The sequence below is a fragment of the Phaenicophaeus curvirostris genome, chromosome 6 (genome assembly GCF_032191515.1).
Source record: "Phaenicophaeus curvirostris isolate KB17595 chromosome 6, BPBGC_Pcur_1.0, whole genome shotgun sequence".
Classification (NCBI taxonomy): domain Eukaryota; kingdom Metazoa; phylum Chordata; class Aves; order Cuculiformes; family Cuculidae; genus Phaenicophaeus; species Phaenicophaeus curvirostris.
In genome coordinates, this window is record NC_091397.1 from 15,388,901 (window position 1) to 15,533,079 (window position 144,179).

At 40.1% G+C, this 144,179-nt stretch overlaps 1 protein-coding gene across 4 annotated transcripts; it reads left to right on the top strand.

Annotated features, from left to right (window-relative positions):
• The first annotated feature begins 1,713 nt into the window (after positions 1-1,713).
• Positions 1,714-118,860, top strand: NRP1 (neuropilin 1). 4 transcript variants are annotated; one of them, XM_069859368.1, is made up of 17 exons: positions 1,714-2,111; positions 5,276-5,450; positions 47,632-47,813; positions 53,543-53,770; positions 61,231-61,386; positions 64,157-64,323; positions 82,710-82,865; positions 85,713-85,857; positions 87,471-87,802; positions 92,328-92,472; positions 95,425-95,529; positions 100,511-100,570; positions 107,657-107,794; positions 111,766-112,040; positions 112,501-112,594; positions 113,831-113,890; positions 115,135-118,860. In XM_069859368.1, exons 1-17 carry the CDS (start codon positions 2,045-2,047, stop codon positions 115,422-115,424), a joined length of 2,775 nt encoding a protein of 924 aa, XP_069715469.1. In that variant the 5' UTR covers positions 1,714-2,044; the 3' UTR covers positions 115,425-118,860. The 4 variants fall into 4 exon arrangements, with proteins under 4 accessions (XP_069715469.1, XP_069715471.1, XP_069715470.1 ...); XM_069859370.1 differs by having other exon boundaries at positions 95,425-95,508; XM_069859369.1 differs by having other exon boundaries at positions 1,715-2,111; positions 111,769-112,040.
• Positions 118,861-144,179: the final 25,319 nt, after the last annotated feature.

A 144,179-nucleotide genomic window follows, 5' to 3' on the forward strand; every position in this document is an offset into this window, starting at 1 on the left:
TTTCCTACAGACTTAATCTCCAGACCTCAGCTGACCTTAAAGTCGGGGCTTCAAAAGGGCAGTGAGGGAGAGTGGAGGGCTCAGGCTAGGGGCTGGAGACAAAGGGGTGGTGGAGGCTGAATCTGCGTATCGTTTCTGAACACAGATGTAACGCATTTGTAGTTAATCTGTGTGGCTGCAGACTTACAACTATGTTTGAAAACTATTTCAAACATAGTTACATCTTCAGAGAGGACAGGGATTGACTGTTGTGGCTGCACTTGGAGGATGACCCTGCCTCCGGCAAAGCCCAACTCTTTTCCCTCTGCATCTTTCAGAAAGGCTCCTCGTGGAGTAGGTCCTCTAACAGGCCTTTTTCCTGATGAAGCGTTAACAGAGTTTGCCTCCGCTGTGCACCAGTAACAAATTGTTTTCAAACTCTGCTCTGGAAGATGAGAGCAGCTGACATCCGCCGCTGGCCGCAGGTCATTTTCCTAGCGCAGACCCATCTTTGGGGACCATTTAACACCGCGTTTCAGCTGTCAGCCGTGGAGCTCTTCCTCTAACCCCTACCCAGCAACCGCATTGCCTCCACGCAGAGGGAGCTCAAAGCGCTCCACAGAAAAGACGCCGTCGGGTTCATCTGGGTTATCGCTCTTGGGCGCGGGGACAGCCCGTAAAACAGGGCAATGGGGCAAGGAAGGGACGGGACAGTCCCCGCAGCCGGTGAGCACCAGATCCCCGCTTTGTGCCCGTCCCCAGGTGTCAGCGGGGCAGGAGGGACGCTCGGAAAGAGACACGCGGTCCTCAGTGAGGATTTCATGCTCACAGCCCCCACGGGGAGCTGAGCCAGCCCCGGGGGACGCCAAGAGTCCCTCAGCCCCTCAAGAGGCTTAACGAGCGACTTGTGGCGGGGGGGCAAAGCGGCGAGAGAAGGTGGGAACGGCAGCCAGAGTCAGCGAGAGGGGGCGAGGGAGGGAGAGGGCGCGGGAAGCACCCCCCAGAGACGGAGAAATGCAAAGGGGACGAGGCAGGCGGGTCTGGGCGAGCGTCACCCCCCGGGGCAGCCCCGACGGTCACCGGGGACGGCGGCGGCGCCTCCGGGAGCCCCGCGCGGGGCCCGGCGCTCGGGGGGGAGCGAAGCGAGGGCGGTGTCGGAGGGGCGAGTGCCGCAGGGGCCCGTGGGGCAGGGCAGGGCGGGCGCAGGTGGGCGCCTCCGCCCGGACGGGCTCTACCTGCGGCGGCGGGGCCGCCTCCAGCCCCGGCTCCCCCCGGGCAGCGCCCGCCCCGGCGGGTCTCGCCGCGTTTGTTTGTTGGCTCTTCCGCGCTGCCGATGTCTTGGGGGGCTGAGGAGGAGGAGAAGAAGGAGGAGGAGGAGGAAGAGGAGGGCGGGGAGGGGGAGGGGACTGGGGCTCGGGAGACGGCGGCTCCTCGGCCTCTCTTATTGCCGCTGAGTTGCGCTCCAATTCCTCAGCGGAGCGGGAGCCGCTTCCCCGTCCCCCGGCCGGGAGTCTCGCCCGGCGGGGCAGGTGAGTGCGGGGCCCGGGGGCCGCGGGGGGCCGCGCCGCCCCAACTCCGCGCCGGCCGGTCCCCGCTGACGCCCTCCCTCCTCTCTCCTCTCCGCAGAGCACCCCGCCCGCCTCCCGAGCCGCCCGGCAGCGCTCCCGACGTGCCGGCAGCCGGCAGCTTTTTTGTCTGTCTTGTCTGTCTGTTTGTTGAGGGGTTTTGTTTTGTTTTGTTGCTTTTGGTTGGTTTTTTTTTCCCCTCGTTTTCATTTGGCTTTCTAGTCTCGCCGGGAATGGCAGGGGCAGCGGCGGCTGGAGAAGGAACAAGTGTGGGGAAAGAGAGAGGGAGCCGGAGCTGAATGACAGGAGGATGCGAGCGACTTGAGGCACAGAAGAAGCCAACCTCCTGCTGCCCTCGGGACTGCGACCCGTGCCTTCTGCTCCTTGACTCCGGCTGGAGGACTTAAGACCTAGGAAGACTTGTGCGTGAAGGGCGTTGTATTTTTTTTTTATTTTATTTTATTTTTTTACCTCTTTTTCCCTACTCTCGGAAGGGAAAAATGGATTGGGGACTTCTCCTGCACTGCGCAGCCCTCACGTTCACCCTGGCCGGGGCTCTGCGAAGCGGTGAGTGCCGGGGCCGCCGGTCCCAGCCCGGGGAGGGGAACTTTCCGCTGGAGGAGGGGGCAGCAGGTCCTTGCTCGAGGGTCGCCTGCCCTGGCACGGCCTTCCGACTTTATTTTCCGCTCTTTTGGGTTGTTGGATAGAGCAGGCTCCTCCTTCTCACTAGATCAGGACAGCAGATTATCTTAATAATGTTTTTTCCCATAGGCAATTAAGTAAGTCTTGCCTTCAGTATTTGAAAGATAATTAACACTTTAAGGAGAAAGCTTTCTCTCCTCCCTTCTTTTTCTCAAGCGTAAGACTTCAGCTTATCGTGCCTTTTACTAGCTGTGTGTCTACCTGCGGGTAGTGTTCAAAGAGAGCTCTCTCCACTACCCCCTTCCCAAATATGCAGTTTACGTGCAACTTGCACAGTGCCAAGGGAGAAGCTGAGCTTCTCTGCAAAGGCTCAAGACTCCCTTCCAAGAGAGAAATCCCATAACAAATGACTGATGTAGTTAGTGTACTCGCAGGCAGCCCTTGAAAACACATCTAATTAAAAGCAGCGTGTTCCTCCTTCCCCGAACAATGCCAGGGCAGTGTGAATATTTCACTGCGTGATGCATTTTTAAAGACGGTCTAATTGTGGGACCGCTTGACGTTTAGCTCTCACACATGAAACAGCTCGTGTGAGTTTTCCTTTCCCGACAAATCCTGAGCAATTATTAACTAATTATCAAATATTTACTTTTGCCTGACAGGGTTTTCAATCAAAGTAATTAAAAGAAGAGAGCACCCTCCACTTACGCTGGTATATTGTTTTAATAAGGGCCCGCAAGTGGAGTGTCATGGAACAGAGAGTATTAAAATTGCCTGTTTTATGATGGAAGTTAATCTCTTTCCCAATATGTTTTGAGGAGGCTGCTTAATTTAATCAGGACGAGCTGCTTCCTCCAGTGCTGTGGTGCAGGAGCAAAGGTGCTAAAGGTGTGTGCTGAGCCCAGCTTGGGGATGCTCTGAGAGGTGCACTTTGCTCACCCCACCCCAGCCCAGGTGAGGTGTGTGAGCAGCCACCTCCCTGGCATCCAGGTAAATCAGAACTGCCTCTAGTCCTGCACCCTTTGAGAGGTGGGAGGGAGGCACCCACTCTTGTTGATAACTTCTCCCCATCAAAAGAAAAGGAGTAGGGTGGGTTGCTGGGCATAAGCCTCCGCCATGAGTGGTCAATGTGGTAGCCCTGCTGGTGTCACCAAGGTTGTTAACCTGTGTAACCTATCAGACCGGCTAATGCCACCTTCACCTATATGGAGTACTAGTGTCCACTAAATTAATTCATTAACCTTATTTAGAACTAATGGTCCAAAGTCATTAGAAACTGCTCTTAATCAAGTGTGAGAGAGATTGCACAGAGCCAGGGAGTCTAGCAGACTGCATTATCTTATTACACTGTCACTTTCCCAGAAGTCACAGATTAAGGCACGCTGGTGGTAGCGAGTCCACCTCGGTGTGCTCTGAAGTGACTCTGTCAAGTGACTAGAAGCAGCACTGCTTTATTTCAGGCATTTAACAGATGCCAGACTCTGCCATGTTGTTTGCAGGGTTGGAGTGTGCTTAATGAGACAGGATCACTTTCTGAGTGTGCTTACACAGGGAGGAAAAGGCAAGATTCCCTGAGAGCCTCAGACAGCGGATTAGCAAGATCACCAGTGACAGCTTTTGAGCTTTGAGCTGCAGCGCCTTTTGTTCTGGTCAGAGGAAAACAGGCTGTTTTGCAAAGGCAAGGAAGAAATAAATAATAAGACAGCCTTTCACAGCAACATGCTGAGCAATATCTGGGTTCTGACCACACAGCTGAGCACGTATCATCCCATTCTCTCCTAATTTATGGCAAATAATTTCTATAAAGAGTGTAGCTTTATGCATTTTTGATGTGCACTTCCTCATTCGCTTCCATTTGACCTGTTTTTCCTGCAATAAAATCCTGTACATTTATAAATTCATGCTCAGAGCAAGGAATGCCATTTTACTTTCACAGGGAATGTTTAGATACAGCACTGTAGCCTGTGTAAACCGTTATTGGGATGTAGTGATATATAGTCTTGCTATTTAGTGTGGTCATTCTTCCTGTCTGTGGTTTTCTGTCAAATTTTATTGCTTAAAATCAACCAATCAATGCATGGAGAAAGTTTTTAGTCCCTGAAGGTCTATAGAAAGAAATCCATAGTAGTAAAAAATCCTGCACTGGACAGTGAAGTCACTGACCATGTAGCTTGGCTTTCTTGTCCCCTTCTTATTTTTTCTATAAACCTTAAAATGCAACCCTGGCAATGCTAGCCAAAGGAGCAAGATGCAGCATACCACATTTCACAGATACACTGTGTGATTTCTTGAAACTTTTGCAGCTCTTTTGTTATTAGAAATAGATTTTGTTGTTTTGAGAGGAGGAATAGACACAGAGAAGAGGAAAGGATGTTGTTCTGCACCATTACTTTGATGCATCCTCCAAGCATGAACAAACTTCCTTGAAGGAATGAATAGTGGATTTCTGCTTCACTAAAAACACTTTGTTCTCCGCTAGCCTGGGTTTGAAGAGCACAGATAGTTTCAACCTGCCTGGATTTATGGACTGATAAAACAAAAGGGAGGGTCTGCTGTGAATGAGCTTGGATCCACCAAGACAATCCTGGTGGTCAGTGACACAGACCAGGCTTGTCCCGTAGCTGGGCAGGGGGTCAAATGGCATCCTTTTAACTCTCTTGACAGCTTTCCTTAAAACTTCGTACTTCAGATAATACTTCTTGGAGATAATTGAGACTCAAATACCCTTCTGAAGTAACATTAATGCTGTTGTGAGGATGCACGGTTGTAACACTGTAAAAGGCTCTGTTTGCCCAGGGCAAGGGGCTATTTAAGTGGGTCTTGTTTAGAAACAGGGTATCTCCTGCTACCTGCTGCCTGTCCAGCTGCTGAACTTAAAGGTGGGCATGGAGAGGGAGACCTCTTTCCATTGGTAAAATACAGCAGAGATGCCTTTGTGTTAAAGGCACAAGGACGCAGCAAAAGTTGGCTTGAAGAAGCCTTCCAGCCTTCGCAGGGTGGTCAGACGTTTCACTTCTGTGGGATGAAACCGGGTGCCGGGAGAGGGGAGGACGCCTGAACACAATCCAATTTGTTTCCCTCCCCTGCAGATAAGTGCGGCGACACGATCAAAATTTTAAGCCCGGGGTACCTCACCTCTCCCGGATACCCCCAGTCCTACCACCCCAGCCAGAAATGCGAGTGGCTGATCCAGGCTCCGGAGCCCTATCAGCGGATCATGATCAACTTCAACCCCCACTTCGACCTGGAGGACCGCGACTGCAAGTAAGTGAGGGCGCCGCGCTCCGGAGCGCTGCGGCGCCACCTGCCGGCCGGCTCCGCGCATCCCCCTCTCCCGGCCGCCAGGGTCTCTCCGCGTCCCCCCCTGCGGTCCCTGTCGCTGCCGAAGCGCTGTGGCAAGAAGGCGCGCAGCAGAGCATCCTTCGGGGCGGGGAAGGGGAGAGGTTTAAAAAGGTCTTTGCAACCTCTTTATGAAGTGTATTTGAATTCTGCTTGCCTGGTGGGAGAGGCAAGTGGATGATGGCGATGATGTGCGTTGTGGGATTAGGGTGAGGCATGTTTGCTGGCCTGCGTGATTTTTGAGTAAGTCTCTAGAGTTTCAAGAATGTGGTTTCCTCTTATTTTGTATCCCCACAGCTACAAACGGTCTGGCAGAAGCAAGCAATTTATAAATTGCCAAATCCTCTTAACGCAGAGTTAGTCTGGCATCACTCACCCGTTAAGGGGCAGTGGACTGCAGAACTGGCAGTCATATCTCCCCCTTTCTCCCTTTGCTGCTGATTTATAGGCAGTACTTCTTCTTTCTCATGCTCCTGCTCTACCATAGTGCCCTGAAAGGAGAAATAGCATAGCTGAGGCTCCCTTTGCTCCCCTTTGCTTGCATTCCCTTTAATCATCTATTTCCAAGAATGAGAAAGGAGCATCAGGAGCATTCCCAGAAACTGTTCTCCACTTTTCCCCACATCTGTAAGATGTATAGATTGCACAAGGCAAGACATTGTCAGATCATCCCCCTCTTCAATATGCCCTCTAAATTCAGCCTGCTTATTTCATGAAGAAAATATTTTTGTGATTCATTATTTAAAAATTTCTTGTGTATCATCCCCTTCTGACAACAGCAAGAGAGAGTTATTGTTCATTGATGCTACCGGTCAAGGTTTTCTCTGCATGTCAGAAGGAGATTAAACTCAGTAGCTGTTGATGTTTGACATTTCATGGGATCATTTGAGATTTTACAGGCTTTGGTCCTATAAAATCATGCTCAGCGTCATCAGGAGTGGTTGTTACAGACCACGAGGTGTAGACTGTTAGATTTGGAGAGAAAACAACTGTACACAAGCACTTAATTTTTACCATGCAGATCTTTGTTCCTATTATTTAATAAATTGATTACTTAGATCACCATTACTGATTTCCCTTGAAATTAAGTTCTTTAATGATGCAGTGTGGTGCTTAGTTGCTTTTTTTGTTGTTTTTCATGATCTATTTACATCAGCGTTTCAGTATCATACTTAGGTGATAATGCAGGAGAACCCTATGCTCATAAAACTGAACTGTCTCTCCATTAAAATGAGATTTTACTGTGATGTTGGAGCGGCAGCTCATATTCACACCATATGTTCACATGCTGACTTCCCATTCTTTAATTTTTAATTTGTTGTAGTCAGGCAATGATTCACTTCCTTGTGTCTTCTTGATACAGGTTTTGCTTTTGTTCTGTGGGCCAGTGCTATTGCTTTAAAATGTTTGTCTCTCTCTCTTTGTCTCTTAGATAGAGATTAGGAAATTAAATCAAGCATATTTCAATGTCAAATCCTTTTTGTTCCTTGCTAGAATACATGTTTTTCCAATGCTGTAAAAGCAACATGGTCTTTGACAGCAGTAAAGTGGTGTACAGCATACAATTATTTGAAGAACAAGTAATCTTTGTGGCAGAGTGTCGTGCTAAAAAGTGCTAGACTGAGCTGAACTGGGTCCAGGAGAGGGACTGACTCCCTTCCTCTATCGCTCCCTTCTCAATATGCATTGTCCACTCTTCCCCCTATATTACTTCTTCCTCTGAAAAGGGCCCCAGTGCAGTAATGAGATGGTAGTGAGTGGAAGGAAGTCTCTAAGCGGGCTTGTTTGCATTGTTTTTGCAATGTGCAATGGTGATGAGTTTACTGTTATTTGGTCTATGCTGAAATGCTAATCTTGTATTCTTTCCTAAATTACTCAGCTGCTACTGCCCTTATATTTAATATTGCTCTTTTTAACTTGAGAAGAATCATATTTGTGCCAAACAACTTAGGACCAGAGTAACAGAAAACTATTTCAGCAACAGGAATTTGTCAACAATCTCTGTGGTTTGAAACTTCAGTGTCTACTTTCAAAATTCACATTCCTTGTACCAACTATTGGGTACAACAGGAGATTAATGCAATAAGACATATCACGAGATTTTTTTGTTTTGCAGCTAAGTAATTTTTGATTTTGTAATATACTTAGTTTATTAGCAACTCAGTCTCAAATCTAGAAATGTGCAATTTAGGTTACATTCTAGTTTATTGAAAGGTTTAGCACTGGAAATTAATAAGCACTTAAATATGAAGTGCAGATAGAAAATGTGAGATAGGGGAATTCATGTCTGGGAACAAAAAATGCTCCATAAATTAGAGTAGACTAGAGGAGAAGATTAGTTTGCTGGCCTAGCTCCCAAAATCCTCATTATAATGCTTTTCATTGCATCTTAGACCTTAGTTAGAGTTGAAAACAACTTTTAATAACAAGGACTCCCTCAACCCAGGGAGGGAAATAGTGTGCCATTGGAAAGGTTACCTTCTTGTTCTGTAGTGCTAACAAGAAAATCAAGAGACCTTATCTAATTTTTGAAATATTACTCTATATACGAGGCTAGATGTATTGAAATATAAAACCAGTTAAAGGTGGATTCTCTGAGGAGAATCAAAAGCAGCAAATTTAAGCATTAGCCATACTGAAGCTGTTCCCAGTTAGTCTTTTTGTATGTTAGGGTTTGGAATTAATTTTAAAAGTATGTCCTGGGTTTACCTACTTATTATGCTATGCTTTAATGAATAAGTATTTCTCAAATGACTCCTAACAAAATTCATATATGTATGATTTTCTAACGACCAGAACCATTTGAGTTTTAAATTTCAAGCAAACATAGTGAAAGTTCCTGTTTCTCTGGAGGCATTCCAAAGGACTCGGCTTTCACAGTTTTGAAGAATAAAGATACGCAAATAATTAAAAATATGTTCACACAAGCTAGGTTCCTCTAATAAAAAAATCTTCTAGCCAGAACTCCTGAACCAGCATAATGGAAATACTGGGTCTCAACAGGAAGTCTACAAACCTGTCAACCACAGATTGTTATCAGGGCATGCATAAGGAAAAAATACACAGTCTCTTTTTAACTTTTAACTTTAATGAGTGTTATGCCTCGTCTTCAGGAGGCCAAGTTACAGAAATTATGGTTGTTTTTTAAGAGAAAAGTAGTTTCTGTTTGCCGTTTCGCCTCTTCTCAAGCAAGCCCGATAATAGCCACGCATTTTTGGAGTCAGGAACATGGTTAAAATAAATAGAAGAGGCAAAACATATGGCTGCATATTAGTTAAAATGCTCCAGTGTTTGTTGCATGTGGTAAATGCTTTTCAGCACTTAGTGCAAGCTGTACAAGTCTGGTGTTGCTGAAGTATCCTACTGTGTAAATGTAGCCATCTTGAATCTAGTAAAACTTTATACTTAGATAATAAACAAGAATGTCACTGATACAGTACTTTAAATTTATGGAACTTTTCCGGTTTCCCAGCAATGCACACTATCAGCATGATAATTTATAATGGTTTGTGACAAATGTTGCTGAGCAGAGAGGTGTGTGGTTACATTCAGATCAAATGTCATTATCTAGGGAGCAATAAAAATTTCACAGACACTAGGTTAAAAACATTAACTAAATGAATGGGAAGCTTCAGAAGAAAAGGGCTTAAGAAAGGTGGAGGATTGGGTAGAAAAGGCCCAATAGTGGTTTCCTTACTGACAAATTATTGACTTTGTTGCCAGACTTGACTGCATTGTTTTACAAGTTTTTCATAGGTATACCGCACAGCGCAGTTGTTTTATTGGCCATCGTTTGTAGATGTAGAGAGTAAATATCATCCTTCCTTGACAATCATAGTGTGTATAGACAATGCTGTCAAATCATTTGGGTTGAAAAAAATGCCCATTTTGAAAACAGTTGAGTTGTAGAAGGAGAGGTGTCAAAGATAATGATTCTTTATAGTGCATTAACCAGGAATTAGTTACATTGATTAGATTAGAGCTGTATAGAAATAGCAGTCAGTTATAGAATACAGAGCCAAAAAAACCCTGTTTGTTTATATAGTCGAAACCAGCTCCTCCAGATCCTTGAGCATGGAAGAAGGCATAGCTGTCCAGACATACAGAGTGAAACTGTAGCTCCATGGAACTCCTATAGACCTTAATGATGTTAGAAATTCATCCATCCATTTTATTTCTAAATATTGTCAGTGGATTTACGCTATAAATCTTTAGGTATAACAAACTGAAGCTAGTAAAATAAACAGGAGGAAAGCAAGACCTGGCTCAACTTCTCTTTAGTTCCTGCAAAGCTTAAGCTCTTATTTTTGTTTTGGTCTAAATCCTGGTTCCTGTTCTTCCATGCAGTGAGGTCTGCTTTGTGCAGACTTTGTGCCTCCCGTTTCTCTTGTGCAGAGGTGATTTGAGCCCTTTGGGTTGAGCCAGTGGGAGTAAAAGTGCGCATATCGTCGCTGTCTATCTGGACAACTGCTTGTGCGTGACATCTCTGGGCTGCCTATCAAGCCCTGCCTGTCAGAAGAGTCCTACCAATGGCTGCATATGCAGTAGCTGCAGTCTGACTGCCCAGAGGCACAGCCAGAGCCTAGCTTGCCAGCAATGAACTGCTCCCACAAACTGCACCTAGGACACATGGGGTGTGATGCTGGGTCTGAGCCTAGTGCAGCCCTGTCATCATTGGAAACGATGGGAATTTTGCCCTCCGTTTCCACAGAGCTGTCTCCTGTTTGTTCATTAAGGCTGTGAGGAAGGGTGCAACACAGCCTCTGTACAACTTATTTGTGATGGCAAATGTCAGTCAGAGCTTCTTAATTCCTTCCCCTTCTGCCGCTGTTGAGCGTGGCAGGCAGTGAAGTAACTGTGGCTAACAACACTGCAGAGCTAGCAAAGGAGCAGATTCATTCAGGCCCGTGAGAGACAAGGACTGTATTTGCCCAGGGTTGAGCAGAGAAGTCTGAAGGAGCCAAAGCCTATGAGCTTTCAAACAGAAGGGTGGTTTTAGTGGCCTGGCCCCATTCCTCTGGGCATTAGCATCAGGCTTTTAGCTGTTTGCCTCGGGGTGAAGTACCCAAGCCAGATGGGAATGCCCCCTCCTCACTGCTGAGGGCAGCTGGAGGAACACCCATACTCCCATGCCTCTTCTGATTTGAATTAACTAAGTCCCACAGCTCACAAATCTTATGCCGCCCTACTATGCACTTCACTATGGGAGGGTGGCAAAGGCCCGAATCTCTCTTTGTCAATCCAAGCTTGACACAGCCGTGAGCAGGACGTGGGGCTCTGCACCGACCCACTGGGAAAGCTATATCCAGGCCGAAGGGGCAGCTTCTCCACCCCCTTTTCTATCTTGGAAATCTGTCCCCCAGGAGCTGTTTGGGGTTACTGAGAGATTATTTGGGAGTACTAAAGGGGACAGACCATCCTTCATTCTGTCTCCAAAACAAGAAGCAAGTATTTTTGGCATAGTTTAGAATGAGTCATTGCTGTGGATTTGGGGGACATGTGATATCTCATGTTTCTGGGTGCACTTCAAGGGCATTCCTCTACTTTACATAAGGCATACGAAAGGCTTTCTCAGGGAGCACCCTGCCAGACAGCCCTACGGGTGACCGCTGCTATTCGATACCCTCTGGAAGGCTGTTGTAAACTGTGCCAAGGAAAGGCACCCAGAGCCTGCTTAGGGTCAGGGAAGCAGAAAACACTTCTTGCATTAGATATGGAATGGAGCATATACACACACAAATAATATGCTTCCTTAGCTTAAAGATTCTGGATTGTGAAAGGATTCACAAGTATGTGCTCTTTGCTACAGGATTCAGTATGTATTTGCACACAAGTATCTAAAGAAAATGCTGTTACTTTATTGTGCTTTAGAGACTGAGTAGGAGTTGAAAGAGGTTGGAAATGATAGTTTTTCTGATCGCAGTGTAATAAACCAATTCTTTTGTTGTTTATCCAAGCAGTTAACTCTTGTGCAAATCTCTTGTCAAACTGTTTAACAATTCTTTCTTTTAGAATAGCAGTTTGGGCTTCAGTTCTCTCAGGAAAAGGTATTAGGGAAACCAACGAAGCTGCCGGGTCATAGCTAGAGAGCCTGTGCTGGCTTGTGCTTGGAGTTGAGGTGTTGGATGCAGAGCCTGGTTTTGCACTCTATGGGTGCATTCGCTGGCACAATAGAGTCTTGACTTGGGTCTCTGTACAGTAGCACATTAGATTTATAACAAACATATGCAAGTGTTTCTATTAATCCACACAGTTAAGTGAACTGTGGGGAATTCTGTTGTGATATGCTACAACCAGATACCCTTTAGACAGAAAAGAAGTTGAGGGTCAATTGATTCCCGTGAGCCTAATTCTTTATCCTTTCTGTGGGCAGAGACAGAAAAATTCAGAACAGAGGCCTATTCCTTTCTAAACTGAAACCCAGAGTCATTTGCATTAGCCCTATGAAACACTCAATATGTTTTCAATAAACTCCATTCTGTTCTCCTCTCCACCCCCATCTCCTGTGCTAATGTAATTAAAACAAAAAACCTATGTGTTGCTGAAAATTAGTTTCTTAATTATATCTTATTGCAAGCTATAATATCAGATCATAATTTGATAATTATGATATAGAGGTTTTTAAACAGCTGATGTAAAACTAAATTAAATTATTTTCTTTTGCAGTATTTCCAAAAGATGAAATTATGTCTGAAAACAGGATATACTTGCACTCCCATGTATATGTCTAGACTTATATATCACACAGAACTGCTTGGATATAGGCATGTGTGTTACATATACTTCTTTAAGATTGTGCAGATATGGACACATTTACACATATAGTATAGATTTCTTAGTTTATGTAGAAGTTCCTAAAGTAAATCTACTAATTAAAGCGCTAATACCCATCTTAAAGCTGATAATTAGGTATAAAGAGAAAAAGAGACAGGATTAGTGTTCAGATCATGTTCCAAATGCGTCTTAATTGGGTGTTTGTAATCAATCCTGATTGCAAGAGGCAGTGGTTTGGCAGAATAAAGAATGAAAAAGCCTTAGCCCAGCTATTTTCCTGTTAGTTGACTTGGCCATAGTATTTAGGTCAGGATCCAGTGTCAAACAAGGTAATTTTGTCAGCTTTAGTGATACTCATAAAACATATAAAAATCTTTTCCAATGATATATTTTCAGGATAAAAACTCTCTCAAGCTAGAGAGTTATTTTTATCCAGAATCTTAAAATCTGTTTTCAAGCGAACCACAGAAAAGACTTTGTTCTCCTGGCCTCCATCCACCACTGACTTCTGAAATCAGGTCTGAGTTCACTGTGGGTCTTTCATTGCATTGACCTTGGTACTTTTCTCACCAAGCCACATTTTTCTGTCACAAAACCACACAGCTTGGTATAATGATTATTTCTTTATCCCAAGTAACCAAACAAGTTTTTAAACAGGGTGACGGATTTCCCTCTTGCACTGTGGGAAGCAAGCACCTGGCAATTTCCAAATAGAGTTTTAATGAACTTCCTGAAGGAGATTTGAGAGAAGTTTAATAAGTCACCTGCCAACTTTTTGGGAGCGTAGGTCATTTGCTTTTCTGTAGGAACTCACAAAAATGTGAGAATAACCCGCTTCCCAAGTCCTAAACTTCCACGGAGGAAATTGATTTTCATGGGCAATATCAAAGGTTTTCAAAAACGTAACCTAAAAAATCAAATTTCTGATTGTTTCTCACACATAAGGTACTGTGACACTCTGTGATCCACAAAGCTGCTTGTGAACTGTGTGAGTTTTATAATAATTCATTTGAACAGGAAAGGATTGTGCATATGTAGACTCATCTTGCATGTTAATAGCATTACAAGTATTTTATGTAATGCTCTAAAATGAAGGTTTTTGATAGCTGAAAAGGAGTATTGAAAAAAATATCTCCATATGTGGAAGAGACCCATTTGATGTGGTGATTTATTCCAGAAGAAACTATGCACATCCCAGAAGAACAGTAACCAGCTGTTGTACAGGAGAAACTGTGTGATTGTCTGCTGCCTAGCACACTGATATGGAACTGCAGTAGCCACATGCCTCAAACCTCCCCTAAATACAGATGGGCTGAGCCTCATACTGAATGGCAGCCTGAGTTAATCCCTTTCTTACACTCCCAGCAGCTTGGGCTCCATTGCACGTCCTCACTGTGGGCTGTTCTGTGCTTCATGAGAGGATACAGCCCATTAGAGCTGTGGGGTGGGAGGGAGGCTGGAGCATTCCACTGTGGCTGTGGGTGGGGGCACACTCTGCTGGTTTTCATGTTGGAAAAGGAGATAACAGGTAGTCCTTTTACCATTTTTCCCAACACTTCTTCTTATATTGGAAGTGGGAACCTAGAGAAAAATAGAGAAGTTTGTTCACACTCATGATTATTCCGCCTCAGGCTTTGAGCAATGCTCTCTTACAGCCGAAGTTTTGCTTACCTTATGCAGATAAACAGTCTCACTGAAGTCAGTTAAAACAACAGACTCATTTGGGCAGGGCCAATAGGTAGGGCATAGATATGTGGCACTATACAAATTAATAGTTACATTTTATAAGAATAGATTTCAGATGCTTGCAGAGTAATTTGCAATACAGTCGAAAGTTCAGCTTAATTCCATTTTGTCCCATCAGTTTCTAAATCACCATAAATAGGTTATCATTTCTTTCCTAGGATCTTAATACATACTAGTGAAGGCTAGGGACAAGTTGCTAAGCTCATGGGTTCGAATCAAAGTTCAACTTGTAGAATCTTTTGCCAATCTGTCATTAAGCCAGACAACTTCTACTGACTTTTCTCTGATGTATTCATCTGTAACAAGGGAAGCAGATCAGCAATTTAGAAAAGCTTTAGCTTGATCACCATGCAGAAATGTAGGCTACACTGCCTATTTCCATAATGATGATTCCAGTTTGCCAGATGCAAAATGGGAGGCTTACATCCCTCATGCTAAAAACCCTTCTTAGAGGAAATCCTAGGCTGTCGCTCCGTTTGAGTAGCTTTAGTTAAGTCTGGAAAAATATGCAAAGGTAGCTTTTAAATAAAAGCTCATTTTTTTTTTCTGTTTCACAGCCATCTTCATAATCTGTTTTGGAGACAGAGGCATAAAATGTATTAACACGGCAGGCATATGTTCTGATTGCTGAGTATTTTTTGACATTCCCACAAAACCCCTGAGACTTTGTGTCACATTTCTATAAACTTTTATCTATTTGTATATTCATATCTGGGCTTAAATCCAAAACTTCTTTAATGCATTTACAGCAGACAATTTAGGTTCATCTGCTTGTATTTCAGATGGCAAGCAGTTATAGCAGGTACACGTTTTAACCGCTCTATATAGTCTAACATTCTAATACATTTCATAAGTTTTCTGTAGTGTTTCAATAGCACATACACTATGTAATGTAGGTATATAAAATAGATACAAGACCACATTGAGCTGTGAAGCAAGTGAAGACAGCTCCACTGATGCCAATAGTGTCACACCTCCTGATAATTCAAACACAAAATACCACAAGTATATGGTATTATGTTCCTTACTGTTTTCCATTTTCATTTATCCTCCACAGCTATACTAGATGATGGGCTTCAAACAGTATAATGGTCTTCTTATCTCATTTCTCTGACATCATTTTCAAGTTCCTTATTACTCTTGAACAGTGCAGCTAATAGTGCCCAAATTGCTTCTCATTCTTTCCATCATAGCATGTCATTATTCAAGAAACTAGTGCTCTTTCGCCTTTCCCACACAAAGAGCTCTCCCCTGAACTAAACGTAGAGCTTACTACCAAGAGCAAGTCTCACATTTCCTAGGCAATTAGGCTCCTTCTACTGGCTGTTACATTTTTACTTTTCATGTTTGTACATTTTTTAATTAACCCTACCTGTGTACTCCTTCAGAATTGAATCTTTGTCTTCTAAAGCATAGTCTTCTTGCACTGATCTTTGTATTGATTTAATTATTTCAATTAGGTTTTGTTTGTGTAGTTAAAATTCAGCACAGACTGGGGGATACATGTGCTCTAGTATAAAGGTGTCTTTTATCAGTATTTTTTTCAGAAATAAACCTTGCTAGTGTCAGCAGTTTGTAGCAGGGACTGTACTGCTTTATATATTATAAGTTTTAACCTGGTACAGCTGAAGTGGCTGTAAAAACAATCTGTAGACCTACTTCTGTGTAACATAACTAGTCACAAATGCTAGTAGAGGGTTTTGGACACTGTATTAGCTAAATTTTTTAACAAAAAATAATTAGATTACTGATATAAGTTGCAAATTGTAATGTAGGCATATATATATGTGCTTACTGTGGGACTTACTGACATATGCATTTTCTCCCAGCTTATGCTCTTCAAACAAAAGCCAAGCCATTCCTCTGCCTACTGTAACTTATGCTTTCCTGGAAGGTTTTTTTTAACTTGTCTCACTAGGCAGCTAGATGAATTACTGTGATGTGACCTTCAAACACCTCGCTTACTCCATGGAAATTTTCTATATGCACACTCTCACCCCGTGATATTCCATATGACGTGCAAGGTATTTTATCCCTTTTCTTAGTTATTCTTCCCCCTACCACCAATATTTCAAAGTAAAAACATGCTCATAGGTGTAACCACAGCTCAGCTGATGCTCTGAAATAACTTTTGCATGTCCCCATATGCTCAGCATCAAAAGGAAAATATGTCCTTCCTTGCCATATACCAGCTCTTTCTCATCTGAAAGATACATGATAATTTGATTTAAATATATGAAGAAATAAAGCTAGTTTTCGTGCGCCATATTCTTAATTTGTCCAAAGATTTTCCTATTGAAGTTAGTGGAGCACCAATGATTTATACCAGCTAGATGAGGAGCTGACTCTATCTTTCTGCAGTTCCCTAGAAATTCTCAGACAAAAAGTCAGTATTGTAGCTGAAACAGTCTTAACTCAGGGTAAAGTCTGTTAAAGTTTTGTCCTTCATCAAGATCAGACTTTAATATTCATGCAGAATGGGTAGCAGCTTCTTAAAAGTAGGTGGAATAAAGACCAAAGTTGTCCTGTCTTGCATACAAACCTTTCTTTCCACTAAGAGCCTTAAAGAAGTACACAGAATTAGGTGCTAGTGCACTGTCACCATTTGCAGTGCTAACACTCTCATCCTGCTTGGTCTTGGGCCAGGCAATCATCATTGTGACTTAGTTCCCTTAGAGCAAATAACATTTCTCTGGTCTGCAAATATCTGAGGATGCACTTATTAGTGTTTGTGAGTTCCTTAGAGACTGCTGGGTGGAAATGTAGTGCAATATAATAATTATTTGCCGTTGTTTTTTATTTGTTCATGCTCTAGCTGTTATTTTTTTTTAACAATATACTGCTGTGTAAAAATGCATGTGGCAGTCTTTTGACTTTCACAGAAAAGTGTTATCCAAACAAAACTAAAGAATAGGACTCATGTTCACAAGAGACACATTATCCATGATGAGAGGAATCTATAACAGACACAGCACTAACTCAAAACTGAGCACCAAACAGCATCCAAATGCAAGCAATTTCAAATGTGTGCACATTGCCAGTACAAACCTAGGCCATTTTGCAAAGGCAGCATCCCCCGAGGAGCAGTGAACCCAGCAGCAGCAACGCTAATGGCTGTCTCCTCATGTGCAGCGAGGGAAAGCAGCACTTTAGAGGCATCTTGGGCAGCTGTTAAGTTATTCATTCCTAACTTATTTTCGTAAAGCTGTTACTGGGTGTAAGCAGATGACATAAAGATGTTGAGCCTGCTCTGCCTGCTATGTGGGGAGCATTCCCCATCCTTGCACACAGTGAAATTCTGACATCCTTCAAAACAGTGGCAAAATTTCCCACAATCTCTTTTGGACTAAACCCAAAACTATTTTAGGGTCCTGAAAACCCTTTTTTGAACAGCATTTTACTGGTGCCAGTGTTTCTTATAGAATTTTTATTAGGTTGGACATTACTTTCCTTCCAATGCATTCAGTGTGTGTAGGGAAGCAAAGAGGCCCAATGAACTTTCAAATGCATTTGTATTGCTAGAGCAATGACCAAATAAAAAAAGAAATACCCAATTCTCTGTTGTTAGAGTACACATAATGTACAAAGTACTGTGCGAGGTTATCTACCTTGTTTCTTAACCTCCTTTCAGAACATTTCAGACTTTTTTGCAGTTTGTTTGTTCCACTTGATGCCTTATCCTTCCTTATCTCCACACTGTAGGTGATGTGAAAGCTTTCATTCTCCTGAGTAAAACACAGTAGTTATCTTTCTTGGAATTGACCACTCCATGTTTTGGACGTTATAAGTTAGGCCTCTAAAAGCTGTGACAATTTATAAAAATCCTTGTCTCTTGAAAATTAGTTTTGATTTCTTTTTTGTTTCCCATCTAGTATATTTGGGGGATTTTCTCTCTAATAATAGTAGACAGAGAATTCAGCCACCTTAAATGAGAAGTTTGGCAATACTACAATATCAGCAGCTGATGCTTTAAAACCTGCAACCAAATTTCATGATGTTTGTGGTAAAAATCACAAGAGCTGACAATGTTTGTTTCTTGCTAAAGTCCCAACTTCCTGAAGCTGTTTCTGTTCTTAGTCACAGCCCTGAAACTCCCACTTAAGTGACAGATTTATAGATAAAAATAAAATCAAAAGGGAATGGAAGTATTCATTTATGTTGATTTCACTGCTTGGCTATACTTCCTCACCCCTTGCTGCATGATCAAAACTTCCAGAAAGCAAAATTAATCACAGCAAAAATAAACCCTTTGGAGTTTACCACCCTTTTTTCTCATAAAATAACACTAGGAGTACTATTGTTATGGAGGCTAAATGTTTGCTTGGCTTCAAAGCCAACTTACACCAGTGAGAAGAGAATTAATTGGAAGCCATAAACACAAGGACATGACTTTTGGCTCAGGAAGACCTTGATCTGCAAATTACTGGCATATTTGGGACAAAGATCACGCTGGATGCTTCAGGATCCTTACGCTGTCCCACTGCTATCCCCTGGCAGGCATATTGGGGGTAAATAAGGTGGGTTGACAGAAAAAATTTGCTAGTGCCATGTTCTTATATGTTTTGCAGGCTTTTGTTTTCAGAGGATTACTCTCTTTCGAATATTGCACAAAAATACTGTGCAAGATAGCCAACATTGACATTAAGGGTCCTATCCTTCACCTAATTATACCATGTTTGTGTCTTCGTGTTTCTAGTGAAGTCAATGAAGTTGTGACTGAGTGCTTTGTGTTTCCTTTATGGTTTGGATGCCTTCCCTACTGCAGTTACAATAACTGCAGAGGGTCTATGCTGATGTGCACAAGCTGAGAAGTAGCTGTATAGCTCTAAACTCAGGGGCTATTCTGAAGACAAAACTCATTTTCAAAGCATTTTTATAAACTCAAGGAAATCTTAATGCCTTTATTCTGTTATTACTTCAAAATAATAATCCCAAACTGACCTGGGAGCTATTATTCAGTGAGCACTGGCCCCTTGGAACGTTTCAACTTGTCAAGTTTAACAATTTTTTGAATGCACAGAGGAAGTCATTAAGGCACATCAGGCTGCTGATTGCTATTAAACTCTGCAGAGAGTTCTGTGTAAAAATCGATGCCATAACAGGTCTACAAGAATCTAAGAGGCAGGAAAAGCATTTTTTTTTCACCCTCTGGTAACTCAAAAATGAATGAATAGATTTTGTGGGACCTCAAAAAAATTTCACCTATGAGTTAGGGGCCAAATGTAAACCTCTTTGACAGAATAATACAGCTTAGAAAGCTCTGAGCACGTGAAAGTGGGATTATAATGGAGTTGTTACTGCTGCAATCTCAACTGTGTGTTTCTGTGCTGGAGAAATCTCACACATCTGCATGTATACACATGCACATGCTTATTTATTGTATCCTAAGGAACACCTTTTTTTCTGTATCGCCACTAAGATACCTGGAGAGAAAATGTGGTTTTAGTAAAATATGATCTTATATAGCTTTTTCCAGAAAAGTACTACAAGAATTTTCCAGACGAGTTCGATCTCAACATCAACAAAAGCATGACTTAGATAGCTGGTGGGTTTTGCTTCTGTGGGAACTGCACCAAAAAATGCAACATGTTTGCTACTAGTTGAATACTTTTCATGGGAAAAAAAAAAACCAGTTTAAATCGTATTTGGAAGTTTTATTGTAAACATGTAGTATATAAACCACGCCAAGTCCATTGTCTGGCTCTGTGGCTGATTGTCATGAGATGGCTTAAATTCAAACCATCCGGTTCTCTTCCACCAGAAAGCATAGTGGTGACATTCAATTCAATATTTGGCATGAATTTCATTATATTTTTTATTATAAAATGCTGAAGCATCTTTTTAATCTGGTTATTTTTCTTTCATTCTTATATGAAAATAAAATTTTACTGTGTTGTATTAAATTTGCTTCATTCTATCACAGGACCATTTGGGTTGGAAGGGACCTCGGGAAATCATCTGATCCAACTTACTGCTCAAAGGAATTGCATTTTGTATAACACAAAAGCTAAAATGAAACAATCTGCGTAAAACCAAATGTTCCCATAAAGCAAGAGAAGACCTAGTTAGGATGTTTCAGAACCGTTATTTCGTGTCCTGTCACAGCCTTACTGCTCAAGCAAATACTAATTTCTCTCCATCTCTACTGATTCATTTGAAAATTTCTGTTTTCATACTTTTATTGAAAAGAAGGTTCCTTTTTGTTTTTCCATTTTAAAATATGTGGCAATATCATGTAGGGTTGACCCACCCTGGAAGGAGGGCAGAGGGGTAGGGCCACAGGCATGTCTCTGCATGGTTGCTGCAGGGCCCCACTGAGTCATGGTCTGCCACCTTGGCTAAGCCCAGAAACGACCTTTTTAATGAACCATCATGAGGGTGAGCTGACTCAGTATCAGGGTCTAGGGCAGCAAGACTTAGGACCAAAACATCCAGCCTTGGTTCAGATGGAGGTGCCTCGCCCAAAGCTCACCAAGGCTGCAGGTGTCTGACAGCTTCTACCATGTCCTGGGGAGCCAGCACTGTGCATCCCCATGAATCCATGATGAGAGTATGTGGTCATGGCCACAGCCAGCATGGCAAACCCTCCCAGACTGTCTGGGCCCAAGACAGATCTGGAGAAAAGGACGCAATGAAAAAGGTCTTAATGAGTGAGTTTTTAAAGCCTGTTTTAGTGCATATGTTCTGGATCAGCAGTGAAGAGCCAGATTGTGAACCGTTTCCCCAGCATGGCGCTGAGGTTGGAGGCTCCTATGTTCTCATTATATCAGGGGAAAATCCACTTTTCTTGCATGGGTAATTTGGAAGTTATGAATCAGCCTGTTGTTTTTATTTCAGCAGAGTACAGACAAGAGTTTTGTAAAATGAGACTGCTGCCTGTCTGTCAGGCAGCTGTAGTTTTTTACCCTGCAGCCTCTTTTAATGTGCATTCTTGGCAAATTCTGAAGAGAAGCAGTCACAACTGTGCACTCAGATATTACAGCAGATCTTATATCCTAGTCATTGAGCCAGGGACTTCACTCGTGCATCGCCCTGTGTTTGAGGCAGCCATTAAGCATCCTGACCTAGTAACCAGAAAACTGAAGTTGTGTGTAAGTTAAAAGGCACTGTAAAAATAGCCTCTTGAATCATCTGTATTTGAACAGAGATTAATATTTTCTTGCAGTGTATCTACTTTTTCCAGGTGTCAGATAGAACATTTGTTGTCTGCTGGTTTTTAGGCTTTTTAAAGTAGGTGTTAAAGGCTATTCCAGCCTAACTCTAGCAGATTTTAGGGCATGAGAGACAGTTATCTGCAGAAAAGTTCCCATCTCTCTCAAATAATTAGCAATTTTCTGTCAAAAAAGCTTCTGAACCAACTACATTTTTTTCATTTTCAGCTTTTTTTTGTCTCACTCTTTTCCTCTCCTCTTCGTCTCCCTCCTCCCTTTCCCCTAGCATTTTCTGAGCAGCCTTTGCCAAATGAAACGCTGATGAAAGTAACTTTCGGTGGCTGAGCAGTTCCCTCTGTCATCTCCTCCCTGTCCACCCCCTTGATTGCAACAGACATCTGCCTCTGTACACACCATGTCAGAGTCCAGCAGAGACATTTTATGTTCATTGCTGCTTCAAAATAAATAAAAGCAGCACAGAGGATGCAAACTGGTTATGGACATCCCATTGCTAATAATGGAGCTATGTTGGTAATTGCTAATAATGATGTAGTGTTTCAGCATGGGAACACCATTCTAGCTGTAATGTGGATCTGGCCTGAATAAAGTGACACAGATGGTAACATTATTGCATATTTCTTTGCAGTTGAAGTTGAAATTTTACTGCAGGAAAAAAAAAAAAAAAGCATTCGTACATTTTTTTCCAGTTATTCATGTACTATTAGCAGCATTGGCATGCTTGATCTTTGAGCTGTGTCAGTATTACCTAAGGAACTTGAAGACGAGTCTGGAAAGTGGGGGGAAGCAATTGTTCCTACTTAGCAAAGGAAGTATTTAGATACTGTTTAAAAGAATTGCATTTGCCTCCCTTGGCAGGGATGACCCATTTTGATCACACGCAACAGCCAAACAACAACAAGCCAATTTGCAGTAAATCAGACTTTAAACATCTCTGTAGCTGCTATCTGAAAGACTGGTTCTGGAGTCCTCTGTCCAGAGCTTCCACATCTGTACCTCAGTTGTCCAGGAGTGCTTTGTTGCTATTTTGCAAGCTGCAAACAGTGGGAACACATGTTCTGTGGGCCAAGTTCTGTGTTTCAGCTTCCTTTGATGCACACCAAGTACGTGCTCCTCTGGGAGTGCCCAGCATCCTCCATGCTTACGTGAGCAACCACTTCAGCACCCTGGTGAGCCAAAAACAGTGGAAGCACAGACTGCTACTTTGGCCTGACTGCAACATATTCTTTGAAAGGTGTTTGTAAAGCCGTGGCAGCATGTCAAAGATAAGAGAGTCAGGAATTGCTTGTATTTGCCAGGCACCTGCCTTTGTTGGTTCCGTTCACAAGAGCAGCTACCCTCACTTTTGAACTTTCCAAACTTGCTGCCTGTTCACTTACAGAATTCTCTAGCTCACCCAGACCTAGAGTGTCAGGAACAGTTGTCCTTCCTGCAAGATCAGGTTACAGCATTAGATCAAAGTCGTACTATGCCATTTCACACCATGTGGATGCAATAACCTGCCAGGTTTCAACTCCTAAGTACAGATGTCTAGTAACTGTACAATGCACACACAAAAGTTAAAGCCAGAAGCCAAACTTCTGTGCTAAATTTCATCTTTTTCCACAACATTGCACCTTTCCCATGCATTCTTATAACTGCATTCCCAATTTAAATATAACAAGGCCACTGCTAATATCTAAAACTTTACTGCCTGTCTTTACTTTGCAATTTTCTGTCTTGATCGGGCAATTCAAAACTGAGCTTGATAATGCCTTTTTAAACAGTTGAGAAAGAGTGATCCACCAAAGAGGTTTCTTCCTGGCAAAAGAAGTGCTGCACAGTATTGATTACCATGTGGAGGGAACATGTAGCAGAAAGCAGTGTTGGCAGTCTGTAGGAAATAAACACTGTGTATTTGCTGAAGAGTTGCTGCGTAGCTGGAAGTGCAAGGCATGAGCAAGTGTCATTTATAAATGATTGTGAGAAACTGCAGAAAAAGCACCTAATTTCACCTAATTCATGCTTCCCCAAGTGACAGGGGACAGGACAAGAGGGAATGGCCTCAAGCTCCACCAGGGGAAGTTTAGGCTGAACATTAGGAAAAAAAATTTCACAGAAAGGGTCATTGGGCACTGGCAGAGGCTGCCCAACGAGGTGGTTGATTCACCTTCCCTGGAGGTGTTTAAGGCACGGGTGGATGAGGTGCTGAGGGGCATGGTTTAGTGATTGATAGGAATGGTCGGACTCGGTGATCCAGTGGGTCTTTTCCAACCTGGTGATTCTATGATTCTATGAAAGCTGGATATTTCTTCTAAACTGGATACCTGGGCTTCTCCTGTGGCTTAGAGAGATACTTCCAGGAAAAATACATCTCACCTTAAGACTGATAGCCAGGATAAATCATTCTTTCAAGGTGCCTCTATCTCTCTCTCCCAAGGGGATAAGTAGCTCAGAGTATCTCCATGGGTTTTGGACAACTACTGTAAGGTAAAATAAAGTTCACCCAGACTCCTCAGAAATGGCTGCCTGAAGTGGGCAGGAAAGCTGGCAGACTTAGATAGCTGTAAAAGCTCATTTCTGTCATGGTTAACGCAGAGCTGATTGCTAGGGTTGGTACAGTATTGCCCATGTCAACAAGGTAAAAAAAATCTTGCAATAGTTTGGAAATCATTTGATATGTCACATGATTAATGTACAACAAGCCATGTAATCAGGCTACAAGTGAAAATGAAAATGGAAAATGAGTACAGGAACTTTATGTTCTGTTCACACAGAAGTAAACAATTTCTTCAAGAAATGAAACTGTTGTCTTAAAATATATCACATGTTGATATACTTATAGTGGCAAATTGTGGTTGATTGGGGAATGTTACCTGCTCGTTCTGTGGCTTGGCTCAAAGCCTTTTTGAATCTTGCTGGGGAAAGCTGACAGACCTGTGCTCACAGGCACAGGCTGCGGCATTTTAAGTCTCTCCTTCAGAGCATGTGCCACAGGAGCACACTGGTCAGTAGTTAGACATCTTCTGTAGCAAAGAAGATACTTGATAGGACATAAGGATACGAGCAACATCCCTGAAGTGGAAGACAATAAAAAGGAAAAGTATTGCCAGAGTATAAGTGCACACAACATAGCCTGCCTAATTCAGTAAATGCAATTCATTCACTTGAGCTTCCTCCTTCTTCTCTCTGCACACACTCAGCCCTGTTTAACATATGCTTGAACCCTGCTTAATTTAATGAGCAAACAGGTGCTCATAATTAGGCGCATATTTAGTGACGTGACTGACTTAAGACTCAAATGTTCCTGCTTCAACACATGAACTGTTTCTATTAGGATGGAGCATCGCACGCTAGGGTTTGTAATTACTACAGACCACACTGTATAGATGATGAGGCACGATGAACTGCTTCTAGGTAGAAGACTGTTCGCATGCATCCCTTTAGGTTTGAGCTCAAAACTTTTTCTTAATTGGGGTCAGAGTAATGGCTGTCTTAGATGAAGTTACGAAGCCCAAATCCCGAAATTCCTATTGCTGCGAAACTCCCACAGACTTGAAACGTGCAAATCAGATGCAGTTCATAGACTCCCATTAGAATGTCAGGGCATTCTTTCTGATGTTTTACTAAATTGTAGTAGGTAGTTCTGTAGTTTAAAATTCACGGAAAAAATAGAGGACACTGCATTTTCACTTGCAACCTGATTTGTTGTCTCTATCTCATGTAACTAAAATATAGTGGACATAAGGAGCAGTGGGTTAAGCAGTAATGACGCCAGTATTTTCTTTTGCTGAGGCTTTGGTCAAGCTAAGGATGCAGTACTAATCTAGAAGTCATTTCTCTTTTTTCCTTAAATAATATTTTTATTGAGCAAGAAGCGGATGTCAGAATGGCCTTTTGATCGGCTAAAAACAACAATGTCTCTAAGGGAATCTTTCCTGTTTATTGTATGCTGCTGCACTTGGAAGACAGTACTCTACAGTAGAGCTAGATTCCTTAACATACAAGAAGCAGGGCAAAACAGGATGAGGCCAAAATGGGAACTGTATATCACAGGAACTTGGAAAGGCAGGAAGTAACAAAGTAAGTAGAAATTCTTGATTAAAAGTATAATTGTACCAGCTTGTGCAAGAGGATAATGACTTTCAAATGTCAGCCTTTGTGCCTGTTCATAATGATAAAGCTATTAAACCATATGTACTGTTCTTAATTCCATTTCTCATGGCAAGTCATTTAGGAGTCACAACTATTCTGTCCACTAGAATCTAAGAATTTTTTCAGCAGTATTGATTAAAAGGAGTGCTAACCAGAGCAGTGCCAGCCAGGACTGTTGCACGGTAGTTTAAAACACGTCAGAGATTCTGCTATAAGCCCCTACTTTCAAGGATTTAAATATTAGTTATAAAAATTCACTCCTGGGATAAAAGTCAGCCAAAGAGGGAATATATCAACTTAATTTGTTAAAATATCAAGAGATCATTTTTGTATTTTAGAAGTTTAATGTGTAAAAAGGAATAACATCTTAAAACTTTTTTTATGAAGATCTGTTACTGAAAAGTAAATCTGTTTCAAAAATTGCATCAATAACAAACTAGCTCCTAAAGCAGTTAATGTCTTTGTTATCTCAGAAAATTAGTTAAAGCAGAGACAGTCCCAAGGACATTACCAAGTTTTAAAACTGCCGTACAGTTTAGCTTAGTCCAGCTTTACATTGCTGGTGGGAAAAAAAAAAAAATGCTTCAGTGGTTATTATATCAAATGCTAACTTCCTCATCAGGACGTTAGATTCTGAAAGAAGAAATAAGAGTTTAGTTGTGCAATCACAATGCTTGAAAAATGTGCACCTACAATGTCAGTACAGTTGCTTCCAAACAGGAAGAGAAACGTTGTGTTGGTGTCACCATGGGTGCTTTAACCTTCCCTGGCACTTCAGTCTGGGTGTTAGTGCTGCTGATCCCTGGCCATGGGATTGTGTTGCTACCAGACTGAAACTGGTAATAACATATTTTATAATTATAGGCATATGCCATCAGAAAAGCTATAGAATAAATTGTCATTACCAGATGGTGCAATGTTTTGGAGGGGGAAGATGTTAGCAGAGAATTCTGCAGCAGCTTCCGCAAGTCCTACCCAGCAGGTGTTATTTATGGACTGTTTACAAGAGTTTCACATATGGCATTCTAAAAAGGTTTGTAACTTTTATACTCTGCCATCCAGTTTATTTATTTTACAAAAATCCCACTCCAAAGGTCAGCTATGTTCTGTCTGTCTCAGCAACTCCAGGCCTAGGGAAAAATGCTGAACATACCTCAGCATGGAGTAGTTAAACAAATATGCTTTTAAACATGGTAGAGGTGTTTTTGTGTCTTGTTCTCATATATCTTAGACCCTGCGTCTCTTGGCTTTAGGCATCACTTCAATGAGAGCACTGTTTAGCACCTCTTTCACATTCAAATGATCTATTTGTGTTCTTTTGTGTGGAAACGTCTGTATGTTTTCAACACTGTTCAGTTCATGTGAAAGCAGACAGGAACAAACCAAGGAGACAAAGATTATGTTAGAGTGGTTGAATGATACTGAAGTGATCATGATGCATATATTCTTACAAAAATCTTCATAAGAAACCTCCTTTTCTTTTCCAGCTTCCAAGTAGCACAAGCAAGCTCATTTCACACCCCTTCAACCTGACACTGTCTCCTTAATTTTGGACTTCTCTCTCTGACCCTCTTCCTCTGCTTCATCTGATTCAAGCATGAAGGCCAAACCCAGTACTGACTTTCCTCCTTACCAGAAAGCAAAACAGAATGCCTTCTCTGTTTCTGACCACATCTTATCTATCTGCTTGAATTGAAGCCATTCTAAGTAATGAATTGTAGCTGAAACTCAAGTAATGAAAATACCACTACTCTGGTCTGGTCAATTCATTTTGTGGGTGCAAAACATGACACACTCCTAAGTATCGTTATAGTTGGGAGGTATTAGGACCTCAAAGTTATATTTACTGTGGAAGGCAGGTGATAAAATTTCAACAATTGATTGAAAAGTTGAACCTCTGATTCAGAAAAGCATTATGATTATAGAGCAGCTATTGTGTATACAATGCCTGATTCATTATATATGCATATAATCAGTTAAAATGACGTGCTTTTCAAACATCTATTGTAGCTTATTGTAAGTCTGTTAGAGGATATCTAATATCCAGTAAGAAATTATGTGTAAGAAATCCATCACCTCTTTTCTGACAGGAGAGCCTTGTAATTCAAACAGAGCCTGTCTGTCTTCTTTGTTATATTGACGGTCTGGATTTGAGGATCTGAGGCTTTCTGCTGAAACATCATGAAAATAATTTCATGATATTTTCATGTCTGCAATGATAAGCCTCTTTTCTGAACAAGAGGACAAAGTAGCTATACAGTATGAAAAAATGGGCACAGCTTTAAAACAGGCGTTAGTCCAACATCATAAAATAGTGCTATTAGAAAAACAACAAAATCCATGTTTTCAAGTCAAAATCACAAAACCATTACATTCTTCAGCTGGTCATGTCACAAGTGCTATTATTTTTAGGACTTCTTCCTGGGAGTATAGATTCCCTTTGCTCTTAGGAGTCTGTTGCACAAACTTTGAAGCAAGATGTGTGGTTACTCGTAGGTTGCATAAGGAGGATTGACGGTTCTGTTCTTGTGCAAGTTTTGTCTAAACACGATTTGTGAATTCCATATACTTCACTGGAGGAAGACTACTTGAAATCGTGTCTAAGCCACTAGGTATAAAAGCAGCTATTAAAAATACCTCCTGCTACATGTTTATAGGTGTACTAAGGAGGACTTGCCTTGGGCTAGGCCTCAGTGGGTTTAATTGCATCCACTTAAATTAGTAGAGCCATGTCAGTTTTCAACTTAACTAGAGCTGGAGCAGCCAGATAGGACACCATGCAGGTCCTGCAAATTGGACCAGAAAAGCTCTGTGAAAAGGACTTGAACATATTTTCAAACTGCAGATTTCCAATTGCTCTTGAAGAGGCTGAGCTTTTATCCTCCTGAGAACATTTGGCTCCACAGCAGAACTTGTGTACTACCATGCCCTCTGATACCAAAGTCCACAGACTTTCACGAAACACCAAAGGAGAGTGTGAGTGCAGGGTTTTGGGGTTGCTCATTGGGTAAGGTATCTGCCAGAATCACAAAGGATGGCTGCTGCGTGGCTCCCTTGGATCTCATGGTCTCAGCCATGTGGCAGACTGTCATAGGCACGTTTTTCCCTTTTCTTTTCTTCTCAGTCTGGAAAAAGTTCTGTTATCTCTCTGAGAATTTAACTTATGCAGAGACCGTGGGATCAGGACTGTAGCTTCCTCTGTTACACCTAATTAACCCTGGGAATTCATTTCCACAATACAGGACTAGGCCAAGAATATAGGTCACTTTATGAAAGAAAATTAAGGATTTGCAATGAAGACATGGAATATCCACAATTACATTTCATATGATACAAAATAATTAAGGGATATAAGCCATAATGGTTCATTTTACAATCCAAGTTCTAACAGATGGGGATTCAATGAAATTTCCCCATGGGAAAGTGATTTTATAATTGTAGAGATGGATATATTCCATTTACTTCTGCATTTATTTTAACTGTGGATTTATATTTGTATAAACATTAAGGAAAAGCATCAATCTATAACCTCTGGGTATTTTTGCCATTTCTTTAAAATACAGAAGTAATTGCTACATGTTTCTTAAAGAATAAAAAGAAAAAAAAATTAAAACCCTCCTTTTTTCCCGCCCACACATTTCTCTTCACTCTGTATATCCCAGCCTTCAGATTGCCTCTCCCTCTGAAAAAGCCTGGGAAAAGATTCACAAGCACATGTGAAAAATGATAGTTTCACATGACTGTAGTAGGTTCACATCCTTATTATGTAAATGAGTGGTTTTGGTTTGGGCGTCTCTTTTGTGGTTTTTGTGCAGATGGTTAAATACTTAAAGACAGTGGGCCAAATTGTTCCTACTGGAATTCCACTGGCTTTGCCTAAACTACACCAGGAACTGAAATAGGCCGTGGAACCAAAATCTTCTTTTGCATATAATGAAATAGCCTAGTGGGTAATGGGATTGCTGCACAGTAGCAGAATGCAAAAAAAAAGCAACGGTGAACAGATTTCCCTTTGTCTGTTCAGTAATTAATGAAGTACCTGGTGAATGATAGATCTGAGAAACCTCGCTTTGCTCCTGTGATCTGCACTTCCTCCAGACAGGTAAGCACAGAGCCGTGTGTGCTGGAGCCTGATTAATTAGCGCAAGCCAGTTGTAAAATCTTTAGGAAACAAGCAGTGTCTGTTTTCTTTTGCACAGGATGCCAAGAGATGTATTTAAAGCATGAAAGTCAAAGGTCAATTTGACATCACATACTCTAAGAAAGAACCCTCACTTGGATCCCTGTTTCATGTTAGAAATACTGTCTGCGAGCTGTGAAGCTATTGTACTTGATAAGAGAAGAAGTGGGATTAATCTACAGCAAGGAAAATTTAGGTTAAATATTGTGAAAAATGTTGTAACTGTGAGATCACTTAAGCAAAGTAGCAGGCTGTCAAGGGAGACAGTCAAGGCTGGAAGTGACACTTTTCCATCAGAGCTGGTTTGGAGAATAATTAATAAGCAATTCTCTTTGAACAGGGGGAGGGGCACCAGGCTCCTCTAGTGGTCTCTGCCAAACAAAATGAGCCTACGAATCTCACAGACATGCTGTGAGTTAATGCCTATATACAGATAAAGTGGAACTCTCCAAAAGGACTTTTTCAGTCTCTTCTCAGCTTGTGTTAGATATTCTAAATGTAAATTGAATGCAAATACTTTGAGCTGTTCTTCCCAAAGCAGTTTACAATCTCCTGCACTAAATCTGATCCACTGGAAATTTAAGGGGGCATAGTAATGGTTCATATAATTCTTTCAAAACTAACTGGGTTGGAACAGTGAAAAAGTCTACTCCAATCTCTGTGATTTCTTATTCCTGTTTTGTATTTATTTTCACAAATTCCTTGTTATAGTTTAATATTTCTGAGTTTTTAACCAATCTATTCCACTATCAAAGTTAACGAATGAGTTAACATTGCATTCAATGTGAAATGCATAAGCTAGATATGTGGCTGAAATTCTAAATATTCTGCTAAGGGTCTTATCTTCAGATTGTTCAGGCTTATCCATTTGCACTGAACCAGCGATAATAACATATCTTCCTTTCTGTCTTTGCTTTAGAGAGATAAAATTTGTCATTTCCTAGCGTTTTATCCAAGTGCAGCAATTTTCAAAACAAATGCATTACCTCTACATTATTTTGGGGATGCGCTGTATGTTAAATTCATTTTCAAAATCTGATCACAGGAGGTTAAATCTCAGTCCCTAATCTGTGCCAACAAAAGTGGCAAATCATCTTAACAAAGGACCAAAGAATTATTGCCTTTATAATAAGAGAAAATTTGAACTTGGCAGTTTTATATGTTGGCCTGTGTCTAAAAGGCTTTAGTAAAGGTTGTTCTCCACTATCTCCGATGGGGTGGTGCTTCATAAAAGCAAACATTTGTTTTGAGCACTAACAGGGGGTTTGGCAAAGCAAAGGCAGGCATAAGCAACATGAAATTTAATCCATAGCTTTCCATCTCCTGCACCCTACAGAGCTACAACCCAGAGAACCAGAAGAAAGAGATCAAAAGACTTTAAAAATGTCAGGCAACAGGATCTTATTTAAATTATTAGGTGAGATGCCCTCTTGTTTTTAACAATAGCAAAACATATCACGTAGCCTGTTTTCTTCTCTCTGTTTTATGCTGGTCTTGACAAGCTGGTGAAAATTGCATGTAGAAATTGTATTTCTGCTCTCCAGCATCACTTTGGACAACGTTTGAAATAATGTTTTTGTAAAACAATGTAATATTCAAAGGTATTTGCATCATGTGGAAGCCAGAGGATTTGTAACAGGTTCTTAAACAGTATTGACTGAAATAAAACTAATTTGATGAAAAGCCAGAAACCTGCCTTAGGTAAGGCTGATAAGCACTTAGGGAATATAAGAAGGCTTATCTATAATTCTGTTAAGTGATTCAGCTTTGGGAATTGTGCATTTCTAGTTCACATACATATGCTAAAAGTTGTTTTTGCCTTTCCAACAATTGAAATCATTAAGACCGTATAAAAACAGGTTTTTTTCTTGTTATTTATATTGGCTTTATTGCAGAAAGATAGATATTGTCCCAACCTGATGTCATACTGCAGAACAGTAAAACCTTTCTCCCAAGCTCAGTGTGCAACATCTGTGCTAATCCTTGTACATATGAGTAGTCTCACTGACATCAGCAAAAGCAGGCCTGTACAGTTTAATTCATGAAGTATGTCAGGTACGTATCAATTCTTGATACTGTTGTTTTTATCTCAGATTTTGTAAGGTGAGGCATATGGTCTGAATACAAGATCGGCTGAATATTAGATTTCTCTAGCATACTGAGTAATTCATGTTTCTGAATCATATGAGTAGTGGGTAATACCGATTCAATAAAGAACCAATCAGCCAAGAGTGACATGCTTAAAGTGCAAGAAATGCAAATAAAAGGTCATCAATATACACATGATTAACAATCATACTTAAAAGTAGTTTTCACCATGCCTCTTAATCATGAATTTGCCTGTCTGTATGTCTAAAGGGTGGGCTGAAATGAGGGAAAAGATTTTTGTACCATTCTGTTTTCCTTACTTGTGTTAATGCATTTGGGATTCTTTTACAGAATAACATAGAGATTGCAGATTAAGGAAAACAGGGTGGGCTATTTTTAGGATCCGATTCACGTGAAACTTTTTTCACTTACCTTACAGCAACTCCCTTTCTTCTCACAAGGTCCGCTGTCTTAAGGTAGATGGGCAGGAGAGCGCAAAATTGAAGTAAGCAGGACTTGCATCCATAAGGATGACAAGCCTCAGGAGGCAGAAAATGTGTTGGAGTGGAACAGGCTTAAGTTCTGTGTGTAAAGGGCACTGTTCATTCTGAGTGAAAGGCATTTCAGATTCAGAATGACTTGCCATAGTGAAGTGTTTACTAATATGCTCGCTTCCTTTTGTGTTGCCCCAGGTGTCTAAGGCAGTTCCCACCTGACAAACTAAGGGAGAGTCATTTATAATGTGACAGACTCATGCTAAGGCTGGCAGGGAATATCGTTAACCTCACAAATCTTGATGTGACTGAAGAGGCTCAAGATCTGTATGGGAGACAAGTCTGAAAATTAGCAGCCTCATTAATCAAATCACAATGTTTTGACAGCTTCATGGTGTGTGTGTAATCTATCCTGTGTACAGTTTGGATAAGGCTTTTATGCAATGAGATTTTTTTTTTTTTCAGTAACTTTATGTGAAAAAACTCTACCCCACAGCACAATTAATGAATTGTGTGCTGATTACCAAAAAGTGAAAAAGTGCAATAGCTGAGATTCAGACAGAAGACACTGCCAGGATGTTTTACTGACTGAAGTATAATCACCATCATCACTGATCTGAAAGTCTGAGGGAAGGCTAGCCATCCTCTCACACCTGAGCTCAGGTACAGGAAATACCTCTCTTCAAAGAAGAAATCCTTTAAATCCATTTGCCTAATGTGTTTAGTCAAGAGTGAAAGAAGTGTAGATAACCTGCGGGGCACCCTGCCGTAACACACCAGAGTGTCTCCCTCAGATAACCAGTTTCCCAGAGCAGCAGGATGCTCAGCACAGGGTAATTCAGAGTAATTTTGTGTCCCTCAGATGTCAGACAATCATTTTCTGTTTAAAAACAAACTGCCCCAGTCCTTTGTTCTAAAGACTCCTTGTAAGTACCCATCTTAAGGAGCTTAGGGAGTCTCTTCCCACACCTAGTGATTTACGCCGAAGGCATATTAATATTTTTAAATATTAATTGTGTTAATCCTTGAATGTATAGACAAGACTACATCCATGAGTATTTCTGAGTCATAAAGAAATGTTACTGCTTGTAATAATGTGCTTGATAGAGCAAGGTTTAATATAGTGGCAAAAATGCCATATTTCACTATGAACATTTTGAAATGGTGGCTCACAAAAAATACATAGTATTTCAAGTCTCTTTGTGCTTCTTATTGATTGCCCATCTGCAAAGGTAAAAATTTTAAATCAAAGCTAATTCATCAATTCAGTTAATCAACTAAATTCATCCAGTGCCTTCACACTCTTTCAGGGCAATATCGCTATCTGATTTTCCTGACTGGGAAACTGGGGCAAAGGGAAGTTATCTGGCACTTGGTTTCAGTTGAATAGCAGTGGCATAGGAAAAGAGCCTGTGGTTTCAGCCTTCCAATCCAGTCTCTGCTCACTTTCTTCATCATCTCCTATGACCCTAACTGAGCTAAAGCCTCATTGTACTGAGGGCCATCTAGGCTCACATTTGCTTGCATGAAAGCATGAAATCTGAACTCCTTTTTTGATGTCCTACCTTTATGGCACTGTTTTAGCTATTGTATGAGCATTACGGGGCTTTAATGTCACAAAGTTAACAGATTACCAAACAGGGGACTCCTGGACAGCCTAATTCCCTTCCCACACTCCTGCCTTGCCAGTCAGTGGCTGTCACAAAAGCAACTTCCAACCTGCCACATGTTGGACATCTGCATCCACACTGCAGTCAAAGACATGACTGCATCCTCCATAACCATGTCAAATCTTTACACAGTTAGTGGCAAAGCTGTGGTGGCAAAGGTTTCATTGTCCCCAGTGGGAACATTTAGCACTAAACAGTCTATGACATTGTTAGTACCTCACCCAGTTAAATAAAAATAGTTCAGACATGTTCCCATGTTGTGGTCACATCTCCAAATGCAAGAACAGCAATTTTTGGTAGAATTTATCACTGCTCTGAGCAACACTGCTAATGAGCAATACTGTTATTTAATGCTGCATAGAAACCTTACTCTGGTTCTTTCCAGCTCATATATCCATTTTTTGCTGGCATTAGAGGCTCTTCCATGATCCTTATCCCTGTGGGGAAAATAGGAGACAATGCTTCATCAGTTGCTCTCCTATGCCACTGCTAGTTCTGATTTTTGAGAATTCCCGTCTGGAATTTTCTCAGGGGAAGGGATGAAGGTTTGAAATATTTCTCAAAGTTATCTGGCTGGCGTGGTTCCTACATTAGACATGTGGCAATCATGCAAGGGCAGAGGCCACTTTGTGTTATCTCTTTGAGGAGGATGTGCAGTAGTTGACAAAAAGCTGGAATATGGGCTGCTATATGCATATATTTTCATAAAGTATATGAAAATTCAGTTCGCTAGAGCTTTTTCAGGAATCTGTTCATCTCAGCACGCGTTGATGCTGTGAGTCAGGCAGGATTTTGCCTCAGTAAGAGTCTGTTAGTCTCCTAACATCCCTTTGTTCAGAGAGAAGAGACTGGCTTTACAGTGCCCATGAGACCAAATTCAGGTTAAAGCTAATAAAGAATGTGTGCCTTAGTTTGTTAAGGGCTTTTTCCCGCATGTTTCAGGAAAGAGGGGAGATAATTGCCATTTCACCCCTGTAATAAAAAACAGGATCCTGTATCTTGGAAATGTTTACAACGTAACAAAATGAGTTTATGTTACCTTGTAAAATTTTAAAGGAGACTAGGTGCTGACACCTAGGCTCAAGGCATGAAGTACATGAGATGTTCAGGCAGGAAGGGGTTGTATTTAAAAATTATAAAAACAATATTTCAGTTTGCAAAAAACAAGTGATTTTGACAAACAGTTTCAGATTTCCCCAGCTACAGATCCTCCCCCTGCCAAGTACCAGCTGTGTTATTCAAAGTAGGGGATGAACACAGTATCTGTATCATCTGGCTCCAAGCTGGGTGTGATGTTGTTTATTTGTGTATCTTAGCACTGAGAGAGCAAAACTGCAGGTTTCCCTTTTGTTCACATGCTACAAGCTGTACCACTGGTAGAAGGCGGACGGCTCCAGAAGTGCACCTTGCAATCTGCAGTGCACCCCAGGAGCTGCACCACCTCAGACATAGCGTGGGGAGGGTTTGCGACTAGAGGATGGAGACTGCACTGCCAAAAGGAGTCCCTGAATCCTTCTGTGCAAGCCAGACATCTATGTGAGCCAGCTCAGGGGGCTCAAAGTGAGGAAAGGGATGGGGCATTATCTCATTTCCTTCCCAGACTTCCTACTACTGTTTTTGGCAATTTATACCTTTAAGAATGCATAAGGCAAACAAACCTTGTTCTCCCTAGTGTGCTAAAGCCTGTCTTTTGCATTATTAAACTGCAAAGGGAAGCATGGCGTTATCTTGCTCAGATTCCCTGCACGTACAAAAGAATACGGCCCAAATATATTTCATGCTTGTCTGTCTGGGTTAGTGTGCTGCTTGCTGTGAGTGAAAGAGAGGAAAGAATCAATGATTAATACAACAGAGTCTTATACAAATTGTTCTTGTATACATATAGCTACTAAGTAGGCAGACAAAAGTGAAATCACTAATAGATACCTGGCTGAAAGTGTAAACAAAACAAAAGCCATCAAATCAGGATTTCACCCATTTAATTACAGAGTAGGTGTTTCCATCAGCCATGTAACAGTTTATTGCCTTTCAAGGCTTATTTATTGTAATTGATTAATGAAGACTTAGAGCACCACTGTCTTATGGGTAGCAAAAGGAAAGAAGTTGCTTCACTGTTTACATTTGTAATTCACTGAGTTACTAAAGGTCCCCTTAATGTTTCAGGTAAAACATTATTATAATTCCATGTCACGCTCTCCATGTCCCTGAGTAGAAAGCAAGGACAGAAGCCTGACCCATGAAATGCAGAAGACAAATCTACATCATTATCCCATGCTTTTTTCAATCTAGTAATAGCCGTTTCCTGAAGACTCTGTGTTTTTCTGGATCACAGCTGTTGAAGCTGCCAGGACAAGGGTGGGAGAGAGCGATTATAAGAGAGCATTACTGCTGACCTCAAAAGCAGCAATTTCTGTGTGAGCATGTTAGTCTTGACTTAGGTTTTGCAATGCCCTGATTCCAAAGGCAGGGGTCATCTCACAGCCATGCGGCTCCAAGAAAGATTTAGCCTTCACTGACTTTAGCTCCAAATGTTCAGCAGATTTAAGAAAGTATAGTTCAAGAAGTTGCACCGATGAGGGAGGAAATGGAAGTGGGAAGAAGGCAAACTCAGTCCCATCTAATGAATACTTCCTTGACATTTGTGCAGTTCCCGCTGGGGATTTGAGCTCGCATGCATGTAGGGAGCATGGTCCCAATTACTGAAACCCACAAGCTGTGTATGTGTTTGTGTCATGGGTATGTTCATTACCCTGCTTGGTGTCACAAGTAAGCATTTAGTACCAGAAGAAAACTATGCAAAATTCTTTAGCAGACACTTGTGAATTCTGGCAGGTTTTCAACTTAGTTTTTCATTTTTAAATAGAGTTGGCACCTCTGATGCAAGTCCACTAAGCTCTGTAAATTTGTACCAGGGATGATGCTGATCTGCTGTGCACATTTTCCTTCCTGTAAGTCATTATCGCATGCCTCTCTTTTTAAGAAAGACATTTTTATGAGAGGTGGATCACTGGGGTGGGATTTTTTGTGTGGCTGGTTTGCCCTATGCTCCAGCTATAACAATGCAGTTTCACTAGGAGCTGGGTCATATGGCTGACCTCAGCTAACAAGCTGTTCCTGTTTTTAGGCTACTGGGAATGTTTATTGGCCACTGTTTTCCTCCATTCTAAACACATAGTTATTTCTCAAGACCCATATAAATCATAAGGTCACAAAACTAATAAAAGCTGTGACATTCTCTGTGATACAGGATGCAAAAGAACTAACTTCAGGCTTAGCAGCTTTAAACATCTATGATACATTTTATCATAATATAAATACATTCATTGATGTTATATATACTTTCTACTTCAATGTTACACACAATAAAATGGTAATAAAATTGCTTAATGGGACAAACTTTTATATACTGATATTTCAAATTGGTACAGTTTAACCATGAGCTCTATTACAAAAACAATGTACTGCAACTTCATACTAAACTGAGTTTAAAAGAAATAGTGATCTGTTTGCAATAAATTTTAAATATTCACTTACTTTATAGGAAGATGATTCTGAGGATGCTATTGAATTTCCTAAAGTAGATTTCAACAGCAGAAACTCATGGGAAGGTTTATGCTAACTGGTTTGACAGAGTGGTGTGTGCACAACCCAGCTACACAGTACGTTACCAATAGGGACTTTATTTATAATGTCTGTACTGAAATTGGACAACAAATTAATAGAAAAGGATTGGTAGCAATTACTATTATTAAATTTGCATAGCAATTTCCACTTTACTTCCCTATTCTCATTTGCTTTAGTTGCTTTGAAATGCACATCTTCCAGGCTGAAAGTTTCCAGGCTACTACTTTGCTTGAGAATGAACTTCGGAAGGAGAGACCTAAAATGATTCAGGAGTTTTTTGTACAAAAAATAGAAAAATATACACTTGGAAATATCACATATGTGCATGCACGTGTCCCCATTGCAAAACAAAAGAAGAACCATGGGACTTTTTCAGGCAGTTCTTCATCATGCTTTCTAAGGTCAGGAGACTGAAATTTGAAAGCACCATCCATGAGTAAACGTTCCTTGCACTGCCCTTGTGAAATATCGCTTAGATTTCACAAAGCCAGGGCTTCTTTAAAGTTACCAGCTATGTGTATTACTCATGTTGCTTAAGGGTTGGTTGTTAAAGTGGCAATGTACACAACCAAATGGTTTTGTGCTGAGATAATGGCCCACCAGGAAACATGCAGACATTATAAGTGGGTTATCTCTGATCTACAAATACTTCTTATTCAGCTATGTGTGCCTTCTGTACCAGAGAGGGCTTCTAGATGCTGTGGCCGGACACTTTGTCTTTTCAAGTTTATATTATACGAAAGCAGTCGGGAGACATGTGTTTCATGGGTCCGTACTGGAACCAGTGCTGTTTAATAACGTCATCAGTGATGTAGACAGCAAGATCAAGTGCACCCTCAGCAAATTTGCAGATGACAGCAAGCTGAGTGGTGCAGTTGCCACACCAGAAGGATGGGATGTCATCCAGAGGGACATGGACAAGCTGGAGAAGCAGGCCTGTGTGAACCTCACGAGGTTTAACAAGGCCAGGTGCAAGGTCCTGCACCTGGGTCAGAGCAATCCCCAGTTTCAGTACAGGATGGGGATTGATGTGATTGAGAGCAGCCCCACATAGAAGGACATAGAAGGTGCTGATTGATGAGAAGCCCTATATGAGCTAGCAGTGTGTGCTCACAGCCCCAAAGGCCAACCCCTATCCTGGGTTGTGTCAAAAGAAGCATGGCCAGCAGGTGGAGGGAGGTGATTCTGCCTCTCAATTCGTCACTTGTGAGACCTCATCTGGAGTACTGATTCCAGTTCTGGAATCCTCAACATAAGAAGGATATGGAGCTATTAGAGTGGGTCTAGAGGAGGGCTACAAGGATAACCAGAGGACTGGAGCACCTCCTATACAAGGACAGGCTGAGAGAGTTGAGGTTGTTCAGCCTGGAGAGGAGAAGTCTCTGAGACGTTATAGTGATTTCCAGTACCTGAAAGGGCTACAAGAAAGCTGGGGAGGGACTTTTTACAAAGGCATGTAGTGATAGGACTAGGGGCAATGGGTATAAACTGGAGAGGGGCAGATTTAGGCTAGGCATGAGGAGGAACTTCTTCACGGTGAGAGTGGTGAGACACTGGCACAGGTTGCCCAGGGAAATTGTGGCTGCCCCATCCCTGGAGGTGTTCAAGTCTAGGTTGGATGGGGCCTTGGGCAGCCTGAGCTAGTGGGATGTATCCCTGCCTATCACAGGGCAGGGGTGGAACCCAAACTATTCTATGAATCTATGATTCTATGATCTTGAAGTGTTACAACAGGCTGCCAAAGATCTCAGCATTATGACAACATTTAGCTAATAATGCCACGTGTTTCACACACTTTAGGACTCCATTTTCAATCCATAAAAGTCTCAAAAGTTTTTATCTACTGTATGTAATTCAAAATCTTTTTTTCTTTGGGGATAGCTTTAGAGAGTCTGTCTCTCCCCCAGAGAACACAAACAAACAAAAAAAAGCCACAGAAAAAGTTCTAACACATGATTAAACACTGATTATCCAAAAATATCAAAAACAAAGCTGCATTTTTACTGGTAACTCCACTTGTTGTGCTTAGTCCTGTGCCTATATATACAGGCTTTAAATACGGTCACAGCAAATATCAATCCACTCAGTCACATTTGTCACAATTTCAGGCAAAGAAGACCCACAGAAATGATTTGTATCAATGCAGACTAGGTATTAGAAGATGCTAATCCCACAGTGGATTTTTCACTTGGCCGACAGTCTGCCCAAAGGAAATGTGGTGCAGAAATCAGAACAAAAAGAACAACAGTGAGAAATATTGAGTTCCAAGTGCCTAACTCCTCATCCTTAATACTCTCTTAATATAGTTCCTAACTGGAAGTAAACGAAAGTGTCCATCATTTTCCTGATTGCCATGGGAGAAAATTGCTGTAACTTGTATTCTAAAGCTGATGTGTATATATCTGCAATTGCCTTTCTCTTTAGCCTCTTCTCATTTCATTAATTATGGGTGTTACTCAGAGAGGTTGTAGACAGCCCACAAGGGACAAATATTTGAGTTTCAAAAATGTGGAACTTATTTTATGTTCTGAACTTTCACAGTTTCTGTGAAAAGCTAGTATCTACCTAATACACTTAAAAGTCAAGTTCCTAAGGTTATGATTAATATACCATATAGTTCCCAACAGGATAATTATGAATTAATCAGCAGTTCAAAACTCCCAAGTGGAGTACTATAAGGTTGCCATCACTTTAAAGCATTCCTTTTCTGCTTTCATGGGAAGAAAAAGAAAAAGAAACAACAAATTATTCTCATCTTCATTTGATGCAACTCTTTCTCTGCTCAGGGCTTTTGAGGACGTAAACCTGAAGTTTCTATAACATACCAATTAAGCAGGCTTTTTAATTAATTCAGCAGAACATGCTAACAGTGTTAATCCAACCACAAATCAGAAAACAAGTTAGGCACATGAAAACAATGTTTAATGGATATAGAGACATACAGATAGTGTTTGACTCCTTGCAGCAGTGTGGGTGTGTATATATGTATGAGTCTCTGTATGCATACATCTGTTCTTCTACAGAAATCACACAAACGTATTTGTGAGACTCTGTGAGACTTTGCAGTCCCTTCTTCCAGTCATTCTATGGCTTAAGAAGACTTCCAAGTTTCAAGCCTCTGTTCAGAAGCTTTATTTGAAAGCCACAGAAACTGTTAGGAATCTTTCCATGTAAGCTAGACTGGGCTCATTTAAAATATGGTATCTGGCTATCTAGGGTTTGTTCCTTGCTGTTTGCAAAATTTAAGGGAGGCTGTTGGCACTCAGTCTATCTGTTCTGTCTCCACAAATGTAAAACGAGAATGGCAACGTTACCTCGGAGGAATGTTGCAGAGCTTCGCTTATAGACAGATTGGCATACTTGGATGAAGTTGCTCATCTAACGAGAAGTTTTCTGATTGATGGGTGTCTCTTGGGAGGTCATAAAAACAAAAACAAAACTGTGTAATTGAGTTTTTGGAAATCATTTTTTTTACCTGTAAGTGCTCACTCTTATGCAAGATGACTGACTGCCTGTGACATCTTTTTTCTCTCTCTTATCGCCTAGAATATCTTCCCAAAATCTAATGATGTCAAATTAGTGGCTAGAATTCAAATTAAGCAAAGGCATAACTCTCACACCTGAAATGTCTGTATGAATGGATGTAAATCTTGAAGTAGAATGAGTAATAAGAAAATTACTTGAAAGAAATATTTCTTTCCAGTGTCTTAAGCCCTTAGCTGGCTCGATGTAGATAAACTGACTATGAAACAACTAGTAAAAATTAGACTGCATTTTATTTTGTGAAGAACATTGGAAAGTTGGCAAGAGGTAAGATTTTGCAGTGAAATAGGGAGGTGAACAAGTTGAAAATGACTCTAATGTATTCCAGATGGTGTATTTTACTTGGGAACTGAATTTAGAGTAATTAGAGGCATGTGAATTTCCTATAAATACTAAACTTCACCAGTTTGACACTAGAAAGCTCCTTGTCTCTAAAGTCTTTAAACTGCCAAGTGTTTCTTTGTTCCCCCACTTAAAGTGGAAGTCATGGATTTGTAAATTTGTCTTATTTGACAGACAGAACTCTTTTTCCATGAAAAGATAGCTTTTTTTCTATGCCAGAAAGTTATGAACTGAAGTTCCTCACTGCAGAGGTTTAAAATTGAATGTTTCTTCCCAGAAGAGGTTTTCATTTTTATATAGTGGGATCATTATATTATAATTTATTACTGTATCTGGCAAGCAGTGAAATCAGTGGAGTTTGTCCTACTTCAAGATCAAATCTTTTCATTGGTAAAATACTTCTTACAGACAGATATGTTGGAGACCTTAGCAGATGAATTTTATTTTTACATCCCCCAGGACACTAAGATGGCAAAATCTGGTCCACAAACTTTGATTTTTCATTTTCTGCTTTACATAATTACACTCAATTCTGGAGTGAATCCTCGTGTTCACATTTCTGTTGAAGAATTTTCCAGGTTTTATTTGATGTCAATAGAATAGGACTAAGTAAATACAAGGGAAAATATTCTGTCACCACTTGCACCCTCGTTAGCCATATATTAATGTGAACTGGCTTAGATCCATTGACATAAAGAGGCTAATCTCATTTGCAGCAGCTAAAAATCTGTCTAATGTTCTCAGTGGAGCTGGATAGATAAAAGCGCAGATATAATCTTGCTTACTTAATTCAGATCTCAGTTCTGCCAGTCCCAGGTACTCAAAAAGCAGGAGCCAAACAGCCAAAAGCATGTGATAAGATGAAGGATAATCAGATATTAAAATAGTATAGATTATTTTTATTACTTCTGGATTTTGAACTTTTATTGGTTAAGGTATGTTATATTTCAGAATCCTCTATTCTTAAGAGAATTAAAAGCTTAATTTTAAAATGAAAGGGCAAATCCCAAAGCATTAGGTTATTCCAGAAACCAGTGTAATAATAAAACTGTTGCTAACATGAGTCGCAATCAAACTGTTACAGTGGGTAGCTGCAGAGCTTCATCAATGTCTTTGTTACATCTTTTCTCTTTTTACTACAGCATTGTCTTGAACTAAAATAGACCCACACTAGTTCATTCTTAATGGAGACCCACTGTCAGTTAATGGCATTAGTAAGTTACTGAACAGTGGCCAAATCCCAGTGGCCTTATTCCCAGAAACCTGTTAGACTGACAGGACCTTTGTATGAGTAACTTCAGTGAATTTTGGCCCTGGGTGAAGACCATAAAAACACCAGCTGACAAAAGACCAGTGGAAACAAAGGCCCCCCAAACAATTAGGGATTTCAGTAAATTACAGATCTTTAATCAATCCAAATTGTATATTTGAATATCCAGCACTTTAGAGAATGTGGGATTCAGAAGATATGTTGTCTCCCTTGTGAGGCTTCATCTGCGCCATGAATCCAGTATAAGCAAAACCAGTTTAAAAGCCTCCTGCCATGAGCACTCACTTCCACTTCCCCCTTTCTCATGGAGTTTACACTGCTTGGATGGAGCTAATTTGACCGTATGGGTGTTCACAGTCAGATAATGATCTGTTGGAATTTAAATAGTTTTAAGAGAGAAAGAGAGAGAAAAAGAAAGGGAGAAAGAAAAAAAGAAAAGAAATAAATGAAAGAAAGAAAAGGAAGAAAGAGAAAGAGAGAAAGGAAGAGAAAAAAGAAAGATGAGAGAGACTAAAAAGAAAAAAGAAAGAAAAAAGAAAAGAGGGAAAGAAGGATAGAAAGGAAGATGAAGAAAGGGGGAAAGAGAGAAAGAAGGAAAGAACGAAAGTGGAAAAAAAGGTCACTCTCTATCTTGTCAAGGACACATCCACACCAACAGCTGACTTGATGGGATGGAGAAAAAAATCTCCATTGGGAAAACTGCAGTGTGTGATGGAAGCAAGCAGCCAGGCAGGAATGCACAACACACTGTGAAGAGGCTAAAAAAGCAAAAGAAGCCTGCAGTTCCCATGCCTCCTCGTGCTCAGGGAGTGCATGTGCTCTGCTTAGACTGGTGGCTGGCTGCAGACACAGCAGCCACCCAGGATCCTCCAAGGGCCAAATGCTGCTTTTGATGCCATCAAGGTGTGCTTTGAGGCCTATGCATAAGAAATTATATCCCCTTTGTATGAATACCTGCATGGAGCTCCCAGGGAAGGCTGGCACGCCTCCATGGGGAATAGTGCCCATCCAGTGCCTATGAGATGGGTCCCCTTGCCAGGGTGGAGCACAGGAGACCCTGGAGAGCAGGCAAGCTGCACGGAGTCTGAAATGGAGAACAATCTGATGTTATAGGCAGAAAAACAACTCGTTTGGGGCTGTCCTTAATTTTTTTTTATTTTCAACAGCATGCACTTCTTCTTTTTGCTAATAAACTGAGATTAACGCTGGTGTCCCTCCAGTGCCTGCAGCTCTTAAGCTTTAAACTCTGGGGTACAGCTTGCCTTGTGCCACAGGTACTGCAGTAAATCCTACACCACTAACCCTCAGTCACCAATGGGGCAAAAATCCACAGTGCAGAACAACTCAAAACTCTTTATTTAGATTTCTTCTTGCCTTCTGTTCAGTTAAAGTGGAGCTTGCAAGGAATAATAATAATAAAAAAAAAATCTTTATCAAATAAAGGCAAAAGAACGATACATACTAAGAAGCAACTTCTCAGAACCAAAGATTGATTGGTGTGGATAATTTGTGTCAGGGAGAGATTTAGCAGCTTGATGGAAGTGGAATCAGAGTGATAAAAGAAACAGAGAGAGAGAGATGGAAGAGCTTTTAATTCTGACAGGTCTAATAACCAAATTTTGGTCTAATAACCAAAATACTCATAACCACCCTACAGATTCATATCATAGTCTCCCAGACATCGTTTTACTGAACCATAAAGTTAAGACTATCTAGTAATGGCATGTTCAGGCACTGGCTAGGAGAAGCAAGGGGACCATGCGAGCTCTGCAGTGCATTTCAGTGGGCTCCTACCCGAGAGCCACGCATGGTCCTTGCATACCACAGAGGGTGCAAACAGAAAGTAAACAAAAGTGGCATATCCAGAAAGACCCAGGCAAGCCGAAAGGGAATGCTTTTGCATTATGACTCCATGAATGTATCCACGACTACCCCCTGTTATGGGCAGGCATCTCCTGTTCTCACACATGAACTCATGCTCTAGTTTTTCACCTTAAACTGCACTCAGCGGTTAGCACCATGTTTATATTTACATCTATGTGCCATAAACCATAAAGGACTATAACATTACAAGAAATATTTGCCACACCATTGGCAGCAGTAACTAGGCGAAGAATTGCCAAGTGGGAAATCCAAATTTGCAAACTCAGTGTTCTGGGCTGCGTGCCAAGACTGTCTGGGCACTGCGGAGGTGACACATTCAGTCTCCTCAGAGGAATGCCAGTGTGCCAACTGCATCCCTGGCACAGCATCTTCTCCTGACAAACTTATGGAGAAGAACCCCTATCCAAGTCCAGAGGGAGATGCAGGCTGCTTTCTGAGCTTCCTTGGCAGCAACTCCATTTTGAAGTTGTGACTGTACTTTCTCCTATTTACAAGAACAGTTGTTTGTGATACACTAAGCTCTCTAGTAGGATTTTGAAAAGTGTAAAAATGACAGCAGGACATTGGTTTCCAAGTATAAATTAGTAAAAACCAGAGTAAATTCATTTGCCTAAGGAATAGATAATATAGATACTGAATTACAGCAGCCCAGGTATCAGATATTGCGACCAAAGTAGGAGAATCAAAACCCACTTGTTAGCTGCCAAGTGAAAGACATGGTCTGTAGAATATGAACGTTGTAGGGGTGATCCCTAAAGTTTCTCCTTTTCCATTTGTACTTATAGATTGTTTACTTTTTAAGGTGTAGCAGAATAAAAATACTGGATTCAAACCTTTTGGGTTTTTTTTTCCTTCTTTACACACGAAATAAAAAAGCATTCAATAATTTGCTTAGCATTTTATTTAAAATTTTTCATATGATTCAGAAATAGGGTTCTTCATATTCATTTGAAAAAGTATCGGGCGTTGAGGTTTGAGCAATCAATAGTGCCTAGGAAGCTAGTGAAATACTGTTATTATGGAGAGAAAAGCAAAGACTCAGATGCTGTGGGTTTAAGTGGTTACTCTTATCACTTTAACAAACAGTTAATTATTCAGAGAAAGGTTGTCTTGTTAAAAATTCTCAACATTTTTTTTTCTTTAAAGTGTAAAAGCTAGCAGCCTGCATTCCTGAGCACTTCCCATAGGTTTTTCAGGGAACCTAGATCTGGTATCCTTAAGGATATTTTTAAAGGGGGGAAAAAAAGAAGAAAATTTCTGGGGTCTTCTACAACTCTCCTCCCAACTTGCAAGTCCTGTTTTACATATATCATAAAGAAATTATAGAAAGAGTAGAAGTCTAATTTGAAAAATAATTAAGGCTACTTAAATTATCTGTAAAATTATCTCAGAAATGAACATTCCCGCTTTGCATTTCAACGAATCTGAAATGGACATTGAAGCTAACTAGCTGAGCAATTGCTACTAGAAAAATCAAATACATAAGAGGAAATGCAGTTAACACAATATTTCACATATGTTAATGCTTACAGTTCCATCAGTGTCAGCTTTATTTTCTGTTTGATATACACCAAAGCTGGCACACAATTTTAACTGATGAGGTAACGTCATCTTCAATTTAAGGAGCCTTAAGCCATCCATTTTAACTAGTGATATCATCTTTGCAGTTGTCTCACAGGACTTCATGCAAACATAAGTAATGTGCCCTGGACAGTTTGGAGTAGCGTTGTAAAAAATGACATTGGTCATCATGAAGACATTTTTTTCCCTTGATCTTTTTAAAAATGTCAGGCACACTTTATTGTCCTGTCATTTTTAGCTCTTCCTTGTGCATTAATATGATGGGAACATTTCAGTGAACATAAGAATAGAATAAAGGTCTAAACAATTAATGGCAGCATTGTAATGTCAGTTGTAGTAGAAAAATGAAAAGTAAATGAAATTGTCTGGCTAACAGCAACTTGTTAAATAAAGCAGCAGCATTGATGAGACACAAAGATGTGAGGGCAGAGAAAGGCTTTTCACTGCAATCCAAAAGAGGCCCAGAGCACACCCCAGGCTCCAAATGCCACCACCTTTTAGGAAAAGATTAAACTGATTCTACAAATTGTGCCTGCTCCTCCTTCCTGTCTGGGGTCAAGTGAAATCATCTGCTAATATAACTCAAAAACAGACCTGCTTCTGCACCTGCAGCTTCTGCCTCTCCGTGACTTTTGTTCTCATTTGTATTCTCTCAGCTGGCTCAGTGCATCAAGCTGCTGGGCTCTCCTCAGCCCTCTGAAACCAAATCTGTCAGACTAAGCCCTATACATTGGCATCGCTGGTGACAGGGTTGAGGAACCCTAACAGGACTGTTGCTTCCAGGCGAACTTTTACTGCCAGTTATTATTGCATTGTTATATACATTACCTAATAAAGTCTTTAGGAATTAAAGAAGTAACCAGAGGAGGATTTAGCCCAGCCTGTTCAGTAATCATCTGCTGTACGAGTATGAATATTATAACATAATTCTTGATTCAAATACCTAAGCAAAGATGATCTGTAATAAAACAAGTTTGTCTGAGAAAAACCAAGTGCTGTGACTGGTGTGTGGGTTCTTTGATATGCTGCAAAATATTTGTCCACCTAACAAGGAAAATACCAGTTTTTTTCTACCACTAATCTGAAACATGGTGCAGTTTTGAACAAAATGTGATGTTTAAGGGATTTATTTATTATTCTGTGGACATATGTTTGGAGGACAGCATATGGAAATCAAAGTATTGTTCATTAAGAGCTCCAGCCAAAAAGACATTTTTGAATTCATAACGGATCTTCACAGTTTGAAAAGAATGCTATGCATTATGTATTGATAACAACACTGCACAGACAAAGGAACACAATTTAATAATACAGAATTGTGCTCATGAGATTTCCTTTTTTTTTGTTAATTGGTTACTTTAGCTGACATTGTCTGCCAGCATAATGGACACCATTCTTCCTAATAGTTCCATGTTGCCAGATGATGTCTACGGACATAATGTAGTCCATTTTAATTATTTCATTTTGCTTACATCTTTCAGCATAATGCATTTTCCAAGCAAGCTAGCATTTTTCTTGATTATCTATGTTGTGTTATGGTTTCTAAATTAATTAGGTCTCCTTCTTTCCTGGAAGTTAAAAGTTTCTTCCTTCCATTTATCTACTAGGTACGATTATGTTGAAGTGATTGATGGAGACAATGCTGAAGGACGCTTATGGGGAAAGTACTGTGGAAAAATTGCTCCACCTCCTTTAGTGTCTTCAGGACCACATCTTTTTATTAAATTTGTTTCCGACTATGAGACACATGGAGCAGGATTTTCTATCCGTTATGAAGTTTTCAAAAGAGGTGAGAAACAATTCATTGTTCTATAGCTCATAACCTGTAACTTTTGCTCTCATCAAAAAGTTCACCCTAATTCTTCAGGATGGGAGGAATACATGAAAATGCTTGAAAGAGGAAATTGTGTCACTCTTGTCATTCCAAGATGGGGCTTGTATTTGATGAGTGTAAGTCATTAAGAACCCAATGGGTCAGCTGCATCTGTGGATTGACTCCTCTGGGTGTAATGTGATAGTCTTCATCAGCTGTTTGTTTCAGCCTTCTTAAAACATTAGCTTTCTTCCTCTGTGTGTGTGAGGGATAATTACTGTATGATTTACAATGTTACTGTCTTAACAGCACTGTAATCTTCTGAGTCTCTGACTTATTTTGGTTAGTGTTTTGCTCTGCATTCCCAAGAGGTGGCTGTGGGCTCAGAAAGGAACAGAGTATGTGTGGGCAGCAGATGATGTTGCCGTTGTTTTCACAAACCGTGTTTGGTAGGTGAAGGAGAGGAAAACCTCACACCATTCACAGGCATGTCCTGGTGGATTCCTGTGCTGGGAGTTCAGTGCTGATGAGCACAGAAAGCTGTATGGAGCACAGAGAAAGCCCAGAGAAACAAACAGTCTAGGATCATAGAATCATAGAATTGGTTGGAAAAGACCTACCAGATCATCGAGTCCAACCATTCCTATCAAACACTAAACCATGCCCCTTAGCACCTCGTCCACCCGTGCCTTAAACACCTCCAGGGAAGGTGAATCAACCACCTCCCTGGGCAGCCTGTTCCAGTGCCCAATGACCCTTTCTGTGAAAATTTTTTTTCTGAAGTCCAGCCTGAACCTCCCCTGGTGGAGCATTCCCCCTTGTCCTGTCCCCTGTCACTTGGGAGAAGAGGCCAGCACCCTCCTGTCTACAACCTCCTTTCAGGTAGTTGTAGAGAGCAATGAGGTCTCCCCTCAGCCTCCTCTTCTCCAGGCTAAACAATCCCAGCTCTCTCAGCCGCTCCTTGTAAGACCTGTTCTCCAGCCCCCTCACCAGCTTTGTTGCTCTTCTCTGGACTCGCTCCAGAGCCTCAACATCCTTCTTATGGTGAGGAGCACAGAACTGAACACAGTATTCAAGGAGCGGTCTCACCAGTGCCGAGTACAGAGGGAGAATAACCTCCCTGGACCTGCTGGTCACACCGTTTCTGATACAAGCCAAGATGCTATTGGCCTTCTTGGCCACCTGGGCACACTGCTGGCTCATATTCAGTCGGTTGTCAACCAACACCCTGAGGTCCCTCTCCTCCAGGCAGCTTTCCAGCCAGTCCTCTCCTAGTCTGTAGCACTGCATAGGGTTGTTGTGCCCCAAGTGCAGGACCCGGCATTTGGCCTTGTTAAACCTCATGCCATTGGACTCAGCCCAGCAGTCCAGCCTGTTCAGATCCCTTTGCAGAGCCTCCCTACCCTCCAGCAGATCGACACTTCCACCCAGCTTAGTGCCGTCTGCAAACTTGCTAAGGGTGCACTCAATGCCTTCATCCAGGTCATTGATAAAGACATTGAACAGGGCTGGACCCAGCACTGAGCCCTGGGGAACCCCACTTGTCACTGGCCTCCAGCTGGATTTCACACCATTTCCCACCACTCTCTGGGCCCGGCCAGCCAACCAGTTTTCCACCCAGGAGAGTGTGTGCCTGTCCAGGCCAGAGGCTGACAGTTTCCGAAGCAGAATGCTGTGAGAAACTGTGTCAAAGGCTTTACTGAAGTCCAGGAAGACCACATCCACAGCCTTTCCCTCATCCAGCAGCCGAGTTCATAGAAGCGATCAACCAGACCTATAGAAAATTCCTCTTTGATAAGACTTCCAGATTCAGTAGCTAGAAGGGAAGTAAGATCTTTTTTTTTGGTGTACACATTCCCTATAGCTGGATAGAGATAAATAATACATATAGTCCATGCCTGCAGAATAGAGGACCGAATCTTATAATATACAGAAAGACAATAAGCTATAGAAAGACAATAAGCTATAGAAAAACACGTTTACTTCAACATCAGTGTTTAGGGTCATGTTCTCAAAACCAGCTTAAAACTCCAAATTTGCAGTGCACACCACTCCCAAGCAGTGCCCCATACTCAGAACCAGTTCAAGTCCCTTTTATGCACCTAAAACAGAGCCAGATTTTCAGCTGCGTTCAGCACACGCGTGTTCAGAACATACACGTTCAGAACATGCGCTTGGTGGCAGCTGTACTGTTAATGAGGAGCTATTGCATGCTATTGCTCTTCTGCACAGTTCTAATTGGGGCCACAGACCTCTTGTTCACCATCTTCCCTGTGTGTAAATCCACTCTTGGCTCCCAGAAATACTTTTGGCGACCTTCAGGGTCACATTTTTTAAAAGAACTCAGCATTCAAATGACACCAAGCTTCCCTGAAAAAAATCTCTCTGTTTATTTCAGTGTCTTTAGAAGGCTAAACTCCTGAAATTGTGCCTTGAAGTTGCTCAGTGCTTACAGATACAATTCCATCTTTCATAAAGAACAAGGCTGAAACAAAAGAAGAAGTTAAAGAATGGCCAGTGAAGCAATTTGTTTTAGCGACTGAGCATTTTAAAGAAAAAAGCTTTTATTTATTTTCTAATGGTGTAGTAGCAACTCAGAGCTCTGACAGGAATGTCATGTTTATTTCCTTGTGTGGTCATTTACACCTCTCAGTGATGCACATTAACCATGTTAAGATGGCATTATGAACGTGATTTTACACACACAAAAGTCAGGAAACTCAAAATTATGGCTCCCAGAGCAACTTTAACTCTAGTTCATTCTGCATAAACTGTATATTAAGACGGGAAAGTTATCACCAGGTACAGTGTTAGAAATGCTGTGTGTACACACAGGATGCAACTTACTGTTGCTGTGGGAACACAGGCCTTTTTATATTTTGAGTTAATGCATATATGCTGTTCTAAATTTACATTTTATTTTCTGTACCAAATAAAGCTGACCAGTTTACCCTGTTATGCAGGTGGAGCTCAGTTGCTCACACCAGACTAACACGCTTCATTTTAGCATATTCACAACTTAGTCATCATTTCCCAGGTATGAGAAATATTGTAAAGATCCCAAGCCCACAGTCCTGTGGTGCTGAGCTGCATTCCAGCACACAGTATATTTTTGCCCATTATCTCTGTGAAAGCATCCTTAGTTTTTTAGAAGAAAACATCATACTTAAATTGCCACACACCATGGAAATGGTAAGGAGAGACAAGCACCCATAATAACTTGTGATGAATTTTTTATAGGTTTTGAGAGTATGTGCTGTTTTTACTTCTAATCCCGCTCCTTAGCCAGAAAGACAGTGAAGAAGTTGAATTCCAGACTAAAACTTGAAACCCAGGTTGCCTAATGGTTTGCCCATCTGAAAGGTTCATCATTTTGGCTCTGTCAGCCAGCCTATCTCAGGGTGGATGAGTAGCCTCTTCACTAGTAGAGGACCTACATGGTTCACATTCAACATTCCTAACTTTAGTCAACTAAATTTCTGACTCAATGACACCTAGAGAAAGCAATTGAAATAATCTCCAGTGCCATATTTTTTTCTTTGCCCTCTCTTTTGCCTTCTCTCTCTTTCCTTCAGCTTATCTCTCTTCCTTTGTTTCATACACACCCACATGTGTAAATTCTCTGATCTGTGCCAGAACCTTTTCTGCCACTTTTCCATGAACATCACCCCATGGACTCCATTGTAGCGTCAGTGTTGATTTAATTCCTGGAGTTCCTTCGCAGTGTCAATAAAGAGTCAAAAAGCTGTGGAGGGCATCTTAGTGAGGCAGCTCTTCTGAAAACAGTTTTTGTTTCTTGCACCAGATTGACTTGAACGTGTTTAAAATAAAGCAAGCTGTTATTCAGATACCATGTGTGAGTGTAAGGAGCCTGACGACCATGCAGTCGCAGAGCCAGGATCTGGCTGTATTTAGTAAAGCAATAATGATTCTGGCTTACATTTTATATTGCATCTTTCATTGGATTTCAAGAGGTGTACAGAGCACTTTATGCTATGAATGGCATAGCAAAGCTATTTTATCCTGGAACAGCAGCTACTGGTGGGAGTGAGGAGGAACAACTAGAATATGACCCTCCCATACATGACAAGGAGACAAGGGAATGACAGGGAGAGAAGAGAAATATCTGACTAATGTTTAAGGGGGCGATTTAATTATAGGCAAAATATAATTTCCCAAATTGGAATGGGTCAGGTTATGCGAGCATTAATATCTACATCTTCTAAAATATGCCATGAAGTGCTCTGAATATTGATGTGGTTACTCAAGCATTTCCTATCAGTCTCTGTTGAAGGATAAAAATACCTGAACCAACAGCATTCATTCGGACCCCTCTCTTGCATGCTGAATTTAGCTGGGAGTTGGCCAAATCCGTGGGGGGTAATATGCTTGGCACATTAACAAGAAAAATATTTTCTATGGTGAAATAAGAGTATTCATATACGTAACAAGCCAGATTGTTTTCCTTCAATGATCTGTGTTAAGCAATGGAAATCCTCTAAGGCTCCTTACTGCAGTCTCTACGCATACTGGGAATCCTCATACACAGTCATCTTTCAGCACAACCTGTCGTAACCAACCTCTGTTGCCTATCTCCTGCCTATACTCCATGTCCAAAGACCTTCCTCTGAGTCATCCTACCCAAAGTCCCAGGTCAGCTGCTGTCCACTGATGCCCCAAATCCTGTAAATCACTTCCCATTAAACTTCAGAGAGTCAGAAGTCAGAGAGGGAGGGGTACCTATGCTGACCCTGTGGGAGGATGTGTGGGCAGTGCCTGTGGCTGGTTCTGAACACACCTGCAGATGTGGGATACACAGAAAGGATTCCTGAGAGACCTAAGAAAAGGTGAAATGTGATCTGTCAACAAGAGAGGGACTCCAGTTTTAGTCCCGCATATTCACAAAGGCAAATCCAGTGATCTTGCCTTTTATAACCTTGCATCTTTACTGCCACTTTCCTGCTCCACCAAGAACAGTGTTTGGAGCATCCCATTGTGCCATAGTGGGGACATCAGGGAAAGCTGATGTGTCAACATTGACATTAGGTGACTTCTAGCAACACAGCCTGTAATCACATAGTTTATCATGCCTGCCCTAACAGCAACATTTTACTGGTGCACCTGTGTCAACACCACTCAGAATGAGTCACTCACCCTTGGTACATGTACGAATTACCTTTCACATTTAGTTTGTCAAGGAGGCATAGGTCACATCTGGCAGAGTTACTGAGTCAGCGCTCCAAGAATCTGAAACCACTACTCCCTCTACTGAATTCACTCACCCGCTTTTGTAAAAATTACTATTTCACCAATAAAAGCCTGTCAGCTGTAAGATTTAAAGATTTGAGCTTGAAGGGGCTATAATTATTTCTCTAGGGCTCTGTTGAGATTTCTGCAGCTTACGCTTTCATTGTTCCCACATGACTTTGTATTTGTCATAATTTTTTCTAGAGCTGGTACAAGTTTTCGTATTGTTCCATACAAATAGAAAATTGGAGATCAGAGAGTATATGCGAATTGTGCTTTAGAATTTGACTATCAATAATAGGAACAAGCTGGCTGAACGATTAATACAATGATTGAAATGAGGTGTTTCATTGAAAAGCCAGCTTTGCTGCTGGAGAGACAAAATGACCTTATTTGTTTTCCAGCTAATGACTTTGCGTAGTAGTATAGTGTAAACCAAAGTGATTTTTCTCTTATAGGACCTGAATGTTCCAGAAACTTTACTTCATCAAGTGGAGTGATAAAGTCCCCTGGATTCCCTGAAAAATATCCCAATAGCCTTGAATGCACTTACATTATCTTTGCACCAAAGATGTCAGAGATTATACTGGAATTTGAAAGCTTTGAGCTAGAACCTGATGCAAATACTCCAGCGGGAGCGTTCTGTCGCTATGACCGATTGGAAATCTGGGATGGATTCCCTGATGGTAAGAGAAAGAAAAATGGACTGTGATATGCATAACCATTACTCTAAAGTGGTCTGCAGAAGGCATATTCTCATTTTTTTAAATGTCATAGTGGAGAGGTCCTTGCTTGATTTATGTGAATCGAGTTGAATTAAAGAGAAATGGGGGAAATGCTCTGTAAAGTCTTTCAGTAAAGCATATCACAGTGTGAATGAGGTTTTTTTTATGAAATGTGTTTAATTTTGAACAGTTGGCTCAAGGAAATCTCTGTTTTTAGAGGAAATATGTAATGAACCTTCTGTGCTAAAATAAATTAAATATGAAGCCTTATAATGGGCCCCCAAATTTTCACAGCTAACACATGGATATTGTCCAGAAATTTCCAATAACTTGTGCAAACTGGACTTCAGGCACTAACCTTCCAGCTTGAGGAAGAACCAGGTTATAAACCAGCCATCAAAGCAGAGATTTCTTTGCCAGAGAAAGTGTGGTGTCCATACAATTGAAATCATAATGACTAAATTATTACCTAGGTCAGTAAACAGTCATTGAGTTATTCATTCAGGAGGCTTCAGTGATCGACCACTGCAGGGTTCTTCCCATATGGTGCTCTCTCTTCCAGCAGTGTAAGCAAATGCAAAGGTTATATTTTAATTTGTTAATTTATAATCTCTGGTTAGCTGGGCACATGCATCAGGGTGGGTGTGTAGGGTACCGTTCTGGAATTTACTTCTCTGACATCTCATTAATTTTCCACTTAGTTGTTGACCACATTTGACCTTCTGCGAATCTGCTAAGTGCATGGCTAGATATTAGCTAATGCTATAAAGCCACTGAGCCCTCATTTCACCCTCCAAGCAGTCTCACATCCCTGTTTGACGCTGAAACTGATGAGCAAAACAGCTGCATGATTTCTTTATCCTTTTCTTATATGGCAATGGGTCCTCCAAGGACCCCAGCTTGATAGGCTGTGGCTCCAGCCTAAAAGGGACTGTTCAAGTTGACTGTCTAACCTTTAGTGTATCCAAATGCCTATATGAATTGTGCTTACTATGGAAACTGATTGTGATGCCTTTTTCACTGTTTTTACGTATGGCATAAGCTGATAAAGGGAAGTGTCTTGAAGCTGTCTTTTTTCTTCTCAATTTTGTTACTTATAGCAAAATTCAAGGGATGGAGATTTATGTTGTTTGTGTTAGGCAGTAATTACAGCTACTTCAGTTTTACACTGGTGTTATAACTCATATTAATAGATATCTTCTTTGCTTTTATGAAAAGCAGTGGCAGTTTCTACAAACTGCTAATCCTACACCAATATTTCATTTAAATGAAAACATAACAAGCAACATATTTTAATAACACATTTAAACTTTTTTAATAGATAAATCCCCAATATAATTTTAATTTAAACTTCTATTGATGCTACAGTAAATAGGTGTATGCTTTTTAATATATATTTGGATTTCTCTTTTGGTTTTGCTTAATGGGTTTATCATGGATCTTTTCAATCCACTCCAATAAATAGTGTAGAAACAGCCATAACACTAGATGAAAGACTATTTAGTATTTAATGCCTCAGTTAGGAAAACAGTATTATAACACTACAATAATGATGTCTGGAACATGTAATAATGGGTTTATTTGTATAGAGGCCAAATCTTTCCAAGCTGAATTCCTGTAGAACTTACATTTAAACTGACATGTAGAAAGATGATCCAATCAATCAATTTATGTGTAATATTGCCAAAAAGAAATGCATTATTGTTAGCGTCAGATGGTTTCAAAGCAGTAATTTCCTGGTTCAAGAAAGTAACTGAGCCATACTGAAGAACAATTAACAACAGGCATTATCAGCCTTCCAATTCCCTCACAAACTGTCTAAACCCAAAATGATCCTGACATACAATAAGACTGTTTACATGGTTTTGTACATATTCAGCTGAATTTGTAGGCTAGAAAGAAATGTTTCCTTAGATAAAAACCGTTGGAGGTTTTGCCGGTTGTAGGGAGATATGTGCTGCATCGTTTCACTATCGGACGAACCATAGCCAGCAGTCAGCCTCTCTTGTTTAACTTAACCATATAAAGACAGAGAGGACATGATTGCTTATCCATCAATGCATCACAGAAAGAACCACTGGGAGGGGGAAGAGCAAAGCTGACACAAGAAGCCACTGGGGTGATCTGGCCATAAAATGAAGATAGGAATTGAAGTTTCTAGATATCAAAAAAAAGGGTATCCAAATAATTGAGGGGAGAGGGGAGGAGAAAAGCAAGAAAAATAAATCTCATTTGCATTCACATAGAAGCAGAAAATTTCTGAAAAGTATTAGACACAATGACTCCGTTTGATGAAGGGAGGCTCACCCAGTGTGAGTCTTTTATGCATTTGTCTGTTTCCCTTGTGTCCTTGAAAAAGTATTCTGGAGCTACATCTACACTATTAACTAAAACATGGCCAGCATGTGTGTACTTCTTAATTGCTGGCATACACTCTTGCATAAAGTCCATGTAAGTTCTCACTTTTCCAATAAATTATTAGGCATGGAGGACAGAGAAAACCAGGGGCCATTCCCAACAGATGATTTTACTCTGGTCCCAGGAACAATCCCTGGCCACTGGCTGCAAATCCTGAAGGTGGTCCCTGGTCTGCTCTGTTTAGTGATATGGACGTAGCCATTAAAAAGGGAGCTATTTTGCTTTGTTGTACTGCATTGCTGCTCACATGCCCAGTGGTATTAGAAGTTAAAGCCCCCATTGCACTACACGGATGTAAACATGAAATACAAGGATTTTTTTAAATGTCTGGAAAAAAAAATATGTCCTTCAGTTCAAATCCACTGCTTCACAGCAGCACAGCTGTGGTTTGCCAGGATGATGGCAATTTTTGATAGGACACTTGATGGAAAACAGTTGTGGCTGCAGCCGGGACAGAGTCAGTTGGACAACCCCCTGATCATTCTGCTCTTGCCCAACTCTGGCAATCAGGCATCAATGTTTGAGCCTGGTACTGTCAATCTCCTCATTTTAAGCGTGGAGCAGCACCTCACTCTGATTTGTCTTCAAGATCTACTTTAGGGCAGTTAATAGAGCTCTGGATGTGCTCATCTAATTGACTGTACTGGGAGCTATGGATCACAAACTCGGACATAAACTTTAAGCATCTAAATAAGAGCGGATGAAACCCATCATAAGTGGAAAATGTTTTCACTGTAGAGTTTGGTCAACTACAGTTGCTGTAGATCAGTACGAAATGAATTTGCTGTTCTCTAGAGTTGGGATTTTTTTCTTTCTTCCCTCAAAAAAGAAAAAAAGAAGAGAGAGAGAAATATTATCCTAAACACAATTTCTCAATAATGTTTGAAAAGATACATCAAAATCTGTATAATTCTGTTTGCATTTTACTTCTACATAATTGATGTTTTTCTGATGGAAAATGATTTTCAGTTAGACAATTTACCAGTAACTCTAACAGTCATTCACAAAGACGTTAATACTGAAACGCTCTATCACAACCATAGAGTCTTCAGCCTACCTGGCTGTCCGCTGTTCTTTAATGGGATTGAATCTGGCAAGTGCTGAGTACTCAGATCTTGATTCTGCAAAAACGTGTGCTTATCTTTGAAGCAAGTGAGCAGTTAGATTGACTTTGAAAGGAATTCACTGAGGACACTTACTGAGCCTGAAGTTAAACACTGGTGTAAGTGTTTTGCTGGTTCAGGAGGGGAGTGGTATGCATTGAGGAATGTCTCAAACCTGGCATTTTGTTTCTGCATACCTGCATGCCAAAGGCACCCTTTGGTCTCTGTTTTAAAAGTAAAGCAATAAGAGAAACAAACCCTGTTGGGGAATGTTTGAGAGCTACAAGGACATGTTGCAAATATTGTGCAGAACAGGGACCATAATTTGAAGAAGAAAATGGGTGGAGTTGGAGCAGGAGAGTGTGTAGATGACAGTATAGAAATATGTGATTCTGCGTGAATAAACTGTACAGCAAAAGTATAGTCACAAATATACCACAGCCAGCTTCATCCAAGAACAGTCCATTGATGACTTTGAAGAAAAATAGCCCACTCAAAACCAGAACTAGCTTAAGTGATGAATTACACATATTCATCATGCCGCCCTCTTTGAAGCTCTATACTCTCTACTAAGGGCTCAAAAATAATTTAAAGAAGTTTACATATGGTTTGAGAACCACAGGCTAAGCATTGCCGCTTCGGTCAATACCGCAAGTGCTTCCACTGAGTTACTGAGCAGTACAGAAAGCTGTATTTAAGTCATTAACATCAATGCACATGAAAGTTGCTATTAATCTAGGTGTGTTTCCTCTCTATTGTGGTTGCTTTCTATACTCCTGTGAGAAGCTATTAAGATATAAGAGTATACACAAGCTCAGTTTAAGTGACTACTGGACTGTGAGGATGAGATTCATTTTTCAGCTCTTTTCTCTTCAGCATCCTAAATTGTGCACAAATTTTTTGTCAGTAACTATCACACTGCTGCAAAAATACTGTTCAGAGCACCCCAGCACAGCTTTAAGGACCAGCTTTAAAATTGAGTAAAATTGCTAGTTAACATAGTATTTTAATATTTTAGAAGCCTGATAGGTCATTTTTCCTTGCTTGTGTGTTCATTGGGGTTTTTTTTAACTGAATTCCAAAAGCTAAGATTTTAAGTGGGTGGGCAAATGTGTATTTCAATAAATCTCAAAATTTCCTGATTCAGATGCTCTTTGGCCTGAAGGGCAAACAGTAGAAAAGAATTAGTAATGATAAGGTTTCTGTTTAGTCTTAAACCACCATCTGTATTCTATGTGTTCCACACTCAGATACTGTAAATCTTGAAACATACATATTAACAACAGTCAAGGACTTAATCAAGTTCTAGAATTAGACTCTGCGTTTTGGGAAGAGCTTGCAAAACAGTTTTTTTAGTTGCTCCTCCATCTTTTAACCTGTAAGTTATTCATTTTGCACTGTATCATACTATGCCAATAAAAAGAGGAGCCAAGGTCCCAGAAATATAACAGGTACGGTATGGGCAGTAATGTAGAAGTGTCCTTAAGTGAGCACATTTCCAAGTGACTCATATTCAGAGTAAACCTTCCTGGGGGATGCTGAACAAGGTGACATGATCTGCAACTAGAGGCTGCAAAAAGCATTCTGGACACAATGACTTTTCAGTACCTGCCACCCTAACATTCCCATTTGGGGCTGTATATGGTCTATTATGAAGACTCATCTCGGTCGTAAGGAAAGATTAGGAAAGTGATAAAAAAGCAGTGTCATAGTCTATCTAAGCAGACAGCATTGTCGTCTCCTGAATGATTGCTCAGATGGTGTTCCAAACATGGCATTTATTTGGTGTGGTGACACCTGAAAAATTTGATAATTTATTGTCATTCAAAAGTTTTCACTACTTGAAAAAAAAAAAAAAGGAGGACTTTCTCTTAGCTATTTATGTAAGAATAAGAATGTCTATATCATCCCATTCTTCTCAGATCAATATTGTATTAGCTCAGAAGGCTAAGGTTGACATGTTGTGCAAAAAAATTCAATACCTTTTTAAGTCACATTCTGCAAGATTTTTTTTGGTCTTGCATCTACATAGCTAGCAAAGGGAATAGGGCTGTGATAGCAGAGCCCATTTGTAGAAGATTGAAATGAAGAATCACTAAATATGTCATAAAAATTATAAACTAGTGAGTCATGGGGAATCCTTAATCCTGTCTGCTTTAAACAAAGTTCTCTTCTGTTTGCCATTTCAAAGAGACTTCCCAACAGGAAATGAGAGGAGGGAGGCTCGGAGTGACATAACACGGTAGCCTTATCCTCCTTATTTTCTTGCAGTTCAGAGCAATGTCAGCAGCTATAGTGTTGGAAGGCCATCATGAGAGAGAGCAAGATCAGAGCCGTTTGCACACAGAAAATGCAAAAAACAAAAAAAACCTCCAAACCTGCAGCAGTTATAGTGGGAGCACTATTTTGTGTTTTTGAAAAGCCACTAATAGTAACAGTCTAAAAAAACCTTCTCACTCCAAATAATAAAACTGTAGAGCTTTAGTGATTTCTAGGATAAGGAAGACTTCAACTCATATCCTCTGTAATGTTTTTCAATCTGTCAGTGCTGCATTGAACAACACTGGTGTAAAAGGGCTGAACTGGCAGGTATTTTAAATGCCATGGGATTGCCAAGGCAACTGAGGACTCACTATGGGCAGAATATTGATAGAAAAGCACATGCTGGCAGCAAGAGCTCTAACATCTGAGCTCCCTCTTTCTGGCAGCTCTAGGGCCTTACAGAAATGTGTAGCTTACATAATAAAGTTATTCCAAGCTGGAACTGTTTTACTTGTTGGAAAATGCCAATAAATGACTACAAAATTATGTTAGCTGAGGTTTTTCTTTGAGCTGTGAATAATTAGGATATATAAACATTTTATATTTTAAACTAAAAATGAAATGAACTTCCTATAGAACTGACAAGGTGTTAATTTAAGCCTGGAAAGCCAGTGGTGTAAGCATTAGAATGACAACTTATGATTATTTTCATGATTGACTCCATAGATAGGGTTTAGCATTATCTTTTCTAATTGTTTATAGGCACAGATGTACCACTATTCAACAGCCTGGGGACCTATCTGTGGGGAATGCTCAAGTGCTAGTAGGCCACATATGTTCATTGCGAATTGAGTAGCTTAATTAAGGAAAAGGATTATCTCACTGCACAGGAAATCCAGAAAAACATCAGAAATTGGTTTATACATTGTTAATACTGAGAGAGATCATGTATGTGTGTATGTGTGTGTTCTGCAACATAGAGATATACTTAAGAAATCCTTGCTCTTTTGAAAGGATTAAGATTTTCCTCTTGAATTCTCTTAGAGTATTCTTTAATATGGAGCATATGGGCAAAAGATCTATAAGGGTATGCTGAAAACCTAAACAGGAGGGCATAAGGAGGTATTGGTCATAGCCTCAATATGCGTGCAAAAGTGTTTTTCTAAGTTTGCTATAAAACTAGAAGATTATCTGCAGTATTGAGCATAAGTCCTGGAAGGTGCTATTTGAACTCCTATTCCTAGAGCATCTTCTAGACTGTGTGGAAAATCAGCTCATTCAGATGTCCTTGTCATAAATAGGTGTTTCAATCACACTTTGGAAAATAACTTTGATGGTTTGTACATGTAATTTTGTGCATCGTTGTCCTCTCTGCACACTTTAAAGGATGCTTTTTGAAATCCTGGTTCTTTACATTTTCAGAGATTTATGAAGCGCTATCTGGAACATTTTAGAAGTAAGACTGCTAGGGTAGGATAAGCAATTTATTGCTTACTGCTAAGTTATTGATATTTTGATTTTGAGCTGTTGTAGAGGTTCACTATTTCCTGCTGAGGGACTCGCTTTAGGAGGCATTGTAGTGGCACTTATTGTTGTAGTAGAACTGGTAGTTTACTATTATATCCTGTCTCTTTGCAGTTGGCCCACACATAGGGCGTTATTGTGGGCAGAACAACCCAGGACGTGTCCGGTCTTCAACAGGAATTCTCTCAATGGTATTTTACACCGACAGTGCAATAGCAAAAGAGGGATTTTCAGCAAACTACAGCGTGTCGCAGAGCAGTGTATCAGAAGGTCAGTATTTATCTATCCCACAGAGCTTCTTGGAAAATATTCTCTGTTATGTTTTCTTGCACACCAGGTGTTGCATGAAACTTTAAAGAAACATTAAATAAATAAGATGGTGGGGAAGGCTTGGTTCTGCTTTTCTTGTTTCTTTTTCTTTTTTTTTAAGAATAGCTGCCGTTTGAAAAGCAGTGCAAGAAGCAGAATTTTCCTTACAGTTTTATTTCACAGTATTATTTATTTCACAGGAAGTTGGGATGATTATTGTGCAAAACTCTGCTGAACAAGGAAATGCAGGAATGCAGAGCAATTGAACACTTGCATTAAAACAATGAAACATGAACAATTGAATGCACTATTCAAAGCCGCCTTTTATTACATGGAATAAGCTTTGATGATCGATTTCTTCAATAAAAATAACCCATTTAATATATGTGCTCTTGTTAAACCATTTCATAAGCTATGTAATCTTTGTTCTCTGTCTCATATTTTTTTCCCAGTTGCCTCTTTTACATGCTTACCCTTTGAAGAATGGAAAGAAGTGAGGGATATGCAGGAAAATAATGGGCTGTGTTACACCATGTCCTTGCACGTTTCCTTGCTGTGCTTGATGATAAAACACACACTTTAAATCAAACTTTCTCCTTTCTGCAACTTACTGAGTTTTGAGGATATTCGCCTTGATTTGATGTACTAGTTTAGTCAATGAAGGAACAAAAGAAAAATGAGTGAACTGAAATTGTCCATTACTCCTCACCACTCCTCTGCCCATTGCCTCCTTAATAGCTTTCTTGCACATACATAACCAGGAACAGGGAAAGGGAAGCACCCAAGCCTCTATGGATAGGAAGCCTCCTCCTCTGTCCCTCTCAGGCTGTACCTCCAGCTAATTTGGCTTCTCCTTAAGTAGAGGCTGCTGCTACCCCTTCATTTGCTAACACAGGCACCTTGGGTCCCCATGTCCGTCTCCTCCACAGTCATCCTCCCTGGGCTATAGAGGCATCATCACACTGGAGTCAGAATGAATAATGTCTGCTAAGCTGGGATGCCTTCAGCTCTTAAACACAGGGCAACAGAACAGGAGAAGTTAGTGTGTGTGACAACCTTTTTGGGGTCATAAGAAGAAATATTTTCTATGACGCAGGCTTAGACAGAATGGTTCCTCTCCTTTAATTTCAACCACCTTTGCTGTTTGCATCATCGGTACAGACAGGGTCACCTCTAGAAGGCAACTCAGCCTACTTATCTCAGAAATGTGAGATATCCCAAGGAGATGCTTGTCCCCCTCAGTAGAATACAGGGAAAGTCCATATGTCTAGACTTAACAAGATAACTACTTCTTAGATATTTTAACATGACTCCTACCTATCATATCTTGCATTCTTTGCGGTGGCTTATGGCTGTCCTAATTACAAACAGAAGTTAATTTACTTTGAGTCTTACCCTAATGTAATTCATCTTCAGTACTTCACTCAAAGCCCCTAAGACACTGAAACAGCACAGAAATGGGGAAAAGTGTGGTGTGCCATGGGAAATGCAGTTTGGCAACGTGTTTGGTAATTCAGTTATGGGGCACCCAAACTACAACTCCTATAAAGTAGCCTGATGGCATTTCTGAATAGAAGTTTTTGGATCCTAGATAAAAGATCTAAACATTTTTTACAGAATGTTTTAATCATCATTGAGAATCAGAGCTTTGCTTATTAAAAGCTCATTTTTCTAATTAATGAATTTTGAACCATCAGCTGATTTTTTGAACCCCTCTGTTAGAGATATGGCACCACCAGAAAAGGTGTCATAAAAAACTGTGTGTACCCAAATGCCAGGGCCTCTGCTTCATGCAGAGGTATTTTACTTTAGACTGCTAATGAAGGAATTATTTATATTTATATACTATGAAGTTCCTAAATGGAAGTGTAGTCACATGTTGTCTTCTCTTGCCCTTGTGGTGGGGTTGGCAAACTTCTGATGGGTACATGAGCAGCTTGGTGTGAGAATGCCTAAAGCCAATGTCCTCCCTTGGTTCAGCAGGGGCTGAAGCCTTTATTTTGAGAGTGAGAGAAGAGTTTAGTCTTCATGCCCTATCAGCCTTTGAATTCACTGTAGTGACTAGGTGTCAATTATTTCTAAATTATCCATGTACTTTTTATGTCAACAGAAAGAGATTGGATGGAGATGATCAACTCATTTAAAATACAGCATGTTAGAGGTCGTAATTCCCTTAGGTCAATACTCTTCTGGCCTGGATTCAAATTTTGTTGATCTGTTTCCTTCCAGTGTCCAGGATCAAAACACAATGGCTGGAATTTTAATAATATTTTTAATTTTTTAAAAATTATTTTTAAAAAATATTTTTGAAACATTTTATACTTTTTGTACAGGAGTAAATAGTTTTAAAATGAAATTATTTTATACAGTCATATAGTTTGTGTTTCCTGGTTTTGTGCGTAATTATGAGTTGAATATACATATCCATGGGAGCGCCTGCACTACCCTAGAAAAGAAAATTCTGTTGTCCTATATTGAAATGGCCACAATGCTGGGCTAAAAATATTTGTATAGCATTATTATTGCAGGAATTGCCATGGCAACTCAAATGACAGTATTAAGAATGACACCATAAGCCCAGTATGCCTCACTTAAAATTGCTAAGGAATTCAAAGTCACATAAAAATAAATTCTTTAGATATTTATATTCAAAGGAGGATAATGTTCTCATTATTCAAAGTCTATATCAAAAATCTGACCATAATAATGGTGGTAATTTGTTTTTCTTCAGATTTCCAGTGCATGGATCCACTAGGTATGGAGTCAGGTGAAATTCACTCTGATCAAATCACTGTCTCCTCCCAGTACAGCGCTATCTGGTCTTCAGAAAGGTCCCGGCTAAATTACCCTGAGAATGGATGGACCCCAGGGGAAGATTCTGTCAGAGAATGGATACAGGTAAAAAGATAGCGTTTTAAAGATATTATTAATAATACTCTCTGGAGTTTATTGAATGTGGAGAATGCAAAATAATGAGAGAAAAATAAAAGAGTGTAGTACTTCTACATAATCTAAGAATCATTGCAAGTGAATAGCTCACGTTCCCTGCTAGACATACAAAAAAAGACTGAATCCCAAAGGCATAAAAAAAGAAAAGTTCAGGAAGATTAGTTCTTCTCCTTCCCATGTCTATTGTTTTTTCGGTCTTCTGGGCACAAATAACAGAGATTTTGGTTTAGTGGAAAAGTCAATATTAGTTCAACATGTACTTAAAGAGGAATGTCCCAGTAAACTGAGCATGTGCTATGTCTCTAGCTGATTACAGTTAAGCATTAATAGGACGTGATGTTTTCATGGACTCAAATTTCACCTCAGAAGACCCATGTCCCTTCTAGAATATGTTAGATACAGAATGAGCTTAGTGGCCTCTGTCTAGTGGTTATTCTTCCACGTTCTTAAACACAACATTCATTAGCAAGATTGGCCACCTTGGCTTTGCTCTGTTAGTACAGGAAAAATTCTGCGAACATTTGACCCAACAAAGAGACTCCTCAAGTTCAGCTAATCGTCTTAGTTGTTGTTTGCTACTTGTCATCAGGTCCATAGCTTAATGGGGCATGATTCCTGAACCAGTTAGAATCTCTCATACGAATTACCATATACAAGTAGTCTATACTAGCAGGCAAGTATTAATATCATTACGTGAAAAAAATACTGGTTTATGTCAATTTTAGGTTGACTTACACTTCTTAGTTATGATCTAGATTCTGTTTTTATTGGTAAAAGCTAGGAGAAAGATGAATATTACTAATATTAAAAATTTATTCCTGTATTTGAAACATTCCTCCTGTTTCTGTTGTTTTCTATAGGAAGTTGCTAACTGACATACAAAACAATGCCTTATTAGCCATCCACACAAATGTTAACACTTGTGTTTTCTGTGTGGTTAACTGTCTGCAAGAAAGCTTAAAAACACATTGAGTAGTAGTTAATAAAGGGAAGAAAGGGGAAAATCATTCAATTCTGATCCTTTGCCCACAATGGGACTCTCAGGTGTTCTGCTTAGGGGCCTTACACATCCTGAGCCCTTGGCAACTTGGCATTCATGTATGATGGACCTAATCAGACTTCAGAGTAGCAAAAAATAAAGTCTGGTGATCGTTTTTCCTTACTTAGTAATAAATGTTGAAATCCCCCCAGCCTTATCTAGGTGCAAGGCTTTTTGATTGCCACTTGTAATCTGTGGAATGCACATGGAAAAAAGGTGGAATGAAGTAGAATCAAATTCCATGTATTTCATCTGGTCTGAGGGTTGCCACTTTTTCTTTATTTCCTTCTTTCATTTACACATTTATGACTGGATAATCAGAACAAGAGAGCTAGTCAAATCCCATTCATGTGTTCTGCACGCTTACTAACTTTATAAAGTTATGATGACTACATATATCCATACATAGCTTAATGCTCTCACTTGGAACAAGATCTTTCTGAGAAAAAATTTCAAAGGACTTTTCTTAACCATTAACTTTTTTAATTACAAATGCATAACAGAATCCAAGGTACACTAGAGTTTATGCTTAAAATAGCTCAGGGTACCCTAGGCCTCCAGCCCATGAATTTCTCAACTTCCTTTGCATTCTGCCATAAACCAGGGTGCTCAGGGGTTGAAACAACCACTGAGCATAATTTTTAGCAGCTTTACGCTGCCTACAGCTACTGCATCAGCCAAGAAGTTGGTAGTTATTTATATGCTGTACTGCTGTCACCTACTTCACCTAGCCCCTGGTTTGGAAAAGGCAGCATGAACCATTTTCCAGAACAGCCTCACCTTAGGACATCTCTTCCACTGCCCAGGACCTATGCAGAGGGGCCAGCACTCCCAAGGCAGACTTCATCACAGAGCAACTAGGGTGTAGCAGCCTTGACTGCAGAGCTTGGTCTTGTTTGCAAGACTGAGCCTGCATAGACTTGTTTGCATTGAATAGGAAAGTTTTACATGTGTTGCAGAAGCACCATTAATTGTTTCTACCAGTCAACCTATGTATCGGAAGGCAGTGAGCTAGTTTGTAGATCGAGTATGCCATCCCTTGTTTTTTTACAAGGTACAGCAGTTTTACTCATCTTTTGTTCCTCTTGTGTCTGAAGGATATTAATTCTTATATTTACTTATTATGGTTCAATTCAATACTAACATTTAAAATTCAAACTTCCAAATGTGTTCTAAATGCTTTCCTGTTAAACTTAATTGACAATCAAGAGATGGCTGCCAAGCGCATCAGACCATCAGACACCTCCATAACAGGGTCCTTACACATGTGTGCCACCATCTTCTACAAAGGCTTGATGCCATTGGCAGTAATCACATGTTGCGAGTTTGTATCTGGATAAAATATTTCCTCTGTACAAATATATCCAGGAACAGATGTTCATCTCCATAAGAGCTTACAGACAACCAACGAAGGACACGCAAGTAATAAAATACTCTGAAATTGCCCATTGGAAAAAAATCATAATATTTGATAAAAGGAGGAACACACTTGTGTATGAAGAACTGAGGTCACTTTGTTCAGTTTTGTTCTCTATGCTATTGTAAACTAGTCATCTACGTGAAGTATTTGCTTTTGTGCAGCATAAATGGATTTTTGTTGTACAGTGCAAGAACTCTAGTATTCAACAGTAAAAAATGATCTGAAGGATACAGCAATGCCGAACTCAGAACTTTTAAAGTGAAAATTTCTGTCTATATACCCTTCTCTGAAGGACAAAGATTTTGTGTAAATGAGTATTCATCAATGTTTTAACCATTGCAGTTTTCCCTACCTGCACACACACTGCAGCTGGTTAAGTAGTGATGTCTGCCATCAAAATGCTAATATGCATATGCAACTAGGGCATGTGTATAAAATATCTACAATCATACGTAGGTAAAGCAGCTTGAAAATTCAGCTCCAAATACTAATTTCCTTAGTGTATCATTTTTTCTATAGGGGAAATACTATAGTTCTCCTTTCCCTTCCTTTTACCCCTCCCTTCAAGGTTAATGTTTTTGCTAAGACAAAAGAAACAAAACCTCAGTTAAGTATCAGCAAGGGGAGATTGGTATCTATAGAGGACGTCTAGAGGGCATGCGATATGATTGTCTCCTTTGAGGTGTTGACGTGTTTTCGCCTTTTCACTGGAAAGAATTAGGAAAATAGTGTGTGCTTGTTCTTAGTAATGGATCTGCATGAATTCCATCTGTTGACGTGGAACTCATTCTTTGGTGGAAAAAGTAGATTGCTCCTTTGTGGCTGACAAGGTACTAACTCTTGAGTCAATCGGAATGCCGCCTGCTTACCAAGCTCTGCTAAGTGAAAGCTGCCTGTTCATTCCTTTCCTTATTTGTTTTGAAATAAATGTCAAAGCTTAAATTCAGAATATCCATAGCACAGTCACACCATAAGTCTGCACGGCACTTTCTCTATTTTATTTTTACCCTCAAACACAGTTTTGAAAATTCCTTGACTAACTTGAGATTTGGAATAACTTCATAATCAGAAACAGAGTCACTCCAGATTGAATTTCTTCTTTAAAAACACATTAATAGAGTCTGTGGATTTTCTTATATGAATGGAATAAAGATACGCATGAAGCAGGGGCTGCTGAGGAAAAGCACAAAGCTTTTGTCCTATGGGATGTTATTAGCTCCTCAACCTTAAGCTCAGACTACTTGTTTACTGCGCTTACATTTCACACACTCAGCTGCCCTTAAGGGTGAAATAGTATAATTTAAAATAAAAAATAAAAACAGGCCTTTAATTTAATCAAGAGCAGGGAACTGCCATTGCAACGTAAGTCATTGTCCCTCATTAATGTATCCTTTCACAGGAAAAATAGTATAGCGTTTCCATTTCTGTAATCTGAACAACAAACATGTTAATAGGTATCAATTACCAGCCAGTTTCAGTACTTAGAACCAGTAAGAAGGCCAGTGCGAGGGCTTCACATCTGGTTTTAGTGAAACTGTTTCTTTCTGTGGTATTTAAAATTTAAAGAACTCCTGTTATTGTGCAATTGGGAATCCTAGGGGAGTACGATGTTAATGAAATCCATAATGTGCAGGGATTTTATGATTCCATTTTCAAGACATTCCTTCAAAAGGGACGACTGATTTCTGCCATGGCAGCAGTAATTGTGTTTTTACAGAGTAGATTTAATGTTTGCATTTAAGAACAGCAGTTACTTTTACACTCATCTTAGAAAGTAACATGCAAAATCTTTATATTTAGTGAATATTTTGCATTTGATTTTTGAAACTTTTGAGCAAGAGCCCCAGGCTCATGCGTGGCAAGCCCTTGCGCCCTAGGGCTGGTGTGATGGATGCTGGTCAGCAGCCCCCAGAGCAGCGCAGGAGCAGAGGAGGCAGGAGGAGTGCCCAGCCGGAGAGCTGCCTCAGCTAAAGACTCTTGAGACCCACATGTGTGTGGTTTTGACGAGAGACTGATTGGGTATTGCCAGGGTCACTGGGAACCTGTGCTGTCATCAATCCTCATAATGGTGTGGGTTTTCAAACCCACAAGGAGCAACACCTTCTGGGTACTTTTACGGTGGAATCTGTATGTTTTCCATCAAAATGTTTCATCTAATGCATATAACATGGATCTTTACTCTCCCACCAAGGTGGGTGATAGTTTCTGGGTGGCACAATTTTTCTGTTACATGATGTAACACTGAGTGAGATCTCCAGCTTGCCCAGAAAGCAAAGTATGTTTGTTTATAACACCAGAACTTCAGTTCATATTATGGCCAGGGTTGGACAGAACCATAAATCCAGCTTTAAGAATCCTAGTATTGGATCAAAACTTTGCACATGTAAAACAAAAAGCACTACTCTAGTATAAACATACTCTGTCAGTTCAAATTTGTTCAAAAAAGGTTAACAGGAGGTTAACATAAATAGACATTATACTCCAGATCGGGTATTATCTGTCATTCTGCAGCTGACATAAGGCTGTATGCTAAGATGAACTCCCTACTGTGTGTCCTGGCTGATATGACATAAACAGCTAATCCAGCCCAAATTTATAGTGCTGGGGTTTTCAGCCGGGCATAGATCTGGTATCTCATGGAAACACAGTGTGAGAGGGTGGCACTGAGAGCAGGTCTGGTCACACCCTCTGGCCTCTGCCTCCTCACCTCCACCTCATCCCACACACATCTCTTTGGCACCTACCTCCCTTTCAGAGTAATTCTCTAGACCTCTAGACTGGTCAGCTCTAGGTACATCAGCTGATGTGCTGTGGAATTCTCCCTCTGCATCTTGCAATATTTAGGCATTTGGAGAAAGGCCAGGGAGAGGTAAGAATAAGCCTCCTCAGAAAGCAACCTGGGAGATCCTCCTTGCCTTCCCTGATTGAATTATCAGTTGTTTATTTAACACTAACTCTCCCGTTCAAGGAAAATATACTTTCATTGATTTAAAACACTCCTATGTATACACAACTTCACCAGAATGCAAGGGACCTCTGAGGTGGAATTTTCCTTCCACATTTGTCTTCATTCCTTTATATTTGCAGTAACTGATCTTCTTCATTATTTGCTACTTTATAAGCGAAACCCAGAAGTATGCATCATGTGAACTGGTATATAGATTATTACAGATTTATTTCTGTAGCACTTCTGAAAATAATTGCAGTTCATCATTTGGTGTTTTGACCTTTCATCTGTGTCATAGCTTATTTCCTTATCAGGTATTCACTTAAAAATATAGTCAGTATTTATATATGCTGCTGCACAGCACATTTGTTTCATTAACAGGTTTAGTCTTACATCAGGCAGCTGTTTAGGTTGACTTTACCAAGCGAACTTATCTAAATATTTCACATGAAAGCTCAGGGAAGTGCAAGTCGACAATGCCTGTTATTTTTATTCTTATTATTTCTGTTTCTTTCGGAGTTTGATATTGCAGTGAAGTGCATCATATTACTGCATCGAATAACATGAAACCTGGGAAACCTCAGCCTCCCAGTTCTCCTAGCCTTTTAAGGACTGCCTGAGAGCTGAAGTTCAGAGGCTTTGTGGCAGAGCTTGCCCATCATTAGGGGGAACACTGACATAAAAGCACAAAACCTGTCAGTCCTTTGTCTTCCCTGCCACTTTAGAATACAAGTAATGTATTTGGTTCATGTCATTTTACAGTTCATAACCACACTCCAGAAATTACAAAAAGCAGAGTTAGCTTTGTGTGGAAAAGTGTTACAATTTTCTTATGGTCTTAACATACTTTGCACATGGGCAAAGAATGACAAAAGAATATTCCTTTCTGGAAATCACAGTCAGTGCAGACTGTGACAGAGCACAGAACTGGGGTTAATTGACCCAGCAGGATACATTCATACCTTTATTTACTGTGACATGGGAATAAATGGTAGAGTTTCACAAAGGCAAGTACTGAAATTAGACAAGAGGGAGAGAGAGAAATAAAAGGGCCCTACAAAGTATGAAGGTTTTTTTGATTATTCAAAGTGCTTTAAGAGCTATTTTAGTACCAGAAAGTTCCCAGCCATAGATTTATCACTCTGGGGAGGCTGAAGGGATGCACAGAGAACTGAACCTTATTGCTCCAGAAGTGCAGGTGCAAAATGCCGTTTATAAGAAAATCTTCTCTACCTCCCTCTGACATGTTTCAACATCAGCCCTGTTGCAGAGGGGAGTCCTGCGTGGCTTTGAGCAATCCTGTGTGCAGCATATGGAGGAGCAGCAGAAGCAGAGCCCCTCTGAGCCTCCACTACCAGCCTAATCATTATAATAGTTTCAGTTCTTTCAGGGGATCCATTATGCAGAGAGCTGAGTAGTTTGTATATAACTCTTTAATTACCTTTGCATCCACTTCCCAGTCCAGCCCTACATCCCCTCAGCGGCTGCAAGACAGATGGCCCTTTAGAGCTGAGATAGCGAATTAAAAATGTGTCCAGCAAAAGCACAGATTCAGCATCTACTGAAATAATTTAGTAAATTTATCTCACTTTCATTAGTTTGTTCCAGGAGGAAAATAAACTAAAACCTTTAAAAGTGTTTTGAAACTAAATACCGCAGGTTTTTTTTAATCACAATATCTTTTTCTTCTACTTACTTTCACAGAAATTAAAGTTACTTAAAAAACTGTACAAAATTATTCTTCTCTCCTTTTTTTTATTTCATTTACCAAGTTCACGTGTTTATCTTGACTCAAAACATTTATTATTGTTTGCTGGTTTTCAAATTATCATTAAGCAAAAAAATCAGTTGTTTGTGCCATTCTGCTTGGTAGAGCAACTCTCTCCCAGGTGGCTTGTAGACCCCATGGAGGCTGAGGCAGCCTTGTCCACCCAGCTACCAGGCACTGCAGCACATCTGCTCCACTGCAGCCAGGACTTTCTACAGATGTGAAGGAAGATATCTCAAAACAAGATTTTTCTGAGTCCAGCAGAAGTAAATTTACCTGCAAGACTGGGCAGGTGTCAAACTGTGGGTGATGCAGAGCTTAAAGCTAGAAATTAAGTGACTGAAGGTAGTGGCTAAAAACACAGCCTTGGGTAGGAATGCACAGCTGAGGCACGTTATAATAAGGAGAGTTGTTACTGAGCTAAAGGTCTCTGTTCTCACAGGGCCGACCCTTTGTTGGAGATGATAGGTGTACTGCTGAGTGCTTTGCAGAGGCAACTGTGCATTTTTATTCACTCTTTCCACACCTGCACAGTAGTATGAAGCTGAAGAGTTCATGAGTCCTATGGGCCCTTCCCATCCCAGCATCCACACTCCAGATTTTCTGTTGCTGAATTGTTATTTTCCTCCCTTGTCCTTGCTTCATCCTGCTTTTCTGTCCCAGTTTAATTCTGTTCTGCCCATTAGGTGACATTTTCACAGCACTAGCAAAATGGGTAAAGTGGAAGGATAAATGAGACTTCTTTCATGTGGTAAATACCTGCCCTTCAGAAAACAATTTTCCCACAAAAAAAAAAAAAGTAAAAAAAAGAAACAAAAAGGTGTATTTCAACAGGGAAGTACTTCCATTTTCCTTTTCCTCTAATCTTTTCATTCAAGGTTTTAAAAAACTTTAAAAAAGCATCAGAGTAAACTTCATAGCTGTCTGATAAACAAAACCTACTAGCAGAGAAAAGCTGAAGTCCGGTTCCTCTGTTTTCAGGAGGCACTGGTTTCTCATCAGAGAAGCACTGTTTATACACAAGTTCCACCACTCAGCTGTACCTGTGCAGTCTGGTCTCTCTCTTCATTGCAGCCTCCTGTGTTGAACACTGGCCAAATTAATTTCTGGTGTCGATCATCTGAAGCTGCTGAAAAGATCGATTTGCCCTGTCACATGTAAAACCCGGGTATATTTTAACTGGCCATAATCTCAGTTATAGATTGTTGTACTATGGACTAAGACGGCTTTCAGCCTTAACACCAAAGCAGGCAAATATATTGCAAATTCTGTTAAATTCAAGCCATGGGTTGAAGGGCTAACAAAACACAGAATAATTTTCAAACATTCTTATCAGGCCGTAAGAGTTAACGCATAGGAGTGTTCCCCCCTTTCATGATAAGCTTAACTAAGAAAACACATCCTGTGTTTATTTTAAAAAGCCACAGTCCTTAAAAATCGATAGCTTTGCTCTTTACATAGCTGTATCAGATAGTGTAGCTTTTAGAGAGGCTGAGTGGGGATACACAAACCAGGCACCATTCTTTGGTTAAAAAAAACCTAGAAATGAAATCCCTGTGGCTGGAGTTTGAGCAGGCTTTGTTGAGAGAAGGGCAGAGCTGGGGGGGACAGGCAGTCATCCTGGTTTGCTTCAGCACCAGAGGGGAAGTTGTCTCAGTAGTGACTGGCTTGCACCATCCCTTCTGCTGCCCCCCTTCCTCCTCTGGTGCAGACTGAGAGCTCTGCTCTCAGCAGCAGGTCTTCCAGATGACAGCCTCGGAAGTATTTCATCTATATGGGTGCATTTCCTCAGAGTGTTGAGGGTTGTATCAAGGAAAAAGCAAAATGGTCTTTGCGTGTAGAGTCTTTGTCTCTTGTTTTTGCCCACACATTTAAAGTACCATCACCACACCATCTAACTGCAGCTACCTGACATTTTTCTAGAAGGCAGCAGAAACTCATATTTTAAAAAAGCAGTGACTTGCTTGGTGACCCAGTAGTAAATTAAAATCATCATACACAATGTGTATGAAATAGAAAATCGAATTTTGGTGCAACAAAACTGACAGTTCCATTTAACAGAGAATAAATGAATGCAGACTGCTGTGGATGACTGACTGATTTAAAGAGGCTGTGACGATTTTCCAAGATGAGAAAGCTGATAGCAAGAAAATACGTATATTTCTATGTGACATGGGTTATATACCTATTCCAATTGACAGTGAAATTAGGCTTAAAAAGTATTAAATCTTAGACACTGGCACTTTTTCCCCGTTTTGTTGCTATGTTTTTACAGAAAACCCAAAGCCTGAACTTCCAAAAATAAATATCTAAGTGTACCAAATTCCAGTGATTTTAGCAGAACTATCTCTGAACAGAGTGATTGCATGGTCAAAACTATCTGCACCATCGAGGTGTGCTCTCTGAGACAGTAGTGGTTTAATCCTGCATAGAACATCATCCCCTCACCAGCTTCTTACTCAATTATCATAGGTATGCTGTGAAACAAGAAGAATCAGACATTATTTCTGTGTGTTTACACGTGTAATACTGTAGTTCCAGTCAAACAGCAAAATATATCATAAATCAAGCTCTACTGCCTGCACCTTCTGATTCCAGCAGACAGCAGGCAAAAAAATTGCTGCAGAATATAGGCAAAATTCAGTGTTTTACACACAAAGCCCAGTTATTCACATGAGAGGCTTTGGATTACTTGTTTCCCATTTGTGCCTTAGTTGCTCTGTACACTTAGGAGGAAAAAAAGTCCTACAATTATGTCCTTCTCTCAGAAAAGAGTGGTTCTGCAAGTATTGCTGTAGAGTTTCCCTTTTCTATAGTTTATAACACAAACTGGGGAAGGTTACATTCAAACTGCACTAAAGAGTTGTCTTCATTCCAGATCAGAGGATTAAGCTCAGGTTTAAAATTAAATGTAAATTACAAATAAGTATTCAGAAAACGTTAATTAAAAGTATTACGTTCCTGACTCATTTATTGCTCAGCAAGGGTTCCTAAATATCTTAGCTGGAGAAAGGGGCCATTCACATTCCTCCTTTTTTGACCAAGTCATTGTACATGTCTTAGGTTATCCATTTGCAAGTTAATGTAGTGCCAAAGCAAAGGTTTTCATTTTAAAGAAGTAATATTTCACAGCAAGATATGCTCCTACAAGATGTAAAACAATCTTTTTCTAAAGCAGTGGGACTTAATCAGTTTTTCTCTTCATTGCTACAGAGAAGGTTCGAATGGCATAAGATGCTGATTACTAAGATCCTGGAGTCTATACAAATCCCAGTACGATTATATTTCCCTCCCTTTGTTATCAGAGTTTATTGTATCTTGGGGTTCAGGTTTTAAGTAGTTTTCAAGTAAAAAAATAAATTAGGAAGAAGATATTTTTCTGAGTCTTTGATAATGGTCATGTTACATCAGAGCACCGCATGAATGCGCAAGGTGGAGCTTGCAAATGAATAGCAGAAGGATTGTTCCCTATCACTGCATGTGCACTGGATGCATTTCTTACAATATCGTGAGCCCATTTCAGGGGAGCATTGCATTGCCCTTACTTTTAAACTAAACTCCTTCAAAGACTCACACTAAAAATATCACACAGAGCTAATGTGTACCCGACCCACTCGCAGCATTTCTCTTTCACATTTGATCTTTATAGTTTCCATACTGGAGCGATTTGGTTTGCTGAATTCTGGAAATGTCTCAAGTTGAAATGCTAGTGTATTAACCTGCTGTACTGAGTCTCTTTTGTTTCTCTTTACCAGAGTGCTGCTTGCCAATTTTTACAACTACAGCAGATTTTACTATTCAAACAGAACCAGATGGAACACCAGTTCAAAGAACATGTCAGAATTAAATATTTCTTTTTTAATTAGTTGCTTCTGATTTATGCAAAAAAAAATTAACATAAGAGTGGGAGAATGTGCCATGAATCCAGATGCAACACAGCCCACACAAGCATTATCTTTTCTCTGTCAGAGACAGAGAGGCCTTTTCTTTATTTTTTTCTTGTCTTTTCTTTTTTCTTTTTGCTTCTGGATTTCATTTTTCTTACACTTTCTGCATCTTTTCCTCTTGAACCAGCCCCATAATGATGACTGAGGTTCTCTTATGTTCATCACTCATAGTTTTTCATCATTATCTTAAATTTTCTCCTGTAGAAACTGATTGACTTTAGTAAAGCCTTTGACACTATTTCTCACAGTATTCTGCTTGAGAAACTGGCTGGCATTGGCCTGGGCAAACCCTCTTCTGGGTAAAAAACTGTCTAGATGGCCATGTCCAAAGAGTCATGGTAAATGGAGTTAAATCGAGTTGGAAGACAGTCACAAGTGGTGTTCCCCAGGACTCAGTGTTGGGCCAGTTCTGTTCAATGTCTTTATCAATGACGTGGATGAGGGAATTGAATGTACCTGTAAGAGGTTCACAGATGATACTAAACTGGGAGGAATTGTTGATCTGCGTGAGGGTAGGAAGGCTTTACAGTGGCATCTGAACAGGCTGAATCAATGGGCTGAGACCAACAGTATGAGGTTTAACAAAGTCAAGTGCAAAGTCCAGCACTTGGGACACAACATCCCCAGGCAGCGCTACAGGCTTGGGGAAGAGTGGCTGGAAAGCTGCCTGGCAGAGAAGGATCTGGGGGTGTTGGTTGACAGCCGGCTGAATATGAGTCAGCAGTGTGCCCAGGTGGCCAAGAAGCCCAGTAGCATTTTGGCTTGTATCAGAAACAGCGTGGCCAGCAGGACCAGGGAAGTGATTGTGCCCATGGACTCAGTGTTGGTGAGGCTGCACCTCAAATACTGTGTTCAGGGCTACAAGAAAGACATTGAGGTCCTGAAGTGTGTCCAGAGAGGGGCAACAAGGCTGGTGAAAGGAGAACAAGACTTATGCGGAATGCCTGAGGGAAGCGGGGTTGTTTAGCCTAGAGAAAAGGAAGCTGAGGGGAGACCTTATGCCTGCCTACAACTACCTGGAAGGAGGTTGTAGCGAGGTGGGTGTTGGTCTCTTTGCCCAGGTGATAGCATGAGAGAAATTTTGTTCAAACTGTGCCATGGGAGATTCAGATTGGAAATTAGGAAAAATTTCTTCACTGAAAGGTTTATCAAGCACTGGCACAGGCTACCCAGGGAGGTGGTTGAGTCACCATCCCTGGAGGTATTTAAAAGACAGGTAAATGAAGTGCTTAGGGACATGATTTAGTAGTGGACAGGTACTGTTGGACTCAGTGATCTCCAAGGTCTTTTCCAACCAAGTGATTCTGATTCTATGATTCTGTGATCTGCCTTTAAAAAATTACTGTACTTAGTACTGCAGATCCAGCATCGGGATCTCAATGTGATAGCATCCTTTGAGTCTATTCTTTGGTTTCTGTTGGGGGAGTCTTTACACTTACATTTTTCTCCTGCAGAAAAGGATATGGACAGAAGGTGAAGATTGTGAGGAATGAAAGGAAGTTCATTTCCATTTTGCTGTCAAGCATTCCCATTTCTTTGGCATGACTGTTTGCTCATCTTCTCTTTCATGCTTCCACATTTTTTTGCCAAGTCACATAAGCATCAGTTCAATAAAGCATACTGACTGAGTACAATTGTTAGACGCAGACTAGAAGTTGAGCATGTGATTAGTTGCCTTCTCTTCTGGGGCTTTCAGGATGTTGCTGTCAAGGTCAATGAGAAGACTTCAGTGACTCAAGAGAGATCTTACTAACAGCAATATTTTCTCCTTGCTTTCTTTATTGAGCTGCCACAACCACTGAGAATTTTGCACAAAGGTCTGAGATAGTTTACAGCCTTAACTATTCTCACTTAAACACAGGATGAATATTTACACCATGTCATTAATCAAGGAGTCCTTGTAATGACTACTTATTTCAAAGATGAAGACTATTGGAAGTAATTTTCCAACCAAATTAATGAAACTGCTTACAGAATTACTACTAGAGCCTGTGCAATTTTTACTTAGCAGTATGTTCTTCTTTTCTTAAAACTCAATAAATAGAAGAATTAAGTGATGGTTGTATGTAGTACATCATAGGAGAGCATGATTGGTCAAATCAACAGTAACACCTAATAAAAAACCTCAACTCTTGCTTAATTAAGTATTTAACAGAAGAACAGTGAAGTATCACAACAGTTAATCTGACTCAGAGCACTGTATGCTATCTAGGGAAATGACACAGTTCTCTAAAAATATTTACTTTGGTATGTTGTGTCAAGTGATGGATTATACAGCTTTTCAAGCCACAAGAGCTGCCCACAACAAAAAGCTTCCTGTTGTTAATCAAACTCCAGCACTTTGTCCTTTATTTTCTCAGGCTGCTAAACAGACCTACAGTAGGAGTGTTAAAAGCTAGTAAAACTGCTCCCTTGCTACAGCTCCCTCAGTGACTGTATTTTATTTAGCAAGGCAGATTGTCATTCTGAAAACAAGGTCTTCCATACTATGACATGGTTGTATATGACAGGAAGTAGCAATATTCATTTCAAGTCATGCCTGTTGTATGTTGTTCCTTATGCAGCAATTTGCTAAGATTTGCTGAATGGTATACATATTGTGCAGAGCTAAGTTTTATTCTTTTTCCTCCTCTTAACTGGTCTCTAATGAAATGTGTATGCCATGCCTTGCATATCTGCATCTTAAAAATATGTCACTCTCCCATATATTTCAGAGGCAGTAAGACAAGAATAAAAATATTTTTACTGAATGCTAAAAGATGCTGTAGAATTAATAGAGAGGAAGTAAATCATATGAAGAAAGAGCTAGTGTCCCGCAATATGCTTTCACAGGAAAGAAAACTGTTTTAGAAGTGGTAAAAATTGAGGTGTTTTTACATGAACATTTATCTCCTGGAAAAAAATACGCACTCATTTCTTGTGAGTTAGGGGCCAATTGCTGTAGAAGAGTCTGCTCTCACTCCTGTACTTGCCAATAAAGATGGCCACATTGCAACACCAGCAATTATCAAAGGCATTTTCCAGAGGAGATATGCTTTTTAATCTAAATGGAAGTGAACAAAATTTGAAAAAAAAAGAACTAGCAACATACTACAGTTAGTCAAAGCTAAAACTCTGGTCATGGAAATGAAATGTCACAATTTCAGGCTTGGAGATAGCTGCCTATCTCGGATCACAGCCATACAGCATGCAATAACTTATAAAATCGCTTGCATCCTCTAAAATAAATACCAGATGTTTGTTTATCATATATCCAGAAAGTTAAATGTCAAATAATTGCAGGGAAATGCATTTGATGTTCATCATCAAAAGTGCTGTGTTTCATCACCCCCTCTCTCCACAATTCATTTTAACGTGAAACACAAGTTCTTGGAAAAAAAAAAAAAAGGACCAGAAAGCCAAACCCAAAAGCTAGAAAGCTAGTTGTTAAAGATTGGTATTACTGTCTCAGCTGGAGGAGACTAGATCTGAGAAAAATGGGTTATCCCCGGTCAAGTTAACAATTACAGACCTCTGTGGAGAACATACCAGGCTGACTGGAAATTACAAAGAGATTTGGACTCTACAAGCATAAGCCTCCAAAAAGCATGAGAACTCCTGTCTGTTTGGTGACACAGCTGTACTACAGCTGCTGTTCCGTGCAATGATTCCACTGGATAGTATAGTACAGAAGAGCTGGGTCTTACCACAGCTGCATTTTGGTACCATCAGGTTCCAGTTGTCAGTAGCAGTTGATATGGTTGAATGTCAGCTCTGAACAGTCCCTGTGACGTCTAGATTGTGTGTTTTAGGCACGATTTCGCATTTTACAGAAGGTAAACTTTCAAATGACATTGGAAAGAAAGCAAAATACATCACAAAGTGATTAATGAAGGTGAGCTTAGTAGCTTCTTAATATGTGTCATGCAGTTTCCAAGGTAGTCTCCAACATAATTTATTTCTGTCACTTCACTTAGAGAAGAAGATTGGTAAATTTAGAGTTTGATTAGCAAACATATTTAGGCACCACAGTGGGGTGTTCAGTGTTGCAGTACTGTTTGTGTGCACCTGGAGAGGAACAGTTCCTCCAGGGGACACTGCAAAGAACTGTCAAAGGGAGGCAAATGCCTTAAGCTCTACCTCTCTCCTGGATCACTGCACTGAGACAGTTAGTACTTAAAAATTCCAACCCTTCTGCTTCTCTGCTGCTTAGCCCCACCTTTCTTGTTTGCTTTGCTCCTTTCTCAAAAAACATTGATGGAGAAAGTTCATTCTTTTTTCCTCTATCAGCTTGTGATCAAACACCTCTTGGTATCTGATAGGTCAGGGGTTACTGCTTGCTTTTGCAAGAGATTTAAAGCTGTGGCGCACAGCTGAACACTGGAGCCATCGACCTCCAGGTGCTCCAGGAGAAGACTGTTGTTGAAATAGTTCCAGTTTTCAAGAATGCACATAAGATTTGCTCATCTGGCAAAAGAACGTCCATGTGAGGAGATGTTCTCTGTAACGATGAGAGAAGCCCCCGCCTCCTGTGCTTTATTACACAGTTGCTGGAGCCAGGAGTGCTAATGAGGTTGCCTCTTCTCTTACCAATAGTCAATAAATTAAAGCCTTCTAAAAGTCTCTCCCAGTGAACAGTTAACATCCAGCAGGAGAATTTCTGCCTACCTTTTGAATTTTGCCAGGTTTGGGGCATGAAGATGACTTCTAAAACCTTTGTGTGTTTAGGACTTACTTCTAGGCAGTGGGATAGATGCTGTTGGATGTTCACTGCCCCAAGAGTTAAGGGGGTATGTTGAATACTAGCATTTGGGACTGAGCAAAATTTGGGTACGTGAAGTTCTTTAATGGGACTAGCCTGAGTCACCTGAATGGTCAGTGAATGATAGCTGTACTTATTAACTCAGTCATCAACTAATCAAACCTTCCCATAAGCCCCCGATGTTATTTTAACTTGGTTTCAAATACCCAGAACTCTTGTAGTAGGCCATTCCTTGACTTTATTCACAATGAAGTACTTACTGTATATTAAAAAGCCCCTACCAGAATCATTTCAAATCAGTTGGAACAGTACAGGCTTGGGACCTTAATCATTTCAAAACTGAAGAGCTGTTTCAAATTGTAAGAGAAGCAGATCATTTAAATAACTTAGCTCTGCACTCCCTCAGACTTCCAGATTTTCAAGTGCACTTCAGCCTGGAAGTGAATGTGGTATTGGACATAACTCAGTGCAGCACACTTTACAATCAGCAGAGTACAGTTTGGAGAGCATTTGAAGTTAAGCTGAGATTGCTCAGCGCAATGATGCCCAGATTCCCCCATTAACTTTCAAATTGCAACAATCTAACATCTGAGACTCTCTACATAGTTTAAATCACTTGATTGTTTTTGTAAGGCAGTGCTGGGATTTTTTTTTTATATTTTTAAGACTGAAGTTTTTTATCGTGACAAAACAAAATGTTGCAATATTTCACCCCAAAAGACAAGGGCTAAAACATTGCATAGAGGCTTTTCCAGACTTAAAAACTGGGCAGGGGCAAGGGCTTTGCCCTGAAAGCTAGTTCTATCTGTCATATACAAGGCTCCTATTCTTGCCTTGGAAGACTTCAAAATGCCTTGTATGTGACATGGGCATTGAGAGAGCAGCTAGTCTGTCCTCAATAGCACTTCCTTCAGCCTTTTGAGAGAGAATGCAGAGCATGTTGATTTAACTGCTCCAGCGCCTTTGGATATATGACATACATCCAGGAAAAAGGATGCCACTGGGACACAGGGGACATATATTCTGCTTCCTGCGTACTTTGGGAATAATGAAAAAGCCTGAGACATTCATGGAACATTCACTCAAGAAGGGTTGGTTCAACCTATTATTATCCTACTGAAGCCTAGACAATTGAAGTTTAGGAGAATAAATTACTCTGATTAATATTTTGTGAATAGTGCCATTTTATATTGAAATTAAGTTGTTTGCATTACAAACAAAAAGAAGGTTTTAGCTGCAGAGAAGGAGATCAGTCGATTTGATTTTAATTGGCTTATTCTTACAGCTGAAGAAAGGCTGTAAGGAAATGAGAGGTGTTTCAAAGTTGTGGTCACCAGCCTGGCTGTAAGAAAGTTTTGTGCCTGGTTTCAGCCATTGGCACCTGGACTTGTGCACCAGGACAAAGGTTTCTTTTGCCATCAGAACCAACTTGAGTAGCCAGACTCCTGCACCCTACAACATCCTCCCAACTATGCAGATACATCATCTGTGATGCCACATGATAAACTGGCTGAGGAAAGAGATCAGAATGCCAAATAAATAACTGGAGCAGGGGAAGGTTAACCTAAATCACTTGTCCATTTGATTACAACGTAACTTCATGGGAGAAGGAGAAAGGCAGAGAATGAGTGAGGAAGAGAGGCCTTTAACAAACATTCATGCGCACACTGTAGCACTCGTTTTTCCAGCAAGTTCAAAATGGCATTATTTTCTAATGAGTAAAGTTCACTGCATTTAACAGCTGGGACTGAATTATTGCATTTGTGTTAATGCTTGTTTCTATTTTCTTCAAACACATCAAATGGTAGAAGCAACTCATTTGCCTTTTTCCCCCAAAAAATCACACAGTGATTCTTAATTATCTTGTGACTAACAAATACACCACAGGATTCTTATCTTCTCTTCAGTTTGCAAGTGATGAGCTCCTGGGTTTTAGTAGATTTCTTGTTACCGTTCTCTAAGTGCATGACTTTGATATTTTACTATTAAATTTCATCCCATTTCTAATACTCCAGTCTTCAGGGTCGTTCAGTTCTCACTACATGACTCTCCTCTGTATTGACAATGTCTTGCAGCTTTGCAATCCTCAGGGAATTTCATTAGCATCTATGCAATTATTAAGTAAGATTGTTCACCAGACTGCTCCTTGAGGAACTTCTCTAGTAACTTATCTGCAGTTAGGTGGCTCCGACATATGCTGATGGAGTCTCTGGTCACTCCTCCATAGAGGAAAAATAGTTCTCTGGCGTGTGAATAGCCCTCATGGCTAATTAGGCAAATTTTCCCATCTCCTGCCATGACAGTGTTTACAAAAGAGGAGCTTATGATTATGTTATTATCAACAATATGCTGCAATTTCCTTTATGTAAAACCCTTATCATGTCTGTAAAACATGGCAGGGGAGATGAGATGTCACTTCTGCATTACTGTTATGCTCTGAACTAATTGTCCTCACATTCATTCCTTACTACAGGTAGATCTAGGCCTTCTCCGCTTTGTTTCTGGAATTGGGACACAAGGAGCCATCTCAAAAGAAACAAAGAAAGAATATTATCTGAAAACATACCGTGTAGATGTCAGCTCCAATGGAGAGGACTGGATTACACTGAAGGAGGGAAACAAGCCTGTTGTAAGTTTTTTTCTCTTTTACCTTTCTTTGGCCAAGAAATAGGCTGTTGAACTGTGATGACTTGCAATCAGTTGTTAGGAAAGAGAGGAATAAGTTATCACGTATTCATTTGACATGATCAGGGTGAAAAATAACCCAAATCCCTTGGGTAGCTGTTGTCTTAGTAGTAATGGGCCACAGAAATCGTTCATCTAAAGCCTAGAGCAGCTGACAAGGGTGCAAAGTGCTGCCCTAGCTGTTGTACTCATCATAATTTCAGTGGTTTGGGTCTTTTCCCTGGAGTGTGCTCCATTTCCCAGCTCGCCAGAGATTTTCTATGTCTTTGGGGAATCTTTTAGAAAACAGTGGGACCTTTACCTGCAGTGAAGATCTGGAAATGCAGTGTGTCGGTGCCTCAGCTTCCTGTGCACTGCCATGCAGTCTTACAGGAGTGCTAGTAAGCTATTAGTACTTCGTTAGACTTCCGAGTATCTCAGTGATGGGGGTCATGCATATGGATAATTAGGCACATCTTCCCATCCTTGCAGATTTTTATCACCTTTCCATTTATCAGTGGATTTGCTCTCTGTGACCTCCCAATGAAACAGCTTTAGACACTCATAAGAGAAATCTTCATTATCCACTACCACAAGCATAAAGCTCATTACTGAGAAATGAATTCTGTTCCAAGTCTCACATGAATAGTCCCAGGGAGGCTATGCCTCCCTTCCCACCTCGCTCAGGATATGCCCAGGAGCAGCATCTCCAGAGGCTGCCAGAGGTTGATGCAACTGGAAAGGTTGCCTCCCTCCAAAAACAGCTTTTTTGTGACTCTTCTGTGAAAACACAGAAGAGCTGTGTAGCATTAAACTTTATCGGTGTAACCATATCTAGCTCTGAATATTTGGTTACTGCTTTGTTCTTGATTCATCTGTCAGTGCTATGCCAAGTCCACTGCATTTATCTTAACAAAATAGTAGCAGCGTTTAACACATACATCTTTATTCTTTGAAGCACTTTGTAAAACAATAAAAAATGAATCCTGAAAGCTTCTCTTTGACAGGTATTATCCTGGATTTACAGACAAGGACTTTAGGAGGTCAAATACTGCAATGCGGGCACTGTGTAATGATGTGTAAAGGTACAATAACTGTCTTGCCCAAAGTCACAAGAGGAGCCAGTGCTGTGGTTGGTATGAGACACAGTGTTTCCTGGCTCTGGTTCCTAATCTGAACAAATGCCTTTTTCAAAACCAGACCATGCCTGATTTTCATTACCAACTTCAATTTGTAAACTCTCCAAGAGAGTGTGCTTTACATGAGTTTCTATTGTACATGTTGCACTTAATTAGTGAGAACACTTCCTGAAGCTGTGTTGTTTGTTCAAAGGATACATAAAAAAACCATGTTTTTAAAATGGCAGTATTTTGCTGTTGATCCGGATAAGAAAAAAATACACACCAGTCTCCATCTGATATTTTTATTCAAGTGAAAAGTTAAGGACACTTGACTGCTGAAGGAACAACAAAAGGAGACAGCCACAAATCTCTTCAAGGAAGCCTCACACAAGTGTTACCCTAACCATATATAAGGAGTTGTGTACTTTTGAGAAAAGGCTTATTGCCTCTGTCAGATGCAGACCTTGAGAAAACTACAGCAGGTCCTCCCAGAGAAAACAAAGTTGCTGGAAAGAAGTGTAGCTCCATTTAAATCCTCTTGCTAGATGTGAAACTCTATATTAAATTGCTTGAGATGTAACTGAACCTGATGAGTTGACAGCTGTGCACTGCCGGCCCTCACTCCAAATTACTGTGATTATTGCAAGTAACAAACAGGAAAGTAGACAGTTTGTATAAGAAATGGGAGAATCTCCCATAAAAGGAGAAAGGTTTGTGTTCATGGAAAACAACAGGAAACTAGTCCACTGTATGTGAGGAAGGAGCAGGAAACTGAATCACCTTCTTTGGATTAGAACATTGCAAGATTTCGACTCTGCTAGGAAGAAACGTGTCTGCAGGATCCTCAACATGAAAGCACAGTACAATGCTGTCACTCCTTGTGGAATTCTCATTGTTCATCTGATTTGACTCTTAGCCTCAGGGGACACAGAGAAAATCTTAGAGCCTGCTAGATAGATTTTAAATAGACTTCTATCTCAGTATGCAACGAGAAAGAAAGTCTGAGTACTTGTTTAAAAAGGATTTGAAAACAGAAGGTTACCAAAGCAAGAATTGCACAATGCGCTCTGCAAGACTTTTAAGCCCAAGGATGGCAAAATAATATATATTTTTATCCTAGCTCCATATAGGGGTTTTATGTGGTCTATTTGAAATCTAAACCTTTAATTTGTTCCTGATATACTGTAGCTTTTTGCATCCTTCTGCAAGTGTACAAAGAATAAAACTGCTCTAATGGGGCATTGAGAGATTCTTTGAGAACATGGCAGCCCTTGGGTGACAAGGACCGGTGTATGTCATTCCTGTATATAGATCTGGGCATTAGGAACACCTGAAAAATAGGCAGGGAGTGGACAGACCCTCCTTGCACTCAGGTGAGCTCTTGCTCTTGGGATGTCACTGAGCTCTCATGGTCTGCTCTGCAGTGTTATGGTGTGTTGTGGTACTCTGCAGGTGGCAAGTATTTTTTAGTGTCATTGAACACTTTACGTCATTTTTCCTCACCAAGGAAAGCTTATTTGTCTGCAAAAATTGTTAGGAGTTTAATGAGATAGTTGTCCATACAAGTCTTGTCTCGTCCCCCAGCAAAATAACCCTGTTTAGACCTTGTGTCGTAACTATCCATAATGCACACTATAAACTTCATTTAAAAGAAAGCCTAACAAATGTATTCTTTTTCTTTCCACACAAAGGTATTTCAAGGGAATAGCAATCCCACTGAGGTTGTTTACAGACCTTTTCCCAAACCAGTTTTAACACGGTTTGTGCGAATTAGACCTGTGTCTTGGGAAAATGGAGTATCACTGAGATTTGAAGTTTATGGCTGCAAGATCACAGGTGAGTCTGGGGAAGGATTTTAAAACCAAGGGAATTTATTTTGCCTATGTGTGTTTTATTTTTATGAGTGAAATGCATCTTCACTATTTCCACTGTGATTTTAATGTAGAAATGTAAAAAATAAACCCCCCAAAAAACGTAAAGAAAATAGAACATGACAAGTCCAACTTAACCATCCAGTGTTATCTCGTTACCTGAATGTTGTTCTGGCATTGTCTTTTCAGTGTTCAGCTTTAAGAAGTGAAAAAAAAAAAAAAAAGTTTAGTTACTTTTCTTGAAATTATTTTACAGCTCCATGCAAAATACCTGAGATACACGGGTATTTTGCAAATTCCTATCTTATTTTTCCTCCCTAACCATCCAGTCCCTCTCCCTCATGCCTAGTTTTTGTACATAGTTCCCAACATGTTTCTCAAGGAAGAAACATACATAACTAAGTTTAAAAGTGTTGCAAGGTACAAAGGCTTAGATTGAAGTCTATTCAAGCAACTAGGCGTATGTCCTCAGGTTCATTCTAGTATTGGAATGTAACTACTTTATATCACACATTCGCCTACCAAAACAACTGTCCGAAGTTCTTTTTGAAGTAACAGCAAAAGGCATTCATTTTCATCAAAATGCTATCTTGAAAAAAAAAGCAGACGCAAGCAGGAATTTTTTTATAAGTCCTTTTTTCTAGTTTTAGGATTTCTGTAGCTCCCACAAAAGGGAGGTGTATGTAATATGTAAAGTAAAAACACAAGTTATAGATTAAAGAAAATATTAATTATTTAATATTTTTTACAAAGGTGATTTTTCTGTAAAACATGTAGCTCATCTTGTAGCCCTTAATACAGTTCATTAGTGCTAATTTTTAATGGTTCTAGGGACATTTTTTTTCTCCTTAAGGTGTTTCTTTAGTCTTGAAGATATTTCTTAGTACTGGTTTCCAAACAACATGAAAATAAGATTAATGATCAATATATTATAGAATTCCAGGTCATTCTATGAAACCATTTCAGATTAGATAAAGGCAACATCAGCAGAACTGCTCTCACATTCTATATTGGAAATCTTCATTCCATGTTAGCAGCTTTTCCTACTTCTAATTTAAATTTATCTAGGACCATAAAAGTAGCAACTATTTAGCCTCTGTGTCTTTTGAAAAAGCCTGAGAGACCAATGAAATACAACATGAAAATCTCAAGTACAGCAATAAATTACATTTTACAGAATGTATAGAAGATTTCCATTTCCAATGTTAACAAAATGAAGTAACCTGGAACCAGATTTTGGCTGATTTTGGAAGTTTTCTCTGGACAAATAGTCACAAATTCAGATGTGACCATGCACTGTTTGCCTTAGCGACAAGAATAGAAAGCAAGAATAGAATAGGAGTTTCTTATCCTTTTGGTTCCCATCAAGACAGAAATACTTGTGGTATTTTGGTACTTCCTGCCAGTACTAGGATGTGCAAGTCTGAACAAATGAAAATTATATACAAATCCAAAAGGATTATTTTGGATATAAAAAAGAAATAAGTACTTGCTTATGATAGTTGAACTGACTGATATGTCCTATTTCTGTTTTGGGGCTTGTTCAGGTTAACGATTTATTTGGTTTTTTCTCTGTAGACTATCCTTGCTCTGGGATGCTGGGTATGGTGTCTGGGCTCATTCCTGACTCTCAGATTACGGCATCTACTCAAGTTGATCGAAACTGGATCCCAGAAAATGCTCGCCTCATAACAAGCCGTTCAGGTTGGGCGCTGCCACCAACTACTCATCCATATACAAATGAATGGCTACAAATTGACCTTGGTGAAGAAAAAAATGTGAGGGGCATAATCGTCCAAGGAGGCAAGCACCGAGAAAACAAAGTATTCATGAAAAAATTTAAAATTGGCTACAGCAACAATGGATCCGATTGGAAAATGATCATGGATTCTAGCAAGAAAAAGATAAAGGTAAGAAGCAAGAAGCTGCACTAAAAAAAGAAAGATTACATTAAAGAAAAAAGAGGTTGCATTAATTTTTTACGCATCTATCTCTGATCTTAGAAATAGCACAGAGCTGGATTGAAGCCAAACAGGAGAACTCTTAGGGCAGCAACCCTGAAGGGATGCTGTGGGAACTGTCCTGTGCCTGAGGGCAGGAGCTGCCCTTAGGATATTCGCCTCTGTGAAAACGGTTTTGTTTATGCAGCAGCTAGTTCAGACTTGATTTCTGACAAGGGTGGTATGCCCCTGTGGCCTCTACATTGCTGAAAATTCCCATGCAATGGTAGTATGCAACACTCCCAGAAAAGCAGAGGTCCCTCTGTGGATTTTCCGCTGGCACTGAATGAACTTATTTTAGACACTGAATTATTTTTCCTTTGCTTCTTTTTTGTCTGAGCTGTAGAATGAGAATGACATTATTTAACTCAATGGGGTACCTGCTGGATATCTGAGCTGCCCGTGGACTGCTCTGAGAACTTCACAGGCTCTCTGTAGTGGTCTGATCCAAGTCCCTCTGAAAGAAAGTGATGGAGTTTTTGACATGTAATCCTATCCCAAGTAAAAAGTACTATCAGACTGTCACAAGTGAAGTGTCTTGGAGGTTGTTTGGGAATAAAGGACTGCTGATTCATAGATTCAAGCAGAAACTGCAAGACCGTTACAGAGGAGGGATAAAGGAATTGCTGGGTTAGATGCCAGGGAAAAGAAGCTTGAGTAGCCCAGAAAAGTTTCTGCGAATGTATCTATTTTGGGTTGTCTTTGAGCGTATGCTTTTGAGGACTTAAATTGCACTGAGTGTTTAGCTTATTTATCCCAAATTCCACTGGTCTTTCACCCCGTTTTGCTATCATTGCTCATAAAGTGCGTTCTTCCTCAAAAAGCACAGCCTTTCCTTAATCCTCTTATCCTGTTCCTTGAGGAAACCAGTGGGCGCTCATTCGTGTGCACAAACTGGTGCTGCAGTACTGGGATGATCAGGGAATCATACACCAAAATATGCCCTCAAAAGGCAAATCAGCATGGCGCTTAGCAGTTGGGAATCCTGAGAGTTCTGTGTCTGCACATCCACAGATGTAAAAGCTGTTTTGCTAAATAGACTCATCCACTGGACAAACCTGTGTTTCCTTAAAGGAAAAGCTGAGTAGGCTCATGGATGTAGCTTTTCCAGGCACATTTGGTAAATATTGGACTTCATTTTCTCCTGTTTTAATCTCACTGAATATGTCTGCATTTTCTCACTTCTCATCACTTCTCATCATTTGTTTGGGGGATTAAAACTAAATGAATTCAGCCTTTGCAGTCAGCTCTTTTCTCTTGTTACCATGAGTTTTGACTTCATCATAAAGTGTGAAGAGAGTGTAAATCAACAATGGGATCTAACCATTTTCTTTCTAAAATAGATGTTGTTTTGACATGTACTTCTACACTGTGGTTCAACGAGGGAAAAAAATAATGCCATATGCTTTCAAAGCAGTGCGCCGTCTGCTGCATGGCTTTCTGTTTTCTAATAGAAGCACTTGCCATCATTGTCAGAAGTTAGCAGTTTGACAAGGAAACTAGCGTGCTACCTAATGCACTGAGCCCATCTTCAGCTTTCATCACTACCAGAAATTAACTTTCAAAATTAATAGAATGGGAAGGGCTGGAATTCAAATCTCTTGTGGCATAATTATATTCCTTCTCCAAAATTCAGGATATTTAATAAACTTTCTCCCAAAACACAAGCTTTCTTTAAAGAAAATCAGATAAATCCTGTGATTTGGGGTCTGACAGATTTAAAATGTTAATACTGGAGTGTAGTATTTTTAAATGTAAGTGGAGCTGCATGGGACAGAATGCTATAATGAGTCACAGCAGGAATGTGGATTAGAAACAGCCCTGTTATATGAAATGAAACACATCGTTTCACTTGGTTAAAGTCTTGACTTTCAATAAACAAACAACTGCATTTTAGGAAAAGAAAGAGCAATGACGAGCTGAACATAACAACAGAATATGCCCAAAGGATGAAACATCACCTTGTTTCTCAACATGCTCTTGTCATCCATGCCTGCAGCTCCTTTCACTAAGACTACCATAAGTCTTTCTTCTGTGACTGACCTAATTTCTGCTTTTTTTTGAACCTGCAGAAATGTTCCCCCTTTAGCCCAGCACAAGCACTCAAAGGAGTGAACATCACTCAAATCCTTGAACAACCACACAGAATTCCATTTTCACTTCAAGATGCAGTTTTTATTTCTTCTCCATATTTTTACTAGAGCTTACTTCATAATGTCATCTTTCTCATTCAAGCTTCTTTCCTCCTTCCGCTTACTTACAAGTGGTATTTAGGGCTTTTTTTTCCACCTCCTCCCACCATTTCTGGTACAAGAAACTTCTGACTATCCTGCTGCTTGGAACAACCTTAAATTTGTCTGCCATGTTTATTTTGATTTTAAAAGATATTAGGAAGATTTTTTTTCCCCTCTCACCAATTTAGCTTCTCTTTTGTTTAGCTTTTATTTATTATTATAGCTTATCTTTGTAATGAAGTAAAGCAATTTGTGACATAGCCTGTATAAAAGACTCTCTTAAAGTGAAGTTTTACTGTATACTCCTCTCTCCTCCCCCACAAAGAATATCACTATGTGTCTTAAATGAGCAGTCAAAATTGAATCACAGGCAGCTCTGCACAACAAAGGACAATGATTCAATATAATTATGATTCGATATAATTCTAGATGCCTGTTGATTCTAATGTCTATGTGTCAGTACTTCAGTACTGATGTCTTTTATAGAACAGTTTCCATTATTATATGTTGCTATTAAGACTGCTATTAAAAAGGAAGCAAGGATTCCTCAGGTACATGTATCTGTCTCCTTTTCACACATAAAATGGCATTCATTCTTTCTTATATGATGAGTAGCTTTTCTGATCATTTTCACTACATTGCTATTCAAATATAATAATATGAAATTGCATGTTAATTAGATCTGACAGGCTATCTACATGTGAATTCTTGACGAGAGTCTTCTAAGCACTGGCAGAACACCAGGTTGGCCAGTGCCTCCTGAAGCCCCCTTGGAGGTTCAATCTGCCCTAGGAAACAGGAGCAAAAGTATTACTATTGAAATTTTGGGTTTAATTTAGTTAGTCATTGTCTCCTACCAACAGCCAGAAGTTGTGGACCATTGGTTCATGATATAGAGGTGTACAGTAAAAACAAGCAAATCTTTTAGGATTGTGCTGAAAATACAACCGACAATCAGCTTTACCTGTGCTGGGTTTGTGCTTTGGGAAATAGAGCGAGCTTTTCCCATAGCCTCTGTTTTAGCTGCTCCTAGATCAATAGGATTTCACTGCAAGTTGAGTTTTGTTCTGATCCAAAATAAAGGACATATGGTGGTTCCTTTCTGAAGAAGGATCCAGGTTTTGCAGCTATGAGCTGGAAGTATGTTATAAGTAGTAATTCTATTCCTAAATTTTTACTCCAGTTCAAAGAAGACAATTGTTTTACCATGTAACTAATTCATAGAAAAGCATAGTTGAAAATACTTTACTTTTACATCATTGTAACATACATTTTCATGTTCTGCACATTATTCTCCACGTGATATTCCAAAGTCATTTTTTACCATAAAATAGGGTAAAGATAACTCGTTTTGCCTATCTTGGGTTATAAACGCTTCATGGTAAGGACTGCTTCTTTGTGCAGTTAATTGTAAGGACTCATCATCTCCATGGAGGCACCGGAGGTGTTGCTACAAGTGCAAATTATAACTCATTCTATATGCAAAAGATCATTGACAAGGGAAGCTTAAAGATATCAGACAAATGCCATTGAGAGCTGCATTGTGGATGAAGAACCCAGAGCGTAGCTCAGAGAAGAGATTTTTGTCTGGAGGGTACATTTGCTGACCTGCCTTACCTGTTAGATTATATTGCAGTTTTGTCTGGAAACAGCTTTCTTCTTTCTTCCTTTCTTTTCATTCTTGTTCAATAGGAGGCTCAGTGGAAGAACTCTTGCAACTACTGTTCCTGGAGTTTAATTTATGCCTTTTGAAATAACTACAACTTGTGAAACACTGTCACTGGGGGAAATCAGATTGAAACTTTCTCTTGAATAGTTGGATTATTATTGTAGCCACTTAAAAGGTGACAGGATCTTCACCTCAGCCATTTTTTTCCCTGAGAAGTGTTGAAAATGTCACCCAGTTAGACCCCAGATCACAGCATCATCTAAAAACATCTCATTAAACACTCAGCTCTTGTTATGACCCTGATGGATTGGTTGCTACTGAGTTTATGAAAAATGAAATGCATTAGTTTTCTGAGAAGCTTTAACTATGTATTATTCCATTCTCATTTAGGACAGGAATGCCTGACAGTTATTAAATGGTTACAATCTGGCCTACTGCTCACTTATTTCAAAGACTAGAGAATGAAGAGAAAAAAATGGGTATTGAAAATAGCTTTTTTTTTCTAACAAGTAGCATTTTTCATGCTTTGCAGACTTTTGAAGGCAACACCAACTATGACACTCCCGAACTGCGGACTTTTGAACCTGTATCAACAAGATTCATCCGTGTCTACCCTGAGAGAGCCACACATGGAGGACTGGGGCTACGAATGGAGCTGCTGGGCTGTGAACTTGAAGGTAATTGCTCTGCTAGAGATGAATGCACTTTGTTATTTTCATAAATACATTCTCCACTTGGACTACTGCTGAACACTGCTGTGCCTGTACAGGTAGCACATCAGACTCATGCTTCCATGACTGCCACTAGTGCTGTTTCTTGGCCTAATCAGTTCCTTCTCTGCAGACATTTGAATATGCCCAAGGCACAAATATTATTCTTTCTCCCATTCATTTGTTGAATCACAGTGACATTCTCCACGTGGTTTTCTGTTCCCTTAAGCAGCCTTATGATTATACTTTCAAGAAGCATGGAGCTATTAGGAAAAAATACAGACAGGAACTTCTATTTTATGTTACCATGATACAAACCTGATAGAGAAGTTTTCTGAGAATTCAGAGGGAGTTTTACTTTAAATATAGTAATTACACCCCTTGGCATTCAAAGGATGTGAAAGTCATTCCAGACACTATGGTGGTCAATGATTATTTGGCTGGACAGTGTCTGTGCTGTTCCTTTTGTGGAGCAGAGGAAGCCTCTTTGTTCCTCACCAAGCCTTAATTTTGCAAGAGTATGCAGGAGATGAAAGATCAGGAAAGGCAAAATTTGGACATCTATCCTCGGTCTGTGACATGAAGTCAAGCTTTGATTCTTTTTATATAAACAATAATTATTTAACTTCATAGGTAATTACAGATAACTCTATGTGACTTACACAGGTTTTTTTCTGACTAATGGTGGTATAGTGGTGTGACTTATAAACCACACAGCTTAAAAATATACAGAATTGAGACCCATGTTATTCAGGGTTTCATGTGGTACCTCAAACAGAAGTAGCTGAACAAGCTCCCAAGATGAGTGGAACCGACTACCTTGTCTTCATTTCCTTCTCACCATTTCTCCCCTAAGGCAGAAGAGTAGGAGGCATTTGCTGTGAGAGCTGATGAGTTCTGTGTTGTTTTTTAGTGAAGGCCAGATTGAAAAACTGTGCTTTTTACTTGGCCCGGAAAGTGGTAAGGTTAGAAATACTTCATAGTTCCTGCAGGAAGCCTTCATTTCCTGTGGGAATACTTAGTTCCTGCAGACTATTGTGCTACTTGCTCAGAAAAAGGAAAACTCAGCACCTGTCTCATGTAAACTCACAACCTGTGTGCAACATCCTTTGGCCACAGGGACACTGTAGCCACTTAGACATCAAGAAGTGGGTCTGTGGACCACCTTTCAAGAACACATTGCTCAGTGAGATGGAGGAGCTGAAGAGGAGACTAACCAGGAATATGCCTTTGCTTCTAGGCAAACTGCAGCAGCAAGTACAATTTTCTGCTAGAACACATCTACTTACATTTGTCTTTCTGCTCTGGTGTGCTTTTGCAGGTTGACCACCTGTAGGTCATAGACAGGTCAATTCCCATTTACCTGTGGGAGAAGCATTATAGGAAAACTTTGTTGTATAACTCTGTCTTAAGGAGTTAGTTGAATAAAGGTAAGTTGCTTGAAATTTACTGAGAAGGAAAGGAATTGAGTTGAGAAAAGAGCGTGGAGGTAGGCACAGACAGGAGCAGAAATCAGCTCTCCAGTAGTAATGAGCAAGGGGAAGCTTTGTGTGCTCAAAGCATCCCAGGAGGCCTTATACAAAATGATGGCAGAGATGTAGGCAAGCTTGAGGCTATACAGGGGCATGAAGATCAAGATAAGAAACTTAACTTGATGTAGAAAGCTAGACGAAGCTCCCAGAGGGGTTCTTAAAGAGGTGTGGGAACAGACGCTCTGCATAATTCATAATAGGTACAGAACTGTTTCTTTAACTAGGCTAGATGTTACCTGTAAAGCATAGATCAGGGTCTTAAAGAGACATGTTTCATCCCAGGATATAGCTAACTCAGAAACTACTATCCCTCCTGACATTTTCAAGCCAAGAAGTTAGTGCCTAAGTTCTTATGTGGCCAGCAAGCTCTGGAGGCAAAGGGCAAAGACGAATTCAAGAAACGGATGCATTATTGCCTAACTTATAATGAGAGCAAAACATTGTTAATGAAAATAACAGTAGGTGAGAACAGACAAAAGCCTGGATCACATTCCCAGTCTGTTTTTTTTAAGCCAGGGAACTATACTTGTAGCACAAAACATAAACCTAAACAAAACATCAGATATCTGCTTTCTGATTTTCCAGATGTGGTGTGTTTTCCAGAGACTACAGTATAGGTATATTTTCTGGCATCTTGCACAAATCTCAAGCTTTTAACTATAATAGCAAAGGTCAGGCTTTTACTGGTTATACAGCAGCTACCGGAAAGTCATCACCAATGAGAAGCAAGCAGGTGGCCAGGAGGGATGACTGACATCACTGATGTCTTATTTATAACTTCAACAAAAACAAAAGAAACTCCTTCTAGATCTCTGCATTGAGCAAAAAGTGATTCTACATCACACTGCCTTCTTGCCACTGTTACCAGGACTCCACTCAGATATTTCCTCTCCTAAACGTGCTCTGCAGAGAGGTTAATTCAGCAATGTGGTGACTGCTGGAAAATTATCACTTTAGGCATGAACACCACCCCTCCACCCACCCCACCCTGTCTCCTGCTCCTCTGTACTGCCCCGCCTCACAGGCACTTCAGCCTGCAGTAAAATAATGGGGTTTCTGCCAGTCCCAAAGCTCCCATTCCACCTTTCCAGGCTTTTGCTCCTCTTTTGCAGGAACAACAAACACCCTTGTCAGTCAGTGAATAGACAGTCGGGGTCTTTGCTGTCCATCTCTGCTCAGCCCTTGGGCTCAGATACAGCAGAGTGCCTTGGCACAAGGAGGCAGAACAGCTATGTCCCCTCACGAAGAAACACAAACTACCCTGCAAAGTAAAGCTGCTCCTTTCCTCAGATACAAAACATGAAGTCAACATGTGGTGCTCACATTACTGCAAATTGCCTGCTGATTCTCCAGCACATTTTAACTGAACAACTGGATTTTGTTTCAGCTCCTACAGCTGTCCCTACCGTTTCTGAAGGCAAGCCCGTGGATGAGTGTGATGACGACCAAGCGAACTGTCACAGTGGCACAGGTGATGACTACCAACTGACAGGTGCAGAAACCATCCTCATTCCATTGCAGCTTCATTGTAGCTCATATCCATCACCGGTTACCAGCTAAACGTTTGTACTGATTTAATCTCTCAACATAAATGGACATTGGTATGCAGTTTGTATTGTCAGTGCTGTCAAAACATAGGCATCTCTCTTTCATACGTGACAATATTTTTGATTGTTTTCTCAGCTATGTGATTTTTGAAGCAAATAATAGTGACTAGCTGGAAAAGAGGGCAATTTTTTAAGCAGGAATTGTGTCTAATCAAATATCCTAGTCACAGAATCACAGAATCTCTAGGTTGGAAAAGGCCCACAGGATCATTGAGTCCAACTGTTCTTATCAACCACTAAACCATGCCCCTCAGCACCTCATCCACTCATCTTTTAAATACCTCCAGGGATGGTGACCCAAGCACCTCCCTAGGCAGCCTTTGCCAGTGCCTAATGACCCTTTCCATGAAAAAAATTTTTCTGAAATACAGCCTGAACCTCCCCTGGTGGAGCTTGAGGCCATTCCCCCTTGTCCTGTCCCCCATCACTTGGGAGAAGAGGCCAGCACCCTCCTCTCTACAACCTCCTTTCAGGTAGTTGTAGAGAGCAATAAGGTCTCCCCTCAGGCTCCTCATCTCCAGGTTAAACAACCCCAGTTCCCTCAGCCACTCCTCCTAAGACTTGTTCTCCAGCCCCTTCACTAGCTTCATTGCTCTTCTCTGGACACACTTCAGAGCCTCAACATCCTTCTTGTAGCAAGGGGCCCAGAACTGAACACAGTATTCAAGGTGCAGTCTCACCAGTGCCAAGTACAGGAGCAGAATAACCTCCTTGGACCTGCTGGCCATGCTGTTTCTGATACAAGCCAAGATGCCACTGGCCGCCTTGGCCACCTGGGCACACTGCTGGCTCATGTTCAGTCGGCTGTTGATCAACACCTCCAGGTCCTTCTCCAGGCAGCTTTCTAGACAGACTTCTAGTCTATAGCACTGCATAGGATTGTTGTGCCCCAAGTGCAGGACCTGGCATTTGGCCTTGATAAACCTCATGCCATTGGTCTCAGCCCAGTGGTCCAGCCTGTTCAGATCCCTTCGCAGAGCCTCCCTACCCTCCAGCAGATCGACACTTCCACCCAGCTTAGTGTCATCTGCAAACTTGCTTAGGGTGCACTCAATGCCTTCATCCAGGTCATTGATAAAGACATTGAACAGGGCTGGACCCAGCACTGAGCCCTGGGGAACACCACTTGTAACTGACCTCCAGTTTTCCACCCAGGAGAGTGTTCACCTGTCCAGTCAGAGGCTGACAGTTTCCTAGGCAGAATACTATGAGAAGCTGTGTCAAAGGCTTTACTGAAGTCCAAGAAGACTACATCCATAGCCTTTCCGTCATTCAGTAAGCGGGTCACTTTGTCATAGAAGGCGATCAGGTTAGTTTGGCAAGACCTGTCTTCCATGAACCCGTGTTGACTGGGCCCAGTCGCCTGATTCTCTTGCATGTGCTTCATGATAGCACTCAAGATCACCTGTTCCATGACTTTCCCTAGCACTGAGGTCAGACTGACAGGCCTGTAGTTTCCTGGGTCCTCCCTGCGACCCTTCTTGTAGATGGGCACAACATCAGCCAGCCTCCAGTCCAATGGAACTTCCCCAGTCATACAGGACCGCTGGAAGATGGCCCATGGGCACTTGATCCTGTCATCACCATAATCAATCTCAAGGGTATCAAAGCACTCTCTATCATAGAAGGCTACCCCATCACCTCTCCTACCCGTCCTGTCCCACCTGAAGAGTTTATGTCCCACTATAGCTGCTCTCCAGTTATACGAGTCGTCCCACCACATTTCTGTGATGGCAACTACATCGTAGTCTCCTTGTCCTACAATAACTTCCAATTCCTCCTGCTTATTGCCCATGCTGTGTGCATTGGTGTAAATGCACTTCAGCTGGGCTGGTGAACCCTCAGCTCTCGTAAAGGGAATAGTCTTGATTCCCAATTGATTGGTCCTTGGATTATCTAACCCATCAGTGCCAGTTGCATCCTTTCCGTCACCAGATGTACTCGCCCCCACTTGTTCTGCGTTGATATACTGGAGATCCTCGCCAGCACACCATCTCTCAGGCACTGGAATTCCACTTCCAGGCTCACTCCTGACTAGCCTGGCTTCATCCCCCTCCCCCTTCACATCTAGTTTAAAGCTCTATTTATGAGCCCTGCTAGATTTTTGGTGAAAATTTGTGTCACCCTGGGAGACAAGCATGCCCCATCCCTGGTAAGGAAGCCTGGAGTCAAATTTTCTCTTATTAAGAAAAACTGGACAAACCTTTTGAGGTTTATTGTCTGAGACTGAAGAACCCAAAATGAAATATTGTTTAGGTTTAAGATATGCATATGCTTCCACACCCAAAATTTAATATAGGACTCAAATCTCAGCTCCAAACCTTTCCCAGACAGAAACAAAGCAGATTTGTTTTGTCGCAGCATACTCACCTATATATTGCCAGGAATATTTCTGTGAGCTCCCCACCAACATTACACCCACAGAGGGGCTAATGTTCTCCAAGTTGTTGTCACTGGCAGAAAAATAGGAGGGGGAGACATAACATAATCTGCATCTTACAGAGGAAGCTTGCTAGTTGTCATATTCTTCCACTTTTGCACAGAACCACTGTCCTTCTGAGAAAGCTGATACTGCACCACTACGGTTTTGATCACTTCTTGGAGGTCACCTGCTCCACAAAGCTCTGGGCCTGTTTGATGAGATCTTCCTGTAGCAGATCTATACATTTACAGTAATTGAGCTTATTTTTGGACACAGCGACACAAGTTATTTCATCAGTCTCTCTGGTGTGCTTATCTAATAAATGTTTATTGCTTCTTATACCCATGATATAAAATAGCATTAAAATCTGGCAATAGCTGTCCAAGATGACATTGGGAAACCTTAGGTAAGAGATTGGCTTTTTGAAAGCAGTCAAGTAGAACATCCGACAGCAGACACAAATGAAAGTGCAGTTTCAGCATCAAACCCTTTCTGAGCTTTGCCGCTGTCTCCTGTAAATGCATGCTGGAAATCATAAATTGAAAAACAGCTCTTGAGTGGAGAAGACACTGCACGGTCACTGTCACTGCTTTTCAAATCAGCGTCCCAGATGAATCTTGTTCTTTTTGAAAACAGCCATCCAAGGAGGCTCATAAAATAGTCTGTATTGTGTTAAGGTAGCTCAGAAAGCTTTCAGTATTATTCAACATTGTAATTTATTTATTATTCTGAAAGGAAGGAGTCAGGTCAGGAAATGCTGAGGCTTCCTGCAAAGCCCTACACTAAGGGCCAGCTTGCAACGCCCAATAGGAAGCAACATATTTCACATAGATGGAGGCTGTGCACAGGGAAGGAGACAGATCTATGCAAAAACTTTACCTTTTCACTCATAGATTATGCACTTCAGGGAACTCAGGACTGCATCCCACATTTCCTATAAGGAAAAGTTTATTAAATAGAAGAGACTCCCTCTGGAAATTTTTGCAGATTGTGCTTAGGGAGCAGTTTATAATCTCTAGGATAAAGGAACAGCCTTCCGAAGCATCAGCTCTTTTGGGGAACTGAACTTCTTTCAGTGCTAGAATATAAAATTACTACATTGCCCTTCTACAAAAGTACAGAGACTATGATTTATTACTATACAACCTAGAAACCCTGAGCAGTACGTGTGTAGTTGTTCTGGACTCTGTAGAAACACTGCATTGTGCATATGAAGTTACATATAGTACTAAAATGCACAGAAGTGATTTTATCAATAATTTCTTTTGAAACATTATTTTCTTCCATCAAATTGGATAGAAGGAAAGTATGTTGATCTTGTGGTCCATTAAGGACAGAAGAGCAGAGCAGAGGGGATGTCATCAGTGCCTTACCCTCTTTTATCCGCTCCTTATATGAATGTGGCACCCGCATCCTCATGGGTACCACAGTTAGACTCACTTCCATGATAGCACTTGCACATATGTGAGTATCACAATGAAGTCTCCCTTGCAATTAACTGTAATTGTGCTGTAGGCCAGATTCCTTCCTGTTCTATTTGGACCCCATACAGAGCTACTCTATTTGTGTGGCTTATAACATTTCCCATCAGATCATTCTCACAAACATAAAGCTTATATAGCTTGGGCATTCATTCTCATTGGAAGTCATCGTAGTCATGCTTTCCATAATGCTTTAAGCACTTGCTTGCTGGAGAAAAGAAAAGTCATTGACTGGTAATCAGCACCCCACTGCGCATTTATAATTGTGCTAATTTACTTTTTGTTTCCTTTATCAATATGAGGCTTGCTTTAAAAAGTCAAGTATTTTAAAAATACCAATTAGTGAGCTTAGAAGAGGTCCATGACCCCATTCACCTCTTGTTCATCTGCTTGAAGAAGATGACAAAGGGGAAGTCCTTAATTCCTCCTCCTCTTTGAAACAGAAGAAAAACCTGCCTTAGACTACAGCCTGAAGTCGAGCAATTCCCACATACCTCTCGTGTGATCTGATTTCACTACACAGCTATGAAATAACACTCAGGGAAACCCAGCATGGCAGGGGCTGTAGAACCTCATGTCCTTGATATGAGAAACGGCATGGGTGAAGGCACAAACTGGTGACTGTTAGGAGATGCTACGGAGATCAGTCGCAGACTTCCCATTTGGAGCAAGTCAGTGTTTATAAAATAAGGAAAATCACAGGGACAAAGTGAAGATTGATTAGTTGGTGTTTGCAAGGGCTCCAAAGATAGGAAGATTTATTTAATGATGACTTCCTGTTTTCTTTTTGATAAAGGAAAAAAAATTTTAATGTCATATTTTCATGGTTAAGCTCACATACTCAGTTACCTACATGTCTAATAAAGATGGTAATATTTCAGATTTATATATAGGATATTCCTAATGACTGCTGTGTCCTTTGATGTATCCCATGTATCATGATATGCATAATTTCTTTTCCAGGTGGTACTACAGTGCTGAATACAGAAAAGCCAACAGTAATAGACAATACATTACAACCAGGTAAAAAAATACTTTTTCTTATTAGAAACATAATAAATTCCATACCCAAATTTCATGCCAGAGACAAAATAATGAATTGCAGTACTTCCTGACTTCCCATTCCCTTAAAGTCTCTGAAGTAAAGAAGCATCTGGTCTCTTAGCTCTGTACAGTAAATATTTTATTCCTTTCATCCACATGTAGACACAGCAGAGAACAAGATTTCCTTCTGCATCAGCAAATGCCAAATTCTGACAAAATTAAACTAACTTAATCACACAGTGCACTGTTTAAATGTGGCATGTCAGTGACACAAAGTGTGTTTGCAAACTCCAAGAAAACAAAAACAGAGCCACACAGATCCACTCACTATTTATATCCCTGGTTTTATGAAAGTAAGACAAGTAAAGTTTGCCAGTTTTCTCCACCAGGGAGCTGGCAGTTTTACAACATTGTTTGCTAGCAAGTTTTCTCAAAATGGGGTTATGTAAACTGCTACCATGAACTTGAAAAGGGAAAAACAAGTTGTCGCTGGCAGTGGGTCCATTTTACTTAATCAATACAATAACTAGCAGCTTTTAAAATCCTTTGTTTTCTGCTTCCACAGCTTTCATACCATTTTTTAATATCCTGTACAATTTACTGGGAGTGGGGGTGAAGACAGATTTGGGCAGAAACCCCAAACTCCAAAAGCTAAGAGAACTAGTTTAAAATGCTTTGCGTTAATAATTGTGGAGCAGTAAAGAGTTCAGTTTTCAGTTACTCCCACTTGCTCCATTAAAGTACAGTCAGGCACAATCTTGCAAGTGATTTATTAACAGGGTAGGTTTATTGTTGTTTCCTCAACTGCATGACACAATCCACTTTTGCTTCAAGTTTAAAAAAAGGGGACTAATAATGCAAAAGTTTCCTAAAGGATGCTGATGGTGTTGAACAGATTAAGAGATAGAGCTGACTTATCTCAGATGTTGTTCCCACTCTCGACCTCTGTGTTCTTATATTGCAGAAGTGAATGCTTTTACTCCCCTCAAAATTTGTCTCCAGGGTCATTTACTTGGCTTAGTCAGCATATAGTATTTCTAGATCTGCCCTGCTTTATGAGCAGCGGGAGATTGTGGAGTACTGGTGCAATGAGAAACACGACAGCAGGCTGGCCTGCCTTCACAGGACACCTCTCCCCATTGCTCTTCCACAGCCAGCATTGCTGAAGGGCTGGAGGACTGCTGGTGGTTGCACAGGAAAGGGGTGGGGATGCAGAGGAAGAAAGGATGCTGTGCAGTGGATTTAGAGTAAAACATTTTCATGTCTGAAATGATCTTTTAGGTTTCTACATTGCTGAAATGCAGCTTGTTGGTTTGTTTTGGTTTTTTTTTTAACTATCATCTTTTGCATTTAAACAATTGCAAATTCATGAATTGCCTCTGTGTAATATAGTCCTCCTCCCTCCTTGCCAGTGCCAGTTGCATTTGCAGGTTGTTTATTCCCTTGGGTTTGGGTGGGACTCTCCCATAATAGATTGACTGTTTCTGCCAGAGATGAAGATATTCTCTTTTTCATTCCTTACTTCCCTCTTGCACCACTTTGCTTGATATATGATGAGCCAAGTTTTTTCTCTACTAAAGGAGTTTCTGAGGTTCCCTTCAGAGTATGCCAGTGTTACTTCCCTGCATTGTGCTGGTAGGAATTGTTTCCTTCTGGGAAGTAAGGGAAAAGTTCATGTGTGAAACTCCAGGCTCCCACATGGCAACACATTGCAAAAATCATAGATAGAGACCAGTCAGATGCTAATAAATAGGAATATGTTTTCCAGAATCTCCAGTTTAAGACATAAAGGTTTCCAGCTGCTTCATAAACCCTCACTGAAAACCAGCCAGAAAAATCCAAAAAAGGGGCAGACAGAAATTCCCCTCAACATGGGGAAACCCCTCCTAGCATGAAGGTGGTGTAAGCATTTCCTTCTGCTAAAGGGGCACGAGTGGACCTAGCTAGCACGATGAAGCACATCAGAGAAAGGGGCCATGCAGCTGGGAGCACGAGTCTGCTACAGCAGCCACAAATAATGTAGTTTAACCTGGATTTGGAGTTACAGAACTGCTCAGGGCCCTGCCAGCACTCAGCTGGCTGAGGATTAATGCACTTCAGCTTTTTCAGCTATTCTCAAGCTGAACAAAGTATGAATTTAACACATGAAGGACTGAGCCTTCAGTCTTAATTCCCTGTAAGGGTTGGTTTGCCTTGAGGTGCTAATACACCTCGAGGTAAATGGTGGCCTCCAAGCCAAGGAGCTACTCCAGATCAGTTGCAGGATACAGGCTCCACAGCAGTTTGTGCCACTGTGATTCAGGACAGAGATTTACCAGCCCTCTCAGTTGCAGCCGTGGCACGTGTACTTTTGCAATAGATGCTAACACCATGTATTGCTGTCCTCCTGCCTGCATTCAAACCTGCAAACCTCCCAAATCTTGTTATCCCAGACTAACATGCTTGTGTGTGTCAAAGCCTGAGATTATCCTATTCCAGCCAGCTTTCATACACTATGGAAACAGTTAAGAGCAAATAGCTGGAAAGCCTCCACATATAAACAAGCTTTTCATCAAGGAGAATTTTACAGCTAATTTCAAGGGGACTGAATTGTAAGAAAATAAAGAAGAATCATTATTTCAGACTGCTAAAAATGTTTAACGGTTTGGATTTTTTTAAGAAAGTATCTACTTTCCTGCTCAGACTTAAAAAGATGCCTTTAACAAATCTGTCAGTCAAAGTAAATACCTTTCAGGCCTCAGTCCGAAGACTCACTAATATCCAGTGTTTTTGAATACATCTTGTGCAGTTATAACTGCAAGGACTATTTGAAATGCTTGACTCTTAGCTATTTACATACAGAGCAAGCTATTCATTTACATTATGTGCTCTCAGCATGTAAGCTCGGTCCTTTGTAAAGCAGACAGTTCAAGAAGTCTCTTGTTTTTCACACATATTATTATTGTTTCAGAAAAACATAAATAAGAAGGCCTGAGGTTAAAATATATGCAAAGAAATTGCTTGAAGGTAGAATAAGTCTGATTCTCATGTACAGTGGGACAACTTTGCATCAATAAAAGGATATTAAAGAAGTTAAATTATCATTTACTATCATTTAAGGTAATTCTGTGCTGCCAGTGTAGGTGGTATAAAAAGGTGAAATCCAAATACAAATCAGATCCAATGTACTACTTTGAAATGGTCCAAATTATGTTTGTGATTTCCCATTTTAATATTGATTTACCCTTTGACAAGAGCACCCTATAGAGAATTTTCATCTCATTTTTAATGCCATCATGCTCCTTGCCTTTTATTGGAGGAGTTATAAAAATATGTCAAAGTCTGTGGGCTTCAAAAGATTAATGGACTTGCAAGAAACTCAGTCAACTAGATTTTCAAATTACTTTCTTGTTCATGTGCAGTAATGGCTCCAGCTGTGAGCAAGATGTGGTCAAGAAGTACAGCTGTTGGTTATTCTTTGAGAGGATAAATCTGATTTAATTCAGTATCACGTACCCTACATTTTGCAAAAAGACATATGGGATTTTGTCACACCTCCCTCTCAGATTCTCATCTGAACTGCTGCTATTTGGTTACATGATAGCTGGTTTTATTCATCCTCTCAATACACACGAACCTGGAGATCAATCACCTATTGGCCTGAGAATTATCCTTGCAGGGGAAGGCCCAGCACTGCAGAGGAAGCTCACCAAATGCCTCTCGTCTTGCTTTCCTTCCTTCCACAAGAGCTGCCAAGCTATAATGCAAGGACAAAGAAGAGGATGGATTGTGTGTAGCTTACTATGAGCTACTGTATCAGCCCCCTGAGACCTTTAATAGAAGTGTTGAACTATTCTGTCTTTTGCTGAGGCAGATCCAACTAATGAACCTATCCTGATTCTACAAGTGTCTATTATTAATTGGCTAGCAGGTCTATTTTTACTTTTTATGGGTCCCTGGGAAAAGCATTGGAAGAGACATAGGAACAGACAATAAGAGATGGCATGTTTAAGGAGCCCATAAAATAAGAGCACTCTGTAATGCCTTGCCTTTGACCTCCAATCCTGTTGCTGTGATGGTCTAAGAAATATATTAACACAATCACTTTTAAGAGAACAGCAGGAACCTAGCAAGAAATAGCTAACTGAGAGCAGGCTACTGGTCAAATTCTGCTCAATTTCAGGGGATTCTCATTAACTTTTGCATGGAAAAGAAGTTCATTTTTATGCTACACCATGTTGTCTGTGAGAGCATAGCCAAGGAACACAGGCGTGGCCAAAGCATATCAGACTTAGGTTCCTTGCCAATTTCCTGAACTATATATTTCAAATGAAAGTGTAAGAAATTCTTCATTAGATGGTGCTGTAAAATTTATGTCTGCTTTGAAACTCTCCTTCTAATCCCAATGTTCAGAGCTGGCTTCAGCCCCTGAAGCAAAGGTTGTTGTCACTCCCTGCACTTTAGAATTAATGATTAAATTCTGGATATTTTCCTTATCCATTTCAGCATCCAGTTCTCTGAATTATATTCAGTCTTAGCAGTGTTCAAGGGAAGCAAGTATCACTCACATCATATGAAAAATGCTTCCCTTTGATCCACATTGAACTTCACTGGATATCTCATAGTTCTCAGGCTTTGAAATGGAGAAAACAGAATATTGTAATCTTCCCTTTTGGGATTCTTCACCCATTTGCATGCTTCTCCTGTATCTTCTGCTATTTATTTTTATTCAGAGTTGAACAATACCAGTCGTCTTTGTGCTCTGTACTCATTTATGTTGTGTGATATCTTCAGATTGATGTAATCTATCTACCACTGTTCTCCTTTCTTGTGGTTTGAATACCACACAGGCTAACACTAGCTTTGCATGGTATAATCCTTCGGGATTAATAAGATTAATTTTGTTTTACATTTTCCAAGACCTTTTCTAAATTCTTTTTTCATGCCTCTAATGTCAAAACCATGCAATATACCTCTCCCTAGGCCTTCTTGACAATGAAAGGCTATTTATCATGAACTTAAAACCCTTTAATTCATTTCAACATCACTCCGTTTCTTTAAAAACTCCCTTTGATTTTCAAATGTCCACTTTTGGGCAAGATGCTTTTGATCATGGCCCCAGTGTCTAGAAAAAAGAAACAAACCATATACTGAAGAAAGAAACATAATAGATTGCTTCTCTGCTGTCATGTGTGCAACGGCCTCTTCAGGTTTTGAGCCCAAAGAGAGATCATTCACCATGGTCTGCCCCTGTCTTAGAAAGGGCTAGAGTCCTCCAGGAAACATGTTTCCTCCACATTGAATTCCTGTGCCAGACATTATCTGTTTAATTCATTTGTTCCCAGCTGGGATGCCGTATTCGTGACAATGTGGACTAGACCCCTCTGGAGGCCAGCGGGAGGGAGGGGGGAAGCAGACAGGATGGGGCTGATGAAAGAAAGGAGCGAAGAATGAGGGCTCAGTGTGGAGAGATGGCACAGCACAGAGAAGACAGGCAGAGGAGAGGAGCAGGAGCTGCCATATACTCAGACCTCTCTGCTGACAGAAAGAAATTTTCTAGGGGCCAGAGGGGAGAAGGCACAGTGGCTGCAATGCAGGAATCCAGTGAGTTCAGTTAAAATCGTGCCTGGGAGGAAGGACCTGCCAAAAGAGGACACAGCATGTAAGGAGAGAATGATAGATGAACACTTTTTATATCCATTTTGTCTGAGACTACTCACCTGAAGTTTCCTCTGTGTTGATAAAATTATTATTCTAGTTTACTTTCCATTAAAATCTGGATTGTGAGTTCAAAAGCCTTTCCAGTCTTCCTTGGGCTGCTCAGTATGTGCAAAAGGTCCTTGCCTGATTAGACTGGAAGAGCTCCACCTCAAAGGTCTAGCCAGCCACAGGTCCTACCACACTTTCCATATTTCTCTGTATTTTCCCACAATAAACAAAATACATTCCAGGGGTTACATTATCTTTCCTGGCCTTTTTTTGTTTGTTTGTTTTTTGTAATAATGGGTAGAATCATAATTCTTCCCCCACAGCTCATATTGATGGGAGCACAGAGTCCTTTGTTCTTAGTTCATACTTGCACAAAGCGTCTCATTAAATTAAACCTAAGTTATTCCTTTAATAAGGCATGAGTCATGCCTAAGAAGAGACTTCAGGATTTCGCCACATTGCTGTGGCAAGGGTATAGCCCTACTGGGAACTGTTATTGCTCAAGGTGAGGTAAAATTTCATACCAATGGGGTACAAACCAAAAACCCAAAAAATTTCAAACTGCTTCTGAAAATAAGAAATACAAGGGACTTATGTGCTATCTTTCTATAATCTTTCTAGTCAAACACCAAGTTCTGTTGAAGAAAATAAGCTACTATGCATTAAACCTTTGGGCAGAATTGAAGAGAACCTGTAAACAAGATACAATCTCATCCTGACCTTAATACCAGACTTCCCTTGTTTTACATGGAGCTTGTTTTGAAGCTTATTTTGAGATCGCTTGGCAATCAGCCACACTTGTCCCTTTTCCGTCTCAATTTGTCCATTTCAATGCTGCCATCTTGTGGGCCTACTTATGTCTCTGGAAGATGCTGAAATAAGTTCCTTACTGAAGCCACGTACTATACATTTCACCAGAAATCCTTTCCTGCCAAGGACATTCCATTGGTGTTTCTGCCCTTTCTTATTTTTGTCCAGCTCTTATTAAGACTTGTTACAAAACATTGCACCATTATGGTACAAATCAATATTAATAAGCAAAAAATATATCTGATAAGAGAGCCAGGGCTTTCTTTTTCAGTCATGTATGTTACAGCATAGTTATCAGCTAATGTAGGCAAACCAGAGGAATGAATCTAACCACAAAAAAACCCAAAATATGGTTCATAAAGAGACAAGAAACACCACATCATTTACTAGAAATAGTCATTCTTCATCTGTTCCCCATCAGGACTGATCTTACTAAGGCTTCTCAGAGTTTCAAGTAGGAATGATTTTGTTAAAGGTCAAATGCCTACGTTCAGTTTTGAAGTACGAAATAAGAATTATGCAATTAATAATCACATTTCATGCCTCCTTTTACTGCTTTCCCTGCAGAGCTGCCTCTCTACAACTTCAACTGTGCCTTTGGCTGGGGCTCCCAAAAGACTTTGTGCCACTGGGAGCACGACAACCAAGTGGATTTAAAGTGGGCAATCCTGACCAGCAAAACTGGGCCAATTCAAGACCACACAGGTAATCATGAGTTCATGATTTAGCCATTTTACATGGGAAGAGTTTGTTCTGTTTAATACCAACATACCTTCCAAAACCGGAGGAGAGTGAATTATGCGTAAAATACATAGTGTCACAAAGATGATTCTCTAGTCAACCTAATCCATTATGTGCATTATACATAGTCACAGCTGACCATAATTGTCCTTTCTGTTGGGGAATAAAGACCATTTATTGCCCAGAATTGAAGATTTTCATTTCCCCTGGCTTGCCTTTGGGTAACCATCATCTAGGGCAAAAAATAAAGTCAGAATGACCAAATGTTCTGCAAATATCACAAAGTGATACAGTCATGAGCAAACCCCACATTATTCCTGCTTGTAGTTCTGGGGATCACCCACCACAGAAAGGTATTGTAAGGAAGATTTCCCAGGTGGATGTATTTCATGCCGTCCTCCACTTCAGTAGGAGTTGGAGATTATAGTCATCCGTTTGCTCATACAGAGGGTTTTTTCCCCGAAGTATCACCCTGGGAAATTGATTGGCTGGCTTTGTAATATCTAAGTCATGGCTCTGCATAATTAGGCAATAAATATGCTGCTGGCTAGTGGAGAAGGGAGGGCATTGCATGACCTGTACAGCCTCTTGCTTTAGTGTTCTCTCTTGCATACGTGCAGATTAATCAAATATGTTGAGATTAATCCCCCTTCCCATTTCTGCAACCCCTTTGCCTAATGAGAATGACAAGGAAATTAGACAAAATTGGACTTCTTAAATTCTGAGACACTTTCAATTGAATCTTAAGACAAGTACAGTAGTTTCAGGAAAAAAAAAACTTGTAATACTTTGACTATAAATGGCATTGTACAAATAAATGGCATCAAATTAACTAAATGCAGTTAGCTGAAGTGAAGATTGTAATGGTGAAAAAATTGATGCAAAGTGAAATGGCTCAGTAGGATCTGACATTGAGAGGAGGTTAAAAGCTATGTTAGCCAGAGACTGACAAAATCTAAAAGGCATGCATAAGTAAAGTTCTAATTAAGACAATGATGACAGAGTTCCTGACCCAGCACTGCAATAATATTCTGGAAATGAGAGCTATCTGCACTTTGCCACCAAGGATTATAGAGAGACCGAACCTGTCTTCGACCATGAGATGAAGAAATTATATTCTTCAAATGAGATTTTTGTTGTTTCCGCTGAACCCTGCTAGTGCAGAAGACTTATTTGTTCCATTAGCTGTAGCTTCAATCTTACAGGCAGCCACCTTTTCTCCTTACTGCACTAACTTACAATATTTTCCAAAATTTTCCTTCAACTCTTAAGGGCACCTTCACCTGCCAGGTGTGCTATTCACCTACTAGCAGGTATGGAATGAGCAGGGTGGATGTGAACACAGACCATGAGCAGTCTGAATTGCAGTGACATCTCAAACAAGCCGCTCAGTGTCACTGCTGCACAGCAAGCCACCCTATACATTGGGAGATCCAAAATGATCCATTTCCAGGCATATCGTGCTCTCAGATGCCCATGCATAAAGCTGTAGAAGCTTCACAGAAGTGGTCTTCAACAGCAATTGCTTTAAAACAGTAGGATACGCTGTATGTCACTTCAAATTATACATGTTATGTTTAAGTCTGACCAGAGTCAGGTCTTCCAACTGAGACAACCATCCTAATGCCGTGATTATTTTCCTTTTTCCCTCCCTTTGGATTTCCCTATCACCATTCTTTGATGAGATTTGTACATGTTGTACTGCCTTCTGCACAGAAACAAAGTTGGAAAGAACATATAGGCACAAGCACTCCTGCTGAAGAAGCTGGGCAAGATGTTACTGCAGTAAGACAGCAAAAAAAAGCCTAGATTTTTTAGCAATTTAACACCATCTTCCTCAATAAATTTCTTTTGAAGACCAGATACTTCCACATATATATTTCCCAGGATATCTCTGACTGCCTACAGAAAAATCCAAACAAAAGAAAGCATCCTTGCCTCATGTTAGAAGAAATATTTCTCTTTCTCATGTATTAGACTCACTCCTTCCAGTCACTGGGTTTAACTTAGTCCTCTTTGTTCCCAGTATACCTTTTACTATCCTATCCTTCTAATGCTTCCCAAAGTAGCGATGCTCATCTTCCCTTCTTCATTGATGCAGGACTACACCATTTCAGTCCAGCAAGCCTCAATAATACATCATTTCAAGTGAAATTCAAGAATACCATGTATAAGCAGAGACCAGCATTGATAAAACATCACCCTTCCAAAACATCTTCTTTTGTATCTTTTGTTTAAACATTGAACAGAGATGTGTATGCTTCTTATTATTACTTTTCTCCTTCCTACTTTCAAAATAACTTTATATCAACACCAATAAATGCTGTCTTCCTCCCTTCATGTGAGTGCATTACACATGCAATCTATTCTTAGACACATCAGGATGAAATCTGTATTTTCCCACCGTAATTCTCTGCAAAGAAGTTGTTCAAAACCAGACTGAAATGGATGCCTGACTGATGTAAATCAGAAGCACTTCTCTGTAGTCAGTATCTTACTTAGCAATTTTCTGTTACCAGACTAAATACACTCCCATGTGCTTCTCTCACCGTGTGATTAAATAAGTAATTTTCCAAGTTAAGGGTATTAGGCATTCAGTTCCAATGTATGAAAATCCATTATGCTCTTCAGAAAATACCAGCCATAATCTTATTCTTTTGGGAAATGGCTCACAAATATACAGAGCCTAATATATTATTAGAAAAATCAAGGGGATAACTTGAGCACTGTTTGTGACAATGCTCAGGCTCTACTTAGGAGCACTGTTTAGATCTCAGTTCCTGATCTCTGACCATGGCTGTTTAAAGCTATTTAATCCTTCATTGTTCTTCCCATTCTAATCTTGCCTTCTCAAGCACAGATTACTTCTCAAGCACAGATTACTTTGAACAGAGATTAAAAATAGCTCTTTGCACAATTAGTGTAGAGTAGGCCCCAGGGATTTCTGTCTAGCCTGTTGAACTAGGCCTGGCTTTCTTCAGGAGGTGCACGCTGACTAATGGAGCCTATGCTCTCACACCGAACCTGTTTTTGTCCCCTTCCCTGAGCAAAACCAAATGCCTCGTGTGTACCGTGTAGTGACCATGTTGTTGTGGTTCACTCTTAATGCAAAGCATCCCAGTGAATGGCAAAGGAGACTGCCAGAAGAAATTAGAATAGAATAGAATAGAATAGAATAGAATAGAATAGAATAGAATAGAATAGAATAGAATAGAATGGAATGGAATGGAATGGAATGGAATGGAATGGAATGGAATGGAGTGGAGTGGAGTGGAGTGGAGTGGAGTGGAGTGGAGTGGAGTGGAGTGGAGTGGAGTGGAGTGGAGTGGAGTGGAGTGGAGTGGAATGGACCTTTAAAGGCCGTCTAATCCAACCTCACTGCAGTGAGCAGGGACATTGCCCACTAGATCAGGTTACTCAGAGCACTGTCCTACCTGACCTTGAATGTTTCCAGGAATGGGGCCTCCACTGCTTCTGTGGGCAACCTGTCTCTGTGTCTCACCGCACTCATTCTAAAAAAATTTCTTCTTTGTATCTAGTCTAAATCCACCCCCTTTTGGTTTAAAACCATTACCCTTTGTCCTATCAGAACAGGCCCTGCTAAGAAGTTTGTTCCAATCTTTCTTATAAGCCCTCCTTAAGTACCAAAACTGCAATAAGGTCTCCCACAGCCTTCTCTTTTCCAGGCTGAACAATCCCAACTATCTCAGCCTTTCTTCATAGGAGAGGTATTTGAGCCCACTTATCATTTTTGTGACCCCCTCCTTAGAGCATGCCATCTGGGCTCCCAAACCAATACCCTCTGACTCTTTCAGTTGTGAGGCTCAACCCATCATCATGGAAAGAAAGTAAAACTATTAGAGGTGATAGGAGTTTCATAGGTAAACAGAAAATAAAAGCTGGTGGCTATTCCTAACACAGTCCTTCTGTCACAGTAGGAGATGGCAATTTCATTTACTCACAAGCTGACGAGAGCCAGAAAGGTAAAGTCGCCCGACTGCTGAGCCCCGTGATTTACTCACAGAACTCTGCCCACTGCATGACTTTCTGGTACCACATGTCTGGCGCACATGTTGGCACCCTGAAGATCAAACTGCGGTACCAAAAGCCAGATGAGTACGACCAGGTGCTGTGGACTCTGAGTGGGCACCAGGCAAACTACTGGAAGGAAGGACGCGTTCTTCTTCACAAATCTGTGAAGCACTATCAGGTGAGCTTGGTTGATCCTCACTGAACTAACACATTTGAGGCCAGTAAGACCTTGCCGATCATGTTTTATACACCATAGCAGAAGATGTCACTGAAGGATTTATGGAGACAATACCATACCTACAGATGAGGTACTATTGCTGTGACAGTAATAATAGTGGCATATTTCACGGTAACTCAGATGGCAGTGATACAAGCAATTTGTTATCAAAGGCCAAATAAATACCTGAGAAATCATTTCTCATCTGTCACAAAACTGCATCCTTGCCACCATTTTGCTACTGATGTAGAAGTCTTTAGTGAAGTTATAACATTATATAAATTCACATTTGCATATATAAGTTCACAAAGGTATGCAGTGCAGATTGGCAGGCTACAAAGTACGTGTAGATATGGCATCACGACAAGTGAAGATTGTGTGTTAACATGAAAACAATATGAATTTTATCTTATTTTGCCAGGTGGTTATTGAGGGGGAAATTGGAAAAGGAACTGGAGGAATTGCTGTGGATGATATTAAAATTGACAATCACGTAGCACAAGAGGATTGCCGAAGTAAGTATAAATAGCAAGAACATATAGAAACACAATCCAAAACATTATTTATTTTGTTATGATAGCTGGTTTTATCTGTGAGAAAGGAATAAATAATTATTGGCTGTGTAGGAAGTTTTGTGCTGAAAATATCCTGATCTATCCTGTAATTCTGAGTTTGCTGTGACTTGTTTGCTGTAGTCACCAGCTTGGTGACACGTGGGATACAAACTAATGTTATAACATGGCCTTTTCTGCATCTAAGCCAGGCTATTCCTGAGCTGCTATTTGAGTCCTTTTATTTCTGGCCGGTCTTGAGTTATTCCAGTCACCGATGATCATATGCACATTGCATACTGTACATAATTTGGCAGCAGCAACCTCAGATAAACACAAGCAACTGAACCCTGTCCTTCATGATGAAGATAAAGCCATAACCTTCATGTAGGAGAGGGAACAGAACCAAGAACTCTCAGCATTAGGAAGATAAACTTATGCCATGGCAGCTGGCAATACAACTGAGAGCAATAATAGAAGGTGTTCCTCACCTTTTGTAGCCAATATCCCTTTGAGGGTATGACAAACTTCAGGTACATGGCGATTTCACTGCAGGATGAGAAGGTTGTGTAATCTCTTTATCACAGTCCATCTTCTGATGTTCATCATATGCCACCAGAAAGAGGCAGGACATACTGCTTGGTCCTTCTGCAGTGTCCTCAGTGCCACGAGTGCTGGGATCACAGAGACAATATTTACCTGACTCCCAAGTGAGAGAGGAAAGTAAATTATTTCTTAACTCCACGTTTTGGTTGTTCATACCAAATGCTGAGTAAAGATTTTGGCCTGGGAGGTAAAGTCAGAAGCTCAGTCTGAAACCCAAACACCAGTGGCCTCACTGCAGTAAGTGAAACTATTCTTGTGATTAACTATGCCTGTGCTGAAGAAGTGTTATGGAGTTGGGCTCCAAAATTGTAAATACAATGAATGAGATGCTAATTCGTCACACTGATTTCTCTTTCCCAGGCATAGAGAACCCCTGCTTATAAATAGAACTATGCCAAGACTGGGCGGAGAGGAGTTTTTAAATCTTTCTTTTTTCACCATTAATTTTCAGAGCCCATCATAATGAACAGTTCTGTCGAGCTGACATAATGATGCTCTGACACAGGAAAATCTGCTATACTATCATTGCCAGCATGATAGTCAATCAGTGTTTGTAACCCTAATAATCAATGTCAATTCTTTTTGCTTCATTAGAATCAACTGATGTGGAGAACGAAATAGATGAAGATGACGACCCAGAAAGTAATCAAACAGGTAAAAATTGTGTTATTTTTAAAAGGGAATTAATTTTAAAGTGTATTTTCATGTGAATTTGTGTATCCTTTTTTATTTATTTATAGATTAGTTCTTTAACTGCATGTTGTATTAAGTTTTTCTGATTTATCTAGATCACATGCTAAGATGGCTTACATTTATTTGATGGATATAAGGGTTTTATTGTTCTATGTCATATAATTGGACTTTGTATTATTTCTACCTATCTCGAGTCTTCTAGATTTTATATACATTATTCATTACATTGTGTACATATGTATGCCTACACATGGTAGTTCCTCAATATTTTTTTACTTAGAAGACTTTCCGACAGCTGGAAATACAACTATCATCATATTTTAAAATTTATGACTTGCACAGTGTCTAGGTAATTAGGCTCAAAACTCTTCAGGCTAATTTTTTCACAGACCTGGCTGAAAATGTCGTTTTATGACCAATCTACCAAAGCATTATCACTTTCAATGATGATGCTGTAAATGGACCATTAAATGGACCATAATTGTCATATTGTCCCAATAATACAATATACTTGCATTTTTCAGACAATGAGCTTATTTTTCTTTCTGTTACAGTCAATGGGATTTCTATCATTGATTTCAGTGAAAGCAAAGTTTGTCCAAAAAGATGCTTTCCTGCCAGTTAGCAGGGTTTACAAGCTTATTGAATTTCTTTCATAAATGGAAAGGGTTGAGGGCAAACGTTATGATACCCAGTGAGCATTTTACACAAAAGGGCAGAGTGCTCTTCTGTGTCAGTTCTGCCACTATTTCAACTTCATGGTTCAACCCTGAAGTCAGTGAAGTGGAGATGAATGTAAAATGGTTCAAAATTCCCAACCAATGTCAAAGGCTATAAACATTCACACTGAGCTGAATAAGATTTAATTAATATTTTTGGGCCAAGTACTACAAGCAGGCAAAACGTAATGAGAAAGTCTGGTTATTCATTCCCATAACTCCCACTTAGTCCAAGGCAGAATCAGACTCCTGCATGTTAGCAGTCTGGAGTCAAGGGCTGGAGAACAGTATGAAAAATAATCCATAAATATTTGGGCCATGTTATGGTTTTCAGCTATTTATGACAACTTCCAAGAAGCTAGATTTTCAAATTATGTAGCAACTTATGTTAAAAATGTTATCTCCTTTCTTCAAATTTCCAATTCATCAAAAAAGTTCTAAATAGAATCAGTTCTAAAAACGTTGCAATTCTTTACTCCATTTCAGGATTTACACCTCCATACCGTACAGGTGAAGACTATGATGATAACATCTCCAGGAAACCAGGCAGCGTCCTGAAGACCCTAGATCCAATCCTTATTACCATCATAGCCATGAGTGCGCTTGGGGTACTTTTAGGAGCCATCTGTGGAGTTGTCCTGTACTGTGCTTGTTGGCACAATGGGATGTCGGAGAGGAACTTGTCTGCACTGGAGAATTACAATTTTGAACTGGTCGATGGTGTAAAACTGAAAAAAGATAAACTAAACACACAGAATTCATACTCGGAAGCATGAAGGTATAAAGCGACTGGAGAAGTTTCAGAGAATTGGGATGGAAGGACATAGCTCGGTCGTGCTGGGGAACTGTTCATCTTTTACTGTACAGGCTGAAAAGTGCATTGATGACACTGAGCCAAGGTTTTCTCAGGAGCTTCTGTGAGTGTATAACCAACAAACATGGACAACAATCTGTGTTAACGATCTGAATCATGTACAGTCTGCTTTTTCTGTTGGTTTTATTTGAAATAATCAAATGCTGGTGTTGAGACCAAGTATGATTGACTTATAGTTCATTTTGTCTTTCTTTCTCTCCCTCTCTTTTCTTTTCCATTAATGGATAGTTTTGTTTTTACTGTGCAAAATCCAAGATGCTGTCACAAAATGTATCCAGTGGGGTCCTTTGGATGGACATGCTGTCTGTAGCTCAGTGCCCAGAAAATATTGGAGTAACATCAAATTTAGTGGACTCCTGCACCTGTATTTGTGTATAATTGCTCGTGTTGTGCATAGGCAAAGAAGGGTTAGGATGTTTTTGAAAGTACTGCTGCATCAGTACTGATATATGTGTCAGCTCTGTTTACGAAGCAATACAGTCAAATTTTATTGATGTTTTTCAGTGTTGTACTAAATTTTGTGCTTGTGAACTCCATAAAAGAGTATGTGCCATCATCAGACACAACTGGTAACCGAGTGTACTTCGTAAAAACTAAACAAAAAAGTCCTTGGCACTGGCTAGTGTATGTCCTCTCAAGTGCCTTTTCGTTTGTACTGCTTCTCATTGTGTTAACATTAACTACAGCTCTGCTTCTCTGCAGTGATGCTCTTGTCTTTAATCATATTCTGATGGCTCACTGACTTAAAGAAAAGTATATTTTAGTGTAAGAAACTAGCCTCAGCAAGGCAAGGGCTAATCAGATTTGACAACCTGGCTCGATTGTTCTGCTTTCTGTATTTTGATTTCGTGTCTCTTGCCCCTTTTGTATAAAGCTGCAATATCCCCTTTTACTGTTCTTTCATATAGAATGTATTTTCAAATGTAAAATCTCTCTCCCTTCCTCTTTTTTCTCTCTCTTTCTCTCTCTGAGTAGATTGCATAAGCATTTGCCATTGCCAAGGAAAGAAAACTGCAGCTTTAACTTGCTGGTAATGGCAAAAGATTTTATTAGAGTTTGTGTTTAAAAGCAAGGGAAAATTCTTAACTTTAGCCTCCAAAGTTGAACTTTGGGTTTCTTAAAAGCATAAAGTGATGGTATCTTTTTTCCTGAAGTCATGGATCATGTCTTTTATCCTGAACAGCTTGCCTGTTAATTACACTAGGGAAAATGATTCGCTTGCTGAAAAGATTGCCTTTTAAATGAGAAACTTTCCTTCTCCTGCCCCTACCTGAATCCAGAGTACTGTTCTCTCAGTAAACGTGTATATTCATGTTAATCAATGTTAATTGGGCTTACACATGGGTATTGAGGGCAGAATAAAATCCCACAGTGTATGTAGGGTATGTTCTTCTGTTATATCCAATTGGTATTTCATACCAGGAGGTTTCTGTTCAACCAGAAGTGCAGATAGTGACAGATTGAGCAAACTAAGTAGTGTAAGCTGTCAGAAAAATGTGTTTGACAATTATGTGGTAACTTTTTAACATTTTGGGGCAAATATTATTGGACAAATAATATTCAACAGCCTATGCAGCTGGTCCAACAGGGTAAAAAAAAACAAGATTTTGTTGCCCTCAGGGGTCCATAGGAGGAGATGAGGGACCTTGCACCCCTTGCACCTTCTATGGTGACCCACACACAGCACAGACATAACTGGGGAGGCAGTGGAAGAAGGCAGTTTTAACCTTCCCTGGGTATCCACCAACCAGCAGGTAAAACCAATGCAAACATGGGAAAAGGAACTTCCTGCAAAGTGTTGAAATCATGTTTTTCCTCACTGAATTCTCCAAGCAGAGCCAGGGAATTAATGATGATTTTTTTAGTTAGTCTTTTCTGAAGCTGCTTTTGTAGTAAACCAATGAAATATCCTGTCCAGGATTAGGACTAAAGAAGGGCTAATTCAGCCTTGAATTACTAGAGCTACGGAATCTGCCTCTATTTATCAATTAAATGTTTTGAAGTTTATCATTTCACCAATGCAAACTATAAAACAGAAAAACCTGTAGAAAATCCACCTGTGACCTAGAAATTGAAGAAAAGGGGGGGAGACTGGAGGTAAAAATATGAGTTTGGTAACTGAAAATATTTTAAAGGAAGACCCAAAAGGAAAAACAGTGGGCAGTTGCTACTTCAAAAGGCTCCCAAAGGCAGAGACTATAGTGAATATTCAAACACCCATTTAGATGCCTAAATTGGAAGAATTACCTCCCCAGGCTCTAGACCCTGGGTCCTCCAGAAGGTAAAACAGAGCACCTGAGGCCTGATAATTAGGCCTAAAATTTAGTTGATGAAATGTCCAAAGTGACAAACTCACTTTGGCAGAGGCAGAATTCTTATTTGCATCCAATAGTGGAATTTTACCATAATGACATTGCAGCAGCTAGTTCATTAACCCAAAGAAAGAATGGATTTTTCAAAACTATTTTCAGCACACCACCACCGTGTGATTCAGGTGTTGAGGTCTGTGCTTAGCTGAAAAAAACTTCCAGTCCACCAGCCTGTCTGTGAGTTGCACACGTGTATTGCCTTGAAGATAAAATCCCATTGGGGAACCCAAGCTCAAAACCTTTTGAAATATTCCCATGTATTTCAATAGATTCTGGACCAGTTCTTGGTCTTGATCTGTTTGAACAGAAAAGCTGCTGGTTGGTGGTTTTATTCATCTTTTAACATACTGAGAATAGTGAACATAAAAAGAAATATATCTCCTTTGTGGTCTTCAGACCTTGCTATTGATAATTAGGATCTAGCATCGAAGATTTGATTTCTCTGAAAGTAATAGAATGAGAGTTGCCCTTCAATAAAGGAAAAATGATACTGCAACTTTACATTGAAAAGTATCTTGCACTGATAAATATATTTAAAAAAATTATATGTTTATAAAGTTATTAATTTGTAAAGGCAGTGTTACAAAATGTTCAGTTTATATTGTTTTAGATTGTTTCATAATTTTTAAAGTGTAAAATAACATATTTTTTTCTTTATTGAAAAACTATAAAAATCTTCTGTAGTGAAATGATTTCATTTTACTGGTATATTATTGCTTCATGTTTTGTACCATCATAAAACTTTGTGCAAATTTTTTTTACAGAAATTTTTATTTTCTATGACAATATGACACTTGTAAATTGTTGTTTCAAAATGAACAGCGAAGCCTTAACTTTAAATGACGTTTGTATTCTCAGACACTGAGTAGCATAAAAAAAAATCACATAGAACTGAACTGTAACTTAAATTTCCAAACTATGACTACTACATTCCAAAGAAACAGTTGAATTAAACATTTTCATAAAATATCCCATACCTGATGTATTTTATTATACTAAAATGGATTGGTTTTATTAAATGGCTGGGACTTTTTAGCATCTTGCAAAAAGCACAATGTTTTAATCATAGTTACATTTGTTGGTAGGCAACTCAGACATGTTGATGAAACCATTTATGATTTAGGATGGAGAAATTCACCTTCTGCTTGCCCAGTTCTCTCTCTCTGCTGGAAGGCACTCGACTACATGCATAACTTTTAGCCAGAGAGCAGGGATTTAAGAGGACAAATCTGCCACCACATCCCTTACATTGCAATTCACCTCACTGTTGTGGGGAAACCCACACCCTACACAGGTCATATGCGCATCTTGTGGCTTACTCTCAGGGGAGGTGAGTTTTACCAGGGAGTAATGTCTGCTTGCTCCACTAAGTCTCTGCTCCAGTAGTAAGGTTTGTACTGATCAGCTCCCTTTACATTTCCACTGAAGTCATCAGGACTTGCCCAGCTATGGCCAACTCTCCCAATGCAAAACACAATTTGCTGACTGGAACAAATGCTCCAAGGGCAGCCCACTGGGCTCAGTTTGGCATTCAGTTGGGTGCTGAACTCATCTGTGGAACATATGATAACAGGTAGGGAGCCCTTCAAGATATTTGTGTCCAGATCAGAAGCTTTAGATTACACATTTCTTGTTCTATACAATACTTACCTATTTGTTTCTTTTTAATATTGAGTGATCTGCACATTAAAGTTCATCAAATCCTTTATGTTGCACATGTGAACAATGGACATACTGTCAGTATGTCATTACGTTGAGTACTAATGGGTAAACATTTTACTTCAGCTGCTTTTCTGTCCCTGGAAAATATATTGTACTTATTATCACATATCTCGTGATTGTTACATTTCAGAAAGTATCACATCTTGTCTCTTCAAGGGAGCAGCATTGTGGGTACAACATATGGAACTACAATGCATCTGAAAAAACCTTGGGTTTGTGGTCAGAGTAGGGATCGCTCTCAAAAGACAGTTGTGAAAGTTGTGGTCCGTATAATCACTAAATTCAAATTCTTCAGACATTTTCTTCATTGCATCCTGTTTGCTTCTGTGATAACCAGCCACAGGGCTCTTTGAGGGAAAATAAATGGCAATGGAATTAAGTAATGCAAAAAAAGAAACTATAAAGCGAAATCATTAAGGATGAAGTTCAGGAGAAAAGTATTTTAAGTTAAGAAAATTCTCTTTCTTTCATTTTTTATTAATTAATTAGCCTAGAAGCTAACAACTACTTAGCTCTACACCTTCAGTTTTCCATGCTAAATAGGCTGCATGAAGGAAAGACAAAAATGATGCAATGGGATCTGAATTACATTTCAGAACATAACATGTAAACCTGAAAGAAAAAGAAGAGCAGATGAAAATAACAGATGGTCATCTACAGACAACCAGTACCAGGAGCACGTAACTCTGAGGCTCAGATATTAGGGTCACGGTCTTTAAAAAGGGGTTTTGGCAGGTAGAGACAAGAAAACCCTATTATTATTTCACCAGCTGAATGTACCAGCCCTGAGCCAGGAGCCACATAGCCACAGTGCTGAGCCCAGACCCCTTTCCTTGTCTTTTGGCAGGGCATAAAATACAATTGCACAGCAAAAAGCAGATGTACAGGAGAGGCGAGCGCAGCCCAGGGTAAGGCCCACAGGCATCATGAAAATTACAGCAGTCCCTGCTCGTACAAACCTGCCCAGATATCTGAAGCTGGCAGTCCCAGCAGAGATGAAGGCTTCTCTGTTCTTATAAACTACCTTTTATGAGGCATATGAGGACTTAAAAAGTGCATGCTCATATAGGTCTAAAATTGACCCTCATAAGTCTTTTTTTATGTGCAATTAGTCTGCTTATAAGTCAGTTCTCCTAACCTGCTTTCCCAAAGTCAAATGCCAAAGTTAGTTTTGATTTTCAGATCATGGCATCTGGACATTAGATCCCAGAAGTAATTCCCTTCTCATTTCTTAATTGTCCTGTCCTTTGCAATGCATTGTGCCTAGCAGAATATTAATTCAAGCAACATTAATTTATTACAGCTTTAACTTCTTCTTTTATACCATTTTATGCCTCAAGTCACCCATAACCACAATTTTATCTACAAGTGTTTGTTAAATTATAAAAGTGTATCTAATTTATTCCTTTTGTCATGGGATACTTTGTATAGCTGTTTTATTTGCTTATTAGTCCCTCCTGCAGACCCTAATTACTTTTCTACAGTAGGTCAGTTCTCTATATACACTTCTGTTCTCATAGCTACACACAATCAAACTCTAATTGTATCACTTCAGGACTGATGGTGTCTTAACGTTTATAATTGAAAATCTCATTAAAATATCTTGTGGCATTTTTCACAGATGGATGGAGTCTTATCATGTGTCAAAATCTAATTTCACCTTCAATAATCATATTCTCCTATTTAAATTTACATTGTTTTTATTCATCTCTTAGACATTTGATTTGTGTCCCTGTCATTGTACAGCATCACTGTGCACCATGCGCTGTGTTTTATTGCAGACAGGCGTGTTCCCATAATGGGTGAGGTGGCTCTGATTGAAAAAGGGATTACAGTCTTACTGGAGCACCATTGATACCAGGCAGAGAGGTCAGGTAGTGCTCTCAAGGGGAAAAGGTAGGGAGGAGGTCTGGCACGGTTTGGCAGGTGTTGCCATGACAAAGAGTGAAGGATTTAATGATGAGAGGCTGGAGGATGAAGGGTTTGCCTGAGGAAACAAGCATTTCAGGTGACACGAGCTGCAAAAGGAATTATCAGAAAATTCCCATGTTCCATTCCTTCATTTTTGCCTCGCAAAAAAAACCCTTCACAATCCTCAAAAAATGTCTGCATTACAAAAATGTCTCTGGCAGCTGTCATGCACTTCTACATCCTCAGGCATGGAAGAAGTGAGTGGAGCTACCAACTCATCTGTTAGCTGAACCTAAATGGTGGATTTCTACACTCTAGAAGCAACAGGTGCAGATGTGTCTTTGAAGACCCAGGCACCATCTCAGGACTATAAGACGCGTTCTTCATGCATCATTTTCATCCTGAGTGCCTTTATGCACTTTTCTTTGTAACATGTTTGTTTATGCCATTTGTTTCAAAAGTAAATTGCCTGGCCTGAACTACTGGTTTTTATTATTTCCTACTGTTAATATATATTTCCTTGGTGCGATTTATGTTTCCCTCACTGCTCAAATACTTCTATAAACATCTCCCTATACACAGGCATGTATATCATGAAATAAACCCACATACCCAGTATCAGAAGAAAGAGGAACCCACCTCACCCACCTCCCCTATTCCACATCTCTGCCAGGATGGTATCAATATTAATATCTTATCAGCTTCACAACTGTTAGCATATCATGGTAAGCCATTCCCTCAATGTTTTATCTTTCTTTCCTTTTTAAAATTCTGCTCTGACTCTTTCCCCTAGCTCTATCAGCAAGGGGTAGGGGAAAAGAAAAAATTACTAAAATGAAGGCATAGCTGTTTCCGCTTTCTATTTAAGTGACTGAAAGAATGCACTGAACATGTAAAAAAACTAAATTTCTTTTTATTTTTAAATGCTTTTTTGAGGAGTGAAGAGGAAAGCCACCAGACTGGTTGGAGGTGTTATTTGAGATGCCTGGGAAGGAGTGAGAAAGCCATTAGAGCCTTCTGCAAAGTCTTAACAAATCCACAGAGTGATGGGAGCATAGGATTATCAAAGCAGGCAGGCTGTGAATGTATTGGTTTACCCCAAGCATAGCTGACAAAATGGAAGAAGAGCAGGAAAATACTTAGTGTTAACAGTAGATAAGAAACGACCTTCTTTTAGGTTCTACTAGTTTCTCTTTTAATCAGTCCTCAGAAGATGGAGACAAAGCAAAGAATGAACTCAACTACAGCTCATGTTGACTAATTCATGTCCTACCAGTTATCATGCAGCTGAGACTGAGGCAAGGAGAAGTTCGTTGTCACCTTCCTTTGTGTGAAAGATTTCTGACCTTAACACCAACCCCTTTGCACTAATTCCTCTGAACAGTTACATGCAGGAAGTGATACCACTTTGTACCCATTGCCCTCATATTCAAATGCATTTTTTCTCGCTGTAGGCCACGTAATCTTCCTTTTGCATTTCTTCAGCTTTTCTTCTTCGTAAGACAAGGCCTGCCAAATAAGACATGTTTCCCCAGATTCTCTTATCTTGCATGGTGCAAGGCACCCCTGTTCCCATTTATCCGCTTAAGCAGCCCCGTACAGAACCAGACCTCCCATTTGTTCAGCTGATGCTGCTCTGCTGCCCTGGCCTCTCATGGTCTGCTGCTTGTTTTGCATCACTATCTTATCTGCAATAGGAGGTCATTGAAAGTTCACTTGAAATCCAGACTTATTTCAATGACATAATCTGCAGGTGACTAAGGATCATCTTTGCTACTTTTAACAAGTCTTTTCACAATCTATTCCATTTTCTTCATGCATACAGCGGTCTTAAAGTGGTCAACTTAAATCCATATATCTTGATAAAGTGGCTGAATTACTGCCGCTGAATGGTAGGCCATTATCTACAATTAGTTTATGACTCTTAATAGCTATTATTGCAAAAGATAGATTTCTCTATAGTGTAAGTGTCTAAACCAAAGATCCTGTTAGTACTCTTGCTTATGATAAGTGAAGTGATAGCTGCTTTCTGGAAAAGATCAGGTTACTCTCCAAACTAAAGCAAACCAGTTCCAGCTTGTTACTACAGGGAATATATAGATTGCATGCATTATGAGGACTATTTGCTTCTTTATTTTGTTCCATACTTAATAACGCAAATGTGCACAGCACTATATAGACAGACTGAAGAAACGGGTGTGAGAATGTCACCACCTAGTTTAAGAGAAAAATACCAAGCATCTGTAAATCACAAGCAGAGGACATAGTAACTTGCCTCAGAACAGTAGATTCTCTTTTTTTTGTTTATGGAAGTATGGTGGTTAGAACAGTTAGACTAAGTGTGTGCCAACTCATTGGAGAAAGCAATGGATTTATGAATCTCCTTGAGGAAGTGCCTTCTGATGAAGGACACAAAGGAGCAGAGAGTAGAGGCAAAGTAGACAGGGTCATGAACTTCATTTTACTTCTCATCAAGAGTAATAGTGCTAAACTGATAGTCAGTCAGATCTCTCATTTTCTTTAATTTAACACTATTCTCCTTGCTCCTTGCATTACTGACCCCACATTATAACTGAACCATGTGTTTTATTACAATGCTAAGCACTGCTTTAAATGCACATGAGAAGACCTCAGTGCTTTTTATACAGCATAGTTATGTGTGGTGAGTTTTGTTCTTTTCACATGAAGAACCATCTCAGGGCTATCAACTTGTACTATTTTAATCAAGCCTTATTTCACACAGGTTGCGAACTGTAATACAGATTTTCATTTCTTCTGGGCTTCAAATATAATGCAGAGCTCAACACAAGTTTGACCTTTGTGATTCCATATCGGCATATACTTGCTAAAGGCACTTCATTAGACACTAGGGGCAACAGAGTTTTTGCCCTTTCTGTTAGCTTTCTTTGGAGCTGCTGCTGATTACCAATATATATGTTTTAACCAATAACATTGGTGTGTATTAAATACAGTAAACACACATATATACATATCTCCTGAGATGCAACCATGATTCTATGGCAGAAGGTGAAGAAAACTACAAATCCTAGAATAGATTCTGTGTGATTATTAAAAATCTGAATGTTTTAGTCAGCTTTGGGGATTCCTTGTGACAGTGTAATGAACTTAGAAATGCAAAGGCAGTATTTTCAAGTGGCTCTCGCATCACTCTTCTGACTCAGTTCCTAGCTCAGATTTTGCAGACTAAAGTGTCAGTAATATTTGTCAAGTATTTTCCACTACTAGTTTATGCATACAATATTTTTTGAGCTAAAGGAATTTGTATTTAATGTTCACAATGTGATAGTGCCTATGGGATAACAAAATAGCAGTCCTATAGTGCAAAACAACATGAAAAGATGCAGAAAATGTATATTCCTGCCTCACAGACAGGAACTATAACATGGCTGCTGCGAGCATAGATGGCTCTAAACCCAGTGTCTTCATCAAGTACCTTGTCTCTGGTTTCTTTATGATCAATATATCAAATATACAGAATGCGTGTTATCAATTTCTCTTCAAGGGTGACATTCATCTTATCTGCTACTGACTAAGTTGGACAACATCTCTAAATTGTGAGCTGTATCCACCGTTTCAGGCATCTGCCTCAGGACGGGGTAAGTTTTTCTCTTATAGCATCAGTTTCTCCTATTTTAGAATAGTCTAAATTAATAGTTCAGATTTAAAGGCCTATATTTTGGATGCATAAAATGAAATTAATAAAATTTCTTAACTATTTCTAGTTGTGGAAAAAAATAGTCATAATTTTTTCTTTCAGTTTCCCAAAGTTCTGAACTGTTTGGACTGATTTTTATTATAGCTGGTTTTGACATCTGAAAGCATTGGTCCACCTGCTAGCCAGCTAGCGAAAAGCAAAACTTAACCATTTAGGTTACAGCATGACTCTCAAAACCCACTGGTTCCATTCCAGTAGTAAAGGCAAATACATAGCCTGAAAATAGGTAGAACATTGGCACCTTCATCACTGTGTCATCCACTGCTACCTACAGAATTCTGATATGCCTTGAAGAAGTCCTATCCAGTCCCATACTTAGGCAGACTTGGGTCTGGTTGTAACTTTATTTTACTAAAGATTAAACTAAGATTTTTATAGTCTTGTTAAATTTACTTCTTAAATTGTTTTTGCTTTGGCTTCTACAAGCTAATTATAGCGTATTCCTGCAGTACTGCAGTTTAGACTGATCATTGCCTACCTCACAATCATCTATTAATTTTCTCACTTCTTCATCTTGTGTTTTGATTTCATTCTGATCTACATGTATAACTTCACACAAAGCTGCATTTTTTTCCTTAGAGTTTTGATCTACCTACAATTCTATTCTCTGGCACTCCTGACTCCATGAATAAAAAGCATATATTTCAGAAGTGCAGCTCTTCATTCTCTCTAGGAAGTCTCAAACTTCTGAAACTTATAACTGTATTTCATAACTACCCATGCATTTTGAACAACTATTTTAGATAATTTGTTAAGTATTTTTATCAGCAAGAAACACACTTACATCCATGAGAGACAGCATGAAGGGTGACCCAGAATCACTGTCTGCTTTTGATACAGAAGGATCCCTAGTGAACACGTTCATGAAACCTGACAGAATCTTGAAATGACCTGGAAGAAACTATCAGAATTGCTAGTAAGCATTATTACGGATATTGTTATTGACACCGCTGTGCTTGCAGTGAACCTTGAGATCTTTTCTGATTAGTTTTTACTAGGAAAACTCATATTTCTTGTCTTAATATGCATTTTAACAATAGGATCCTGACATGTCTTCCTTCTTTCTGCATTTATGTGGGCAAACAGAACAGCCCAATATATGCCATGTATTATAAATCACCATCTTGATGCCGTTTGTTCTGATTTTTTAGTGCTTGCTATAGCAAAGAGACAAAGGCACTGATATTATCTTCATGCTACTCTTCAATATATTTAGGAATCTCCATGTTTCAGAGTGCCTTGGAGGCTTCTTCCGGGCCTGTTCTTCATCTTCACTATGCAGAACAAAGAAAAAGATTTGCTGAGTCTCTCCTCAATCATTCTAAAAAAGTACCTTTTTTCTTTTATGATTATTGCCTCAGGTCAGTGCAAGTTCTAAAATAAACAAAAATGCATACTAGGGACAGCTGTGATCCCTTAGGTGCATCTGTTATCAAATGGCTGGAAGATATTGTACAAACTGCACAAATGATAAAGAAATGGGAAACTGCTCATGATTTCCAACTCCTTTAAATAGAAGTAATCAGATATCTCAAAACCTGCTAAGCTATGCTGAAGCTGGGAAAAGCACAGAGCAATACAAACATCCCTGCTCTTCCTACTAATGGTGCTGCCAGGACAAATTCTATGGGCCTTACTCAAGTAAAACAGCTCAGAAAATCAGGTGGAGCTTTGTATGAAGGAGAAATGTTCAGGTTCACTGTCCACTATTGCCACCTGAAACCAGCTGAAAAACAACAGCCAGTGTCTTTGAAGACTATTAGCAAACAAGTAATACACGCCATTACCGAAGAAGACTGTAGAAAATCTTGGAAAACACAGAGTAGGTGTTAATTGCTCACAGAAGCAGGGAAAACTGATTGTTAGGAATTCACACAAACTTTCAAATATGAAATAACCATCATCATCTTTTGCACAGAATACAATTTTAGCTTTTACCATTACACCTTAGTTAAAGCTCCAAGCACTGAAATTAGTTTGCACATTACACGTAGTATAGGAATTGATGCTGCCATACGAAACCCAAGACCCGTAAGCTCAGAATGTACATTCAGAACATAAGAAACCCCTAGATGGCAAGTTTCAAACAACTATTGTTGCTAGCAAATATATAAAGCCTCTTTCTATGTAATTTCCTAAAGTTTGTAGCCCCTCATTCCTCAAGCAGTTGAAATAACTTCTGATCCCCAGACATGTTGTTTAGTGCATAATTGCACGCAGATATCAGTCCACTTTAGGCACCTAACTCACATAACTCATTAGAAGTCCAATTTAGCTGTTCTTAATTACCATCTGTGACAGCTCACTTCCTCGATACAAAAGAAATGTTAGGAGACAAGTGTCTTTTCATCTCCACCAAATCAGTTCCAATGCTCAACTCCTGCTGTAAATTACTATTCAGTGTAAGCCAAAGTCTCAAGAACTTGCTGGCTTGTTTGCTATTGGCACACATGTTGTAATCATTCAGCAGTTCTTCAGTTTTTTTTAAAGTCTTCTGCTCTTAACTTCACTGGAAAGAGTGAAAACAGAGATGATCAATTAACATGTACAAAGGACTTGTCCAAGATTTTTGACCCAAGAGCTTAGTGACCATCATGTGCAGCAGCATAAGTAAGTAGTATTTTAAAATACATCTGCGAGATTTGGCATCATCTCAGTATTCTACGCACAGCAGAACTATATGAGTATAAAATGTATTTGATGGCCATTGGTAGTGACAGGACTTGTCTTTTTAAATTCCATCTCATCTCTAGAGTAATTGAACTCCGGTGCAGCTTCAGGAAGCTTGAGTTCCACTTTCCAATACATCATTATGACTTTATTGTAAAGACTTCACTCTTTTCCAAACACTGAAGAGCAATGAAAGAATGAATATTCCAAAGATCATGGATATTTTCAGACCTTTAAAACAAGCTACGCCCGTGGACGCCAACCAAGATTAAATGATCCCCTGAAACAGGACTTTGCTTTGTGAGAACATTTTTAGAGCTTGGCTTGAAATTTGCTTGAACTCAAATACAAGTATACAGAAAGAGTACTGAAGATCACTTAAAATAATAAATATTTTATATGTGACCCTGGATTCTACATGGACAGAATGACTAAATAAAAGTGAAGTAATTCATTAAGCAAAGACCATGACTGCAGCTTTGTAATGTAAGTCTTCATCTCTGTATGGATGATGGTTTCTATTGTTTTTTTTAGCTTGTGAAATAAAACCAGTCGTCACCAATGTTGTTGCCTTTTAGTGAAACAGAGCATTTAGCTGTGGCAAGTTGTCGAGTTTTTCTATTCAGTGTACTGGTTCAGCTGTTTCATTTCTGAAGACTTTGCACTGAAGGCCTAACAAGAAGATACACAGCTTAGTCATATTATTGCCTTCAGCACTTAATTAAAGAGGGTGCTACTAGAAACGTGGGTTTAATCTGAGTGTTTTAATTACATTCCAGCTTGGCACAAGTCCACCTGTCTGGATTGAATTGGATATAATTGTCTTTCCTTCTTGCTCCAGACATTACCGTTTCCTGCTTCCATTGAACTGCTGCAGTGATTCTCCCATTGTGTTTCAGCAAAAATAAAAGTAGTCCTCAAATACACATAATCTCTTACATTAAAGCAGTGTAACATCAAAGCTACTATTTAACACTAAAGTGTCACACGATTTACATGTTCAGATTGCCTGAGGCAGGCAGTGGTTTTCACCCATACTCAGTGTGATGGTGTAGCCATGCATGGAGCTCAGCACAGACTACTAAAATTAGTTTGGAAAGGTATCATCTGTTCTGTGAGCAAGAGTCAAGTTATCACTTCAAAATTGTACTGGACACATTCATACACACTTCAGTGACTTCATTATGAGTTACAGAGAGGGCAGACATTTCCCATTCAGAATGGCAGAGAGAGTGAAATCAAAATCCTGAATGCATTGGAGGTGGGCAATAATGTGCAGCTTCATCTTACTCGTCTTTGAAAATCCTACTAATTAAACACAAAAGCTCTCAAAGAAGTAGATTTCATGGTGACAGGGCTGTAACTAGGAAGTTATGAAACTTCTGCTATTAAAAGTCCTATGTCAGTAGTCTGTAGATGGTGAACCTCTTAGTAGCAGAGAGGAACTGAGCACGACCCAAGGTCATAGTTCAGTTGATCTTATGGTGGGAAGGTCTCTGAATCACGTGGGTAAATATACTTACAAGGCTATCATTCTTTCACTAGAAAGAAAACAAAGCAACACAAAATGGAGTCCTCTTTCTGTTCCACTGCATATTACAAATTTTAAACCCTGATATTACTCTTGAAACAAAAACCTTGATCATTTGCATTCTCTTACCAAATTGCCGCTGCTCAGGCAAACCAAGGGGAAGAGGAGATGAGAGGAAAAGTAGGGAAGGAAACAAGGAAAGAGATTTGGAAGTAGAAAACTTGAAAGGAGTGAGTTAATACCTTCATACAAAACATTACAGAAAAAGATCAAGTGCTGAGTCACAGCAGTGGAATTCGTCCTCATCCTCTCTAGTCATCCAAAAGTGAGGTCTAAGCCAGCCATTCAGTTTCCTTCTGCAAGCAGAGATGGGCACTTCCACATGGCAACTCAGCTCACAATTCATGGATATCTGTCTTGGGAAAAGATAAATACCTGGTGTGCTCCAGTAGCCCTGTAGCTACGTGCCACCACTGACTCAAAGCTCCTTAGTTAATTGGAGTTGAAATGCCAACATATGTATCACTCACTACTCCCACAGCCTTAATACTCTCTCATATCTAACTGTTACTGCTTATCTTTTTACTCCCTTCTTCAGGCATAAGAAAAACTGTTGAAAGGTATTTGAACTTTCAGAAAGAATACTGCTGGTATAGAGAAAGCACAGAGCATGTGATTCATTGTTTCAAACTACTGAAAAACGGGCTAGTCTCAGTGCAGGCGCTGGTCTGTACCAGTAGGATGGCTGTTTCCTCTTAGGTGGCATATGTGAAATACTGAGACTACACTCCCACTCCACATGAAAGAAAATACCAAGAAGTGGCACATGTTTACCAGCCTGAAAGTTGTGCCACATCATACCACTACAACTTGTCAGGCACTTGCCAGTTTCACTCTCTGAAAAGAGTATATTGCCGCTCTCAGTTTGCCTACACTTCCTGCTATTAAAACAAAGAGTATTTTTGCAGACCAACACTAGTGCCCAAGAAAGAGATATTAAGGGAGAAAAAAAAAACCACCATATTTCCTAAAGAAAATAACTGCATAATTAGGAGTAAACTATATCACGACGTGCATCACTAGGCTTGTTGAACTTAAGTGACTCCAGCACATCATGAAATTGAATGCATTCAATTATCTAGCAGGAGGCAAATATCTAACTCGAAGCGGCGTGTGCCCAGATTCATCTTTATAGAAAGTTATAAAATAGCCAGAAGCCTGCTATGTTTTGTTGTTTTAATATAGGGTTCACAGATACTGATAGATCCACAAGGCTTCACGATGAGTAAATTGCGAAGATTAAAAAGTGTCTTCTAAAATCACTTAAAGTCCCCAGTATCCCCATGCTGCTAGGAAACATCTCGATCTCAGTATTCAACCAGGTAGTCCAGGGAGCAATAATCTTGCTGCTCCCTTCTGCACCGAGCCACTGACAGGATCTTCCCAAAGGTGAAGCAATGATCTGTGTCTGTGGTTTTGCCATACTTTTCTCTTTCATGACTTCTAATTTGAAGAAATACCAATGCTACCGGCAGGCAATTTTCTTTTCCTTACTGAGGCAGTTCCCTCCTCTATATCATGTTGTAGACAGCTTGCTACTTTGTGAGTTACTTTATTGTTGTGATTAGTCTTCAGTATCCTGGAAAGCTGGAATAAGGGCTGACTGACCTTAGAGATAAATAATTTAGCAGTGGTTTTATGCTCAAGCTCCTCTGACATTAGTTATACTATTAGTTGTGTTACAGCGACACGGGGAGATTTCACAGAAGAGAAAATGAGAGCCCTAACCAAATAAAGACTGAAGAACTCTCTGTGATCTTTCACCCACTGAGACAAAGGAACAAGTTACAAACACTAAATATGAGTCTTGTCACACCTTCATCAGCCATTCTTCCCTTGCTCTTGGACTAATTGCGCTGTTTTTCCACTTTTTCGGTGGCTCCCAGTCCCATAATATCTGCAGGAAACTCAGGTTTGTTCCCACACCTTCTGTGGCAGTACTGACACTGCAAGAGAATCCGGGAACGAGAAGCCGCCAACAGCAAGATTCCCTGCCGGTGCCTAACACAGACCGTGCCAGCTGCACATGAAGATGAAAACACTTCTGAAAGTGAAAATAGCCTCCACGCTTTCAGAGCTGAACTCCCCCAGTGGAGCCTCTGCTTTGCAGTCCCAGCACTTTGCAACCACAACACAGGGTGGCCAAACAGCTCTTTGTGAGCCGTACACAGCTTGCCAGCACCCCAGGCTGCTCTCATTTTCTTACACCAGATGTGCCAGAGCCAGGGGCAGAGCAGCAGGTCAAACCACAGGGCAGGGAAGGCTGTAGCTGGTGAGGAGGGGTTTGTGCTCATGGAGGCCTGCTGGAAGGAGAGGTGATTCACACAAGCTTGCCTCTCTCAGCTTGGGGAGTTCTGTGAGACATGCAAGGAGACAGCAGACTGCAAAAACATGCCTGTGCCAGGCTGCGCCAGGACAGAGGCAATGTGTGACCCTGCGGGTGCTGCAGCTGCTGCTGGACCAAGCAGAGGTCAACAGGGATCTTGCAGCCAGCAGCTGCAAGGAGTGACTGCCCAGGGTGTTTGGAGAGGTGTGATGCTGGGAGAGGCAATGAGGGGTTCAGGTTGTTGGGAGATTTTGGGGAAGCAGAGGGGTAATGTGGCAGGGTCTGAGGGGGAGTCTGATTTAGGGCAGTGGGACTCTCAGGGTGGCTGAGGGAGATGCTGGCGAGGGAGAGGCTGTCAGCCAGATGAAAATACTGGATTGCAGCTTGTAGGACCTGGCAATCTGGGCACCCTTGTCAGAAGCATTTAGAGGCTTTTGGGTTCTGTCTTTCCCAAATGAGTACTTGTAAGTCGCCTTGATGTTAATGAGAATTACATGCACACATCAGGGAAAGAATAGTCCCTCTACAATGGGCATGTGACAGCTAAAGTGCATCAGTCAGCAGGGAAACAAAAGAGGTCATAATTTATGTAAAAGGTTCATTTTTAATGTAAATTCTGCCCCCAAATGCTCTGCTTACCAGCCTGAATCTGTGATATTTAGCAATGGAAAATGAAAGGGGTGAAAATCTCACTGCTGGCAGGTAAATGCATAATGTGATAGATTGATTTAAAATCCTTGTCATCTTTCTTTTTCACCTGCATACATAACGATCCTCTGTTAGTCATTAGGGCTCCTTGTACCTTCAGCACTCTAAAAAAATATTGGCTTTGAAATGATACTTCATTGTTAAGGAATTTTGTCAGCTAGCTCCATTTATCAATGTATCAAAGCCATTTTACAAGAGATAGTCTCCACTTTGGCACCAATAGCGCATACATTATGTGCCTTGTGAGGACTTGCATCTCATTCCAGCACTAACTGGAAGTGCCAAGTGCTACCACGGAACATAATGAGACGTGTCACCTGGCATTGGGGACAGCAAGAAGACATGAATGAATTGGCCCCTGATGTTTTCTCCTGGCCAGAGATGAGAGGAGCAGGGACAGGAGGGGTCGGAGCAGGCACATACTTAGGGTGCAACTCTGCACAGAGAGTAGCTGAGGACTCTGCTGTCAGAGCCCCCAGGGTGGGGGTAACATATGCCACCAAGCTGTATTTTTCTGTTGATCTATTTGCACCTCCTCCCCAGACAGCAAGAGCCAAGCCAGGAAACACTCTTTTCGGTAACCATATGTGTGTCTGGAACAAGGCTTTTTTTCAGCAGACCAGTGCTAACCGGCAGTGTCATTCTGTTTTGTGAGCAAAATTTTGTAGCATAAGCCAAGTCACAGAAAGATGACTACCAAGTAACAACCTCCAAAGCTGTTCATGCTGTCTTGTGAATTATTTTTTTTTTTCCTTTGTCCTTTTGTTTAGATCTTTACCTTGTGTTGCCAAGCAACTGCATGGAAAGTTAATGGCAAAGCTCCCCTTTCAGACCAGGCAGGTAGGAGGTCTTTGAGATGAGGCAGTCTGGTGTGCATAAGACAAGGACTGAGAGAGAAGAACTCATTTTTTTGGATCTTTTTGTATTTTCCATGCATCCTAGAAACAGAGGATCCTGCAGTGAATATAGCCAAAGACAGGGCTTTCTTGGGCATACTTCATTACCACGTCAGTTCAAGGAAACTGAACCCAAGTGCAGGTTATTCACTGAGAGATGTCAAAAAGAAAAAAACCTTGCACCAGTGATTTCTACTCCAAATTATCCTATCAACAGGATTTCTCCCTCAAAAGGAAAATCTGGAGCCAATTGGTTGCTACTCAAATGCTCACAGCCTAAGCCTCTTCATCCCAAGAACAAATCTCTGCCTCCGTTCAACCATTCTGAAGCTATAAAGGATGCCACAACTTCCTGCCAGCAACACCTACTGCACCTTCCAGATGAGAACCTCAAAGCCCACAGGATACCTGTGAACTGGGAAGGTTCATAGCTTAAATACTAACAGAGGGCCCCGAGACACAAGGAAACTGCTACTTCGTATTAGTTCACACACTTAATTTGCACAACTCACTGAACACAGTCAGAGGACTTAAGGAGTCCCAACCATTAGGCACTTCTACCCACCACCATCAAAGACTCCTGAGCCTGGTTTTTTCCATTCACTGCCTGGTCTTTTCCATTCACTGCCTGATCTTTTCCATTCATTGCCTGGCCTTTTCTTTTAGGACTATTATTAATGATCCTAGTCCTGTTTTCTAGTTATACCACATAACATCCATGCCTCTCAATGCCAGGCTTTTAACCAGCTGGTATTATTTCTAATTACATGCTGAGTTTTTTAAACTCTTGGATTTAGAAGGTATTAATTGGATTGGCCTAGTTAGTAGTACTTTCTATTTAATTCAATGGATTTTACCATGCCTCGCACATTTGGCATTTCTCCCAGGAGCTCAGCTGCCGGACTCGGGACATTGCACAGGGACATTTCCAGCTCTCTTCACACAGAAGAAGCCCTGGGAAAGTTGAAGCTTTTGGACCTGAAGACTTGAGAGAGCACCAAAAAAGTACTAGTTATAAACAAACCTCTTGAGTTTTCAAACCAATCAAGTCAGTACAATGACATTAGAGGTTCAGTTTGACTTTTTTAAATAACAGTAATATTGAGTTTGAGCTCAAATATTTAAACCCTGGTCTAGACAGTCCACATGTCCCTTCCAACCCCAATCATTCTGTGACTCTGTGAATTCCTCTCCAAAAGCTGTATGTGCTACTTGTGCCTCATTTAGTCTCTGAAGGCAAATAAATGCATCAGTAGAAACATATAAGAAGTGTGCATGGAAGACTCAGGTTTAGTGTCTACCGGGTATTCATGGAAACCAGCAGCAACATGGAAAAAGATATGGGAAAGGCAGAGAACTGTTGAGGGCTCAAGGGATGGACTTAGTCCCAAGTGGAGCATGAGAGAAGTTGTACTTTATAGGGGGGCAGACCTAGAAATGACTGACCTCTTTCTCTCTTTCTCTCTTTCTCTCTTTCTCTCTTTCTCTCTTTCTCTCTTTCTTTCTAGCTGGCAAACATATTTTGAAGTGACTATTATTCTAAGGTCATCATTCTCCATGTTTAAAAAAAATTACTATTGCAGATGAAAAATTGTAACATGATAAATAGAAAATGCAATCAAGCCTAATTATGGCCAAGTATTATGGTTGCAGTTGTGAGAGTTGTGCTAAGGCTTGGCTAAAAATATTCCTACCATATTTTGCAGGGTTTATAGGCTGATCTGACCTGGCAGTTTCCGTCTTTCTATCTAGTTTAGTATCCTGTCTCTGAGAAAAGCAAACACCAGCAGCTTCAGAGGACAAGAGATGAAATCTCTCACAGTCAGCTGGCACAGTCTGCCCTAGAAAAAAGTTATACCCAGAGACTTAACGGTAAAAGATTGATTACTGAAGACAAATTAGTTCATCTCTGTAATAAATGCCCCATATGCAATAGTAACATTCAATTTACAGCTCATATGCACTAAAAATCAAAAAGTTTTTGCTTTATAACTAATAGTATCATGGACTTTTAACAGACAGAACTGTACACAGAGCCAATCATCTTATCTGCAAGCTGTCAACTCTTTCTATACATATACACACTCCTTTTTCTGAACACTGTAAAAGTTAAGTTATTTGACTTAGCAAGGTAAATTCAGTTGTGAGCTATAAGAAATAGGAAATGCTCCCATAGCTTTAAAATCAAGGAGAAAAAAGTGTAAGATCTCAGCTAAAATTACAGAAAGCCATCAATGTGCCAATACTATCATGTAATTGCATACAGCCCAATTGATATTACTAATATGGCCAAATATTCCTGAAAACTTTCCCTGAAATTATCAAGCATTTTATTCTAGTTTGATAATGTTCAATTTTTTTTAATTGAAAGTATTTGTGTGCATATCTATCTTATATGACTGGTGGCTCCTTAGTTCTCTTATGTCTAAACAGGAAATTATACTAAAGATTTTTCTTTTAAGATCTCTGATAAGGTTCACACATACGTATGCATATGCATTTACATACATAAGCCCACGTATACTGTTGCTGTTAAAGCCTGTGGTTTTACGCTTCTCTTTCTTTGTAACAAGATTTGTTCACACCTGACAAGCCCCATTAGCAGGAAAGGCAATAATAAATTTCTCTTTGCAAGTATTCTGCTTCTTCAGAGTTGCTTAACCCCTGTTAAAGCCTTGCTGGTTCTTTGCTAACCTACCTTAATTAATACTAATTCCATATTAATAAGAATGCTTTGTGCCAGACAAAGCAATTCTAGACAGACAGTAGACAGATCAAATTGGATCTTTAATTGTATTTTGAAACATGAGTAGTATAAATTCTATATAACACTATTGAAAGTAATAGAGTTAGGGGTATGGTGCACTGGTGCTCCTAGGAGACTTCAGATAATACACTGACTAGAAACCACCAGGCAAATACTTATACAGAGCTCCACGGAAGTGCTTCATGTTAATCATTCTGCCTTCTCCCACACAGTGGTTCTTACTGAACAAACAGACCAATGTGGGTGACCATCTGTCAGGTACGTGTAGGTTGTTTGCCTAGGAGCACCAAAGATCTCCTCTGAAGACATCAAACTTACTGAAAGTGGCCTCTGTGCTGAGGCCAGCTGCCAAAAGAGTTTGGAGAAGACATCAGGCCGCCTTCAAAGAAACTTGTAGGATAAAACAGAAAGAAGAATTCCTTGCAAAAGGTGCCATGCTCCTGCATTACTCCCCAGCTGGCAGGCAGCAACTGGCAGCCTGCATTGCTGAAAGTCTGAGCTGCAGAGCCTTCTGGTGCTTAGGAGATACGGACAGCTATTGAGCTTGTGGCAAAAACAAGATACACGTTCTAAGGATTTACATGGAGCAATCGTGTGCATACATCAGTGACCGTATTATCCTATCCATGGCCAAGAATATTGCCAGACAGTATTGGAAACTTGTGTTCTCTGATGAATAAGATACCTTGTTCAGGTAATATTTAAAGATGAGACTTTAGAGCGTGAGAAGCTATTGGGAGCACAGGGATGAGCCATGGAAGGGCATCTGTAGCCATGTGGGCCACCTTCATGTGTCTACAAAGAAGGATTTTATCCAGCCCCAAGAAATGCTGTGCAAACTGCTGAGAACTCAGTCCTCCTGAGATTTCTCCCACTGGCTTCTCATGCTAATAATTTTAAATTTACCATAGTACGTTTGGTTGTTTTAACCTCCCAGTTATCTTTTTGTCTCTCTTCTTACCCCCTCACTCCCACCCCGCCCAAGAAAGGAGGTTGGTTGATACAAAACACCATAGCCAGGAAATCAAAAGCTTTTCTTTCTGTTCCCAGTTCTGGTTCTGTCTCTCTCCATGCCATAAGCATCGTCTCAGGGACCTCATCATCCAGGGGCATACAGAACACTGTAACATTTGAACAATAGGAGGAACCTGATGTTTACATTTGACCAGCCCCGTAAAAATACCAGGAATTTTAAGGGCAGAGAATTCTCCATATACCATATGGCATTGATATTAATATATCAATAAATTCCTCCCTAACTGCAACAGATGCTCAAGCTGGTAGTTTCACTATACTATACAATGCACTTCTGTGTCCTTTTCTGTAATTGAGAATAGGCCAGATGCTTTTCCACAACAAATTGGCAGAAATATGGTGCTATATAGTCAGAGAAAGAAAACTTTACCTACGCTACAGATAAGCCTCTATAGAACTGCTTTTTAAATCTTGTTTTCTTAAAGCTGATTAATTTCTACAAAGGATTTACCTACTGATAGCCATCCAGATGATCAAATACTGCTGGAACTGAAGTTGATGTATTGTCAAGGAATATGAAACTCCCCTGATGTCACAATTATATTTTTCTTATTTTGTTTTATAATACCATTAGACAAAGGAAACAAATTTATGGCTTTCACTTTTCCTCCATAAACTTTTTTTTTTGCTTTTTTATCTTCTCTATCCACTCTCATTTATCTTCCTTCTCATTTCCTTAGAGAGTAAACAGTGCCAACCTTCTTCCCTGCTTCCCTCATTAAATATAATTTTAATTATTTTTACTTCACCCCTATCCATTAGTTTTCTAAAGTTCCCTTCCAGCTGCATATATTAACACATCACTATTCTAATCATTCTCTGTTGCAAATATCATCACCTAATTTTGGCACTTGAATCTTTGCTCTTTGATCCTTTAATTGGCATCTACTGTTGAATTCCTGGGGGACTATGCTCTTTCACTGCTCACTTCATCAACTTCTAAGTCTCCCTACCTGGCTATATTTCAGGGTGTGCTTTCACAAATGGTTTAAACCATTTGAAGACTACACAGCCATCAAAAGGAATTATCCTGTCACAACAGCATCCCTGGGTGCATGTTCCCAGTGCGTTGCCAGCACTGGTGTTACCACTTGTGCAACCACACAGTCAACGGATCTTTCAGGGGTTTGTGCTTTCTTGGGTAGGGCAAATTTTCTGGCAGATCAATTAATGCCTGCCCAAAGGAGACAGCAGGGCTACGAGTACAGAGAGAAAGGCAGCACTGCCTCTTCCAGCCTCAGGGCACATGAATGGATTTATAGCATGCATGAAACTGCTGCTTGGTAAGAGCAAAACTTGCACAGTGACAGGGCAAAACAGGCATTTAGATTCTTTCCAGCTACCACTTTTCTACTTTAATCACAGTCACAATTTTACGTGGGCAGCAAACTTCTCTTTTGGGGAGGGGATTGCTGTTTGCTCCACTGAACTGCTGAACTTTGCCAGGCCTGCAGTTTAGCCAAAAGCAAAGCACTGGACAAGAAATGAACAGGCCTCGCAATCATTAGTCATCGACTTCAACGGGAGTTTGTCTGGAGGGGAGGAGGGAAAACCGTTAACAAATACGTCTAAAAATAAATGCGAGGGTTTCCTGACATTGTTTTCTGGTCCTCTGTATTCCCCTTATGAGGGAAAAGGAACAGTGTGATTCAAACTGCATTTTAGTTTGTTGTTGTTAAAATTCAGAGCCCAAGAAAATAGCAGGACTCAGAAATAAGAGTGGGTCTTGATTGTAGCCATGATGACCTTCACTTCTATTGTTCCTGGGGTTTGTGAGAGAGAAAAGAAATAACTCACCATTACCACTATCCCTTTAAATTATTTATTACAAGTTTGGGTATCCAAAGACCTAACATTTAAAGGATTACTTTTCCTCCCAAAACTAGACCAGAAAAAAGACACCAGTATGCTACACTTAGAGGTAACATCTTAAACTGCTACATGTCAGAGAATGTAATGAAAGGTCTAATTGTTTCTTTCAGTATCTTCAGGGAACCTGTCAGAAATCCTCTCACATCTGCAGCAGCCAAATACACAACTTTTCTGGTGTTGTATCTATCTATGTCATAGGACAGCCTTAAAAAAGAAGCAGCAGTATTGATCTTTCAGAAATCTATACAAAAACTATTTCGGTTCATCTATCTTGGACACCATAATTATAGAGCACAGCTCTGACTGTTAGATTCCTTGACACATGCTGAAAGCTAGTAGTTTGAGTATTTATTTTCTCCTTCAGAGTATCTCATTGTAAACTGCCCTAAAGATGTTCAGAGAAATCCACAGTTTTCCTAATGGTTTATAAAACTGAAAAAGCCCACTACTTAGGATAGTTTTTCTGTTCCTCGAGATATATATAACAGGCAAGCTCTTTTGGGGTCTGGAAGTAGCTGGGGTCTGTTGTACTGATGTAGCAATCACTTGGGAGGTACTATGGTGAAATGAATAAAGGGGATGCAGAAAGTGCTGGGCCAGTTGATGTTGATGGCTCACAAACTCGGGATGACACAGCTAGAACAACTGCCTATGTGCTAATTTCTGCAGCAAACTTGGCCTCTTTCATTGAAGTCATTGGAATAGCAGGAAATAATTGACTTCTAATGCATCATCTCTCAAAAAGAAGTCTACAACTGAAAAACAAAATCAAAATTAATAAAACAGAACAAACAGGATGCACTTATGTACTGGTTTGGGCTGGGATGGAGGTAATTTTTTCATAGTGGTCTGTACGATGCTATGTTTTGCATCTCTGACCAAATCAGTCTTAATAACAGACTGATATTTTAGCTATTACAGAGCAGTGCTTACATAGAATCAAGGCCTTTTCTGCTTCTTAACCTGCCCAGACAATGAGGAGGCTGGGGGTGCACAAGAAAATGGGAGAGGACACAGCTGACACAGTTGACCCCAGCTGACCAAAGAGTTGTCCCATACCACGTGGTGTGCTCAGCAATAAAAGCTGGTGGAAAGAAAGAGGAGGGGGGAGACATTTGTAATGGCCTGTGTCCTCTCAAGTAACTGTTCTGTGTGATGGAGCCCTGCTTTCCTGGAACTGGCTGAACACCTGCCATTTCCTATTTTTCTTCACTTGTGTACTCAGCTTTGCTTTACCTATTAAACTGCCTTTACCTTGACCTGTGTGCTTTCTTATATTTGCCCTTCTGATGCTCTTCCCTGTGCTGCTGCAGGGGAGTGAGTGCTTGTGTGGGGCTTAGCTGCCTACAACGCCTATCAGGGTTAACCAAAAACAGCTTCATTTTTTTGCTTTCCCAGTCAGCCTTGAGTTCATTTCACAGAGTTTAAGATCCCAAAGGATTGTTGGTTTACCTTGTATGACCTTCAGTACACAGAAAGAAAGTGTAATTAATTCACAACCTTAGGTCAAAGATATTTGTTTGACTAAAGATTTCCAGTGTGAGGAACAAGGACCAGTTTAACTAGTATAATTTGCTGCAGGGACTCCTCCTCACCTGGCTCACCAATTCCCAGGTGCTTGTCCTTGTTGTCTGCCCCTGCAATACCCACAGCTGCTCCAGCTGTTCCACACAACACTCTTGGGCATTTTGCTACACCTTGCAAACCTCCTGGTATCCTACATCCTTTTGACCAAGGTGAGTAGTTATCCATCACCATCCTGATTTCTATCAGGCAAGAATTGTGTAGGCCCAGGGACATAATCCTGGATTACCTGCTACCCTTTTATCCTTTAATTCCTACCCATTAAGACACATTGCTCTTGTTTATTAGAGGACAGAGAGCCTTGAACACAAGATAAAGATGCTATCACTGTTATTTCTGTGTACACTTTCTGGTTTGACCCCTTTTTCTTTTGGGTTCTGCCCTCCCTGTGACTTCTCCATGAACTTCCCACTTGCTCTGTGTGAGTGCCTCTGGTTATTGTGCGTCTATGCACAGATGCTTTACTGCTTTTGCTTTACATTTTTCTGCTGTATGTGTTCCCAGCAAACAAAAAACAACTGGGAGAAGGCTGAAACTGTAGTCAGAATGCATTTATTTGCAAGAATAGTATATCTATCTGAGGGACAGGGAAATGAAAAAAAACTCAAAACCAAAATAGCCTACTAGATATAAGAAAGTATGTCTACAGATTCCCATTTTCCTTCTCATTTAATTTAATGTGATAGTTCAGCTTTCACCACTGTTCGGTGAGAATTAGCTCAGGAAAGCGGCTAAATATTACATAAACTGTTACTAGAGACAGTTTTGGAAAAATATTCATCTATAGATCTAGGACTGCCACTATTTGTTTGAATTTTTGCTCTTCATCTCATCAGCTCAGTTCCAGGGAGTGTGTACCTGGAAGGATGGTGAAGCTAGCGCGTCCTGGATGGGAGACAGAACCCTAAGAGGAGCCAACCAGGCTAGGAGGCAGCTGTCTCCTCTATATTGATACAGAGATCAGTCACCAGATTAAATTCCTTCTCCAGCTCCTGCTTATCTCCTGATGACATAACTACTTGATCAAGCCCCAACTACACCAAAGACAGACCTGATCTCTGAACCATAACCTGCTCTTGGGACAGTGAAATTTTTACAGTCAAGGCAAAGCACACAACAAGAGCTTTTACAGTCACTATGGAGCTGGGAACAGAATGTTTTTGGATGCTGAACATTGGCTACAGACATTCTTCATGAAAAAAGACCAGTCTGATTCATTGTATAAAAATCAAAATTATACACAAACATACAACTGAGGGATATGAATATAGTTTAAAGCTGGAATGGATCACTGTGATTATTCAATTTTATCTCCTACAAAGCAGTAACTATTGGAATCCCTGAATTCTGATTTAAAACAAGAGCTTGACAAAATTTATTGTAAGCCGGTGACTAATAGTCCCCCTTACTAATAAACCATACGTTTATCGATGAAAATTGAGATAAAGTGTTGTAGTTCTATATTAAATATAATAGTAAAACATTGAATTATTTTCTCAGAAAACACTGAATTTACAGGTTAAAATTCGTAGGAAATTGTAAATATGTAAACAGAGATTTTCATTGTTGTGACAACCTTTAAGAACAGTCAAACACATATAGTGTGGGACTATTGAAAACCTGTGTAGAAACCTGGTTTGTATCCAAAGTCAGTTAATCTCTTTCCAAAACACATTATAAATTAGAATTGATTTGGTAACATTTAAAAATTGTATTATCAGGAAAGCCAGATCTAAACGTACCATTTTAACTTGATTTGCCATTTCTCATTATCATTTTACTATTTATTTTGTCCCATTTTTCAATTGAATGGCTTAAGTATTGCCCTTGAGATGCTCCTATTTATAGCATATCTTAGAATTTATTAGGTTCACAAAAATTCAGTCAATGATGTTGACCTTTACAAGAAAGAATCACTCAGACTCCTTAATCCCATTTCACTGCATTGCAGTGGTAGTGATCTTTCCCTATTTTCTTTAAATTTTACTTATTAATTTCACTATCCTGGGGCTATCTCAAACTGGAGGACATTTTCAAGGTTCAGTTTTTCATTGTTTTCATTGTTTTCTTTGTTAGATGCAAATTTTCTCCTTTTGTAGTTTTTGTTCTAATCAAAAACTTAGGATAACAGACAAATACACTATTTAAGAAAAAAAAAAAAAAGCCAGTTAGTGAGCTCCCATTGTAAGGTACATTCTGCAAAGATAGAGAAGACTTACCTTCCAGAAAAGCATGGCCAAGTCCAAACTAGGGCTAAGAATCAAACCAAAAGAATTACCATCAGGGTCACCTTACAGTAATGTGGGTTATCTACCTCAAAATTAGTAGAAAGGCTAGGAGCAGCAGAAATACCAGCATACAAGAAAAAAAAATCATGAAAAACTGAATTAATTTAGTAGATTACTAAGAGGTTAAATGAAATACCAGCAGAGGGAGGAACATATATCATCGAAAAACTTCAGCATATCAATAGATAGTGTGACTACTGATTTACAGAAAAGAAGGTGATGGCAGGTTAATTAACCACATTTCATGTTCCAGTAGAAGGATCATAAAAGGAGCAGAGACTCAAAAATGGTAGTAAAAGCTGCTATATCTTAACTTCAAAGCAAGAATTGGCATGGATTTTGTTTGTAATTGCTGTTGCTAGCTACTGACTGTTTCATTCTGGCATTCGGAAGCGTGTGCCCAGTGAGCAATGCCTCAACACAGAGGCTCATTTAAAAATAAATCTGCAATAATAAAATTGCAATAGAAAAATACATGGCTGGAATATATCCTTCTAAGTTATACCTATCAGTCAAGACTTCCCCAGTTTCTTGTGCACAGGAGCTAGCTTGTGAGGCTGGGCTATTCACCTCCATACCCTAAGGGCAGGGTTTTTCTGGAAAGACAACACCTTCTCAGCTATTTTGGTTAGAGATGGCTATCCCTGCCTGTAACCTTTGCCATGCTTGAAAATCTCCTTCCTTTCTATCAGGGTTTTCTACTTTATTTTCTGTGACAAGTCACACAGCTATGTGAAAAACTAGGTTATTATCCCTTCCATTCTTCCTTGAGGTTTCCATGAGCCCTGTATACATTAAGTCCCAGTGCTACTTTTCCCACGAGGGGTACTTCTAGAGGGGTAGGTGGAAAGGAAAGGAGGGTGAAATTTGTCATCTCATAAACAAAAGTCTCTGGAGTGCGCTATTTATGGGACACATCTACCTTCTCACTGACCTTGCCTCCTTTATAAATTTATATGTATCCATTAGAATTTATCAACTATGAATATATTAGGCTCCAGGTTCTTAATAAAGTGTCTAGAAAATATATTTTAATAAAATATCCAAACAGCATGTCCAGGTAACGCCTGTAATGTCCCCAGATGTCTCACTACACAGATCATACAACTTAGTATGTCCTGGTAATGTGACCTGCAATAGGTATCATCAACTATATTCATCACCATTTAAGGAGGACAAAAT

Coding starts and splice junctions, on each gene's coding strand:
- NRP1 (XM_069859368.1), top strand. CDS start 2,045: ATGGATTGGGGACTTCTCCTGCACTGCGCAGCCCTCACGTTCACCCTG. Junction 107,795..111,765: donor GCCAATTCAAGACCACACAG/GTAATCATGAGT, acceptor CTTCTGTCACAG/TAGGAGATGGCAATTTCATT. Junction 112,595..113,830: donor AGCACAAGAGGATTGCCGAA/GTAAGTATAAAT, acceptor TTGCTTCATTAG/AATCAACTGATGTGGAGAAC.